The 129,308-nt window shown below is 43.6% G+C and overlaps 4 protein-coding genes across 9 annotated transcripts; 3 read left to right on the forward strand and 1 right to left on the reverse strand.

Annotated features, from left to right (window-relative positions):
* Positions 1–25,715: 25,715 nt before the first annotated feature.
* FERRY3 (FERRY endosomal RAB5 effector complex subunit 3) lies at positions 25,716–51,829 on the reverse strand. Of its 3 annotated transcripts, none has more exons than XM_071551476.1 (14): positions 51,729–51,829; positions 50,217–50,416; positions 49,800–49,945; positions 48,539–48,720; positions 46,762–46,861; positions 46,545–46,666; positions 44,384–44,490; positions 42,104–42,301; positions 40,310–40,417; positions 39,007–39,075; positions 37,167–37,369; positions 30,952–31,009; positions 30,260–30,327; positions 25,716–29,351 (listed from the first exon to the last, which is right to left on the reverse strand). In XM_071551476.1, exons 1-14 carry the CDS (start codon positions 51,812–51,814, stop codon positions 29,259–29,261), a joined length of 1,740 nt encoding a protein of 579 aa, XP_071407577.1. In that variant the 5' UTR covers positions 51,815–51,829; the 3' UTR covers positions 25,716–29,258. The 3 variants fall into 3 exon arrangements, with proteins under 3 accessions (XP_071407577.1, XP_071407579.1, XP_071407578.1); XM_071551478.1 differs by having other exon boundaries at positions 51,743–51,813; XM_071551477.1 differs by lacking the exon at positions 51,729–51,829 and adding an exon at positions 51,640–51,660.
* Positions 51,830–51,872: 43 nt separating this feature from the next.
* On the forward strand, positions 51,873–59,648 carry RAD51AP1 (RAD51 associated protein 1). 3 transcript variants are annotated; one of them, XM_071551479.1, is made up of 8 exons: positions 51,895–51,972; positions 52,057–52,182; positions 54,558–54,607; positions 56,274–56,400; positions 56,704–56,813; positions 57,133–57,207; positions 57,790–57,933; positions 59,152–59,648. In XM_071551479.1, exons 1-8 carry the CDS (start codon positions 51,953–51,955, stop codon positions 59,277–59,279), a joined length of 780 nt encoding a protein of 259 aa, XP_071407580.1. In that variant the 5' UTR covers positions 51,895–51,952; the 3' UTR covers positions 59,280–59,648. The 3 variants fall into 3 exon arrangements, with proteins under 3 accessions (XP_071407582.1, XP_071407580.1, XP_071407581.1); XM_071551481.1 differs by lacking the exon at positions 52,057–52,182 and having other exon boundaries at positions 51,873–51,972; XM_071551480.1 differs by lacking the exon at positions 57,133–57,207 and having other exon boundaries at positions 51,901–51,972.
* A 12,452-nt stretch (positions 59,649–72,100) lies between these two features.
* DYRK4 (dual specificity tyrosine phosphorylation regulated kinase 4) lies at positions 72,101–96,957 on the forward strand. Of its 2 annotated transcripts, XM_071551482.1 has the most exons (14): positions 72,101–72,357; positions 77,793–77,867; positions 78,774–78,905; positions 82,177–82,312; positions 83,281–83,444; positions 83,777–83,913; positions 84,613–84,753; positions 86,436–86,574; positions 88,223–88,304; positions 91,159–91,331; positions 93,046–93,106; positions 93,640–93,769; positions 95,923–96,077; positions 96,495–96,957. In XM_071551482.1, exons 1-14 carry the CDS (start codon positions 72,334–72,336, stop codon positions 96,707–96,709), a joined length of 1,764 nt encoding a protein of 587 aa, XP_071407583.1. In that variant the 5' UTR covers positions 72,101–72,333; the 3' UTR covers positions 96,710–96,957. The 2 variants fall into 2 exon arrangements, with proteins under 2 accessions (XP_071407583.1, XP_071407584.1); XM_071551483.1 differs by lacking the exon at positions 78,774–78,905.
* A 13,933-nt stretch (positions 96,958–110,890) lies between these two features.
* LOC139669345 (C-type lectin domain family 5 member A-like) lies at positions 110,891–119,812 on the forward strand. The gene is made up of 8 exons (XM_071549798.1): positions 110,891–110,978; positions 111,429–111,691; positions 112,646–112,714; positions 114,246–114,344; positions 115,754–115,819; positions 116,704–116,846; positions 117,490–117,599; positions 118,150–119,812. The coding sequence occupies exons 2-8, from the start codon at positions 111,610–111,612 to the stop codon at positions 118,334–118,336; spliced, it is 756 nt and encodes a 251-aa protein (XP_071405899.1). The 5' UTR covers positions 110,891–110,978; positions 111,429–111,609; the 3' UTR covers positions 118,337–119,812.
* Positions 119,813–129,308: the final 9,496 nt, after the last annotated feature.

Consider the following 129,308-nt stretch of genomic DNA (forward strand, 5'->3'; position numbering starts at 1 on the left):
TGGTGTAACCTGAGGTCTGAGCCACTGCAACCCCCCCCAGCACAAGCCCTGGGAATGAAGGGCAGCCCATGGCAACCCCAGGCAGGTGAGCAGCAGATCCAGTGATGGGTGTGATCCCAGCTGCTCTCTTGAGAGAGGCTCAGATGTGAAATAATTGGGAACCACTGGACTAGACCCTGGGCCAGGTGACATTTCAAAGCCCCTGTGCCTTTGCTGAATTAGCACTTGGAATATGACAGAATCACAGAATATCCTCAGTTGGAAGGGACACACAAGGATCATCCAAGTCCAGCTCCTGGCTCTGCACAGGATGACCCCAACAATCCCACTATGTGCCTGAGAGCGTTGTCCAAACACTTCTGGAAGGAACTCTGGCAAGTTTGGTGTTGTCACCAAAGGAAGCGTATCTTCTGCCTTTTGTTCACAAAGAAATTCTTCAGATCCTTTTCTCAGCCTACTTCATCTCATGAGTTTTCATGTATGCAAAGTGTATACATAAGTGTTTGGAATTAATATTACTTGTATTTTATGTCCCCTTAGCCTTTACGAGGCCAACAACAGTGGGAAACAAAGCTCAGGGTCATTTTTATGAGCATAGAGAACTCATTTCTCAGCTTCTGTTATGCTACAATCTGAAGACCTGCCCATTCCCAATGCATTGACTCCTGGAAATACTGCCTAGAGCCATCACTGTCTGTAAAAATATGTGTTCTAATATTTCCTTTCCATTTTCCCGCCCTAGAGAACATTTCAAGTGTAATGGGTGCAGAGCTGGACTTCCATCATCAGCTTTAACCACTTTTTAATCACCTTTATGTCTCATTCATCAGGTTTCTCATAGCAAGCACAAGCCATGGGCTAAAAGAGCTTCTCCAACTTGTGCTGGCACATCTGGTGCTGCAGATTCCCTGCAAGATGTTCTGATGGCCCAAGTCTAAGGAACACTTTGTGTGATGCACTGTGTCTCATCCCAGTACTCTCGATCCCAGAACAAATACCAAACAGTAGGACAAAAAAAACCAAACCAGGATAAATTCCAACAAGTCTATGGGATGCACTTTTAGTCAGCCCAGCTGCAAAGTGACTGCTGAGAGCCACAGTGAGCCAGGGGACAGCCTTGCTCTGGTGGTTTCTTGTTGAGCAAGGAACACTCTGTATGGAAAGGGTGGCCAGATTCCTTACAAAAAATCAGGGCTTCTCCTGCTTGGTCTGAAAAGCAAACAACTAAAAATTGTAATTTCCTTGGGACAGCTGGCCCTTATAAAACCAGGAGTCTTGGTATCTGGCCTAAGACTAAGTGTTGTGTAGCAGAGAGATAAAGTGAATCCTGCAGCCTCTTGATGCTCAATAATTTTGCATCAGAGCTGGAATGGGTCTGGAACCATCTTGAAGTCAGATCTGTGGCCAGCAGTTTGCTGAATATCTGTGTATTAGCATATGAAGATGATTCAACAAGGCAAGTCTTGTTTGCTCTAAAAGATGTCTCATTCTGATCAAACTTGTCCTCTTGGCCTGTGAAGAAAGGGCCATAAAACACATGGTAACCTTCTGATTTTCAGGCAGCATGTTGCCCTGGTTCCATGTGCCTTCATGGAAGGCATCAAGGGAGACACCAATAGCATTTGCAGGAAAATAAACCCTGTGAACTCCAAAATGGGAAAAAATTTACTTCAATAATCAACCTTCACTTTTGTGAAATCCTAAGACCCATGATGATCGTGCTTACAGCCTAATTAAAGTAACAAGTTTTCATTGTCAGTATTTTAGTGCAATATTAAAATAATCCCCCAGCATGGATCCACTTTCAGATAGTCTAAGAAAAGTCCTGCAGCTGAGTAGTAACATGATAGGGATGCAGAGCATGTCTGTCAAAAACATGCACAATGACTTAGGGTCCTAAGCTCCATTTTCAAACCTCTTAAAAGTCTCTCCCTATTTAAGGCCTGGAAAGAGCACACCCTCATTCAGAAGGACAGGCTAAAATTGTTTACCTTGCCTGTGAAGACCCAGGCCGGTGGTGGACAGAGGAGAAAGGAGATTTCCAGGTGACAAATCTGACCAGGTAAGTGTTGCAGGCTCTGGACAACTTGCATTAAACTCTGTAAGCCCAAGTATGACCGTGGAGCTCCATCAGACCATCTTTAGGTTGATGGGGTTTGTTGGCCAGTGCGTAGAGATTTATAACACAAATACTGAATGAAATAAGAATTACAGTATGAAAGCAGCATAAAAAACAGTCACAGAATCACAGGATCTGCTGAGTGGGAAGGGACCCACAAGAATCATTGAGTCCGACCCTCAGACCTGCACAGGACCATCCCCAAGAGTCACACCCTCTGCCTGAGAGTATCAAATACAGCAAGGGTTGCAGGGCTGGGCCATATTGACAATCAGGGACCCACCAATAGCCATAAAACTTGTACACACTGAGGAGTGTGTTGCTGGCATCAAGACTAATTTGGATAGGGCCACAGCACAGGGGATTAATCAGCAGAAGACCTGAGCTCTGGTAGCAGGAGAGGAACAAAAAGGGTCATAGCACACTGAGTTTGTTGTTTCTCTTCCTGTTATCCAAGAGAAGGGTGGATTTGTTGTTATACCAATACCTAGAATGAGTAAACAAAACAGACAGCAATCTTGCCTGAGAATCTTGGGGACTAATAAGCTCTTGGAGGCAAACAAACTTCTGAACCAAAACTGTCACTTCACTGCAGCAGCTGACTCTTAAAATGTAGAGGAAACTTGTTCAGACACAGGTGTTTGCCATCACCATCTTTCTACTATTTTTTTGAGGGAAGCGGGGAAAAGGATCTAGACCCAAAGGAAACTGTGGAGGATTTAGGACTAGGGAGATTCTACATTCCTAGGAAAAAAAAATCTTTTTGTTGTTTATTCATGCTAAATTCATTTCTGAAGAGGGAATGTCAAGAACAGATACAGTCAAATGTACCCATCTTTGTGTCCTGAGGTGGCTGTGTGTGTCTCCCCATGTCTTACAGGAGCAGGAATGACTGTCAGAAGACAGAGTGGTGACTCCATGATGAACTTGTGGCTTCCCAACTGGTGCTGTGCCCACCAGCCCACGCTGCTTCTCTCATCACCTCCTCAGCTGTTCCCACTCTGCAGGGACAGGCAGTCCAAGGGTAAAAGGCTGAGCTGCAAAAAACAGAAGTGACAGCTTCCAGCCCTCAGTGGGATGTTTAGTTATTTATTAGAAGAGAGGAATGAGACAGTGAGTGTTTAATTTGGTTTTAGTTTGTTATGTGCCTGGTTTTCTCATTAAAGCAGGAACAGTGATGCTAAATGTCATGTGTGAATAACATAATGAATAGGAGAGCAAAAAACCCCTTGTTTTTATTGTTGGCAGGGATGAGATTTTGTCCAGTAGCCCAACTGACCGGATCTCTGTGTGATTCCTGACCATGGAAACTACTCAGATTAAATGGTGTAATCCAGTGTAGATTATTACAGGCAATTTCTGCCTTTTTCCAGGTAACTTCCTTGTGTTGTGTATCGTTAGTTCAATTGAGGACTTTCTTTCTCTTGCATGTCAACTGTTCATCTCTTGGTCTGGATCCTTCCTCATATTTCAAAGGACAATTCTGAAACCTTTTGTGCATTTCTTGGTTATTTCAAGCTTTTTCCAGACTTGAACCAAAGCATAACAGATGTTTCCAGCACAGCTGGATTGCCCACTTGTCCCCAGGAACTGAGGGAAAGCAACACCACTTCATGTTTTGGCTGCTCTCACGGTATCTGAAGCCTCCAAAATGCCACAGGTCAGACAGGTGTGCTCCCCTTGTTATTGGTTTGCTCTTCCACAGAGGAAGTTGTGAATTACTGAAGTTACCTCTCTTCCAGTGGCACAGACGTTTCCCAATTGAAGCCTGAAAAACAAGTTTAAGTCCATACCCCAAAGCCCTGCAGGCTCTTTCCACCATCAGGTGGATGTCTCAGTGTCCTGGCTGCAGCATCCAGCATGTTTTCTGGGGTGAGGTGTGTGTGCAAAGACCATGTTCCTTTGGTTTCAAAAAATCATAGAATGACTTTGGTTGGAAGAGACATTAAAGATCATCTTGTTCCAAACCCCTTGCCATGGGCAGGGACACCTTCCACTAGCCCAGCTTGCTCAGAGCCCCATCCAGCCTGGCCTTGGACACTTCCACGGATGGGGCAGCCACAGCCTCTCTGGGCAATGTATTTCAGGGCCTGCCCACCCTCACAGGGAAGAGTTTCCTCCTAACATCCAATCTAAACCTGTTCTCTGTCAGTTTGAAGCCATTCCTGCTTGTCCTGTCACTCCAGGCCCTTGGAAATGCTGGAGCATTTGCACATTCCCAGCGACCTAAGAGTGGGTGGAGGGGGAAGCACAATGCACAATCCTCACCCTCCCTGCAGTCAGATCTGGATTTGGGAGAGCTTTATTAAAGGGCATCAAAACTCCAGACTGAGCTAAGTGAACCATGAGGGGGTTTCAAACTCCTGGCTTCTGTCATCAGCCTGAGCTTTCCATGGGATTAAGATTAGGGCTACCTAGATAGAAGGAGTTCAGGGACACAAGGAATGCCATGCTGTGGCTTAGACCAGGACTGAAGATGCAGCTCTGAGCTTAAAGTGGGCAGAGGATGAAGTTTGGAGGGCAGAGATGGGGCTGTACAGACTAATTCCATCCTCACTGCACTCAAGGCTCTGATAAAAGTGTCCTCAAAGACTGGGAATTCCATATCCCTTCTGGACATCCATTCCAGTTCTGAACCACTCTAAAGATTAAATAGTTTTTCCTTATAGAGCCTTATCCTTAAAATTGTTCAAAAGATGGGGTGATATGCTTTCAGTTCCTGGGACCATAAATTGAACAGTTGTCAGCCTGAATTTTCAATGGCTCCAAAGAGTTGTTTTAGCTTAGAGATGGAGCTGGTATTTTCCTTTCATGTTGCTCTTTTTGTGAATCTCTGTAAACAGCCAAACAAGAGTGGGAGGGTAAGGAAGTTTTATCTCATTGTTATTTAGTATAAATACATTGATTCCTGGATCTTAATAAAAGGCACCTGAGGTTATATTGTATATATAGGAATAACAGTAGATTTTTAATACCGTCTTTGAAAATGTCCATATAAAACTATCACCAGAGGTCCAGTAAAACTGCAGGCTGCCCTCTGAGAAAGCTGCCTAGGTGTGTGGCTAAAGCTCAGTTAGCCACCAGAAATTAATCCAAGGGGAAATTCATTAGCTAAATAATGAAAAGTGGCCATTTCGAAAGTGATTCTGCATTCTAGTCAGGTTTGTAGCATAAAGCAAACATAACCTCAGTAATTCAGGTTTTGTTCCTACAGCTGTTTTTCTGAGTAGGAGAAAGAGAAAAGGGTAACTTTTTACTCCTCAAGAGAAGCACAAGAAATATAGCAAAGAAGGCTCAAAGCTATGCCATAGCTTATTGAGGAATTCCAAATTTCCTTGTGATTTTGTACCACGTGTCAGCACATATAGTACCCAGAGTAAAAAACAATATTTAAAAAGCAGGTTGGGTTTCTACCAGAAATGACCTTATTCTTTGACTTCATCTTTTTAACAGTCACTTTTTTATCTGTGTCTGAATCTAGATCACAGATCACAGAATATTCTGAGTTGGAAGAGACCCACAAGGATCATCAAGTCCAACTCTTAAGTGAATGGCTGTTTTGCTCCTAATCCATGGCCACAGAGCTTCCCCCCAAAGGCAAGACCAGTAAATCCAGTTTTAATCTGATTGATTACATTGGTCATTGCATGATATTTTTAAAGCCTGCAAGTCCCATTTTCAGGAAGGAGCCCACCTCTTTGTGTCAGAATGTCTTCTGCTCTCAGTGCATTGAGGGGTCCTTAGTGCTGGTGCCGTCTTCCCACTGGAGTCGGGTTGTGAGTAACTAGAACATCAGTGCCCTCTCTATAAACATCATGAAAGTTTGCAAGTTTTTCTTGTTCAAGACAGCCTCTTTCCTTGCCTTGAAATGATAATTCCTCATACTCCCTCTGATATAACAGTGGCAAATCTGAGCACTAACCAAGTGTTTTGTATTTAAAGCTGCAGCCACCTTGTTATTTCTTTGTCAAGAATCACAGCATAAGGTATTTGTTGTGATGGTTTTTAATATATGGAAGATAAAGATCAGATACCTAAAATATTCTGAAAACCAGTTATAGCTTTAACTGTGACTGAGGTTAAATATAAAAACAAAGTAATTCGTGCTATTAAAAAGCTCAAGTCTTATTTTTATCGTGTGATGTTATGAGGACGTGTTCTAAAACAGCCCAAAGCTCATAGCTACAAGAGCTCCACTTCTGCAATTTTTAACAGCCCAATTAAGTTGGTGCAGCTTCTTGTGCATGTTGTTAGTACAGAATTCTCCCTCTGACACTGCCCAGATCAGGCAGACTCCAGATGATTAAAAACTGGAAGAAGACAGGAGAGGAAAATGCAAGAGCTGAATAATAACATTGAGTTTATTTTTCCCTTGCAAAGACGATTCTCATTTGGACAGGGTCAGGTTGTGATGGGCACCCAGGACTAAGAAATAAAACCATACATTTAATGCATTCATGTAACACTTCTCTTGACATCCCTGTCCATACCATCTGCACTTCTCCAGTTTAAGATTATGCCGCAAATGATGATATGCCACTATTCCAAGCATCCTCTAACCAGAATGTGTATTCCATGCAGGATTAAAGAATAGTTTGCCTGCTGCACACTGGACAGGTGGTATGGAGCAGGGTCAAGGCAGGCATGTAGCAGAGCTCTGAAATTTCCTTTTTGATCAATCCAGCAGTGGAGCATATGTTGGCAGACGGAATGTGTGCTCAGCTTCCTTTAGTGGAGTTTCAGCACTGACCTTTTGCTGCATTCCTCCAGAAGCAGTAAAATGGTGCTGCTTAAGTAAACTGACATATACCATGTGCAGAGCCAGCTGTCTTCTCCAGCCCACCATTTCTCCTACTGTTACAAAAAGCCTGGAGACGAGGCAATGCTGTAATTTCATGTGTAATAACCTGTTGTGAGAACAATGTTGTGAAAATTAATTGCGCTTGTGACATGATAAAATCCACATTAAGGATCGAGAACTGGCCACACGAGTGGATGTTAATAAATCCTTTATTACTGTCTGAATGACACAAACACAGGAAGCACCACCTCCAGTTTGATCCATCCTTACCTCTCTTTGATCGCTTTATGTTTTCCATCCTTTGTTCTTGTCCTGCTTAGTTTTTCTAAGTGTCTGGCAGGTCTGTGTCTGATCCCACTGCAAAAATTAAGATGGACTGTGCAGCAAGCAGGTGACTCAGCAGGCAGTTATTCCTGGGCAGAATGCTTCTTTCAAGAGCTATTTGTGATACCAAGTGCTGCCATCAGTGTGAGCAGACCACAGGGACACAGCCAGATTGCCCCTATTCAGTGCCACTCCACTGCATGCAGATCAAGCTTTCCCAGACAGCCTGCAATTCCAAATACCCCTATTTATGACATGCATTAAATTCCAGGCAGTTGGGCTTGGCTCTCAGAAAGCACTGAATATGTCTCATCTGAAAGCTAACCTGCTTTTAGTTGGGATGCTCAAAAATGAAGACATTGCTTGGTGTTTGGATAGGCAGGAGAGTTCTTTCCTTTATGTGCATGGCCTGAGCTTCTCAAAAGTCACAACTGAATGCATCTTTCCCTATTAAAACCAAAAAAAGGGAGAAAATTAAAAAAGAGATGGATCCAGCATGTATTGTAGAGAGCCTGCACTGCCAAATTCTTGATGCCTTTTTCATAGAATCATAGAATCCTTTGGGTTGGAAGTGACCTTTAAAGGCCATCTAGCCCAACCTCCTGCACTGAGCAGAGACATCTTCAACAGATCAGATTGCTCAGAGCCCTGGACAGCCTGACCTTGAATGTTTCCATGGATGGGGCATCCACCACCTCTCTGGGCAACCTGTCCCACCACCCTCATTGTAAAAGTTGTCCTACTTATATCCAATGTCAGCTGTCCTTTAAGTACTTAAAGGACTTCCCTTCTCCAGGCTGAACAATCCCAACTCTCCCAGCCTTTCCTCCCAGCAATGCTGCTCCATCCCTCTGATTATCTTTGTGTCCCTTCTCTGGCCTCACTGCTGCAGCTCCACATCCTTGCTGTGCTGGGCCCCCAGGGCTGGAGGCAGCTCTGCAGGGGGGAATCTCTCCCAAAAAATTCCTGGTCCCATGACTGAGTGCTGAGGGACACTCTGTCACAACCATCAGGATGTGCTGAGTCACCTGGTGGGTCTCACATCCAGATGAGGGGGCAGGTTGTCCTCATCAATAAATACCTACTTGCCCTAAAATAATTATGTGGAGGAGAAAAACTAGAAAATGTTGTTGTCCTCTTTCAGCAAAAGATTTCCTGCTGAAAACAAAAGTAAGATATAAATGTGCTCCACACAAGTAAAGACTCAGCAGGGCTGAAAGCCCCTTCTTTCAAACTGTATGTGAATTCCCTTCATGAGTTCTGCACATCCCCAAGATTTTTTTTCTTGTTAAAATTAACATGATCTTTTTAATTACAATATAGGTGTGAGATCAGAACTGTTGGTTGGAAGAGATCTCTGGAAGTCATCTAGTCCAACCTCCCACTTGAATTATGACTCCTGCCAGCCCTAGATAAGATCAAGCCATGGCTGACCTTCATGTTGTACCTCCAGCTGTAGAGACAGAGTCATCTAACTTAACATATGATGATTAGTATTGGGCTAAGAATAATTCTCTCACTGGGGTATCTTTTGAATACACTGGGTGGTACCTGATTCAACTTGTTGCAAAGTCCTTTTGCAGTGGATTTTTCTCTTTCTTTCTTTTTTTCAAGTGCAAGTCAAGTGTTCAGAGCTTTCTCTTTTTTTTTTTTTTTCTGGAAGGGACCAGATGTGAAAACATAAGCCTCTGAATGATGTTACTGATGGGAATGAGTGGTTCTATTAATTTGTTTCGTTTTTCATGAGATATGTAGTGCCCACACTGACGCACTGCCAGCAAGGGGGTTTGGGAAGCATATTTATGAATGTTGTAGAGCTGTGTGTGTTCTTACTGGAAAACCATCTGCCCACTGTTGGTTTAAGTGTATTATGACACTTATCCAGCACTCCTGCACTGTATGTCTCAATTTTGCAAGGGTGAGTTTCACAACCCATGGTTTCCAAATCAAATCAAATAGCTGGGAGGGGATGTCTCAGTCAACGATGCCATGAGGCATTGGCGATGCCAAGGAAGTGAATCTTGTTATTCTGATGCCCAGTGAGCCTTTAGATTTGGCTGCTGGACAAACCTTTGTTCAGAAAAGTTGCAAAGATTTGATATTTTGCACACATTCATCTTCTTATTTAACAATGATGTACCTCTAGAGATATGCTGGGAAGTGAAATGTTGGGCCAAATGCTGCCAAAACTCCCACAAAGTTCAGCAGGGCTGGTATTTAACATTGTGCTGTCATAAAAAGCCCTGAATTTGGCTTAGGGAAATTGAGTGGAGATTCCCCACATGAAGGTTTTGGCTTTAGCCTCTCAAATTCTGTAGTTTCAGTGTAAACAGCTTTGATGGTCCTCTTTGTAGAGCCATTCCAGTTCCACCCATGATGTTTTCACAGGGAGAACTCATGGCTGTTTAAGTGCAGTGCTTTCTTGTAATGATCTTTTTCCTGGTATGGGACTGCAATTATAATTAGCTCCAAATGACCTGTGGGTGCTGGTATTTTCTTCTGAGGCCTCATCAGAATCTGTGCACATTACTTCATTCCCAGATGATTTTAAGTGATCTTAACTTTCCTATAGCTGTATAAAGTCTACAGTCAGCATAGTTGTCCTGATCAAACACTTTTTATCTCTTTGTAATTTATCCTGTCATTATCTGGCCCACAGTTTGCAGCCTCATGGAATCATAAAATCATCGGGGTTGCAAAAAACCTTTAAAGATCAGTGAGTCCAAACATGAACACTGCCAAGTCCACCACTAAACCCTGTCCCTAAGCACCACACCCACACATCTTCTAAACCCCTCTAGAGATGGTGTCTCCACCACTTCCCTGGCCAGCCTGAACCAATGCTTGATAACCCTTTCTCTGAAGAAATTTTCCCCAAATCCAATTTAAACATCCCCTGCCACAACTTGAGACCTTTTTCTCTGTCCTTATCACTTATTCCTCAGGAGAAGAGAATAATCCCCACCTGGCTACAACCTTTTCTCAGGTAGTTGTAGAAACCTTCTGTGGTCACTCAGAAAGATGCCAACAATGTATTTTTATCTGCAGTTCTCATTTCTCCACAAAGACAGCTGAGGAGCACTGGCTTTCTGTGTGTAGCATTCTGCATGTAGCAACATCAGCTTGCAAGGCTTGCCCATAATTTATGGACTGCTTGGAAGAAAGAACCACTTCCATGGGCAGGGAGAATGGCTAAAAACACATCCAAGGTAACAACTGGTTGTCAGGTAGTGGTTTCCAAGCAACTACTCAACAGAAGGACTCACATCCTCCTGTGTAGCTGGTCAAGCCTGAGGCCAAGAACCTGCTGCAACTTCCATCTTTTATTGGAGAGATTCTTTTCTCAAAAAAGAGGCTTGGCTGGCTTGTGCTGTGGGAATAGGCATGGAGAAGACTGATAACATGGATGAGGAAGGAAGCAGGCCCTGTTTGTGGAGGGATGCTATTTCTGTAGGAATTTAAAACTGTTTCTTGGAACAAAGTGGAAACAGGCACTATAAATGACTTGCAGGAGCGAGTACAGGGCATTTTGGAGGATTGTAATTTATGCCAGGCAGGAGCTGTTATGGTGCAGTTTTAGGAACTTAAAATAAGACTTTTGGGAGACAACCAAACCAGCTTCAACTCTGGTAACTTCCCAGTCCAAGACATTCCTAACTTTATGTGTACTGGGTCTGGCCCTGCCTGGGGGGCCTCAGGCCTCAAACTCCTATTGAAACTCAAAGATGCTCTGGTGACATTTGGCTCTGTTCAAAGTGAGGCAATGCCCACTGGGAAAGAGCTGGCAGTGCCAGCATATCTCTATACCCCTTCACCCAAACCTGAATTAATCCAGTTTAAGGATTTCTTCTCCCAAGGTTTTGTCTTCCACAGAAAGTACATCTTGAAGGAATGGAGGGATTTTCTCCATGGGATATTCTTTTATGTAGATTTAAAATCGATCAACATATTGAACCAACCATGTCTGTCTGGACATGTATGTGCTTCCCAAAGATGGAATAGAAGGACGGAAAAATCAATCCCTCTCAGCTGAGCAGCCAGGAAAGCAGACATGGAGCCCTGTCTTTCCATCTTCCAGGCAGACTGAGAGTGTAACACAAAGGCACAGCTCTATCCTCCTGTCATCCCACACAGTGGATCTCTCTGCATTCTCAGTGGATCCACACAGTGGATCTCTCTGCATTCTCAGAGAAATGTTTGTACATGATGAGATTGATTTCTAAGTTTTTAGAATACTGCTTGACTAAATCTTGCTTATTTTTCTTTGCTAGTTTTATCCCTCATGGTGAAGTTGAACCTCTTCTTGGAACATGCAGTACAAAACCGCCTCCTCTTTACTCTTTGCATCCTTTGAATATTTACAGATGGTTTTCATTCTCCCCTTCAGTTGTCCTTTAGCCAGTGTTGCTCTGTGTGTACCTCTTCAAACTTAGCACCCCTGGAAGGACACACAAGGCCAAATTCTGCCCTTAGTTAGATATAGGTAATTTTGAAGTAAGTCAGTGAACTTTGGTAGACTTTGAATTCACACAAGCAAAACACAGAGCAGAAGGTGAACACCAAATAAGAAGCAGGAAGACAATCCAAACTAACATCACATCCTGCAGGCCCCAGACCGCACAAGGTTCGTGCATTTTCTACCATGGTATTTTATTCTGCATTCCCACTGAGTGGAGTGAGAATTTAGAAGAAGTTGTGGCAATATCCACCATGGCTCTTGTGAGAAGTGCAGGTATAGCACATGTGCTGGTCCATGTAGAAATTTTTCATGGTCCAGCACTGAGCTTTTTCTGTTACTGTCTCGGTTTGAGGGGAAAAACCAAAATGTTTTACCCACAAGCAGGGGAGGGGCCTCCTCCACAATAATCACACCACTCTTTATCAAATTTAAGAAAAGGAATTTTAATACAAGAAGAATAACTGCTATATATATATATATATATGTAAACAGACTAGTGCAACCCACTTCCCCAACACCATAAGAGAAAAAAAAAAAAAAACAACAACAAAACCCAGCAGGTTTTCCTCCGGGAGAAAAGGTTATACTTAAGTGTCCTTGTCACAGCCTGGCTGGCTGCAGAGTGAGTTTCAGTCCCTCTCCAGCGAAACAGACGAGCAGTGGGCTTTCAGATGGACTCAGTCTCTTCCCCCTGTGTTCCCCGTCCAAGAAGCAGAAAAGTACGAGCAACCAGCAGCAAATCCAAGGCAGGCAGCAGCACGGCAGGAAAAGGTGGTCCGAAGTAGGCAGCGGCAAGACAGCCAGGGAAAAACCCCAGCAGTAACCAGCAGGGCAGCCTGCCTCCTTGGAGCCCCCACTCCCCCGTTCCGCCGAGCCAAGACTGAGGAGAATATCCAAAAAAAAAAACCAAAAGAGAAAAACCTGCCCCCACCCCAGCGATCGCAGTTAACTGCTTCTTTTGTTAACCGCTGGCCTGGGCAGTTAAGTGGCAGGGGAGAGAATTTACATAATAATCCCAAACTACAACATTATCCACCCCTAAATTCTCTTCCATGCCGATACTCTACATTAAACTTAAATTTTCTTTCAAATAATTAAGTATTTACAAGTACAGTAATATGAGTCGTTTACCCAGAGATAAGTTCCCCTTGAGGTACACATCGTGTCTCTCCATCTTCCTGCATCACCCACCAGGTGGAACCAGATCCTTGAGCAAAGACAACCCCACGAATGGGTTTGCCTTTGCCTGAGGCAGGGTTGATCCAGACTGTTTTCCCTAGCATACCTCTCAGGTGTATTACAGGAACTTTGTCTCCATCTACAGTGTGAAGGGGTTCTGATTGGGCAGGGCCGGCTCGATTGACAGAGCCTCTAGTGTTGACTAGCCATGTAGCCTTTGCTAAGTGTTGATCCCAGTGTTTGAAAGTCCCTCCACCCAACGCCTTCAAAGTGGTTTTCAACAGTCCATTACACCGCTCAACTTTCCCGGCAGCTGGTGCATGGTAGGGGATATGATACACCCACTCAATGCCATGTTCTCTCGCCCAGGTAGCAACTAAGCTGTTTTTGAAATGAGTTCCATTATCTGACTCAATTCGTTCTGGGGTGCCATGTCGCCACAGCACTTGTTTTTCCAGGCCTAGGATGGTGTTCCGAGCAGTGGCGTGAGGCACTGGGTGTGTCTCCAGCCACCCTGTGGTTGCTTCCACCATGGTGAGCACATAGCGCTTGCCTTGGCGGGTCTGTGGCAGTGTGATGTAGTCAACCTGCCAGGCCTCCCCGTACTTATACTTATCCCAGCGTCCACCATACCACAGGGGCTTCACTCTCTTAGCCTGCTTAATGGCAGCACATGTCTCGCAGTCGTGGATAACCTGAGAGATAATGTCCATGGTTAAATCCACCCCTCGGTCTCGTGCCCATTTATAAGTGGCATCTCTGCCCTGATGGCCCGAGGCATCATGGGCCCATCGAGCCAAGAACAGCTCTCCCTTGTGCTGCCAGTCCAGATCTGTCTGTGATACTTTCACTTGCGCAGCTCGGTCTGCCTGTTGGTTGTTGAGATGTTCCTCATTGGCCCGATTTTTGGGCACGTGTGCGTCTACGTGGCGGACTCTCACAATCAGCTTCTCTACTCGGGTGGCAATATCTTGCCATATATCGGCAGCCCAGATGGGTTTCCCTCTGCGTTTCCAATTGGTTTTCTTCCATCGGTCTAACCATCCCCAGAGAGCATTGGCCACCATCCATGAGTCGGTGTAGAGGTAAAGCTTTGGCCATTTCTCTCGTTCAGCAATGTCCAGGGCCAACTGCACGGCTTTAAGCTCTGCAAACTGACTCGACCCACCTTCTCCTTCAGTAGCTTCTGCAACTTGTCGGGTGGGACTCCATACAGCTGCTTTCCATTTGCGATTAGTCCCTACAATGCGACAGGAGCCATCGGTGAAGACGGCGTAGCGTATTTCCTCTTTTGGCAATTGATTGTATGGTGGAGCTTCTTCCGCACGTGTCACCTGCTCTTCCTCTTCATCTGCTAGACCAAAATTTTCACCTTCAGGCCAGTTTGTGATGATTTCCAGGATCCCAGGGCGATTTGATTTTCCTATACGGGTGCGCTGCGTAATCAGGGCAATCCACTTGCTCCAGGTAGCATCAGTGGCGTGATGTGTAGAGGCAGCCTGTCCTGACAACATCCACTTCAGCACTGGTAGTCGAGGTGCCAGAAACAGCTGTGCTTCTGTGCCAATCACCTCTGAGGCGGCTTGAACTCCTTCATAGGCGGCTAGGATCTCTTTCTCTGTGGGGGTATAGTTGGCTTCAGATCCTCTGTAGCCTCGGCTCCAGAATCCAAGTGGTCGGCCTCGAGTCTCACCAGGCACCTTCTGCCAAAGGCTCCAAGACAGGCCATTATTCCCGGCGGCGGAGTAGAGCATGTTCTGTATGTCTGGTCCTGTCCTGACTGGTCCAAGGGCTACAGCCTGAGCAATCTCATGCTTAATCTGGTCAAAGGCTTGTTGCTGCTCAGGGCCCCAGTGGAAATCATTCTTCTTACGGGTTACCAAGTAGAGAGGGCTTACGATCTGACTGTATGCTGGGATATGCATCCTCCAGAACCCTATGGCACCCAGGAAGGCTTGTGTTTCCTTTTTGCTGGTAGGTGGAGACATTGCTGTGATCTTATTGATGACTTCTGTTGGAATCTGACGGCGTCCATCCTGCCACTTCACTCCCAGGAACTGGATCTCTTGGGCTGGTCCCTTAACCTTACTCCGTTTGATGGCAAAGCCAGCTCCCAAAAGGATCTGGATGATTTTCTCTCCTTTCTGAAAAACCTCTTCTGCTGTGTCCCCACACACAATGATGTCATCAATGTATTGCAGGTGTTCTGGAGTCTCACCCTTCTCCAGTGCAGTCTGGATCAGTCCATGACAGATGGTGGGACTGTGTTTCCACCCCTGGGGTAGTCGGTTCCAGGTGTACTGCACGCCCCTCCAGGTAAAAGCAAACTGTGGCCTGCACTCTGGTGCCAGAGGAATGGAGAAGAACGCATTAGCAATGTCAATAGTGGCATACCACTTTGCTGCCCTGGACTCCAGTTCATACTGGAGCTCCAGCATGTCCGGCACAGCGGCTCTCAGCGGTGGGGTAACTTCATTCAAGCCACGATAGTCCATAGTCAATCTCCATTCTCCATCAGACTTATGCACAGGCCAGATGGGGCTGTTGAAGGGTGAGTGGGTTTTGCTGACCACCCCTTGGCTCTCCAGTTCACGGATCATCTTATGGATGGGGATCACAGCATCACGGTTCGTTCGGTATTGCCGACGGTGCACTGTCGTGGTGGCAATTGGCACTTGCTGTTCCTCAACTTTCAACAGTCCAACAGCAGAAGGACTTTCTGAGAGACCTGGCAATGAGTTCAATTGTTCAATCCCTTCTGTCTGTACAGTGGCTATTCCAAAAGCCCATCTATGCCCCTTTGGGTCCTTAAAATATCCATTCCTGAGGTAGTCAATGCCCAGGATACATGGGGCGGCTGGACCAGTCACAATGGGGTGTTTCTGCCAATCTCTCCCTGTCAAGCTCACTTCAGCTTCTAGCACAGTCAACTCTTGAGATCCCCCTGTCACCCCAGAAATAGAAATAGTCTCTGAGCCCACATGTCCTGATGGCATTAATGTGCATTGAGCGCCAGTATCAACCAAAGCCTTATACTTTTGTGGGTCTGATGTACCAGGCCATCGAATCCACACAGTCCAATAGACACGGTTGTCCCGTGCCTCTACCTGGCTAGAGGCAGGGCCCCTCTAACACTGATCCTGGTCATAGCGGTCAGAACCTTTTCTCGATGAGTACACCTGGGAGGTGCCCTCCTGTGGGTCAGATTCTTGCCCGTGGGAAACTGGGACTGCACTTACTCTCACTGACCTTCTTCCATTCTCCTTCAGTTCTTGTACTCGGGCTGCAAGGGCACGGGTGGGTTTCCCATCCCACCGTCCCATGTCTTCTCCATGTTTGGCCAGGAAGTACCACATCTCAGTTCGTGAGGTCTGTCCACTTCCTCTGGCTGGGGGGCGTCTGGCTCTGAATTCAGAGGTTCTCATTCGCACTGGTGCCACTTGGAGACTTTCCCTAATTTCCTCTCTGATCGCTTTTACCTCTGCAGGCAGCGTCTTGAGACTCTCAACCAATGTCTCTACAGCAGAAATACGGGCCTGCATTGGGCTGTGGGTCATGCCTTCATATATCCGGAGCTTATTTGCTACTGCGCCCACTGTTTCTTGGTTCTCTTCCCTATACATAGATGCCAGGAAATCGGTGTATTCAGCTGGCCCCGAGCGTGAAAGGTTCCACCACATATGTGGTGTGCATCTGACCTTGTCAGGGTCATTATTGGCTTGCCCACCTCTTCCAAAAAGCACGTCCATCATTGCCATCTCCCTCAGACGTAAAATTCCTTCTTCCATCGTCTTCCAAGTCTTCCTAATATGATGTTCCTGCAGGATTTCTCTATAAACAAACTTCTCTCTTACACTCATTAGAAGTCGTGCCCAGAGTGAAAGGGGCTTTGATTCCCTCACGAACACCTGTTCAATAGCCACATCCTGGGCCAGAGCCCCCAAAAACCTGGCTTCAGCACCATCCAGTTGTAAGGTTTCACCCATAAGGTCCCAAACTCGGATCAACCAAGTCAGGATGGGCTCACCCGGGTGTCGAGCAATGTCTTTCCGCAAACTACGGAGATTATCAAATGACAATGACTCAGTGATGATCTCAGGCTCTGGGTCTGCTTGCTGTGGAGGTGCAGCAGCCCCCTCATCGTCCGCTGGATGGTCTAATTTGGTCTTATATTTCCTTTTCTGAATAGGGGCAACTTCCATAGGCTTGGCCTGTCCTCCTGGTTTAGCCTCATCCTTTTCTCCCTTCACTGTGGCATCAGGGGTTTTATTCTCTCGCTTTTCCCCCTTCACTGGGCTAGGTTTCTGAATGCATTCTGGAAAAACCCTGGCCCTACCTTCAAACATTCTGTAAGCCGCAGGAATACAACCTTGCAGAAAAACCATAAAGAGCAAGATATCTCTGGCATCCAGGGAGAATTTAAACATCTCAAAAGCTGTTGTAGCAGACTTGAATGGGGAATGGACAAAGGGTTGGGAGAAGAGATTCCCCTTTGTTCCTTCCCAAGGGTCCGTACTATTATCACTGAATCCCCAGAGGTAGCAGCTTAGGTTGCGGCAGGAAAACAGCCTGGAGAACACCACCCACATGACATCCAAAGGCATCGAATTCATGGCACCATAAATCCAGAGTAAGAACTCAATAATAATTGCGGCTATTTGAGTTTTACTCATTGATTTGTTGATAAGACTTAAACCTGCCGCTCCTTTTGGCATGAATTTGTACCAACAAAAAGCCAATATATTATACAGGATGGTCCTGATGAACCCTAAGCTCAAGACCCACATGGTGCTACAAAATAGCAGTTATCCTTCTTTGCCCCACACGTTGGGCACCAAGAAATGTCTCGGTTTGAGGGGAAAAACCAAAATGTTTTACCCACAAGCAGGGGAGGGGCCTCCTCCACAATAATCACACCACTCTTTATCAAATTTAAGAAAAGGAATTTTAATACAAGAAGAATAACTGCTATATATATATATATATATGTAAACAGACTAGTGCAACCCACTTCCCCAACACCATAAGAGAAAAAAAAAAAAAAACAACAACAAAACCCAGCAGGTTTTCCTCCGGGAGAAAAGGTTATACTTAAGTGTCCTTGTCACAGCCTGGCTGGCTGCAGAGTGAGTTTCAGTCCCTCTCCAGCGAAACAGACGAGCAGTGGGCTTTCAGATGGACTCAGTCTCTTCCCCCTGTGTTCCCCGTCCAAGAAGCAGAAAGGTACGAGCAACCAGCAGCAAATCCAAGGCAGGCAGCAGCACGGCAGGAAAAGGTGGTCCGAAGTAGGCAGCGGCAAGACAGCCAGGGAAAAACCCCAGCAGTAACCAGCAGGGCAGCCTGCCTCCTTGGAGCCCCCACTCCCCCGTTCCGCTGAGCCAAGACTGAGGAGAATATCCAAAAAAAAAAAACAAAAGAGACAAACCTGCCCCCACCCCAGCGATCGCAGTTAACTGCTTCTTTTGTTAACCGCTGGCCTGGGCAGTTAAGTGGCAGGGGAGAGAATTTACATAATAATCCCAAACTACAACAGTTACTTAGAATATTTGCTACTAGATATTTCATATCTATATGACTGTGGCACAAACATGACACAGTAACCTTGTTTTGCTCTGTGACTTTATTTTTTCCTTTGGGTATCGATGATTACTCCCACTTGAGATTTCTTCCTCTTTCTTCAGCTCTTCACAGGACTGTTGAAAGTACTTTTCCCTTGTCAGTTTTGAAAGCAGAGAAAGTGGCCAAAGAGACAGGAACTGTGCATCACATACTTAGGTCCACAGCACATTTTCCATTTAAAAAAAATAATTCATGTGGAAAGAAGATGCCCAAAGGAAGTTTTGCTTGCTCAAGCTGTGTCATCTGCTCCAAGCTGCACTTGCCACCCCACCCTTTGGACAGTGTTCTACCACCTCTGCAGTCTTTTTTGTGGCCTTTCTGCTGTATTGCATTAAACATATGGTGAAAGTTTCCTGGTCTGCAAAATTACATCAGCTATTTCCTAGCCATACCCTTTGGCCTGGTCTGAATTGTTTTTCTGTTGCAGCTGACTTCCCTAATGGAGGGGGACTTTTTATAAGACCTTTTACACAGGCATGTACTGACAGAACAAGGGGGAATGGCTTCAAACTGACAGAAGGGAGGTTTAGATTGGATATTAGGAAGAAATTCTCTACTGCAGGCACTGGAAGAGAAGCTAGGGTGGCCTCATCCCTGGAAGTGTCCAAGGCCAGGTTGGATGGAGCTCTGGGCAACCTGGGCTAGGGGAAGGTGTCCCTGCTCATGGCAGGGGTTGGAAGTGGATGATCTTTAAGGTCCCTTCCAAGCCAGGCCACTCTATGGTTCCATTTCCCTATAATAATAGTTGATAGCTTCCCCTCAGCAAAGGACTTTGGACATGACACGTGGTATGGGACAGCTTATAGAACAAGGCAGAGCTTGCAAGATGGACTTCACATCCTAATCTGACTCAAGTTGTTTGTCCTTGTGCATAAGAATATATTCTCCTAATTCTGTGGTCCCACAGGACCAAAGTCCTGTGTTTGCCACTGGTTTCTGCCACAGCCAGCACAAAGGATGAAGTAATGTATTTATTTTTATGTAGTCCTGATGGTCTGTCCTGATACCCCCATGAGGCAAAGATACAAGAAGAGGGCAGGCATCTCTTTACACTGCTGACCTGATGTGAATACCAGGGACTAGCTCTGGATCTTTGGATATAGCACAGTGTCTTGGTTTGAGGGGAAAAAAACCAAAATGTTTACCCACAAGCGGGGGAGGGGCCTCCTCCACGATAATCACACCACTCTAATTTAAGAAAAGGAATTTTAATACAAGAAGGATAACTGATATATATATATATATATGTAAACAGACTAGTGCAACCCACTTGCCCAACACCACAAGAGAAAGAAAAAAAAAAACAAACAACAAAACCCAGCAGGTTTTCCTCCAGTAGGAAAATTATACTTAAGCAGTGCCAAAAGTCACAGTCCGGCTGGCCGCGGAGTGAGTTCCCAGTAATTCCCAGTCCCTCTCCAGCAAGACAGACGAGTGGTTAGCTCTCAGATGAACTCTGTGTCTCTTGTCCCAGATGAAGGAAAAAGAAAGCTGAAAATGGGGAACCACCACGTGTCCTGCAAAAGCACCTGCACACCTCTCTCTCTCCCGGGTCACAGCCCCGGCCGGGGCGGGCAGGCTGTGACGGTGCAGGTGGTGGTCTGTGCAGGCGGTGGTCAGACTGCAACAGAGGCCGGGATCCCAGATGCAGCCTCCCAGGAGAAACAGCAGCGGTGAGGAGAAAAAACCAGCGTCTCAGCCAGAAGCCCCAGCAGTAGCCAGCAGAGCAGCTTCCCTCCTCGGCCACCACCACTCCCGCGTTCTGCCGAGCTAAGAAAAAAAAAGATGTCCCCAAAAAAACAAAAGAGACAAACCTGCCCCCATCCAAGTGATCAGCAGTTAACTACTTCTTTTGTTAACTGCTGGCATGGGCAGTTAGTGGCAGGGGAGAGAATTTACATAATAATCCCAAACTACAACATTATCCACACCTAAATTCTCTTCCATGCCAATACCCTACATTAAACTTAAATTTTCTTTCAAATATTTAAATGTTTACAAATACAGTAATATGAGTCGTTTACCCAGAGATTAAGTTCCCCTTGAGGTACACATCGTGTCTCTCCATCTTCCTGCATCACCCACCAGGTGGAACCAGATCCTTGAGCAAAGACAACCCCACGAATGGGTTTGCCTTTGCCTGAGGCAGGGCTGATCCAGACTGTTTTCCCTAGCATACCTCTCAGGTGTATTACAGGGACTTTGTCTCCATCTACAGTGTGAAGGGGTTCTGATCGGGCAGGACCGGCTCGATTGACAGAGCCTCTAGTGTTGACTAGCCATGTAGCCTTTGCTAAGTGTTGATCCCAGTGTTTGAAAGTCCCTCCACCCAACGCCTTCAAAGTGGTTTTCAACAGTCCATTACACCATTCAACTTTCCCGGCAGCTGGTGCATGGTAGGGGATATGATACACCCACTCAATGTTGTGCTCTCTCGCCCAGGTAGCAACTAAGGTGTTCTTAAAATGAGTTCCATTATCTGACTCAATTCGTTCTGGGGTGCCATGTCGCCACAGCACTTGTTTTTCCAGGCCTAGGATGGTGTTCCGGGCAGTGACGTGAGGCACTGTGTGTGTCTCCAGCCACCCTGTGGTTGCTTCCACCATGGTGAGCACATAGCGCTTGCCTTGGCGGGTCTGTGGCAGTGTGATGTAGTCAACCTGCCAGGCCTCCCCGTACTTATACTTATCCCAGTGTCCGCCATACCACAGGGGCTTCACTCTCTTAGCCTGCTTAATGGCAGCACATGTCTCGCAGTCGTGGATAACCTGAGAGATAATGTCCATGGTTAAATCCACCCCTCGGTCTCGTGCCCATTTATAAGTGGCATCTCTGCCCTGATGGCCCGAGGCATCATGGACCCATCGAGCCAAGAACAGCTCTCCCTTGTGCTGCCAGTCCAGATCTGTCTGTGATACTTTCACTTTCGCAGCTCGGTCTGCATCTCGGTTTTTTGAGATGTTCCTCATTGGCTCGATTTTTGGGCACGTGTGCGTCTAAGTGGCGGACTCTCACAATCAGCTTCTCTACTCGGGTGGCAATATCTTGCCATATATCAGCAGCCCAGATGGGTTTCCCTCTGCGTTTCCAATTGGTTTTCTTCCATCGGTCTAACCATCCCCAGAGAGCATTGGCCACCATCCATGAGTCGGTGCAGAGGTAAAGCTTTGGCCATTTCTCTTGTTCAGCAATGTCCAGGGCCAACTGCACGGCTTTAAGCTCTGCAAACTGACTCGACCCACCTTCTCCTTCAGTAGCTTCTGCAACTTGTCGGGTGGGACTCCATACAGCTGCTTTCCATTTGCGATTAGTCCCTACAATGCGACAGGAGCCATCGGTGAAGAGGGCGTAGCGTATTTCTTCTTCTGGCAATTGATTGTATGGTGGAGCTTCTTCCGCACGTGTCACCTGCTCTTCCTCTTCATCTGCTAGACCAAAATTTTCACCTTCAGGCCAGTTCGTGATGATTTCCAGGATCCCAGGGCGATTTGATTTTCCCATATGGGCGTGCTGCGTAATCAGGGCAATCCACTTGCTCCAGGTAGCATCAGTGGCGTGATGTGTAGAGGCAGCCTGTCCTGACAACATCCACTTCAGCACTGGTAGTCGAGGTGCCAGAAACAGCTGTGCTACTGTGCCAATCACCTCTGAGGCGGCTTGAACTCCTTCATAGGCGGCTAGGATCTCTTTCTCTGTGGGGGTATAGTTGGCTTCAGATCCTCTGTAGCCTCGGCTCCAGAATCCAAGTGGTCGGCCTCGAGTCTCACCAGGCACCTTCTGCCAAAGGCTCCAAGACAGGCCATTATTCCCGGCGGCGGAGTAGAGCAGGTTCTGTATGTCTGGTCCTGTCCTGACTGGTCCAAGGGCTACAGCCTGAGCAATCTCATGCTTGATCTGGTCAAAGGTTTGTTGCTGCTCAGGGCCCCAGTGGAAATCATTCTTCTTACGGGTTACCAAGTAGAGAGGGCTTACGATCTGACTGTATGCTGGGATATGCATCCTCCAGAACCCTATGGCACCCAGGAAGGCTTGTGTTTCCTTTTTGCTGGTAGGTGGAGACATTGCTGTGATCTTATTGATGACTTCTGTTGGAATCTGACGGCGTCCATCCTGCCACTTCACTCCCAGGAACTGGATTTCTTGGGCTGGTCCTTTAACCTTACACCGTTTGATGGCAAAGCCAGCTCCCAAAAGGATCTGGATGATTTTCTCTCCTTTCTAAAAAACCTCTTCTGCTGTGTCCCCACACACAATGATGTCATCAATGTACTGCAGGTGATCTGGAGCCTCACCCTTCTCCAGTGCAGTCTGGATCAGTCCATGACAGATGGTGGGACTGTGTTTCCACCCCTGGGGTAGTCGGTTCCAGGTGTACTGCACGCCCCTCCAGGTAAAAGCAAACTGTGGCCTGCACTCTGGTGCCAGAGGAATGGAGAAGAACGCATTAGCAATGTCAATAGTGGCATACCACTTTGCTGCCTTGGACTCCAGCTCATACTGGAGCTCCAGCATGTCCGGCACAGCGGCTCTCAGCGGTGGGGTAACTTCATTCAAGCCACGACAGTCCACAGTCAATCTCCATTCTCCATCAGACTTATGCACAGGCCAGATGGGGCTGTTGAAGGGTGAGTGGGTTTTGCTGACAACCCCTTGGCTCTCCAGTTCACAGATCATCTTATGGATGGGGATCACAGCATCGCAGTTCGTTCAGTATTGCCGATGGTGCACTGTTGTGGTGGCGATTTGCACCTGCTGTTCCTCAACTTTCAACAGTCCGACAGCAGAAGGACTTTCTGAGAGACCTGGCAATGAGTTCAATTGTTCAATCCCTTCTGTCTGTACAGTGGCTATTCCAAAAGCCCATCTATGCCCCTTTGGGTCCTTAAAATATCCATTCCTGAGGTAGTCAGTGCCCAGGATACATGAGGTGGCTGGACCAGTCACAATGGAGTGTTTCTGCCAATTTCTCCCCGTCAAGCTCACTTCAGCTTCTAGCACAGTCAACTCTTGAGATCCCCCTGTCACCCCAGAAATAGAAATAGTTTCTAAGCCCACATGTCCTGATGGCATTAATGTGCATTGAGCGCCAGTATCAACCAAAGCCTTATACTTTTGTGGGACTGATGTACCAGGCCATTGAATCCACACAGTCCAATAGACACGGTTGTCCCGTGCCTCTACCTGGCTAGGGGCAGGGCCCCTCTAACACTGATCCTGGTCATAGCGGTCAGAACCTTTTCTCGATGAGTACACCTGGGAGGTGTCCTCCTGTGGGTCAGATTCTTGCCCGTGGGAAACTGGGACTGCACTTACTCTCACTGACCTTCTTCCATTCTCCTTCAGTTCTTGTACTCGGGCTGCAAGGGCATGGGTGGGTTTCCCATTCCACCGTCCCACGTCTTCTCCATGTTTGGCCAGGAAGTACCACATCTCAGTTCGTGAGGTCTGTCCACTTCCTGTGGTTGGGGGGCGTCTGGCTCTTACTTCAGAGGTTCTCATTCGCACTGGTGCCACTTGGAGACTTTCCCTAATTTCCTCTCTGATCGCTTTTACCTCTGCAGGCAGCGTCTTGAGACTCTCAACCAATGTCTCTACAGCAGAAATACGGGCCTGCATTGGGCTGTGGGTCATGCCTTCATATATCCAGAGCTTATTTCCTACAGCGCCTACTGTTTCTTGGTTCTCTTCCCTATACATGGATGCCAGGAAATCGGTGTATTCAGCTGGCCCCGAGTGTGAAAGGTTCCACCACATATGTGGTGTGCATCTGACCTTGTCAGGGTCATTATCGGTTTGCCCACCCCTTCCAAAAAGCACGTCCATCATTGCCATCTCCCTCAGACGTAAAATTCCTTCTTCCATCGTCTTCCAAGTCTTCTTAATGTGATGTTCCTGCAGGATTTCTCTATAAACAAACTTCTCTCTTACACTCATTAGAAGTCATGCCCAGAGTGAAAGGGGCTTTGATTCCCTCACGAACACCTGTTCAATAGCCACATCCTGGGCCAGAGCTCCCAAAAACCTGGCTTCAGCACCATCCAGTTGTAAGGTTTCACCCATAAGGTCCCAAACTCGGATCAGCCAAGTCAGGATGGGCTCACCCGGGTGTCGAGCAATGTCTTTCCGCAAACTACGGAGATTATCAAATGACAATGACTCAGTGATGATCTCAGGCTCTGGGTCTGCTTGCTGTGGAGGTGCAGCAGCCCCCTCATCGTCCGCTGGATGGTCTGATTTGGTCTTATATTTCCTTTACTGGATAGGGGCAACTTCCATAGGCTTGGCCTGTCCTCCTGGTTTAGCCTCGTCCTGCGTCACTGTAACATCAGAGGTTTTACCCTCTTCCCTTTTTTTAGCCCCATCCTGCATCACTGTAACGTCAGGGGTTTTACCCTCTTCCTTCTCCCTCTTCACTGTAACGTCAGGGGTTTTATTCTCTTCCCCCTTCACTATGGCATCAGGGGTTTTATTCTCTTGCTTTTCCCCCTTCACTGGGCTAGGCTTCTGAATGCGTTCTCGAAAAACCCTGGCCCTACCTTCAAACATACTGTAGGCCAAGGGATACAACCTTGCAGAAAAACCATAAAGAGCAAGATATCTCTGGCATCCAGGGAGAATTTAAGCATCTCAAAAGCTGTTGTAGCAGACTTGAATGGGGAATGGACAAAGGGTTGGGAGAAAAAATTCCCCTTTGTTCCTTCCCAAGGGTCCGTACTATTATCACTGAATCCCCAGAGGTGGCAGCTTAGGTTACGGCAGGAAAACAGCCTGGAGAACACCACCCACATGACATCCAAAGGCATCGAATTCATGGCACCATAAATCCAGAGTAAGAACTCAATAATAATTGCAGCTATTTGAGTTTTACTCATTGATTTGTTGATAAGACTTAAACCTGCCGCTCCTTTTGGCATGAATTTGTACCAACAAAAAGCCAATATATTATACAGGATGGTCCTGATGAACCCACATGGTGCCACAAAATAGCAGTTATCCTTCTTTGTTTACAAGCCACCCCATGTTGGGCATCAAGAAATGTCTTGGTTTAAGGGGAAAAAAACCAAAATGTTTACCCACAAGCAGGGGAGAGGCCTCCTCCACGATAATCACACCACTCTTTATCAAATTTAAGAAAAGGAATTTTAATACAAGAAGGATAACTGATATATATATATATATATATATATATATATATATATATGTAAACAGACTAGTGCAACCCACTTGCCCAACACCACACGAGAAAGAAAAAAAAAAACAAACAACAACAAAACCCAGCAGGTTTTCCTCCAGTAGGAAAATTATACTTAAGCAGTGCCAAATGTCACAGTCCGGCTGGCCGCGGAGTGAGTTCCCAGTAATTCCCAGTCCCTCTCCAGCAAGACAGACGAGTGATGAGCTCTCGGATGAACTCTGTGTCTCTTGTCCCAGATGAAGGAAAAAGAAAGCTGAAAATGGGGAACCACCACGTGTCCTGCAAAAGCACCTGCACATCTCTCTCTCTCCCGGGTCACTGCCCCGGCCGGGGCGGGCAGGCTGTGACGGTGCAGGTGGTGGTCTGTGCAGGCGGTGGTCAGACCGCAACAGAGGCCGGGATCCCAGATGCAGCCTCCCAGGAGAAACAGCAGCGGCGAGGAGAAAAAACCAGCGTCTCAGCCAGAAGCCCCAGCAGTAGCCAGCAGAGCAGCTTCCCTCCTCGGCCACCACCACTCCCGCGTTCTGCCGAGCTAAGAAAAAAGATGTCCCCAAAAAAACAAAAGAGACAAACCTGCCCCCATCCAAGTGATCAGCAGTTAACTACTTCTTTTGTTAACTGCTGGCATGGGCAGTTAGTGGCAGGGGAGAGAATTTACATAATGATCCCAAACTACAACTCACAGGCAAGAAATAAGAGTAAATAAGGTCTGAAAAACTAATGCTCAAAACGCTACACAAATGTAAATTAAACTTCCCTCCAATGTGAGGGAAATGAGATGCAGATGAAATAAACTGATCAACTTTTAAGCTCCCAGAAATAACAGAACTGGGTTAGAACATGTGATCTCAGTCCGGAGATGCAATCAGGTGCTCTTTAAGGTTCCTTCACACTCAAATCATTCTAGGATACTTTCCTCTCTAGAATCACCTTCTGTGGCTTCACTCATCTTTCATACAACAGGAAAAGTCATAAAATAACTCTTCCATCTTTAAGCTGTGCTTCATTGACTGAGATTCTGCTGTCTAGAGTGAACTGCTGCAGAAGGAAAGACCCCAGACATGATTCCCACTTCTCTGGGCAGTGCCATCTCCTACCAGGGACATTTCTGGCATTGCAGCAGGGGAAAGAAAGCCTGGCCAGGACAAGGTCTGTGTATCTGTGTCTCAACTACCTGTATTTTTCTCCTCCTCCTGTTTGCCATCAGTTCCCATGTAAGCAAACAGGCCACAGAGCTGGTGACAACAGATGAAGGGTAGGGAGTTACATCCTTGACAAATTGAGACTCTTGGCAATTTTGTTTTCCCTTGTAAAAACCTCAGTTCAGATTTTAGCTGCAGTTTACAGTGGTCACGATGAGCAGGTTAAAAAAGCTAAACAATGGCATTTGCTCCTCACTCCTCCAAATGGCAAGAATTTTTGAGTCAATGCAAGCCATGCCTGCAATTTTACAGGACATTTTCAAGGCATTAAATCCTGTCATCCTTCCAAGATATAGTGCACTGCATTTACAAATAGAAAATGTCATGCCCATTAAGTCACTTTCTTCTTAATCCTGAATAGCTTTTCACGACCCAAGCAGGGTTTGTAAGGTGGCTTTACACCAGAAATTGCAGCCTGCTGGGTACAGATCAAACAGAAAGTACAGTTTAGGTCATCCCATCTCTATATTGTTTTTTTTTCTGCAAAGGCAGCTAAAAATCTGCTGTTACCACCACTTCCTTGAGAATAGACCAGAAAAATGTCAATAATAAATGTTGTGTCAAGGATCCTTCAGACAAAGATTCCCTCTGGCAGGACAATTCACCATTTCCAAGGGTCAGCCTTCAATAAGCAGAACTAAGAGTTCTCCCACACCATGCCTATCGCTTTGACTTTCCAAGACCTCATCATTAGAGACTGGTTGTTCTTTTTAGTACCACAGACCAGCTGCTGACAAGCTTTGGTGCAATCTGCTGAGGACTCAAAACACACATTGCAAAAAACAAGAAGCAAAAAGGTTAACTATTTTCATAGAAATTAGCACCAGTTTTACAAAATTAAATGATGTCTTTGTGCTTTGGCAAAGTAACGGGCATCATTTTATTAGCAAAGAGCCTGGAAGTGTAAGCAAGATATTTGATTGAGGGCTGCTGGTGTTCCACAGACTCTCTGTTGGTGGATGTGCTGACTGAAGGGAAAAAGAAAACTAATAAAAATATGTAACACAGACCTTTATCACAAGGCAGTCTCAGGGCTTATAAAAAGGAACACTTCTGCCACCACACCTTTCCCAAGCAGAATAGTGTCAGAGCACTTGCTTTTCTGGGACCAGAGTTTGATTTCAGTTGAAGGCCAACAGTGTAAAATGAGCTCTAACAGGATTAATCCAGCTCCTTCTAGAGGAATTTACATCCTTCTTTTCTAGAACACCAAATTAGGTCACATCCCTTGCACGATTCCTCTTTAGAAGCTGCTGGCAGAGGAAAAGAAAGTATTTGACAGTTCAGCAAGAGATGTTTGCTGGGTCACTTACATGGCTTCTTACAGCATGCAGGACTCAAAAATACTAAGCTGAGAGTCTGTTATTACACAGCGACTTCATAAATATCATGAACTGGTGAATATTCCTTAGATTCTGTGTGAGAATTTTGAGTTCTGCAGTTTCCCCACAACGGAGTTTTGCAATCTTCACAGTTATCCTTCCCCCACCACTGGGATGCAGTGCACCAGGGTGGTTTGGTTGGGTTTTTTATAATTGAATTCAAGTTTTTCCCACGAAATTCCATCTTGAGCTGTCTCCCCTGAATTTCTGATTAGTCATAAAATATTAATAATTATTAAGCAGCAAGTTATACCTGTACAACAGTCCAGAACACTTTAGTGTACCTATTAAGCAGTTCATATGACACATCTGTCAATGTGAAGTTTGGAAATAAAACAAAAAGCAAACATAGTGAAAAAAAACAAACAGCAAAATTATTAAAATATTAATAAATTAAAAATATTAATTAAAAATTCTAATTATTGCCACAGGTGTATATTAATCTGATTTTTTTAAACATTTCCACGATTTCCAAAATTCAGCCGGTTAAATGTTTGGTTAGTGAGCCAGTAATACATTTTATTCCATGGCATCATCACTGTGACAAATTATGCTGAAGTTATTCCAAGGAGACACCTGACATGGCTCATATTTTTTTTAAATCACTGAGAAAATTCAGAAAATGTTTGTAGAGGTGAACCAGAAGAACTTGTTCCTATCAGAAGCTCTTATTCCTATTTATGTATGAGGATCACTTATATATTTCTTTGGATTACATACAATGAGTTCCACTGAATGTCTTTCAGATAAAGGTGAGGAATTCAACACGAACACTGTGCTGAAACAAAGCAAGAGGCAAAACTCAGCTGTGAACACTCAAGTACTGACAGCATTTATCTTTTATTACAACCACACAGTTCTTGAAAATACCATCAAATGCCATTTCAGGGCCATCATTCCCCAAGAAAGAGACATTCTAGTCCAGAATCTATTTAACCTAGTCCTTTGTGAGTAGGACACAGCTTTGCTCCACCAAATTCAGTGCTTGGAGGTCAAAGTGAGTGTAGAGGATACTCTGAAGATCTGTGGGAGCATGTTACTCAGTTGGTAAAACATTTCCTCAGAAATTGTCTGGAAAAAAACCCAAAACACACCCGTAAGCTTTGTCTTTTTGCTGTAGTTTGAAAGAATTAAGTCTCCCTCAACCTTGTTTCTTGGGATTTTGGAGAATTGCTGCTTTTCAGAAGACAACAAAGATTGTTTTCAAATGGGGTGTTCTAATTCTACTGAATTCAATTAAAAGATTGACAGAAGAACACTGCTTGTGTATTTATATGGCATATTTATTTCCAGTAGATTTCTTGTTCCAATAACTGATTATTTCTGCCTAATATAAGCAGGACATTGCTAATTGTTGTCTACAGGACTCCTGCTCTCTGAATTCCAGGACTAGATTCAAATTTGGTATTTATTTCTGGCTTCCTCCTTGCTCAGCAGCTTCCCACTTTGTCAAAAAATACATGTTATTTCTTTCCTAACATAACTCTGATTTTATGTCCAGTACTGCTTTTTACCTTTGGAAAACTTCCTGTTTCTGAAGCTCAGCTTGAACTCCAAATGAAACAATTTTAGAACCTTAATTACAATTAATTTCAAATGCCTGGAGTAATTCAGGGTTTTGTGGAAGCACGACGGATGTCATTGCAGCTTTTCAAGATGTTAGATGATATAATAATAAACACCTAAAGTTCTGTAATGCAAGGTTAGCCCATCTCCTCAGAGTAGCAGCAAGAAGCCTTTTTCAAAAGTGATGCACATTTGAGAAGCTGAACTTCTGAGTTTAAAATTTTAGATACTACTGGATATTCAAAAATATAAACCTTAATCCTGTTTTATAGGCAAGAAACCAAACCCACACTGGGTAATTTAAGCTCACCCAAAAAGAGCAGAATAGCAAACACATCAAAACTTGATCTACTGATGTGTAACTTCTTTTTCCAACATTCTCCTAGGCTAGATATGAATTTGGTTTAACCTACTTGTGGCACCAGGAATTGTACAGTCCGAGAAATTCCTCCATCCCACGAGGCCATTTCCATCATGAAACCTAAAAAACACAGCATTTATTCTATATATGTATTATCTATGCAATATTTCCCATTAATCACATCAGTGGCTTTTCTCACAGAAGTAAGGATGGGTGACAAATCCATCGGGAATTGCTAAAGGTCACACTGGGGAGAGGTTCCTCAAGTAGGTGGTAGAAAGGACACTACTAACATTTTAACTACTCTGAGTGGTTCAAGTAGTTAAGTGCAGCACAGGAAAATGCACAAAGTAATAACACCACCTGGAAAAACAGAAAACCACATTGAGTCATGTGGACTTTCCATCAAAGAGATGAATTAGTGTACTAACTGGTCTTGGAAAAAATGCAGGGAATTCTTATTGTTTGAAGCAATCAAAATACTAAAGGCACTGGAAATTACAGAATCATAGAACAGCCTGGGTTGAAAGGGACCTTAAAGTTAATCTCATTCTAAGTGTCTGAGACTACTTCCTGCAATGACAGCTACCGGTTTTAAAGCAAAAACTGAAGTGTGTGTTTTAACAAAGGATACATTTTCAAAAAACACCTTTTTTATATTTTGTAAAATACACAACCTGAGCTGAGTATTTGCCACCAAATGCAACACAAAGCAAAACCAAACTAAAGGATTCACCAACATACCTTTGACACACTTGAACACGAGCTCTGCCCTCTTCAAGCACCATGGAATGGTCATTTCCTAAAAATGAATCAATGAAAAGCCTCAGTGCACAATGGATCTAACCAACAAGGGGAGCAGGGAAATTATTAAAAGTAATACATTTTTGTTGCAGAACCTCATTTCCCCTGCAGCACTATGAGTTTTCCAGAGTTTTCTGGGCAAGTTTCTCTTCTTATAGAAGTCCATAAAAGCACTGCCCCTGCTATTTGGTAGGAGACCCCAGTCAGAATGACTTGATATATTTTTAAGCTGAGATGTTGAATAAAAATGTTTTTGACAGAAAAACACCTGATATCCAACTGATAAATGTCAGGCTCATGTTTCAGCTGGTCACAAAGAGTCTCCTTACCACATCTTAGCAGCATAAAGAGCTGGCTGGAGGGTCGGGCCCAGAGAGTGCTGGTGAACGGAACTGCATCCAGCTGGCGGTCAGTCACCAGTGGTGTACCCCAGGGGTCTGTGTTGGGTCCAGTCCCGTTTAACATCTTTATTGATGATTTAGATGAGGGGATTGAGTCCATCATCAGCAAATTTGCTGATGACACCAAGTTGGAAGGGAGTGTTGATCTGCTGGAAGGCAGGAGGGCTCTGCAGAGGGATCTGGATAGACTTGAGAGATGGGCTGATTCCAATGGGATGAAGTTCAATAAGGCCAAGTGCCAGTCCTGCACTTTGGCCACAACAACCCCCTGCAGCGCTAAAGGCTGGGCACAGAGTGGCTGAAGAGCAGCCAGGCAGAAAGGGACCTTGGAGTACTAATTGACAGGAAGCTCAACATGAGCCAACAGTGTGCCCAGGTGGCCAAGAAGGCCAATGGGATCCTGGCCTGTATCAAAAATAGCGTGGCTAGCAGGACCAGGGAAGTGATCCTTCCCCTGTACTCTGCGTTGGTGAGGCCACACCTTGAGTACTGTGTTCAGTTCTGGGCCCCTCAGTTCAGAAAGGATATTGAGGTGCTGGAGCGAGTCCAGAGAAGAGCAACAAGGCTGGGGAAGGGACTGGAGCACAAGACCTATGGGGAGAGGCTGAGGGAGCTGGGGTTGTTTAGCCTGGAGAAGAGGAGGCTCAGAGGTGACCTCATCACTCTCTAGTACTACCTGAAGGGAAGTTCTAGCCAGGTGGGGGCTGGTCTCTTCTCCCAGGCACTCAGCAATAGGACAAGGGGGCACAGCCTTAAGCTCTGCCAGGGGAAATTTAAGTTGGATATCAGAAAAAAATTCTTTCCAGAGAGAGTAATCAGGCATTGGAATGGGCTGCCCAGAGAGGTGGTGGATTCACCATCCCTAGTGATTTTTAAACACAGATTGGACGTGGCGCTGAGTGCCATGATCTGGTAAATGGACTAGAGTTGGACCAAGGGTTGGACTCGATGATCTTGGAGGTCTTTTCCAACCCAACTGATTCTATGATTCTATGATAATGAAGAATTCTATCTGTTCTTGATGATTTTTGTTAAGGGCTCTTGGCATACCCACAGCCTCCAGCAAAACCTTCTCTGTAATACTGGAACTGGGAGAAGCCCCTCTCCCCTAAAGCTGCATTTATGTAAACCACCAGAGTTTAAGACATGGCTTACAAGCATTGGACTAAAGAATTTCAATAATCTAGCACATTAAACATTCTTTGGCTGAATTTTCCTAGTCAGAGGCAGAATGACTCACTGTAAACACTTCTCAGAAAGCAAACAGCCTCTGTTTGTTCAGGAGTACCCTGTAACATGAAAATGAGCACTTTCTGGTCTGAACACAGGAATACAGATGTGGAAGCCAATTTATCTTTCAAGGTGCCTTTTCAAATGTAAGCTTTGCATAATTTTCTATTCATAAAGCCAGCCTTCATTTTGCAATGTCCAACACTGCAATTTTCCCTTATCAAAAGAGCTTAATTTCAGGATTAAAGAAAGTTATTTGAGAAGGAAGGTTATCTTGAATGCCACCTGATAACACTGAAGCAATAAAGTGAATGTGTGGCTGCATTAAACTACTGAAAACCAAAGTTCCTGCTTAGGTGAGAATATCTCCTGCCCTCCCCAAAATACACAGTATGTTAACAACACCATAAATTGGAATTATTATTATTGTTGGTTTTGTTGTTGTTGTTGTTGTAATGTAAATCACTGCATCAACAGTTACTGCTTTTAGGACATGTAACATCTTAACCAGAATAATGCTGTACAAGTTTTGAGGTTTTTTTAATTTCTAAGCTTTTTAGAAGAAATTTCTCAGCTTTTTAGGTGGTTATAACCCATCTGCCCATGTGTGTTTTCTGTCACAAGTAATGTAGGTGTTTATTGTTGGTTCTGATCACAGTTTTGGCTTGGGTAAAAAACAAGTGACTAAGAAGAAAAGTTCTCTCTGGGTAGCACCTTGTGCAATCAGGGATGGGAACTAAGCCTTAAAAGGATTGATTGAAACAGCAGGATATGACACTATTCCTTGGCCTGTTTTACAGGAATATGGATGTTAAATTCTGTGGGCGCTCAGGGAAATAACAGGTTGAATCCAGAATGTTGGTCCATGAAAGCCACAGAACTCAAAATGCTACAGTAACGATTCAACTCTAATCTACCTTGAAAAATGTAGGTCATGTTATCAGGATTTTTATCAGGATTATTGCCATATTACCAGGATTTTTCTCTATATGCAAACCAGGTAACAGCTGTGGAAATTATGCAGGACCAATCTGAAATACAATGCAGGATGTAGGAAGGAAAAAATGCAACCAGCCCATCTCTTATAGTGAGTTTTGGTTAATAGGCTTCAAGCAAGAGAAAAAGCCACCTCGCATTTTGGGTGTTGCTCACTAGCAGAGACTACACCTCACTTCCTTTTAGATTTTGTGAAATTAAGAATTTTTTCTACTCATTTAGGGGAAAAAAAAGGAAGAGGGGAGATCAGCTTAACTGATTAGAAAGTTATGCTGTAAATTATTTTATTTTCACTTAATTTGTGACAGGCTCACTACATGGGACTGCTGCTTCTATAAAGCTCAGGGTTTTTGCCTTTGCAGAACCATGCCATAATCGGGTAAGGAAAACATTCAAGTGCATAAATAAAGATTTCAACCCAAATTTCAATGGTTAATTTTGGTAAGTAAAGAATTCCCAAGATTTTTAATCAAAGCATAACTGTGCAAATCCTAAACACTGAATTGACAGCTGTACATTCAGGGGAGAAAACTCAGGGAGAAATATTTGAGGTTAATACACTCATCACTGATTTCTCTCTCTATGTAAACCATGTTCATAAATATTTGGTTACACTGCTTCTACTTTAAAAAAAAATAAACGCTTCTGTCTTAACTTCCAATAAGAGAAGCAACTGCCTGAGATCTCTGAAGTTTTGTTGCTGAGTGGGACAACAGCAATGACTCCTGTGTTGGAAGTCCCAAGGAGTTGTGTCAGCTCTGGCATTTTTAGCAATGACATTTCATTCCCTAGTTCATATTAGACTCTTAAATAAACAGTTCCTATCCCTGGAAGTGTTCCAGAACAGGTTGGATGGGGCTTGGAGCAACCTGGGCTAGTGGAAGGTGTCCCTGCCCATGACAGGAGGTTGGAATGAGATGAACTTTAAGGTCCCTTCCAGCCCAGGCAGTGATTCTGTGACCACCCCTGTGAGGTTATAACCTTCCAACCCTAAGAGAAGACCTTTGGGAAGGTACAGAGAACACTCTAATGAGTGCCTGTCAGGGTGAGCCATCTCTGCAGCTGGGCTCCTGGTTAACCACTTGACAAACATGTTTTTACGGAGGTTGGAAGTGCTCATCTAGAACTGGGGCCACTAAAGGCACCGAGTTCAGAGCAGCTTTCTGAAAAGTTTCATTATTCACTTCTCTTTCACCAAGAAGTCCCATATTTATGTGTTTCAAATGAGGTCAGCCAGTTGCAAAGCACTGCAATAAGCAGTGCTGCTAATGCAAGTCACACAAGGCAGTTTTGCCTAAACATGCACTTATCACAGGTCACCTTCTGCTCACTCTGCAAAGACTTGGAACTCCGTATCAAAGAGAAATTGTTCTACCAGGACCTTTTAGACAAGCAGATTATTCTTCACTTTCAAACACCTGAGCAACAATACACTCTCAAGGCATGAGGAACACTTGGCCTTGTCCTGTATTTGTATTTTAAAATACAGATATGCAAACAAAAGCTAAAACTAACAAGGTTTAAATAAAACAAAAAAAGAGAAGAAGAATATAGTCCAATGGCAACTTGATTAAGGAAAAGGTCACTAAATTTATGAAACACAGCAACTGGGTCCCATGAGTGACCCACACTACTGCATGCTGATTATCTGGATTTTTGCCCAAAAAAGGATCTTGATACAAGAGATGAAAAATTTCAGAAATAATACCATCTGTTCCTAAACCTCTGCTTCTCTGTATGGCAGTATATCCTTTAGAAGATTCATTACTGGACATTTTTACCTTTTACATAGTTTGCTTTATCATGAAAACTGACCCTGATCCTGGCAAAACAGGGGCCACTTCTATACTGTGCTCTGGTCAAATTCTGGCACAAAACCAGTCACTGTTAAAGGCAACCCACTGGTGAACCTTCATCTTGCTGTGAGTCAGGCACTTTCAGAGAAGGAAAGGCCATATTGAAATTAGAAGTGAAAAATCAAAGGATTACTTAAAAAACCCCTACAACAGACTACCGTTTCCAATTACACCCTTGAATGGATGGCAGCATTATCTTCTTTTTCTCATTTCTTTAAGTTTATAGACTTTCCACCTCTTAAGGATATGGTTGTGCTGTCTGTCCATCACTTCCCTCCTTGCCTTTCCACCTCCTTTTCTTCTCTGCTGGCGCCTTCTGAGCCAAGTGTGACAAAGAAAAGAGGCTGCCAATAGTTTTAAATTACTGTGGACTGTGACAAGGTACTGATGGAGAGACAAACTCTACACCAGAATCCCAATGAAGAAAAGAACACAGAACTCAGCACAGTAAGTGAGAACACAAAGAGCCTCAGCAATATGCTGCCTCTTGCCCAGCTGGCACCTGGTGGGGCTTATGAAAAATGGACAGAAATTAAGGATGATATTCATTAGACTGAAAATTTGGTTGCTGTTGTGTAAAGCTGAGGTGCTATAGAGTGGTGTTTAGGGGTACAGAACTCTCAGCTGAGCTTTGCTAGATCTGCAGCTCCTAAAACTTAGTTTTAAGGTTTAATAGCTAATGATTGGCCAAGAAGGCCAATGGGATCCTGTCCTGTATCAAAAATAGCGTGGCCAGCAGGACCAGGGAAGTGATCCTTCCCCTGTACTCTGCATTGGTGAGGCCACACCTTGAGTGTTGTGTTCAGTTCTGGGCCCCTCAGTTCAGGAAAGATATTGAGGGGCTGGAGCGGGTCCAGAGAAGAGCAACAAGGCTGAGAAAGGGACTGGAACACAGGTCCTACGGGGACAGGCTGAAGGAGCTGGGGTGGTTTAGCCTGGAGAAGAGGAGGCTCAGGGGAGACCTTACCACTCTCTACTACTCCCTGAAAGGATGTTGTAGCCAGGTAGGGATTAGTCTCTTCTCTCAGGCACTCAGCAATAGGACAAGAGGACAGGGGCTTAAGCTCTGCCAGGGGAAGTTTAGGTTGGATATCAAGAAGAAGTTCTTTCCAGAGAGAGTGGTCAGGCATTGGAATGGCCTGCCCAGGGAGGTGGTGGATTCTCCGACCCTGGAGGTTTTTAAGGTGAGACTGGAAGTGGCACTGAGTGCCATGATCTAGCAATGAAAGTGGGGTTGGATTAGATGATCTCAGAGGTGTCTTCCAACCCAACTGATTCTATGATTCTATGATAATTAAAATTGGTGATCTGGATTCACTAGTGTATCAGCAGCTTTGAAGGTACAGTTTCTAAGCAAGAGGTGTTGCCACAAGACTCTATCTTTCATTAATACTTGTACAACTGTGCAAGGAGCTGGATGCAAGTAAAGTGTCCAAAATGAAGGGTGGGAATAAAAGCTCCACATGATACAGCTGGCTGAAATGTTCCTGGTTGATCAGTTCCTTCCCTTGGGTCACCACACAGCTCCAAGTGCCACCAGAATGGTGTGGCAGACACATGTGACTGAGATAAACCATCCCTGAGATAAACCATCCCTGCTTGGCTTAAACCAGCCCTTTGCAAAAATCACTTTAAGGGTATAAAACCAACCCAAAGCTTTACATTCACTTACTTCTGACATTTCATGGACCAGCAGGAGGGGAATGCTGATGGTGGTGATGTCGTGTGTGCAGCAGACTTTGAGGATGTTCCTGAGCCCCATGATGGCAGGATCCCGAGCGGTCACACTGACAGACCTCACGTTGTCATCCACACACAGGTGAAAGGCAACATGGATTTCAGACAGGTTGGAGTGGCGTGTGATGTAGAATTCCCCTGCAGGAGAATACAAACTGAGGCATCATGGTGGTGGATCTGCACTGAAATCCAGCTGTCAGGCAATGGAAGGATGGGGTCACTCATGATAAAAGGTAAATATAAATGAGAAGGAGCAAGGCCTGATTCCGAAACCCCCTCCCCAAGTTTTAGGCCTGTTTGCTCAATCTTTATCACTAACTGTGTTCTGTTCTCTTTACCAGGACTTGGTTATCACTGAGTGCATTGTACCGTAAACCAGAGGTGATAAATCAGGTAGTGGTAGACACATGAACAGAGCAAAATGGTAAAGATCCAATACTTTGTAGCATTAGAGCCAAGGTTTTACAAGTTTGACAGGTCATGTCACTGAACAAAGAAAAGGTAGAAGTCCAACAGTGATGAAGACACTTCAAGACCACCCCGAGGGATGAAGTCAAGAGACCACCACCCAAATTCGAAGCCAAAAGGAAAGCTCCACCCAAGATTTCATCCAGTCATTAATATGGAAATTGAAGGTGTGAACTATGAACTTAAGACTATAAATAGTTTATGTCACCCAAACAAGTTAGGCAAGTTTTTGCCCAGTATGAACTGGCTTGCCTCCAACGTTGTCAATAAATACCTTGCTACTATTAGAATACAAAACTTTCTCTTAGCAGTTATTTTTTGTGGCATTTCTTGTATCACAAATATACAGCAGAGATGTGAACACATACAGAAGGAGATTTTAAAAAAGGGTTAGAAACCAACTGATCTAAAATCTCCGGGTATATCACTGCTTTACATTTATCCTGCCCTAATTTCTTGCTTTGATGGGTTTCACTGGCATCATGTATATCATGTGGTGTAGTAACACAGCAGTGCCAGCACAGGCGGATATGGTCTATATATAGCACCAAAGAGCAAAACAAACCCAGAGGAGGTGTAACACTCAAAATACACCATGCAAGCACTGAATTGCAGACAGATGTGGGAGGAGGAAATACCAAAAATGGATGGGTTCAAATAAAGGATGTGGAAAAAGATAGTGGGTTATGTAACAACTGAGATACGGTACTGGAAGACAAAGGTATCAGTGATTTATCTGGCATCTGTATTTAAAGGCATCTGTATTTAAAATAAGTCATAGCACTGGGAAGATGAGTTGCAGAGATGTTTGCAAACAACTATGTATTCACCTTCAAACCCCACAGCAGCTTTCCTTACTCAACATCACAATATAGATACTTTCTCTAAGAGGAACAGATTTGTCCATTCTCCAAATCAAAAAAATACATCCTAAAATGCTTTCCTATATCCTAACAGTAATGTACATATAGTTATTTTCAAAAATAAAACTAGCTGCTGGCATTTAAGTTTCACCTTTTCCCCAAGATGCTCACAGATATTTTATTTTCCCCCTGAAATTCTGAAAAGAAATTTCAGGCAAAGAGAAGTGATTTGCCCCATGTCACATGACGCAGTGGCAAAGCTGGGAATAGAAACCAGATGTCCTGACACCCAGTTCTCTGCCTTAGCCACAAGAACATCCTTCTCCTCTGATTGAGGTCAACTTGGGTTTAGTTTATAATTTATGCTCCGAATCTAGAGCTAAAAGTGTGCCTGTATAAAACACAATTTGCTTCAGGAAAGGGGGTAACTGCAACACAACTCACCTGGCAAAATATTGGACTGGTTTCGTTCAATAATCTTTAATTTTTCCTCATTCCCACTGCTTTTTCTTTCTGTATATAAACACACAGCACAAATATTAAACATATGCTCTGTTAGTTATACTTTGGCATGAAAGTTTAACATACTGAGAAGATATTTGGCTTGAATTTTTACTCTGAAGTCCCTCAAAAGAAGGGGGATGGATGGACAGAAGTGGTTTTGTTGTCTTCAACACACACCAAATTGAATCCTACATCAAATCATTGACTTTCTTACTCAGCCATTCTATGGTAACTCTTCATTTGGACAAAGCGGAGCACAATTTCTTAGACGTGAGCTAAACTTTTCAAATTGCACCCACAACTAGGTAGTAGCTTGCTAGCACTCTTTAAATAATGTAACAAATTAGAACAAATTTGTTCCTAATAATTCACACAAATCTGGAGCCCAGGCACTCAGAAATAGGACAAGGGGGCATGGGCTCAAGCTCTGCCAGGGGAAATTGAAGTTGGAGACCAGAAAAAAATTCTTTCCAGAGAGAGTAATCAGGCATTGGAATGGCCTGCCCAGAGAGGTGGTAGATTTCCCATCCCTGGAGGTTTTTAAACTGAGATTGGCCGTGGCACTGAGTGCCATGATGTGGTAAAGGGACTGGGGCTGGACCAAGGGTTGGACTTGATGATCTCAGAGGTCTTTTCCAACCCAATCAATTCTATGATTCTCTGATTCTATGACATAAAAACAGCTTTCACTGTTTCCCCCAAGACTACAGCAATATGCAGGTTCCCAAGAAAACCTGTTTTTCTTTGAATTTGTGCATGTTACTGACATATTCAAATCACCTAAGTAGCTCTTTGCAAGAGAAACATGGTTTTGGGATGTGCAAACTCCACGTGGTCATAACATTTCACAGCCATTTGTAAATAAAACTGCAAAGGAAACCATTGACTGAAAAGCACACACATTCAGTCTATTTGTTGTTCAGCTTTTAGCATTCACTTTAAAGGAAGAACAGAAAGTCATAACTCCTTTTATAAGATTTATAATTAAATAGAAATAAAAAATAAACACAGATAAAGTCTCTGTTGCTACAGGCAGTTTAAACTGCAGAGGAAAACAGGATGGCCTGATACACTTCTCATACTGTTAAAACCTAAGGACTTGTATGTTTTTTAAAAAAATTCTATGTGTTATGGCAGCAAAGGAGAGAATTTCATCATGCAGAAGTCACCTCCACCTGACCACTGTTCTATTTCAAGGAGAGTAATTTTGGTTGTCACTGCCCATGGTGTCTTTTGGACTTACTGCTGCGCTGTGCTCTGGCCTGAAGTACAACCTTCTGGACAATTTCAAGCTGTTCTTGGATTCCAGGAAAATGGAAATCCGTGCATTCTTGGCAAACAGTTGCAAAATCTAGGGGGAAAAAAAAGGATTAAAATCCACGTCATAAGATTACATAATTCTACTCCAGTGTTCCAAGCAATGCCAGCAACAAAGTGAAGCTCTACCCTGCTGTACTCCCTTCCAATTCCTAAAAAAAATTATGGGAGAAACAAAGCATTAAATGCTTGGGAAAATAAAAAGAAAAACAACATCTTTGAGTGGTGCTGCTCTTCAAAAAAAACCAGCCAGAGCAAAAAAACCCTCCCTCAAAATAACAGCAATAGTATGAGCTTTAAATGTAATGCTGCTTTAAAAATGATGACTTGTTTCTAACAGTCTTTCAAGCTGTGATATTTTATTAAAACATACATAATAGGTATTTCCTGCAGCAACAATTCCATTTTGTTTTGGAAAATGAGAGCTATTAATGATATTCATGAACAGTGTAACTGGAAAGCTGGAATTATGGTTCTTTCCTTTTAGTTCTGAAAACACAGATCTTGAAAGCCAAAGAAAAGTGTCATCAGCTGAAAAGAGCTGTGAGTTCCTTTTCCTGATAAGAAGGTATCATGTCAGACTTGGAAATATTATAATGATAATTAGGAAAAAAAATTAAGAAAACTAGATTTATTGAGGATTATGTTTTGTAGATTGTGATATGGTCCCATATTTTGCCCCTTTACTGTGGCTGCAAGATCTACTTGGTGGCTTGCACATACAATTTTGTGTTTAACGGTATTACTTAAATGTCTGTTTTACCACCTAAAATTTGGCATAAAAAGAGATCTTTTCTTTTTGTCATTAATTTAAGTATTTAAGCAGTTAAAAAAGTAACTGCAACTAAGTATGAAATAATACCGTTATAATTAAACAGCTTGGAATAAATAACCAACACAAATGAAACTGCAATTTTTACTTTTCTCTCCTTCTTCCTACAAGCCTGATTCCAGTTTCCAGGGAATATCAACCACAAAAGCATATTTTTTATGGCATGCTGGAATAACGACAAGCAATGGTTCCAGTAAATAAAAAGTCATTCCAAGTGTGAATATTTCAGTATTAAACTTCAAGGCCAAGGTGGGAAGGTCAGTAATGTGATTAACAAGAAAGTCTCAGTGATCAAAACTAGAACAGGAACAAATACATGTTCAATTGGTTAAAACACCGTCATCAGAGTGTCCAGTTCCTCAAAAGACATGCACTTAAATGGCTACAAATTCAGCTTTCCATACTAGACCTGGAAGTAACATTCTTATTGTTCATTTTTAATGGAATTCACACTATCAAAAGCAAAGGGTATTTTTATACATAGAATGGAATCACACTACCAAAAACACAAGTATTTTTATACATTTATCACTCTAAAGTCTTACTACACTTCCTTTTCATTTTTGCAAACAGGTTTCAGCGTGCTAGTCTGATATTAAAGAGTTGGAAGTCCCTATAATAAGTCAGTCTGAGGCAGCAAAATCCACAATGAAGTGTCCTCTCCAACCTATTCCTTACTCAAACACAAAATTTAGGGAAAAGACCAGAGGGATAACAGCACAACACTGTCCCACATACTTATCCATTCCTCTTTTTGCATTTGTTACCCTTTTGCAAGGCCATGTCCAAACCACTAAAATTAAATTTTCCATTAGGGTCTCCAATAAATTCGAATTTTACAAGGACTATCTTTTGTGAGAGAAGACAGGAGGATTTGAAATGGCTCACCTCTTTTGATTCCACTGTATGAACTGATCCTGTTGTCTACCAGCAAAACCAGGCCACAGAGGGAAGTTGAATAGAGAGACATTGCAGTCTGAAGCCTGTGGAGCTTCACCCCACTGCGGTGGTTGCGCTTGTGCTTGCAGAAATCCAGCATGTCAGCCCTTAGCAGCCTCAGGTTGTGCATGGTCTTCAGCTGAGCTCCTGGACACAAGACATAGAGGAAAACACAAAACTCAGAACTGTGATTAAAATGCAAGGCATCAAAGTGGTCCCCTAAGTTTTGTTGAAAAGATCTGTAAGGGAGCCATAATAATTAACCAACAACACTCAGAGTTCTTAACTCTATGTTCAGTTTTACAGATCATAGAATCATAGAAACAGTTGGATTGGAAGAGACCTCCGAGATCATCAAGTCCAACCCTTGATCCAACCACACTTTGATTGCTAGATCATGGCACTCACTGCCATGTCCAGTCTCACGTTAAAACCCTCCAGGGTTGGAGAATCCACCACGTCTCTGGGCAGGCCATTCCAATGCCTGACCACTCTCTCGGGAAAGAACTTCTTCCTGATACTAAACCTAAACCTCCCCTGGCAGAGCTTAAGCCCGTGCCCTCTTGTCCTACTGCTGGTTGCCTGAGAGAAGAGACTAATCCCCACCTGTCTACAACATCCTTTCAGGTAGTTGTAGAGAGTGATAAGGTCTCCCCTGAGCCTCCTCTTCTTCAGGCTAAACAACCCCAGCTCCCTCAGCCTCTCCCCATAGGACTTGTGCTCCAGTCCCTTCACCAGCCTTATTGCTCTTCTCTGGACCTGCTCCGGTACCTCAATATCTTTCCTGAACTGGAATTTGAATACAAAGATTAAAAACACAGTGTTTTCACATGCTGTCACATAGCAATGCTTGTTCATGCCTGAAATGAGCCTTGTTGCCTATTACAGAATCATTTAGGTGGGAAAAGACCTCCAAGACCATCAAATCCTTTGACAGATTACCATCTTGTGCCCCAGTCCAGAGCACTGAGTGCCACATCCAGTCGTTCCTTGGACACCTCCAGGGATGGTGACTCCACCACCTCACTGGGCAGCCCCTTGTAATGCCTGACCACCCTTTCAAAGAAGAAATTCTTCATGTCCAGCCTGAATCTCCCCTGGCACAGCTTGAGGCCATTTCCTGGAGCTGGATCCCCACCTGACTGCACATCCTGTCAGGAATTGCCAAGAGTGAGAAGGTCACCCCTGAGCCACCTTTTCTCCAGGCTGAGCCCCACCAGCTCCCTCAGCTGCTCCTCACAGGACTGACTCTCCAGGTACCTATCTCAGGACACATGCTGAATTCAATACATCAATCTCATTATATTGGAGATGAATTTGCCCAAAAGTCCATCCCTGGCACAGGTGTATTGCCATCATTAATTAAATAACAGATTTTAAGGATATATTTTGCCTCATTTTCTCTTTAGAGGAGGAGTGTGTCAGAAATCATGCCCCAGTGGCCTTCCAGGACAAATATCCATTTAATAAAAAACTTTCCTATTATTTATAGAAAATATTTTCATAATACTCTTAATGTGCACTATGAATTCACAGAATATTAGGGAGATTTCAAAGGAGAGCTATTTCCTTAACCACTACATACTATTGCACAAAGAATAATTGAAGCAGGTGATCTCAAGCAGTGCCTTTAGAAGGTGACTGTGCTATTGTTTATCACACCACACCTGTATTTTCACTTGTATTACCACAGTCTCCTCTCACATTTGGACAGTAAAACCTTCTCACTCTTTGTCACACACCCCCTCCATGTTCAACTGCAGAGTGCAAAGTAACATCAGCAGCAGGACAGTAATAAATCCTGTCACGTTATCAAACCCAAAATTTGCTCCTAAATGCTGTTTTTCCACAGCAGCTACTGCAGGAAGTGCTGGGGAACATGTCTCAGGAGTGCCATGGAGCAGAATTTGGGAGTTAGGCAGAGTTCCCACTTGGGAACAGGCTGCCTGGGATGTGTGGAGGACAGAATGCTTCCCATCACTGCAAGAACATCCTTACCCACCCTTTGGGGAGCAGCTGAAAGAAGCTGCCTCCAAATTTCTTGGGCAAGAAAGGCAAATGAGAAAAGGGGGAGAGGGAGCTGATCTCAGTGGAGAGGAGCTCAGCCACGTTCCCAAGGGAACACAGTTCATCATAGAATATGTGCTCTCATCACTTATTATTACAACCTCATTGGGCAATAAAGATACAGAGCACAAAAGTGATGAATGAGGAGTTTACTCCACTTACCTAAGTGAATAGTAAAGCTTTCTTCTAAGAGCCTTTGCTCTTCATAAATTCTTCCATTTCCTTCTACAGATTCTCTCAGTTGACTGGGCTGAACCTTAATTTCATCACTAAAATAATGAGAAACATACTTAGAAGTGTATCCTAATTTTTGTTCAAGACCAACAATTCTGTGAAAGTTATCCAAAGTTTTGGCTCATTTTTAAAACATTCCAAGACTGAGAAATAAAAATAAGTCACAATACCTAGTTATAACATAAAAGAATGTAGTAACAAAAGGGGGAAAAAATTATTTCTTCTCAGCCTATTTACAACAGCCAAAATCCTCTTTATGAAGTTAGTAGATATAGCATTTCTTTTTTTCTCCCCGCACAAAACAGGAGGTTAAAAAAAGCCTTATCACATGTTCCACAGTGTTCACACTACCAGAAAAAAATTCAGATTAGCAGTTTTAATTTTTTCCCTAAATTCAACTGCTTGGTAGGGAGTGGTATATGAAAGAACGTGAACATCTCCCTAGTTTGTTTCTGCATCAATGAAATGTTTCTGTTTTCAAAGTGCCTCATTCACAAAGGTGTTTTATAAGCATTGCAAGAGCCAAGTGATGAGAGAGAACTGAAATATACCATTGATAAATATATATAGACACACACAAGCAATACAGTAATCCATAAAGATGTATCTCTCTCTTTTATGTCTACACACATTTCTCACATTTCTCTCTCTAGAACCTTCGACTCACACGTTTCTCTCTCTCTTTATCCTCCTAGTTGACCTATTGCAGACTTCCTGTGCAATAATTTCACATGTATTTCGGACCCATATTTTTTCAAACTCAACACAAGCAGAGGGATCCCACTTTCTGCCAGTGTATGTGAGTTCAATGATTAAAATACCAAAATACCATCAGTTCAAACCTATTATAAACCCTCAAGATTATGAAGCTGAGACATCCTCACTGTCTCTCTGGAACTCCAGCATTCCAGTTCTAGCTTTCAGCTCCAAGCAGTCTCGCCCTGGTCTTATTTTACAGCAGTAGAAGGTCAGAACTTTGGAAGAGGTTGACACTGAGAAGTATGAACAACATTTGCAATTTCCTTATCATTAGAGCCTCATGGAAATAATCAGAGACAACATGGAAATTCTGTGGAAAAATATTTGAGGATTGAGCTTAGAGCCTGAGCAGTCTGCAGGGATGATTTACCTGGTCCCTGGATTAGACTGAGCTCAAACTGCTTGTGAGTTTGAAGTTCTAGAACATTCTGGGACTAAGCTGAGAACTGCTCAAGGCTTTCACTCTGCAGAAAGCTGTGAGACAGCTAAACATACAGCACCACCTTCTAATATATTTCCCCCCTTCTCTCTCTTTTCTCATGTTTTACAAACTCAGTTTCCTTATCCCAAAAGGAAACACTTATGGGAAAGTAAAGAAGTGTTTCCTGAATTATGATTCATTCCTGTCTCCTAATCCCTGGCATCCATTTTGTTCAAAGGTGTTGTTTCCCATCAATTCCTTCCTGCATCCACCATCAGACTGGCTCTTCTACCAACATGAGGCATAAGAAAGCATTAAGTTTTACTCCTGTTTTCCTATTAGTAGCAAAGGTACTACTAATAAAGACTAAGGATCCCTCCCCAACTTAACAAATTCTAATTTCCTCAACCAGAAAGCTTTTCATTCAGCTCTCTCCACTAGTGCTCACACTAAAAATGTCACATTTTTTTAGCTTTTCAGTGAGGTACACATAGAAAAAAAAAGAGGCTTATTAATTCCAAATGTGTGACACTGTTACCATTATTATGGCATTAAGTTACTGTTATTCTACAAAACACCCTTAAATGGTAACAGAAAGCCTTGTGAAACAGTGTAAAGACAGACATAGGAAATAAAGGCAAAATAAGAGGAAATGCCATTCAGGTAAAGTAGTATGTCCGTACTGAAAAGTAACAGCATTACACAATGAGAAAACTCCTAAAAATATAAATATTTAATTATGGTGTTTATTTGTCTTTTATTTGCTTTGATTATTGTATTTAAATGATTATATAGATATTATAATAATCCTAACAAATAGGATTATACTATCCTACCCAAAAGATTACATAAATGCAAGTCCTTGGAACTATTACAGTTGGAAGTAAGGATCACAGAGGAATTAAATACCTGATTGAGCTGTTGTTTGGATTCTTTAGGTCCTGGTGAAGCTTTATCACCCATTCCTGATATTCCTGCTTCTGGATAGCAGTAGTTTGTTTTAATTCATTGGCCCATTTGTTCTCCAAATCCTGACAAGACAACAGTGATAGTTTGAGTGGTTTGGGGTTTCTTTTTAAGACATTTATGTGCATGACATGTTCTGCTTCACTGGACCTCAGTTTACCTGCTGAGACTCAAAATGCTGAGCTGCTAAGGAATTCACATCCTGGTCAGTCAGGGATTTCCCAAGCTCCTGCATCACCTTTTCCATTTCAGCTCCTTGTCTGAAAGGGATGCAAACACAGACTTCAGAAAGCTGGCAGAAGAACATCCTTTGTTGTGCCAGAGTTACTGGTAGAATGGACAGTTGTGTCAGTCCCAGATTTAGCAATGAATATCCACAAAATAAATTAGATTTAAGGGTCAGGGATTCCAAGGTGGCTCCTGTGTCAACAGAACACCACCTAAGTTCATCTGGGGCACTTTCAGCTGCCATCAGCATAGAGATTTTCTTGGTTATTACAAATATAACTGATAAATTCCAGCAGAGTCAATACATAGTTATATCACACCTGAGCTCTAAAACATTACTGCTCCTTCACACTTGAGAAGAGGCAATAAGCAGCAAAAAGGTTTGCTAACACATTACTGGCAACATTTATCCCCAAATTAGAAATATATACAATTCAGTTTCAAAGAACCCACATGAACAGATGTGCATTGGACTACATGATCTTAAACATACACAGTTCAAGAGGAGTATTGCCCCTAAGAAGGTGAAAACAAACACACCTGCTTGGAGTATTCTGGCACAAAAAGAAAAACCCACATTGTATGTGTTCCCTCTTGTGGACAAAAAAAGTCACCTGCAGCTATCCAAGCTTATTCCAGAACTCGGGATTCAAGGTCAACACTTTGTGACTTACAGTTGCCTCGAGGCTTTTGCTTATCTTTTCACAGTCTTTATTTTCCATATGACTTAAGCCCTTTACCACTTCAAAGGTGGTTACAACAATGGACATTGAGGGGCTGGAGCAGGTCCAGAGAAGAGCAACAAGGCTGGTGAAGGGACTGGAGCACAAGTCCTATGGGGAGAGGCTGAGGGAGCTGAGGGTGTTTAGCCTGGAGAAGAGGAGGCTCAGAGGTGACCTCAGCACTGTCTAGAACTACCTGAAGGGAAGTTCTGGCCAGGTGGGGGTTGGTCTCTTCTCCCAGGCACTCAGAAATAGGACAAGGGGGCACAGGCTCAAGCTCTGCCAGGGGAAATTGAAGTTGGAGACCAGAAAAAAATTCTTTCCAGAGAGAGTAATCAGGCATTGGAATGGCCTGCCCAGAGAGGGGTGGATTCCCCATCCCTAAGGGTTTTTAAACTGAGATTGGCCGTGGCACTGAGTGCCATGATCTGGTAAAGGGACTGGAGCTGGTCCAAGGGTTGGACTTGATGATCTTGGAGGTCTTTTCCAACCCAATCGATTCTATGATTCCATAATTCTAAATCAAAACTTATATTCTCCTCAATCACTGAAAATAGTAAGAGCTAAGGCCATCAAAATAATGTAAGACAGCTGATCCTAATGAACTATGGAATCATGGAAAGGTTTGGGTTGGAAGGGACCTGAAAGATCATTTGATTCCAACTCCCTGCCATGGGCAGGGACACCTTCCACTATCCCAGGTTGCTCAGAACCCCATCCAGCCTGGCCTTGGACACTTCCAAGGATGGGGCAGCCACAGCTTCTCTGGGCAACCTGTGCCAGGGCTTCACCACCTTCCAGGAAGGAATTTCCTCCTAATATCCAATCTAACCCTAAATCCATGAGTGTGAAGCCACTGTCCCTTGTCCTGTCACTGTGTGGAGGTGTACTTAATGTTTACACATACAAGCTGACAGTTGTCCTAAAAGTTTATACACCCAGTGACCTGCAATAAGAGAGAAGAAAACAAAAAATACAAAAAAATACCTTTCCCTTAGTTTTTTCAGTTCCACATCCCTCTCACTTATTAATTCCGAGATGCTAACAAAGTAATTGTGTTCCAGGTTTAGCAGCATTTCAGAAGCTGGTGAATGTATCAGATCATGATAAACATCTGCAAAATCTTCATCCCAGCTGGTTTCTTCAGGTTTGGCATGTTCTAACGTTGTCTGAAAATTTTAAAGAGATTTTAAAGCACATGGTACCTTTTGGGACATATAAGGATCCCTCACAATGGTGGGAACAAAACCAAGTGGACACATACACTGCCTTTACCCTACACAAATCATCTTTCCTAATTTAAGCTTTCTATATTCTACTTTATCTTTACATTTTCTCTTTTCCCATGTTCTTTCTCATTCAAAGCAACTGAAGGCAGAGTCATTAAGGTTTGGACTACACTGAGAAACTGGGAATTTTCACACAACACCATCTTGAAAAGAACAGAAATGCCCACAAGTACTTGCAAGGGATGGATTTTAGATAAGGCCCCAAACACCAGCTGTGCCAACAAAAATGCTTTATTAATAAGGATGACTAAGCTCTGATGTCACTAACACTGATTTAAGAAAAGCTATTTTTATTGAACAAAGAATGGCCCAAAGCTACCAGTTTCGCAAGCTCTTTATGGAATTTTTCACAACACTTTTCTATATTCCATGACAAGCAAACTCAATTCTTACAAACTTTTCCTCACATACTGAAGTTTTTATCAATCTATTTTTGTTTTCAATAGGACCCCTCCAGTTCTTTCACATTCCACTATTTTGAAGATCACATGCAAACTGGAAACCTTATTCCAGCTAAAGCCTCACCATTCCTAAATAATGTAAAACAGTCACATGAACTCAAAAAATGAGCTGAAAACTCTCCCTCAACTATACACTTTATAGCCTTCACTGCTATTACTGAGATTCAGGAATATCATTTTAATTTAATTTAAAAATACCACTCTTGCCTTAATTCTAAAGCGGTGTAACCCTTATGTCTATTTTTGTTTGAATATCAGCTGTTAAATGAACCCTTTACCCCCTTATCTTGTATCTTTTGACTCTTAATTCAGGAAAAACCTGACCAAGAACTTGTGGCATGAGGACTTAACACTACAAAAAAAAACAACGTAAGAATTAACCAGTAAAAGTGAATTTCAGTGTAATTTTGCACCTTCACAGCTGTGATTCTGTCTGTACCCCCACACACACCCTCACAAAGCAAGTCCTGAATATTAACTTTCCAGCTTTAATCTTACCTCTTTATAAGCTTTAGCCCAAGTGTCTGCCAGCTGGTTGATGTCTACCTTTCCTGATTTCAGTGCTTCCAGAGCCACTTCAGCTTCTCTGTCATAATCTTTTATAGTCTCCTCTTCTATAAACTCATTCAGGGATTGTTTCAGGTCTGCATAACAAGAAGAGAATGGTCCATCAGAAAATGAATGAGTAGAAGTATCAGTAATCATCCAAGAAATATAAATCATGTTTTTCTGAAAACCTTTTCCTTGGCCACCTTGTTAGCACTGATAGTGATTTTCTTTGCGGTTTTGCTGTATAAAAAACAATTTTTTTTAACACTGTTCTAGTAAAATACCTTTCTTTTGGTTTCTTTAAGCCGGTTGTAAGACAATTGTGGACAAGGATATGTGATATTGATTTAAGAAATGGATTCATACCATTTTCCACAAAGCATGGCAGGCTGTGGAGAACCATTAGACGTCCGTGCAAATGACTGATATTCTCTTGTACAGGGAATTTGAGAGGCACAGTAAGCACAAAATGTTCATTTGCAGCATTGAATTTGTACACATAGTCTCTTTCCCTAGTGTAAGTCCTTCCTTTATTAGGCTTCATCTTCTGGAGTTGATTTCCTGCACTAGAAATGAAGATAACAAGAGTTACATCCTTGTAAAATCCCAAGTAAAAAAATGCTAACTAAAAACATGGCTTTGTTAATAATTAATAGTTTCTGTCAAGACAATTTAAACACCTGCTTTTTCATAGAGACAACTTCAACACCCATACAGCTGTAACTGAGGCATAAATCCCAATTTCCAAAACACCAAATGCTTCTAAACTGTATTTGTATTTCTAAAATATATCACTACATCAATTGGGGTCATTACTCTTAGAAATTACAGCACAAGTCTCCTGACTTCAAGGCAGAACCAGGACAGATGGGAACCCTCAAAAATGCAAAACTAACTGAAACACTTTAACTTCTGCCAGGGATGCCTGAAAATCTGAAATGCACAAAGGTTTTATTTCCTCTTTTGTGCAGGTGGCACAGGGGGAGTGGAGAGGATGTTTGCAGTAATTTTTAAGAGTTTATTTTGTCATTTTTGGTTAAAAAAAAAGAAAAAAATCAACCAAACAGAAGAAATGCATGAGAGCAAATAAAAGGATGGGAGCACATATCTGTGTCAGTAATTTTATCTTCCTCTCGGGCTCCTCCGCTCAGTCACATCCCTTTTTTTTGGACATTACCTGCAAAGTGGGACACATTGAATGAGCTGAGACCTCCCCAGTGCTGAATTAACCCCCGGTCAAGGGGAAAGACAAAAGAAGGAAAAAAAGGTGTATTTTCCACTGCAAATTTCACCGGGATCAACTTTTGGGGGTTTGGGGCTTTCCTGATGGGTTTTCCCGCCAACAAACCCACGTGTTGGAAACAGGTGAGACGAGTCGGTTGCTAAAACAAATCTCTCAGTGCCGTCGCCAGGAGGTGTCCCGGGGCGGGATCCACAGGGAAACACCAGGAATCACAACCCTGACACAGGCGGAGGAGGAGGAGGTGGAGGGTGGGACAAACCCCGCTGCCCAAACCGGCACCTCCTGCTCAGGGGAGAAAAAAGCGGGACCAAAACCGGCAGCGGGAAGGCATGGCCCACGGGATCCTACTCCCCTTTTCCCGGGATAACCGCAGGACTGGGACCGCATCCCTGAATCATCATTCCTGCATCCCCATCCCTGTGGGCTCAGCTGGCCCAGGCTGGGATCCTACCCCCCTTTTCCCGGGATAACCGCAAGGTTGGGACCGCATCCCTGTATTCCCATCCCTGTATGCCCATCCCTGCATCCCCATCCCTAAGGGCTCACCTGGCCCAGGCTGGGATCCCACTCCCCTTTTCCCGGAATAACCGCATCCCTGTATCCCCATCCCTGCATCCCCATCCCTGCATTCCCACCTCTGCGGGCTCACCTGCCCGGGCCGGGTAACGCGGCCGCCGAGGGAGGCGGTGAGTGCGGATGTTCCTACCTCCCTCCTCGTCATCGCAGCTTCGCGTCCGCACAGGCAGATTCGGCTCTTTCTCCGTGGCGAACCTGCCGAGGCAGCGACCGGCCAGGGAAGGAAGGGGAGGGAAAGGGAAGGAAGGGCAGGGCAGGACGGGAGCGCCCGCCCGGAGCGGGGATGGCGCGTCCGGGCAGGAGGTGCGTGTGCAGGGGCTCGGGGGGCTCTGCTTCGGCTCTCGGGCTGGGAGGGATTCCAGGCTGTCCCTCTGTCGCTTCCAGCAGGAAGGGAATTGGGAGCTGCCTGAGCGGCGGGTCCCGGAGGGTCGCGGTCAGTGGCGCTGGGACCGAGTGGGAGCCGGGCCCCGGTGCGGTTCGGCCATGGGATCGCGAAATGGCCTTGGCTGGAAGGTACATTGAAGATCATCTCATCTCAACCTCCTGCCATGGGAAGGGACACCTTCCACTAGCCCAGGTTGCTCAGAGCCCCATCCAGCCTGGCCTTGGACACTTCCAGGGATGGGACAGCCACAGCGTTTCTGCCCAGCCTGTGCCAGGGACTCACCACCCTCATTGCCAAGAATCTCTTCCCAATATCCAACCTAACCCTAAGTCTGTCAGTTTGAAGCCATTCCCCCTTGTCCTGTCACTCCAGGCCTTTGGAAATAGTCCCTCTCCATCTTCCTTGTGGGCTCCCTTCAGGCACTGCAAGGCCACAACTAAGTCACCCCAAAGCCTTCTCTTCTCCAGGCTGAACAATCCCAACTCTCCCAGCCTTTCCTCCCAGCAGAACTGCTCCATCCCTCTGACCATCTTGGTGTCTCTCCTCTGGCCTCGCTGCCACAGCTCCATGTCCTTGCTGTGCTGAGCCCCCAGGGCTGGAGGCAGCTCTGCATGGGGTAACGCTGGGCCTGGTGGTGTTTAACTTGTTTATCAGTGACTTCTCTGAAGGGGTCGATGCCTCCTCAAAAAGTTCAGTTCTAACACAAAGCTGGAGGAATGGCTGATCCCCCAGAATTCTGGACAGACCTTCAGAAGGACTTTGACAGGTTGGAGAGATGTGCAGAGAAGAACTGTCTGAAATTCAACAAAGGCAAATGCGGGGTCTGTACCTGGGGTGAAATAACCCAGGGCACCAGCACAGACACAGCTGCTGGGAAGCAGCTCTGCAGGGAAGGACCTGGGAGTCCTGGTGGACAACAAGCTGTCCCTGAGCCAGCAGTGTGTCCTGGGGGCCAGGAAGGACAATGGGATCCTGGGGTTCTTTGGAAAGAGCATTGCCAGCAGGTTGAGGGAAGTGATCCTGCCCCTCTACTCAGCCCTGGGGCGGCACATCTGGAGTGTTGTGTCCAGCTCTGGCTCCTCAGGACAAGAGAGACATGGAGCTCCTGGAGTGGGTCCAGCAGATGCTGCAGAGAAGCTGAAGGATTGGAGCATCTCTCAGGGACAGCTTGTTGTCCACCATGACCACCAGGTCCTTCCCAGCAGGTCAGCCCCAGTCTGTGCTGGTGCCCTGGGTTATTCCTCCCCAGGTACAGACCCTGCATCTGCCTTTGTTGAATTTCAGACAGTTCTTCTCTGCCCATCTCCAACCTGTCAACGTCCTTCTGAAGGGCTGCCCTTCAGAATTGCCCTCTGGGGAATTGGCCACTCCTGGGGCTGCTCAGCCTCCAGAAGAGACACTGAGAGGGGATCTCCCCCGTGTCTGTCAGTGCCTGCAGCGAGGGGGCAGAGCATGGACCAGGCTCTGATCGGGAGTGCCCAGCAATGGCACAAGGGGAATGGGCAGGAACTGATGCCCAGTAAGTTCCACCTGGACATGAGGAAGAACTTCTTTGCTGTGCAGTGACCGAGCACTGAGCAGATTGCCCAGAGAGGGTGTGGAGTCTCCCTCACTGAGTATTCCAGACCCATCTGTACACAATCCTGTGCCATGTGCTCTGGAATGGCCCTGCTGGAGCAGGAGGTGAGAACAGATGCCTCACTGTGATCCCTTCCAACCTGATCCATGCAGTCATTCTGTGACAGTGTGAAGCATGGGAACTCTCCCTGGGATGTCTGTGTCCCTGGTAGGGAGTGCCTCTCTGGTGGATCCCAGGCTTGTTCCCCTCTGATCCCCTCAAGTGACAGCTGCCCTGAAGGCCGCAGGACGTGGGACACAGACTGGAAAGTGCATGGCAAACAAATTTGAAGTGCCTTAAAGTGACCCTGGAGATAAGTAATTTCCATTGCACAGTAGTGTGTCCATAAGGGCAATGCAATGCTCCCACAACGAGAACAGCAAAAAAGCACTGCAATTTTAAGATGTTTTAAAAATCTAGAAGCTATTCCTAGTAACCCTATTTTATACAGTAGCACATGTTATACATATTGTCTCCTCTCTGGTGACCAATGACAGCATCTGAGAGAATGGCTGGAGCTGTGTCAGGAGAGGGTTAGGTTGAATCTTATGAAAGGTTCTTCCCCCAGAGGGTGTTTGGGCACTGAACAGACTCCCCAGGGCAGTGGGCACAGCACCAAGGCTGACAGAGCTCAAGGAGTGTTTGGACAATGATCTCAGAGACATGGTGGGATTCTTGGAGTGTCCTATGCAAGTCCAGGTGTTTGACTCGATAATCCTTGTGGATCTCTTCCAACTCAGGGTATTCTGTGATTTTGTGATTCTGTACAGTTGAACTTGTATTGTTTATTTTTCATTTTAAAATATCCTTTAGTCAAAAATCAACTGTTAGCATGTCAAGATACTCAGCTGGAAAGCACTAATAGTGTGTATTTTTTTGCCACAGGAACAGGAAAGTGGTTGATTATTCTGAGTTTGGGAATTTGGAAGATGATGGTAAGTGACATGTTCCTGGACATAACAAGCATGCCAGGAACTAATGGAACCACTATAGGTGGTAGGGGAGATGAGGAGAAACCTCACAGTAGTGCAACTTCTTCATGAGAGGAAGAGGAGGGGCAGGCACTGATCTGCTGCTCTCTGGTGACCAGTGACAGACATGAGTGAACAGCTGGAACTGTGTCAGGGCAGGGTTAGGTTGGATATTGGGAAAAGGCTCTTCCCCCAGAGGGTAGTGAGCACTGAACAGGATCCCGAGGGCAGTGGGCACAGCATCACAGCTGACAGAGCTCAAGAATTGTTTGGACAACATTCTCAGGCACATGGTGGGATTCTTGGACCGTCCTGTGCAGGGCCAGGAGTCAGACTCCATGGTCCTTGTGTGTCCCTTCCAGCTCAGGATATTCAATGATTTTGTGATACTATGAAAATATCAGCAGAGTGTCTTTAATGTAGTAGTTTGTTGAGAAGGCTCTTGCTCCTTTCAGCAGAAGGAATCTGGGCACACTGCTAAGGATTCCAATTCCACAAGCACATGATGGCTGTAAACCATAGCGTAAGAGCAGTGTGCCAGGGAGCTGGGGAATACACACTGTCTTGCTGTAGTAAAATCTGTTTCTCTCCCTGCCTCAGTTTTCAGTGCTGATTAGTTCCATGTCCCCCTGATTGTTAGTTCACAGGACTGTAAATGTGAATATAAAGAAGGTGGGAATCATCACTGTAGAACTAACGTTTCTCCACAGCTCTCTGTCTCTATGGCTTTGTGGTGGGGACATGGCAGTCAAATTTGGAGTATCATTGATCAGAAAAATGCATTGCAAGCTTTCTCTTTCCACAAAAGTCCTCCTTTCCTTCTAAGCCCTAATGGATGTTATTAATTTTTCTGGCAGAGTTTGCTTGCTTTCATTTTTGTTTCCTTTTTCCACACTGTTTGCAGGATCCAGGAAACAGTTTGAATTGGTGGGAAGGGGAGGGAAAAGTAAATAGTGTTGAAGGTAATGCAGATTTTTAGTTCAAATGTGGGGCATGACTTTTCCTAGATTCTATGTTACCACTTCTAATAATCAAGAAAATTGCAAATTGTCCAAAACCTTTGTGATCTTATCTAAGGTTCTCCATCATTTAGAGAATACTGAGATTCATTATTTTTTTCCTGATATTTAGTGTCCTCAATTGAAAGAAGGGCAGTTTTCATGCCTTCTAATTTTATTTGAAAATTGGAGAAATGCATTGTACCTGATAAGAGGCTATATAAAAATGGTGGAAAAAAGGAATTTTTTAAAAAAATGGGAGACATTCAAGGGAACAATTCCCAAAACATCAAGAACTCAAAGCTCTCTTAATGGTAGTGATTACTGTTATAATAGATTGTTGTTCAGCATAGTAAAATCTGGTTACACAGTGGACATTTATTGCTGTTAAAAGTTGAAATCATTGCCTCTGGAATAAAAGCATGTATAAAAGAGGTCTTGTTGAGTTTTCATTTAAAATACATTTAAGCATAGTGTGTTTAGAGTTCTCGTGTTCTTTAAAAATAAAATTTCAAAAGTAAAGGTTATTTTAGATGTCATTTCAGTGTGTAATGAAATTGAAATCTAATGATTTTCCTTCATATGGAAGAGTAGAGGAAAACTGATGAGAGCTTGTTGCTGTTTTCCAACAGATGAAGACTTTGCACCTTCCAGCAAAAAATCCAGAACACAGTCCAAGGAACAAAAGGAGAAAAAAGGGAAGCAAAAAAAGCCACCCAAAGAAGTGACTCCATCACAAACACAGACACCTAGTAAAAGGTAACAAATGTTGTGATCAACTCTGTAGTAATACCAATTATTACTTTATATATATACATATATATATATATGCGCACACAATGTTTTGCAGTCATAGTACTTTTAGGTATAGAGTACTTTGAACATCAGGGTGTGCTTTTTCTGCATAATTTCAGAATGTAATTCTCATAACATGATATGCCATAAATATGTATTGAAATATTAATCTCTTTACAAGTATCTGAATTTTTAAAAGTTCAGTACATCAGAAATAGATCCATAACACATAATTCTTTCATTATTAGCACGTTGGTTTTTTTCCAGGTTATCCTTGGATGACAAACTTTATAAGAGAGATTTGGAAGTTGCCTTGGCTTTGTCTGTCAAAGAAAAACCTGCAGATATCCTCGAAGTGCAAAATTCAGAAGAACAAGGTTACTTTGCAGCTCCATGCAACACTCTTTATTTATATGTTGTGAATTATAACATGATAATTTATTGTACACTGAAACAGATTGAAAATCCTGTTTTATTTCAAGGTGTCATGGTAAGGGCATGAGAATTTCTAGGCAGTGCCTCTCTTCTTATGTTCTTGGGTATTTTTCTGTGAGAAACTTACAGTTCTGTAAGTTGTCCCAAACATGTAGTTTGATGAGAGACAGATAAAAATTCAGCTATTTTCATTTTTTAGTATTTTTATTTTTTATGATCTTGTTTTTGTATACTAATTTTTTTTCCTGGATCTTAAAACAGATAAAAATATTAAATCAGAAAATATGCAGAGTACACTCCCTTTTTCCAACTGCAGTGTAGACAGTGAACTTTTAGGTAAGTTGGTCTCATGATCTGTCTGCAGAAAGCATTCAAGCAGCTTTTCTTTGTTTCCATTGGTTTCTGCTTTTCACTAATGTGGAAAAAAGAGTCTTTATCTTAAATAAACATTGAAGGATGCATCAATTTTCTCATTAAAAATTTGGGCCCAGCCTTAAAAGGGAAAAATCTGGTGATTGCTGGGTGAGATTGTTGCAGATCACTAAAAGTTGATTGGAAAATACAACAGATGTGGGACATTTTCAGATGCTGACTATTTAATTCATCAAGAATTACTTACCCTCCACTCCTTAATGGGCCTGTAAGGCCTAAGGATCAAATAAGCATGACCAAACATTTGCTGTGCCATTGGAAACTTCATTTTTCCAGTTTTATTTTTGTCCTCCTTTTTAGAGATAAAATTCACAATGAGAAAGTACAGTTTGATTGGTTAAAAGAGTAAAACGAGAACCCCAGGAAAGCAAGTGCTGCTGATGTTTCTGTGTAGTATAATTCAAAACACCAAAAATCAATTATTTTTGAGAAGGAGAATAGATTTACTGTTAATTTCAGTGAATTGAAGCACCTGCTGTTTTCCAGGTCTCAATCAGGTTATGGATGAAGACACACCTAAGGCTGATGGTGGGCAAAGGACAGTGACATCCAAAGTTCCAGCACAGCAGAAGGTGGTTGACAGTGATGACAGAGAGCATGATTCTGACTCTGAGCCAGAGTCTGTACCCAGTAAGTTCTCCTCCACAAAAACCCTCTCCTTAAATGTGCTTTAAATGTGATGCCTTACATTTTGTTTGTATTTTCAGTGAAATTCCTGCTGCTAGGACTGTATTTTCCCTCCCTGCCCTTACTGAAGCATTATCCTCTAATACCAGTGACATCCCAAGTGCACTTTCGCACTAAGTTTAAACATTGCAGCTTATTCATACACAGCCCCCAAACTGGCAAAATTACACAGCTTCCTCTGAGTCAGGACAAATTTCTTCTGCCCTCCTTGTCCAGGAAAGTTTTGTCTGTTTAAAGAGAGAAAATGGTTCATTTTTCCTGTTGTTTCTGGGGTTTGTGTCACAATGGTAACTCTGGCATCAGGTGTTGGTGCTTCAGTTTAAACTTATTTAAAACTGTGAGAAGCCTCCCTTCTTTCCTTTCCTCAACTCTTAGAAAGCCAAGCTGCATCCACCTCTCTGTCATCTCCCAATAGGTGATGCCTGAACAAATTTGCTTCTCACAGATGGGACAATGTAGTAATTTATTTGCTATTTCTGCAGAGAGCTTGTGCTGATCTTCTAAAAATAAGAGAGAAAGGATGAAAAGCTATCTTTGTGCTTCTTTTACAGCATTATTCTCAGCTTCTTTATATTGGGAGGGTGGATTAATGAAATACTTTCCAGGCTGTGGATCAAGAGATTGTTTTGTGTCCATTTTTGTCTTATTTAGAGCTTGCTTTATATCTGTTACATGCTGCATTTTTATCTATTCTAAACATAGGAAAAAGTTTGAGAGTTTTAACTGCTCTATTAAAGCAAATGCTTAGAAGCTTTATTTTTCAGAGTGTCTGAACATGCTGCTGCTTTGATTTTTCCTTCTAATTAATTTTTTTTCTATACCTGGTTCTCTCTCCTTGGCTCCTGTCTCCAAGCCTCCCTTTCCCACTTGGAACTGTGATTCTCTGTGGAGTGCTTGAAAAAGCGCAGTACCCTAGGAACAGTTTTTATGGGCACTCTTGCTCCAGTGTCTTGCTGGTTGATTAAAAACTATGCACTATTCCAAAGGGATGCATTCCTGGGGATTGTGCTGATTTTCACATGCTTTGTTGTTCAGACCTTTCTGCAATATCTTTAGAATAGTTTTTTTGTTCTGCTTGGAAAACTATAAAAAGGATCATGTGAGGTTTTTTTTCCTTTCTAAACTTCTTATACCTTCTTTTTGTTTTAAACTTACTTTCAGCTCCATCAGGAAGCGGTAATACCTCTGGGAAATATGTTGCTGTTAAGTCACCTACTCACTGCCTTAGACTTGGCCTCTCCAGACTGGCAAGAGTCAAACCACTGCATCCCAGTGCCACCAGCAGTTAAATGGTCAGTGACAAGGTGTCACATGAAGGAAAAGACTGTGGAAAGTGTTTTGCTCATAAACAGCATCATGGCATCATCCACTTTGGAGGACTGGTGTTTATGGACTGTCTAATGTCATTAGAATGAGGTTTTATTCTGCAGCTTGCTGGGAATCTTTAAGTGCTACTGAACAATTATATTATTTAATCTCAGTCACCAATTCTTTCATGTATTATATTCAGAGATGTTGGTTTGTGATAATTTTAATTCTCTAATATCCAAACTCTTGGCAATAAAATAGTCTAGATAGTAGTATGTATGATAGGAAATATGATTTTTTAGAATGTTGTATTTTTAAAAAACTTTATTAAAGTGCTTTATATAATGTAATTGCATTATTTCAATTTATTCATTTTGGAAATCCCTTTAAATTTTGGATGCAGTCTGGCAAATATTTTTTGCATGGGTGTGCTCTTACTGGATAGTCAGCAGCCTTAGCTGGGCTCAGACAATGAGGGTGTTGCTTGGAGCTCCTCAGGCTTCTTGGAGGACCACAATACCCACCTTAGGGGGGGGGGGTTGGTAAAGCACTGGAGTGATAGTTACTGAGTAACGAAACTGAGCTTTCAAACTCATGGCTCCATGATGGAAATAATTTCCTATCTAAGCATATTGATCATGTTGGATGATGCAGGAAATGTGTTTTTCTTTCTGTCACTTGAGGGATCTGGTAATGACTCTGGATTGGATTAAGAAAGGAATATCACAGAACTATAGAATGGCCTGGGTTGGAAGGGACCTTAAAGATAATCCAGTTCCAACCCCCTGCCATGGGCAGGGACACCTTCCACTAGCCCAGGTTGCTCAGAGCCCCATCCAACCTGGCCTTGGACACTTCCACGGATGGGGCAGCCACAGCTTCTCTGCCCAGCCTGTGCCAGGGCCTGCCCACCCTCACAGGGAATTATTTCTTCCTAATATCCAATCTAACCCTGCTCTCTGTCAGTTTGAAGCCATTCCCCTTGTCCTGTCACTCCAGGCCCTTGGAAATCATCTCTCTCCATCTTCCCTGTGGGCTCCCTTCAGGCACTGCAAGGCCACAATGAGGTCATCCCAAAGCCTCTTCTCCAGGCTGAACAATCCCAACTCTCCCAGTCTTTCCTCCCAGCAGAGCTGCTCCATCCCTCTGATTATCTTGGTGTCCCTCCTCTGGCCTCACTGCCACAGCTCCATGTCCTTGCTGTGCTGGGCCCCCAGGGCTGGAGGCAGCTCTGCAGGGGGTCTCCCCAGAGTGGGACAGGGGCAGAATCCTTCCCTGCCCTGCTGCCCACGCTGCTTTGGATGCAGTGAAAATCTGTATCTTTTAAGTGGCTAAAGAATAAAGATGTAACTTAATGATTACTCAGAACCATGGGATTTAATATGGGAAACAAACCTTTTCCTGTTATTTTTCTAACAGAAACAGAATTCCCAAAATTTCAGGAGGCTGAGTGCATAAGGAATTTTCAACAGAGGGATTGGATGTAATTTTTTCTAAGCAGGTAAATGTAATCTGTGTTTCATGTCTGATCACTTTTGCTGTCTTAAGTTTCTTCTCCCCAGCAGACTCATTCCAGTGCAAACCACAGAGCTGCAAACCCTGCTGATGCTCTGTGTAAAAACCTGCCCTCTGCATTTTAAAACACTTTGTCCTGCTGCTCACAAAGAATTCCTGCTCTGTTTCCACTCATGTGTGACATGGTTCCCTTGAGAGGAATCCAGAAAGCTGTGATAAACTAAAGAACTTCTGTGGATTGAGGCTGTTTCTGCCGTGCTGAATCTGTTCTCACACCCCCAAAGTGTACAAAGCTTGGGCATATTTTAAAGTAAGACTTTTAGCATGAGTTGTTCCTGTACATTTGGGGTGTTGAAAACCCTGAAAATTTAATTTTCTTGTATTTTGGTCTTGTTGGTTTTTTTTATTTTAATTATTCTTGATTTTAATTCCCTCACTAGTTAAAGGTTGTTTTTTCCTTGCCTTGGCTGAATAAGAGCATGAAAAGAATTAAAGCTTGATCATTGGCATTGAGTGTGAAAGACAAAAGCTACACTTCCTTAGTGTATTTAAGATTTTCTTTAACGCTCAGGCCTCTCAGTTCCTCTCACCAAATTCTTCTTCATAGTGACAGCCCTTGAGGTCAAGGTGATCATAATTATGATGTCATTAAAAATTATAAGACTCTGATGAACAAAGAAATCAGATATTTCGCTGCTCGGTTTTCTTTCTGTTTCCCTCCTTGAACACGTGAGAGGTTTCCTCAGGTGTTTCACCCTTTTCTACTTCCAGTAAATCTCCGTAAATCTTCCTTTTATTCTGTTACTTTTGCAAGATTCATTGAACTGAAGGATTCTAAAGAGTTATAAGGAGGCAGCTTTTTCTGGAATACCTTGGGAACCCCATCTCAGCAGAAGACATAGAAGATAGTGCATATTTTTAAGGAATGGAAGACTTCAACTATGTAGGAAATCAACATTAGAGGGCACAACAACATCAAGTTATTACTCCAGTGCAGTGGAGCTCTAGGGCTGTGATTTGTATTTGCATATCAAAGGGTTGGATGACATTTGGTAGCAAAATATCTAGATTAGAAATGCAAAAATAAACAACTTTTGTCCATGTATAACAGCAACACAGCTTTAATGCATTTTCATAAGTGGAGTGACTGATAATGAAAGTAGGTATTTTGTGCCTTATTTAATGAGCTTTAACAAATAGTTCTTTTACAGATGTTTGCTATGATTTTTCTCAAGCATAGTAAGTCAACCCCTACCTGGTTAAAAGTCATATTGATGTTATTGGGGAGTGTGGTTCAGGTGCTTCAGATCCTCTGGCAGCATTTCATATGAACAAGTTACTTGGAAGTCAGAAAATTTAGAAATGGGCAGATCTTAGCCCTGGAAAGGCCACATCTAGAGTGCTGTGTCTAGTTCTGGGTTCCTCATTACAAAAGATTGTCCAAAAACTATTTTTAAAATGCCCTTAAGGACCTTAAGTGAAGAATCACATGTATTTTTATTTTCCATTTATAGTGGCAATTCGTTAGTTATGTTTGGTCCTAAGATTATAAACTTAAAAGAGAACAATTTTGGTAATCATCTTTCCTTTTCTAGGCCCATATTTCAATCCCATAAAATGGAAAGCTCCTAAAAAACCGCCTGTATTCTTAAATCTTTTAGTGGTTTTTGAAATCTAGTAAAATATTAGAACTTCATCCATAGAACTTTGACTGAAGTGAATCACATTCCTGCCTCCAGTGTACAATTTGCTTGATCAAGCCTTACTCTGGCATTAAAAAGCTTTTGAGTATTGCTTCTTAAATGTTTTGACTTTTTCAGGAAAGTGAAAATAAGGTGGAAATCATAATGCTCACAGAATTATGGAATGGTTTCGATTGGCAGGGATCTTAAAGATGATTCGGCTCCAACCCCCTGCCACGGGCAGGGACACCTTCCACTAGCCCAGGTTGCTCAGAGCCCCATCCAGCCTGGCCTTGGACACTTGCTGGGATGGGCCAGCCACAGCCTCTCTGGGCAACCTGTGCCAGGACCTCCCCACCCTCAGAGGGAAGAATTTCTCCCTAATATCCAATCTAACCCTGCTCTCTGTCAGTTTGAAGCCATTCCCCTTGTCCTGTCACTCTAGGCCCTTGGAAGTGGTCTGTAGAAGTTCTGCAGTGATTTTAGGTAGAACTCTTGAAAGAGATGTTCCCTCTGGCTGTGCTCACATGGCTGTGCAGGAATAACCACAAAGCCACTGCCTGCCTGCAGGTTTTGGAAAGCCAGCCCAGCTGTCATGCTTGACAGAAAAAAAATCATTAACTGAACACTTAAAAACTCATTTTCCTGCCATGTGGATGGATCTCAGTGCTCTTGTGCCTTGCTTGACTGCCCCCTCCCTGACAGATCCCTGGGAAGACACAAATGCACAAAGTCTTTCATAGGAAGGGTAAAATGTGCCCACAAAAAAAAGCACATGAAATATATTTTCTAAGATTGACTGCATTTAGGAAACCTGCAAAGGAACTGCAAATGTGGAGAGTTGCCAAAGCTCCTGGGAACATTGAAATCAGATGTAACACTGAATGGTTTTGAAATGATCATTTTAAGAAAAAATCATGGTCTGTTAGGACGTGTTTTCCCCCTTTGATTTATTCAGTTGTGTATAGAAAGTCTGATTCTCCTGATTCATCACCTTCATTGCCCCAGGGAGGTTGTAATAATAAGTGATGAGAGCACATATTCTGTGATGAACTGTGTTCCCTTGGGAACGTGGCTGAGCTCCTCTCCACTGAGATCAGCTCCCTCTCCCCCTTTTCTCATTTGCCTTTCTTGCCCAAGAAATTTGGAGGCAGCTTCTTTCAGCTGCTCCCCAAAGGGTGGGCAAGGATGTTCTTGCAGTGATGGGAAGCATTCTGTCCTCCACACATCCCAGGAACTCTGCCTAACTCCCAAATTCTGCTCCACGGCACTCCTGAGACATGTTCCTCAGCACTTCCTGCAGTAGCTGCTGTGGAAAAAAAGCATTTAGGAGCAAATTTTGGGTTTGATAACGTGACAGGATTTATTACTGTCCTGCTGCTGATGTTACTTTGCACTCTGCAGTTGAACATGGAGGGGGTGTGTGACAAAGAGTGAGAAGGTTTTACTGTCCAAATGTGAGAGGAGACTGTGGTAATACAAGTGAAAATACAGGTGTGGTGTGATAAACAATAGCACAGTCACCTTCTAAAGGCACTGCTTGAGATCATCTGCTTCAATTATTCTTTGTGCAATAGTATGTAGTGGTTAAGGAAATAGCTCTCCTTTGAAATCTCCCTAATATTCTGTGAATTCATAGTGCACATTAAGAGAGTATTATGAAAATATTTTCTACAAATAATAGGAAAGTTCTGTTACTATATATATATTTGTCCTGGAAGGCCACTGGGGCATGATTTCTGACACACTCCTCCTCTAAAGAGAAAATGAGGCAAAATATATCCTTAAAATCTGTTATTTAATTAATGATGGCAATACATCTGCATCAGGGTTGGACTTTTTGGCAAATTCATCTCCAGTACATTGAGACTGATGTATTGAATTCAGCATGTGTCCTGAGATAGGTACCTGGAGAGTCAGTCCTGTGAGGAGCAGCTGAGGGAGCTGGTGGGGCTCAGCCTGGAGAAAAGGAGCGTCAGGGGGGCTCTCTGCAAATCCCTGACAGGATGTGCTGTCAGGTGAAGATCCAGCTCTTCTCCTAGGGAACAAGAGGAAATGGCCTCAAGCTGTGCCAGGGGAGGTTCAGGCTGGACATGAGGAAGAATTTCTTCTTTGAAAGGGTGATCAGGCATTGCCCAGGGAGGTGGTGGAGTCCTATCCCTGGAGGTGTCCAAGGAACAACTGGATGTGGCACTCAGTGCTCTGGGCGGGGAGACAAGGCAGTGATCAGTCACAGGTTGGACTCACTGATCTTGGAAGTTTTTTCCAACGCCAATGATTCTGTGATTTTGTGAGGTTGTGTCACTGCCTGGATCCAGCAGAGACTGCAATCACCTGCCTTTGAGATCCAGAGAACCACTTGCTGAAATATCTGCTGAAATATCTCACTGTCTCAGCGCCAGGTCTGGTCATGGACTTGTGTCTCCCCCACAGAGGTGTTGCCTTCACCATGTTCTTGCAGACACAGCTCATAGCTCAGTTCAGTGACAGCCTGTGGAATGCAGGCTGCTCTCTGGCTCCCAGGGTTTCCCCCTGGTGTCCTCTGGATGAGAGCAGGAGGAATTAAACCACTGCATTTCTGATGTGCCTGAGTGTCTGCAGCATTCCTGAAAACTGCCTTTTTGGCCACCAGAACCTGTGCAGCTAAATGTAGACATCTTTGCAGGAGCTAAAAGATCCCAGCAGTCCAGGCTCCCTAAATAAAATCCCTGGGCTTCACATCCATGCCTTTCAGGAAGGCAGAAGCATCCAGAACACCCAGAGGTAGTCAAAAGGAAAATGTAGGCAGAGGGATGTGCTTGGACGTTGCATCCTGCCTTTACATATTTCCACCTAATAATTGGATCTGGTTTTAATTCCAGTCAAAAATACATGGTGTCTTTATTTTTTCAGTAATTGTGATGATGTGAACTGACGTTTGGAGAGATGGGTGACTTCTTTCATCATTCTAAGTCAAAAACTTACTCGATTTTTTTACTGCCATCTCTTCTCCAGGCTGAACAATTCTAATTCTCCCAGCCTTAGAGATTCTTCATCCCTCTAATCCTCTTGGTGACCCCCTCTGGACTCGCTCCAACAGGTCCATGGCCTTCCTTATCCTTTTTCATAATACTGAAATTAATAACACTTCATTTTCTTGTATTTTCACTGTCAAAAATTGTTTTACAAACTCTAATATTATTTTCTATTTCTTTCAAAATATTTTCATTCAAAAAATTATTCAGGACTACATAGATGTTGAATTTATGTTCTGTCATTATTAATTTTTTACTTCTATTGGAAATTTGAAAAAAAAAGGAAGTAAGAAAAAAAAGACAATTGGATGACAAAACATAAATGCCAAGAAGTGAAAATCTGAAACTGCTTTATTTAAAGAAGAAAAACCAAAACCAGTAAAAAATTCCAAAGAAACAAACAATAAAATATAAAGACTATAACTGTTCTTACAAAAAAAACCCCAAACAACCAGAATACTGAATTTAAAAGATATTTTAGAGAATCAGCAAAGAGGTTTTCCCACATGGCAGGAAATACAGCAATAAAATAATTCATGGAAGGGCTTGCATTATAAAGTGTATAATGAACAATTCTGCCTTTGCCTTCATATCCTGCTCCAATTCACATCAGTGAAGTGTTCTTCTCTTTCCAGGAGTCAAATTCAGAGCTGGAAAGGAGACAAAGAAAGTGATGGAAAACAGAGAGACTGAAGTCAAGTAAGTTTTTTGTGAAGCCTCATGAAAGATGGATCATTCCCCACACCTTGAGCTCCAGTCACTCTGAATTTAACAAGAGGTGATTTCCAAGGGCCTGGAGTGACAGGACAAGGGGGAATGGCTCCAACTGACAGAGAACAGGGTTAGATTGGATATTAGGGAGAAATTCTTCCCTGTGACGGTGGTGAGGCCCTGGCACAGGTTGGGCAGAGAAGCTGTGACTGGCCCATCCATGGAAGTGTCCAAGGCCAGGCTGGATAGGGCTCTGAGCAACCTGGGCTAGTGGAAGGTATCCCTGCCCATGGCAGGGGGATGGAATGGGTTGATCTTTAACATCCTTTCCAAACCAAACCATTCCATGATCCTGTTACTTAAAGAAAGAAGCAGATTTGTAGATTTCCTTTCTCTGTTCTATTCCAAACCCACTATGGCTTTGTTGTCCTAAGACTGGTATTGCTGTGCTGTTTTTTAATATCTTTCTTTTTGGTAAAGATTGTGTCTGCATTTTTCTGCCTTTTCTGTGACATGAATTGCTTTCTTGTTCTCAGAAAAAAAAAGTAAAGAAAATAATTACTTGAGCCTAAGCATTACCTATTTCCCCATGGACTGTCAGGAGTACAAAAATAGATTAGGGTGAGCTGAACGAAACATCATTGAAGTCTGTTCCCTTATGTCTTAGTTTGAGATAAGCAACTGCCAACCCCCCCAAGCACAGAGAGAAAAGCCTCCCTCCTAACACCAGGGAAAGGGAGGAAAAGAGAGGGGAAAGAAAAAAACACTTCAAACTGCATTTATACTAAATCTACATATATTTTTCACAGAAAGAAAGAGACAATAACAATTAGAAGAGAGTACAAATATACACTCACACAAGTCTGCAACAACAAATTCCCCACCTCAACTTCTTAACGAACACACAAATTCTACTGTCCTAACTACACATTACTTAAGAAGAAGCTTATTCCCCAGGGAGACAAACCCAAGCAGAAAGGAAAGACCCAGAACAACACATTTTACTTTCCTGAGGTACCCTGTGAGCCAGTGGTGGGCCTGGTCCTCTCCATCCCCCCTGGGACAGCATCGTGTGTCCTCCCAAGAGGAGGGCTGAGAAGCGACTGCCTTAACCACTCCCACACTGGTTCCTACTTCCCTGGAGATGATGTCATAATGTGGTATGGAATACAAAATTACTGGCTAGAAGAGGTCAGCTGTTAGCTCAGCCCAGCTCAAGTCAGCTGACAGCTTCGGCCTAGTCCGAACTTCAGAGCCCAAATTTAGGCCCACCTAGGTGAACCGATAACACCTTAATATTCCAAAGTAAGGCTACTCCTGCTGCAGGAATCTTGCTGATGGAATATCTAAAGAGTGCAGAGAGGATTATCTAAATGATGCAGATAGGATTAAAGTATAAGCAGGAACAGGGCTACCTAGAAACACTCACTCCAAGACTGCAAGTAGTTTTGAGAGCTAAGAGGGAGCTCAAACACTCTGAATTACCTTTGAATTACCTTAATTCGGCAGTTCATGTTTATAGCAGGTGAGCTGAGCTAAAGATGTGTCTTTGAAGAAGAGTTTAAAAAAAAAAAGAAGAAAGGAAAGGAAAGCAAATGATGCACCTCGTGGTGCCTCCAGGGATGATTTTGCAATTTGCTGAGCCTAATTGCAAACATGTTGTGCTTGTGCTAAGTCCTCAAAGATTTCAGAGCACGTCAGCAGCTCTGCTATCATTCATGGTTCAGTTTGATATTCTTTGGGTTGTGTCAGTGCTGGGGAATGTGCTAAAACAACATGGGACTCGATTCCAGCCAGCTCACCCATAAAAATCATCAATCAGCCCATGCTTTTATTCATAGAAGGGTTGGATTGGATTGAGTGTCACCTTTTTAAATGACAGAAAGCACAACTGAATGGAGACAGATTTAAAACACGGAGCTTTGTCATTATGGGGAAGGAAAGAAAGGAACAGTGAGAGCTGCTGTGATTTCTGTTGCTTCAGTAACTCCCGTTTGCAAATGGGAAGAAATAAAAGAATCCAGCCTAAGGTAATAGTGGTTTTTATTGTTTGATGTACAAGTGTTTGGATTAGGTTATGACACACCTATTGTGAGTAAAACAACTATTAAAAAATAGAAAATAATTTAATCAGTTGTACCATCTGCCATTAATTCCATATGATATTTTTAATGGAATAAGCATAAATTTCTTTGGAGAGGTTGAATTAAGATGTGGAATTCTTGGGGCTGTCCTGTGCAGGGGCAGGAGCTGGACTTCAATGATCCTTCTAACTCAGGATATTCTATTATTCTATGATGACAATTTTTAATGGAAGCAACATCATGCAAAGAACTTAATATTTTTCTAAGTCACAGGAGTATCTTACAGCTTTCTGCATAAATGATAAGCATTAATTTATGATTATTTTATTTAATTACTTTAATTTAGTATTAGTAAATTATTATATAGTAATAATATATGACAATATAATAATAAATTATTGTAAACTAATTGATTTAACTTATTATTAATTAATGATTAATTTATAGCATTCCAGAGTAACTAGGGTGCTGTAAAAATTTTCCTATTAACCTTTAGGTTTACATGAAAGGCTTTGTGGCTTATTAAAGATATATATATATATGACAGCTGGTCTTTTTTTATTTTAGAGAAAATAAAGATGCTCTGCAGAAATCCCAGGGAGTTGCATTACTCTGAAATCAAAAGTTTTGTGTTATAAAAAGAGGATGTTTCTAAGTTTAAAACTGACATTTGATAATTTTCTTTAACCTAAATGTCTTGAGGAAAATCAACATTAGGAGTCATCCATTGATGAGCTACTAATTTCATACTTGTATAACCCCTCAGAAGTGATAAAGATGTGGAATAATGTCCCTGTTTTTTCCTCCCTGGATGGCACTATTTAGGAAATATATCTGAATGCACAAGTGAATGTCAGATGTCAGGAATATTTAGGGAGGTGTTTATGTCCTAATACAAGGACTGAAAGGCCTTAATTCTCCTGGATCAGCCTCTGCAGCTTCCACTTCCAGGCATCACAGGGATGACACAGAAGGTCACCTGGTCTGTTCAGCTGCAGAATAGACTGAGGTCAGACCCCAAAGCACCTGCAGCTTCCTCATGAGAGGAAGAGGAGAGGCAGTCTCTGATCTCTGCTCTGTAGTGACCAGTGACAGACATGAGGGAACAGCTGGAGCTGTGGCAGGACAGATTTAGGCTGGATATTGGGAAAAGTTTCTTCCCCCAGAGGGTGGTTGGGCACAGAACAGGCTCCCCCAGGCAGTGGGCACAGCACCAAGGCTGACAGAGCTCAAAGAGCATTTGAACAACACTCTCAGGGACATGGTGGGATTCTTGGGAGTATCATATGCAAAGCCAAGAGCTGGACATTATGATCCCAATGAGTCTCTTCACATTCAGGATATTCTATGGTTTATTTGCCTACCAACATTTTTTTTCCCTATGAATTTTCAGCATTTCCAGAGCCACATTTCATCTGTTCACCCCACCTGGTTTAAATCAACTTATCTGGCCCATGTCCAATTCCTGTTTCCCATGTGATTCCTCTCCACTTTACAAGTCCAGGAATAGCCATATTTTCTGTTCTTGGAATAGCCCTAAGAACAGATTGATGCATTAGAAAAGCCTGTTGGAGTGCTGATTTCTGAGCTGTCACATCTTTGCCCAGTCTGTTTTCTAGCAATGATGATGTTGCTAAGGGTCCTTGTGGCTTTATTGAGTCAGGGAGCTGTCTGGAAAATCCCCAAATTCTATTTGAATTCTGTTGAGGACCCTTGCTCAGATGTTAAAAATTATCCCAAAAGGTTATGGTAATTACATCCTTAGCTACACATTATTCCTTCCTCTGTAAAATGCTTGGATAGATTTGCCCTTCACTCCTTTCCTATGCAGACTATCCTGGGAATGTTTAGATTGGATATTGGGAAGAAATTCCTCCCTGTGAGGGTGGGCAGGCCCTGGCACAGGTTGCCTAAAGAGGCTGTGGCTGCCCCATCCCTGGAAGTGTCCAAGGCCAGGTTGGATGGGGCTCTGAGCAACCTAGGCTAGTGGAAGGTGTCCCTGTCCATGGCAGGGGGTTGGAACAAGATGATCCTTAGGATCCCTTCCAATCCAAACCATTTTATAATTCCTCGATCTCCATGCCTTCCCTCAGGCAGGACAGCCTGTGTGGTTGTTTGACTAGAAAGAGGTTTTTCTCTTGTGTATGAGGTGTATAGTAGTGGGGAGGACTTGCTGACAAGAGTCAGGCTGCCAAGCCTGGACGAATGAAAAGTGGGAGGGATGGAAAAGGGAGTGATATGCCTTTTTGGATGGTGCACCTCAGCAATTACTTTAGGCAAAGGCACAGACCAACATGGATGCAAAGGAATACCTGTTTGTCCTTTGGCCATGCTGTGAAAAGTGGTGCTTATTCCAGGAACATCCATTAAAGTGGCAGCCTTGTAGAACAACTTCTGGGAGTGAGTGTGAATTCCTTCTTGAAAACCCTGCTTTCTGAGTGAAAGTAGGAACTGTTCTGAGTTGTCAGCAGATTTAAGACCAGCAAGGAACATGCCATTCCTTGACTGTGTGAAGGAGGGTCCTGCACTTTGGCCACAACCCCCTGCAGCGTTACAGGCTGGGCACAGAGTGGCTGGAGAGCAGCCAGGCAGGAAGGGACCTAGGGGGACTGATTGACAGGAAGCTCAGCATGTGCCAACAGTGTGCCCAGGTGGCCAAGAAGGCCAATGAGATCCTGCCTTGTATCAAAAATAGCGTGGCCAGCAGGACCAGGGAAGTGATCCTTCCCCTGGACATTGCGTTGGTGAGGCCACACCTTGAGTATTGTGTTCAATTGTGGGCCCCTCAGTTCAGGAAAGATATTGAGGGGCTGGAGTGAGTCCAGAGAAGAGCAACAAGACTGGGGAAGGGACTGGAGCACAAGACCTATGGGGAGAGGCTGAGGTAGCTGGGGGTGTTTAGCCTGGAGAAGAGGAGGCTCAGAGGTGACCTCATCACTGTCTGGAACTACCTAAAGGGAAGTTCTAGCCAGGTGGGAGTTGGTCTCTTCTCCCAGGCACTCAGCAATAGGACTAGGGGGCACGGGCTCAAGCTCTGCCAGGGGAAATTTCAGTCGGAGATCAGAAAAAAATTCTTTCCAGAGAGAGTAATCAGGCATTGGAATGGCCTGCCCAGAGAGGTGGTGATTTCCCCATCCCTGAAGGTTTTTAAACTGAGATTAGACATGGCACTGAGTGCCATGATCTGGTAAATGGACTGGAGTTGGACCAAGAGTTGATCTTGGAGGTCTTTTCCAACCCAATTGATTCTGTGATTCTATAGGAGAGCACACTGAAATTTTGGGTTTAGATATTCCCCTAGGACATGGAGGGATAGGGACAACTCCATCAGTGCTCCATTACAGCATCCAAAAGGTGAAGACGCATGACATGATGGCAGCTGAGCTCTGTCTCATTACCCACACCAAAATGAGAGCCTCATTATCTCACAGACAGAGCAGCTCTGCCCCAATGCCCCAGGAACCACAGACCAAGGTGCCACACTTTGGTCCTCATTAACTGCCACATAGTCCCCAAGGAGAAACCAACCCTCGAGGAATTCATTTCTTCTCATTTTCTAGTCTGTCAGTCTTGGGGAATAGATTTTGCTCACTGTGTAGCAAGGTCCCTGTGACAAATTTTGACAAAATACAAGTTGCAAGTGTTTTTTGGTTTCACAAGCACATGAGCTCAGTGAGAAAGAACAGACTGAGATGACGAGGGAGAACAGCCAATCCTGTTATATTTGTCTTTCTTATTACTGACTTGCCATGATAAATATGGAAAACTATATTTGGCTAGAAGGAGGCTGAGAAAGGGAACAGATGGCCACCAAAAGAATACTAGAGCAGCTAATAGTCACTGGCATATTTCTGGGCTGAAAATTTAAATCTGAAGCCAAGTAGAAGCCTCATCCATTTTTTCCTGCTCAGGGCACTGGGGATGAAGCTGCTTCTGCTATGCTTTGACTAGATGAAGGTGGGCTTCCTGAAATGCCTTCACCCAATGGAATAAACAACTTCTATCCTCCACGTAACGGCCCTTGCAGTTATGCTGACAGAAATAGTTGACAAGGTGGGGAAAATGTTTATATTCCTACTGTGTTATGAGCGAGTGAGGAGAGTGTAATTGATAATGTATTGCATGATTTAACACCTATATTACATTGTTTTCATGTATTCCACAGGCTTTGTTCAGTTTCGAGGATAGAGGGAAGTGAATGACTATTTAAATGAGGAGAAAATTTTATATAGTTGTGTAGTTAGTAATTTCTAAAAATTTAATGCATTTCTGATTTCTATGGTCAGCACAGTACTGAAAAAATCAGCTGATATTTTGGGAATTATGAAGACGTGTTGTGATTTCTGATTTTCCAGATTACTGCATGCTTAGTACATAAAACTCCTTATCTCTGCAGACTAGGCAGTGAATGAGGACATTGTTCTGTTTCTTGGGTGATAATTGGAATTAGCAAAGTGATCCATGATTTGTAGGGCTGGAAGAGCAGGAGTTGATGGTTTGGGATTGAAGTGCAATGTTAGAGCTGCAGGACAGGTTGAGTGCTACAGGAGTAGGACAACCAGGAAAGAAATGGAGTGCAACAGTAACAGTTGCTGCAGTTTTGCTTTGAGGTGCAGGGGCCAGAATTAAAGCAGTCACAGCAGCTCAGCTGCAGAGCCAGAGTTTGGAATCCATTTAATTTTCATTCAGTGGGGAAAGATTAATGAGATTTTGAGATGGATATTCCTCTTTTCACACTGCAAAAGCAAAATCAGTCCACCGGACTATGACCATGCCTTTTTTATCTAGGGAAATTCTGTACTTGTAGCTGAGCTGCTGTGACTGCAAGTACAGAACTTCCCTAGAGCAGCTGTGATGGGTCACCTGGATCAAGAGCATCAAATAAGTAACTGTGTGGATTTATTGATTCATCCACCTGCTCCCCATTCAGCCACCAGCAGGCACAGCTCAGTTTTTCTACAGTTAAAATCTCTTTCTATTTACCTGTTTGGGAGAATTTGATGAGGCTTGATCAGTTTAAAGATGTTTTGAATAAATTGCTTGAGAAGCAAAGAAGAACTATAAATCCTTAATAAGTAGATTTCGAGAAAGAGAGACAAAAACAATAAAAAAGGCATGGTCATAGTCTGGTGGACTGATTTTGCTTTTGCAGTGTGAAAAGAGGAATATCCATCTCAAAATCTCATTAATCTTTCCCCACTGAATGAAAATTAAATGGATTCCAAACTCTGGATGCACATCTTGGAGTTCACTCACTTGCTTCCTTAGCTCTTGCTGAGTTTTAAAGACATTTTGTGAATTTTTAATACTCTATTAGTAAATATAATTTAAAAAATAATTTAGTATTATAAATATAACTGGTTAGCCTTTTAAAAGTATTTCTAAGAAATAAAATGCCATTTTGGAGTGAGGATTCTGTAGTCTGGACATGTATGCAAAGTCCACTATGTCTGTCATAGATGTTTAAGTCTAAAATCCTGGCTTTTTATTGACTTGTACTTAAAAAAGCATGAAGTAGTTAAGAAACTGTCTTTAAATAAAACATGATATTTTCATCAGCGCCAGAAACTGAAAATTAAAGCTTTCTGGGCATAAAGTATGGATGAAGTGTGGGATAAAGTATAACATGAGATACAATGAATAGTCATATTAACGGCTGTGTTGATGTATCTGGTAGAGCTCTGAATGTGTATCCCAGACCCATATTCATAGCACATGGTTCTTACTTGAAATGCAACAAATGTAGTTTGCATGGGAAGTGTTTGTCTGTAAAAATATTCTGGCACTGGATTTTCCATAGGTCACCTACAGAAATCCATTCAAGGATCTCTGGTGTGCTTGGAAAACTGTCTTGTGATCCAAGACATTTCCAGGATGCAGAAGTTCAGTGGAGGCATTGTTGTGGTGGCTCTGAGAATGTTTTGGATTTGCAACATCATTTCCAGGTCCAAAGATGGAAAGTACTATGTCCTGCAATGACAAGTCTTAATCCACATTCCTTTCCAAACATTCTCCTCTGCTTCAATGATACCCATGGCCCTTCTTCTCAAACTGCACCCCGTTAGTACAATAAGGTTAAGTGTTGCTCTCAGTTTGTTCTGAAGCCAAAGTTTACCCTTTAATCTTGAGGAAGGACTTGCTTTTTTGTGTTCAAATGAAAAAAAAGAGCACACAAACAGCACAGTTATTCAAAGGGCAGTTTCCAGCTCCTCTGCCCAACTTGAGTGGTGTCTTCCTGGGTGATGTGAGACAGTCAAAGGGCAGCATTTCCTTCCTGTAGATTTGTACATAAGTTTTATCTCCATATTTATTTTGGGAAAGTATTTTAGAGGTCTCTAATTGAACCTCATAACCAAAGATAGATCTACCACAGCCTTTCTGAGGAATCTGTTGGAGCCAGTCCAGAGGAGGGACAGCAAGATGATCAGAGGGATGAAGCAGCTCTGCTTCAGAGGAAAGGCTGGGAGAGTTGGAATTGTTCAGCCTGGAGAAGAGAAGGCTTTGGGGTGACCTAATTTTGTCCTTGCAGTACCAGAAGGGAGCCCACAAGGAAGATGGAGAGAGACTATTGCCAAGGGCCTGGAGTGACAGGACAAAGGGGAATGGCTTCAAACTGACAGAGAGCAAGGTTAGATTGGATATTTTAGGGAGAAATTCTTCCCTGTGAGGGTGGGCAGGTCCTGGCACAGGTTGGGCAGAGAAGCTGTGGCTGCCCCATCTGTGGAAGTGTCCAAGGCCAGGTTGGATGGGGCTCTGAGCAACCTGGGCTAGTGGAAAGTGTCCCTACCCATGGCAGAGCTTTTGGAATGAGCTGGTCTTTAAAGTCCCTTGTAACCCAAACCATTCAATGATTTAATTATTCAATAATTTTATGATTTTATTCATATACACATATGTATATATGTGTGTGTGTGTGTATATCTATATATCTGTGTGTGTATATATATATATATATATATATATATATCAGTGATCCCCTGGCATTGAAGCAGACCTAGATAGCCTAAAAATCAACTCAAAGAGCAAAGACTTTTTTATCAGCAGGGACTCTGGGACTCTGCCCATTTAAGAGTATGTGACAGGCACAGGCCATGGAAGGCATGGCTGCAAAACACATAAAGAAGAATACTATGCTGCTTTATTCAAGTGTTTTTAGTCTGCAGCTCACATGCAGCACTGCATATTTGGTATTTTGAAACTGAAGTTCCTTGCTTCGAGTTGTTCTCCTTCTCAAGAAAATATTGCTGTTCTACAAGTTCAGAACTTCTGTAGTGGAACTGATGTATCTGTTTGGATAAAGGTGACTTTTTTTTCACTATGAGCAGAATGACATCTCAAAGCCCGGGGGAAAGAAAGCACTTTTATCAAACCTAGTGGAGTTCACTTCAGCCTGTAGAGCAGAGCTCCAACTTTATTTAGCCAGAGTTTTTAGTATCTAAAATATCATAAAGATTTCTGCATTTCATTGCAGTTTGTTATGGGGCAGAAATGTACTTATAACATTTATTTAAAAACTGCTAAAACACCAGGAAAATCCTAAAAATGTTGAGCTGCTTAGCACTTTGCCCATGGGGGTTTTTTGGTATTTGTTACTAATGTTATCTGTCCATTTGAACCAATGGGGTTTTCTGTGTATATCAGTAAATTTAAACATTGATTTGTGTTTTTTATAAAATCTGTACCAGAAGCTGCATCGTTTCAATGCTGCTGTTGAGAATGGATGGGCTCACAATCTACCTTGTGAGGCAGTTTAAATTGTCATTCCAAACAGACTCCCTACCAGCACTTGAGGACCTATTTAGGGCTGGGAAAGCCCCCCCCCCCTTCCCCTTTCATAGAATCATAGAATCGATTGAGTTGGAAAAGACCTCCGAGATCATCAAGTCCAACCCTTGGTCCAACTCTAGTCCCTTTACCAGATCATGGCACTCAGCGCCACGTCCAATCTGCGTTTAAAAATCTCCAGGGATGCGGAATCCACCACCTCTCTGGGCAGCCCATTCCAATGCCTGATTACTCTCTCTGGAAAGAATTTTTTTCTGATATCCAACTTTAATTTCTCCTGGCAGAGCTTAAGCCCATGTCCTATTGCTGAGTGCCTGGGAGAAGAGACCAACCCCCACCTGGCTAGAACTTCCCTTCAGGTAGTTCTAGACAGTGCTGAGGTCACCTCTGAGCCTCCTCTTCTCCAGGCTAAACAACCCCAGCTCCCTCAGCCTCTCCCCATAGGTCTTGTGCTCCAGTCCCTTCCCCAGCCTTGTTGCTCTTCTCTGGACTCACTCCAGCCCCTCAATATCCTTTCTGAACTGAGGGGCCCAGAACTGAACACAGTACTCAAGGTGTCGCCTCACCAATGCAGAGTACAGGGGAAGGATCACTTCCCTGGTCCTGCTGGCCACGCTATTTTTGATACAGGCCAGGATCCCATTGGCCTTCTTGGCCACCTGGGCACACTGTTGGCACATGTTGAGCTTCCTGTCAATTAGTACCCCAAGGTCCCTTTCTGCCTGGCTGCTTTCCAGCCACTCTGTGCCCAGCCTGTAGCACTGCATGGTGTTGTTGTGGCCAAAGTGCAGGACCCGGCACTTGGCCTTATTGAACTTCATCCCATTGGAATCAGCCCATCGCTCAAGTCTATCCAGATCCCTCTGCAGAGCCCTCCTGCCTTCCAGCAGTTCGACACTCCCTCCCAACTTGGTGTCATCAGCAAATTTGCTGATGATGGACTCAATCCCCTCATCTAAATCATCAATAAAGATGTTAAACAGGACTGGACCCAACACAGACCCCTGGGGAACACCACTAGTGACCAGTCGCCAGCTGGATGCAGCTCCGTTCACCAGCACCCTCTGGGCCCAACCCTCCAGCCAGCTCCTAATCCAGGAGAGGGTACACTTGTCCAAGCGATGGACTACCAGCTTTTCCAGGAGTATATTATGGGAGACACTGTCAAAGGCCTTGCTGAAGTCCAGATAGGCCACATCCACAGCCTTCCCCTCATCCACCAGGTGAGTCACCTGATCGTAAAAAGAGATCAGGTTGGTCAGACAGGACCTGCCCCTCCTAAACCCATGCTGGCTGGGTCTAATCCCTTGTCCATCCTGAAGGTGCTGTGTGATTGCACTCAGGATGATCTGTTCCATAACCCTGCCAGGCACGGAGGTCAGGCTGACAGGCCTGTAGTTGCCAGGGTCCTGCTTGCAGCCCTTTTTGTGGATTTGTGGATTTGCTGACCACGTGGGCACATCAAGCCTACTGAGAGGAATAATAACAAAGCAAGCTGTCCCTGCACCTGCCCACAAAACAGCTGCTCAGCTCAGAGATGAACTGCTAGACCATAATGGGTTTCCAGCAGCTTTTGTGGTCCTCTCTCCTACATTGGCACAGGCATTGCCACAAAGGAAGGAAGCACAGAAACCACACAGAGATTCTGTGATTTTTTTTATTCCAGAATATTTTTTTATTAAAATATCACTTCATGTTCACAGTCTTCCCATGTGGATGCTTTTTCTCAGTCTCAACTGGCTGTTCAAGAGAGAGGATCTCACAGAGTCTTCCATCAGGTATGTCTGACTTGGAAAATAGTTGAGTGCTTGTCTTCTAAGCAATCCCTTATAAAAAATTATAGTCTTCTATTCCCTGCCCTCTTCCATTTTCACTGTATGACTGTCCCAAGCACCTACAAGCATTTTGGTTTTCTGAATTCAGTGGCATTTGAGGTATTTCTTCTGCCAAATCACTTTTACTTCTTGAAGCTTCCAGAAAAATTCAATTAGAATCTCAGTTCTAAGATTTTAAAGAATTTTCCACAGAATTGGAATAAAAAACTTTCTCCTTGAAGTTGTGTGGATTGGGAGTTTTGTTTCTTTGCTTTTTGAGCAAATGTCCAACCTTTGTTGTGAAAAGCTTGATAAATATGTTTCTATCCTTCCCCAATGACAAAAATATCGTGGGTTTATATGGGTTGTTGCCTCAACTCTCTCAACCTTATTCTGCATTTCACAGTGCAGAGTTGTTCTCTTTCAAATATTTTTTCACATTACCAAAGGAATAGTCTACCTCAAAAATTTTCTTTGCTGACTGAAGTGTGATTTCTCTCACTTTATATATTCAAGAGTATTAGAGGCTTGAACATTAATAATACAGCGTCCTTAAATGTCTGACTTTAAATAATGAGTGTTACAGAAGGGTTTTGCAAATAATAAATGGGAGAGGTTAGGAAGGGCAATAATCCTGGATTATTCAAACGAGTATAAATGTTGCTGTGAGGAAGCTCATGCCCTGAAGTGACAATCTCCTCCTGCCCATTGGCACAACCGGGAGCACATCTGCTCCTTTCCCCTTTGCCATAAGGTGTCAGGAGAGAACCAGACACATTTCCCAAGGTTTTAAACCCCTCTGCCTCTGTTGGTGTGACACAGAATTGATCACTAGGTCGTTATGTGACATTCCTTCTGCTTTCCATTTAGAAAGTCAGCCATGGTGTCCTCTCCCTCCCACATCTGGAAGGGCAAGCAGATGCTGCAAAGCCTCCCCCCTTGGAGAGCAGCCTGTCTCAAATAGCAAACAAGAGCTTGCAGGGTGTCCTCCCCTCTCTCCAGGTGAGTTAGAAAGTCCTTGCACATCTTCTGTTTGCCTGTTAAACAGCCTCTCTCTAAGAAACACTGAAAGCATCAGTGGCAAAGTGTCACAAGTGCATTGGGGTGGGAGAAGAGAGAAATCATTTTGTGGCAGCTTTTGCTCCAGTTTCTCTTTTCAGCCATAATTAAAGAGTAGGGAAAATAACTGTAAACAGTCAACCAGAAAAATCATTTACATGGCTGTTTATTATATCAGTTGTTTTAAAGGACATCTGTCTTGGGTTGAGCAGGCAAAATGCCAACTTCTTAAGACAGTCAAAGGTTTTGAAGTTACCTGCACTTTCAGCATTCCTTTTTTCTCCTTTTTTTTTTCCAAATCTTGTGTCCATCTCCTGTCTGTACTCTTCTTCCTTTGCTGCTTTTCTCCCCCCAAAATCAGGGACTTGTGCAACTCATCACCACTCCCTTTTCCACCTTTCTTCTCCGATGGAGTCTCTTTGTTAAGAGATTTCACAGATTCTGTGGGGTTGTGATATGAAGCCCTTACAAATCTCTTGCACTGGAAGTCCTTGCATAAACCATTTGTTTGGGAAGTCCAGAGGCTTCTCAAATACTTTGACTTTCAAATTGGAAGGTTGCTGCTCCTACGGATTATTTTCTTAGGGGGTTGTATCTTTGGGCAAAGCTACAAGATGCAAAATAGCACAAGGGAGAATGGGTTAGTCTCCAAAATAATGTGAATTTTCTTTAAAGCTTGATTCTGGGGTCTTCCTAAGTCAAATCTGCACTCACCTTCTACAAAAGTCAATCATTAACCTTTGCATCTGGAAATGAACCACCCCCGCATTTTATTTTCTGTGTAAACATTGAAGCCAAGCATTTTACAGAGGGGTTTGTATTGTTATTATTTTTTAAATGGAATGTATGGACTTATGTAAGAAGTTTTATAAACAGCAGTAAGAAAGCCTTTTGCTTGGCTTGGAAATGCAAAGGGACAGTAAACATTTTAATCTAGAAAGCATGATTATGTGCTTCCAGTTTTGGAGACCTTCCTTGTTTACCCTTCCTTAGAAATACCAGAGCATTGCTGAATTGAAAGAATGTGTGTTGGGATGGGTAGAGTGGAGTTCTCAAGGTGAAGCTCAGCAGGAGAGAAAATCCCTGGGTCAGCACAGACCTGAGCTGTCCAAGTGATGCCCCTCACACCTGGTTGTTCTGCTTTTGTTGCAGTTAATATAGGAAAAAAGAAATAGGAAAATTAGGGACAGGTATGGAAAGATGATTTCCCTTTGAAACAACCCATTTTTTCTTGCACACACTTTTAACTCAAAACTCAGCAGCACCAAATCAAAGTGGCACTAGTCAGGACTTCTTGAAAAGGACACAATGGGGTGGCATTGCCCACTGGTTAGTCCATATCACATCTCTTGGGTTCTCCTTTTCTTGGCAACCATGTGTTGGTGGTTGAGTATGGCTTTTGTTACCTTCTGACACTGGGACAGACTGATCTTTTTAATCTCCATCCTCTCTCACTTGTATGAGTCGTCAGGACTTTCTCAAGAGATAAGAAATAATAACTAAACTGAGGAATAATTTAGGTTGGAAGGGACACCTAGAAGACATCTAGTCCAGCCTCCCACTACAAGCAGAGCAAACTTGGAGAAGGTTACTCAAGGCCTTGCCCAGCTTGTTTCTGAATATTTCAAAGGCTGGAGAGTCCACAGCTTCTCAGGGCAACCTCTTGCAGCAGTGAACCACTCTCATAGTGAAAAATATCTCTCCTAATATCTAATCAGCATTTTCTGTGTATTGATTCCTGAGGGATTTCACTCAGAACCAGCTGCCAGTGACCACAGCCCTTGGAATTACCAATGAAAAGCTTTGAGTACCTCAGTCTTTTCCAAATCCTTGGTCACTAGGTCCCAAATTTCACAGGGCAGGGGGTTCACATAAGTGATGTACTTATAAAAACTGTTCTTAACAGACTTTCACATCCCTTTATAGCTGCAATTCTAGCCAAACTTTGATTTTCCCAGTCCTGCCTGCATGTTCACCTGTCTCTTGCATGTTGCCCAGATAACCCATCCTTGCTCCCACCTTTTCTGTGCTCCTTCCTGTGTTTGCTCTTGGTCAGAAGTTCTCTTTTTATCCGTGATGGCCTTCAGCAAAATTTATGCAACTTTCTGCCTGTTAGAATGGACTCTTCTTGTGCTTTAAAGGAGATTGACTTTGGAGAGCGTTGAGTTCTCCTAATTTCCTTTGCTCTCCAGAGCTTTGTTCCATGGGTTTATGATGAGAAGATCCTTGAAAAAGCCAAAAGGTGCTTTCTTGAAGCACTGGATTTGTAATTCCGTTTGTCTCCCTCACTTCTCTAATGATTTTAAACTCTACAGTCACAAGGTCACTGCAGTCAAAGCTGCCCTTTCCTTGACCTTCACATCCTCAACCAGCGATTCCTTGTGTGTCCATGACATGTCCAAGAGCACATCTCAGGTCACTTGCATGAAGAACACAGTCCAGAAATCTCCCATGATGCTTTTGTCACATCAGCAGGCACTGGGGTGACAGAACTGCCCTGTGAGCCTTTAGGTTGTGAGAACTTTTCCCTGCTGTACCTCATCAAACCCCTCCTTCACTAAGTTAGCAAAGCTCTTTGCAGATACTCTTGCTTTGCTTCATCACATGGATTCTCTTCCTGCTCAGATGTTCTTGTTCCTCATCCGACATCCACAGAGTGTGTCCATCCATCCTGTCTGTATCTTCAGCCCAGTATGGATCCACTGGATGCATCATCTCCAGCGGGGTCTTCTCCCCTCAAAGAAGGAATTGAAGAGAACATGGCTTGGACCTCCCCATTCAGCATCCTTGTTCCAGAGTCTTCTGTCTGCTTACCTGATGTTTTTTTATCTCCATCTTCTCTTCATGGCTTCCTTCTGTAGTCTGCTCTTTGTTTTCCCATGCTGGGAGCCCTGAGAATCTGTGTGTGCTGGGATCTTGATCCCCTGCTCATAAAGGTGACATCTAGATATCCTTTCTTCTGCAATTCCTTTCTTCTAGTGCTCCTGCCCCCATGCATTCTCTTATTTATAGAGATTTATCTTTCCGTGGTCCAATAAGCTCTAGTACTACTGGCAGAATTTACTCACTGGTTCGGCAGGGCATTCTAGTCCCCAAGATTTCATGTTCTGTCTCAGCACCAAACTGACAGAGAGATTCCTCAACAAACCCAAAACAAATAATATGCAGCACTTTTTAATTTTGGGGTTTTTTTCTTTTCTTTTTTGCTTTGCAGGAAAATGGACCTCAAGGCAATTTTTCTCAATTTAACCTTCCAGACAGTCATCCTGAAAGAGATAGCAGAGCCCAGACCAAACCATCAGAACTGGAAAACACTACCATTGGGGTCAAACTGCCTATGACAGCTTCAGGTAGACACAAATACAGGAGAGATATATGCATTATAGAAAAGAATGTATATTTGTGTAAGACTTAGGTCTGTAGGTGACAACAATGTCCTATTACAGAGATAGAACATTCCCCCACTTGCTGGTGGCTGTGTCCCACTTTATTGATGTTGTCTAAGTTACATTTTGGGAGTTCTGAGATCTCAAAAGTTTCTGGCAGATTTAATGTATTTTTAGAAGGAACCTATGGAAAAAAAAAAAGCAGTGGCCTTTTGCTTTGAAATGGTTTAGCATCTCTGCATTGCTGGATGAAGATCTGCCACTGCTTAACAAAACACCCACACAGGCACAACACATTGATTTATAATGCTCCTATCTGAATATATATCCACATTTAAAGGATGTAAGTGGAGGTGTTAGGGCAGCTGAAGTGGCTCCATGCAGGAAGAATTAGAACTAGAACAGCAGAACTGGGCTCCACTTAATGGCTAACCTCATGCTCCTGAATTTGATTTTTTTTATCAGAAAAAGAAGTCCTTGAAAACTTTGCTTAACTAAAGCTTACTGCCATTTTGTATATATAACAATCAAACCATATATATGACAATCAATATATATATTTTATGCAAGCTATGAAGCTTGATGAACCTGACAGGCAACAGATGGGATTTTCAGAAACACCTAAGCACATAACTTCCCTCAGAATCAAATAATTTTTATCTAAGCTCTCTAAAAGTCATGCTGGCAGATGAAGAATGCTTTATTGAACATAATGCTGCAAGTCAGAAAAAATAAAAACTCAATATGAATTCATACAAAATTGTAGAAGCACAGAAATGGTTATTGGAAGGGACCTCTCACAGTTTTTCTCAGCATCCTGTTCCAGGGGGTGTGCTCTGCTGTAAAATTGTTCCATTGTAAAAGCTATTTGCCATCAGCTTGCTGACATTTTATTGATTTTTGGTTTTACATTTTTTTGTTTTCTGATTTAGAAGCCTTGAAAAATTTTAGAAACCAGTTAACAGTCTATGAGCAAAAAGAAATTTTCAATTATACAGAGCTATGGTTTCTTGGTCTGGAAGCTAAAAAGATTGAAGGTTTGCCTGAAACCCAGAATAATAATTGTTATGATGATGAGCATGGTTCCTACTTAAAGGTAAGTGGAAAAATTCTGGTTTTTATTTTCAGCTCGATAAGTTTGTGGTGACTGTATGCCAACCCTTAAGTGTTATATGTGAGATAAGTGTTGTTTCTAGAAGATAATTATTCACATAGTGAATCACTTTAAAGCTCGGAGGAGATTCCACTTTGCATTGGTCTGTTGTAGCATCGCTTGTGATTTTATCAGTGACCCTTTTTTAATGTGCCCTTCAATTGCTACTGGTCCATCATCTTTCATAAACAGCAAATTCACACCCTCGGGAGCTGCTTTAAAGCCTGCTTTTTGGTGTGCTGTTTGAATCTGAACCCTTTGTTTCGTTCCTGAAGGTTTTGCATGACCACATCGCGTACCGCTACGAAGTGTTGGAGGTCATTGGCAAAGGCTCCTTTGGGCAGGTGGCTAAATGCCTGGATCACAAAACCAATGAATTAGTGGCTTTGAAAATAATAAGGAATAAGAAAAGGTGAGGCATCTGTTGCTTTCAAAGCAGTGCAATCATCTGTGTTGGGTGTCAGGGACTCAGACCCAGAGGAGACACAGCCCATGAAAGTGAGCACGGTTTGTCCAGGCTTACAGGGAGGTCTCTCTGTCTGTGGCACAGTTCATGCCCAACCCAGGCAACCAGACCTGCCCTGCCTCACTCAAACATGAAAAACTACACTGTGGATTCTCAGCAACCTCTTGTTCTTATGTGGCTGCTCCCAAATTTTTTGTTGATGTTACCTTGAACCAGAGTTGATAAAGCAGATGAGAATGATGCTGTTGGCCCCAGCAACAGAGTTTGAGCTGTTCAATTTTCCCCCTCAGTGAACACTAAATGTAAAGATGCTCTTCCAAACTGACTGTCTGACTGTGGTAGGTGTGAAATATGGCCCTGTTCAAGCAAACAGGAGCATTCCTATGGACCAGGATTTTATTCTGGATGCTCATTTGAAACCTTTTCATTTAAAGGTTTATTCAGTCCAGTCAAAATAGTGTTATGTAAGACTAGAAATCAACCATAATGAGTCAAAATTACAGTAATTAGGAGGGGTGAAGGACACATTTCCAATAATTGTCTCACATGTTGAGTTTACAGTAAGATTGTGGTGCTTGTAAAGTTTGTAGTTTTATAAACGGTACATTGAATTACTGCTATTATTCCTATGTCATGATATTTCAGATTTCACAGCCAGGCTTTGGTGGAAGTGAAGATCCTTGATGCTCTCTTGAAAAAAGACAAAGATGATACTCACAATATCATACACATGAAGGAATACTTCTACTTTCGCAATCACTTCTGTATTTCCTTTGAACTGCTGGGGTAAAGTATATTTTGCTTTATGCAAATCTTTCATTTTCATGTCTTCTTTGAAAGAACCGGCAGCTCTTCATGTTGCAAGAAAGAAATACACATTGCATAACTGAGCCTTTGATCACCAAAGGTGAACTGAAAAAGGCTTCATACAGACAATGACATTATACATCCCTTATTTTCTGTGCTGTATATTGAATTATTCTTCCCTGAAAGACCTCTGGGGGTAAAAAAAATAAAATGCTGAATTCAGGACTGGCAAATGTCAAGGTATATAAATATGAATAATATAAAATAATTTAAAAACAAAGCTGCTTCTTTCTTTTTGATGATCCTTTACTGCAGGACACACATTAGGAGGAAATTTTGGAGAAATTTTAGAGAAGTCAGACAATTTTATTCACCATGAGGGAATCAACCAGGAATTATGGAGGTGACTCACAGTTCCCATCCCTTAAAGCAGAGCCCCCATTGCTGTGTGTTACAGCCCTTGCTAAAGATTCAGCATCACATGGACAGCTTGGTCTGAAAGAACCCCAAATTCCTTGTGTTGCTACATGTGAGTCTGTCACTTTGAGACACACAGGGGTAAGAGTTGACTCCTCTCCAGACAAGACACAGACCAGTCTCCTCAGAAAGCTGCTATGGAAACACAGAGGAAAATGTTCATGGGACAGCCACTATGTTTAGCTCTTTACAGAGGAGTTGAAGACTGGTTGTCATAGAAAAATGTTTGTCTGGTAACATTTTTATTGCCTTTAAACTATAGGGAAAAGCCTTTCATTTGTGATCTTCTTTCCCCATCAAGGTTTGGTAACTTTAATTCCAAAGAAAAGGGCCTTGGCTGACACCAGTGGATACACAGGCAGGGAGGACAGAAAGCTGCAGTTGGTTATGTCCTTGAAGGCACTTGGGGTCGTCCTCAGGACATCTCTCAAGATGATATTGCTGAGGAAACACTGGTGCATCCTTTCAAGAAGCACCAGCCCTGGGGGCCATTTCCTCGTCTGAAAAATGACCACAAATTATGCACTCAGTGCTTTATAAAATCAGAGAATCATTGAATGGTTTGGGTTGGAAGGGACCTCAAAGATCATCCTGTTCCATGGGCAGGGACACCATCCACTAGCCCAGGTTGCTCAGAGCCCCATCCAGCCTGGCCTTGGACACCTCCAGGAAGGAGCAACCTCATTTAAAACCCCACTAGAAGGAGCTAAGATATGATGGTCACAGGAGGGATACAAAAACCTAATGAGACCTGAGTTTGTGGGAGATTTTATCTAGAAATATTTACTGCTGATTAAGAAGCTTCAGACAAAAATGATTTACACAAGGTGCCAAAGCAGAGAAAAATGAGAGCAAAAGGAGACAGGAGAAAATTTCTTTCAGTTCCTGAATGACTATTGTTCTTGGTGAAAATCAGCACAGCTGCATAGCATAGCATAGAGTTTAGCAAGCAGGCAAGTTCTCTGCCAAAACACCTTTACATGTGGGAGATGTTTGTGCACTTTACATGCAGAACACGTTCTCAAGAAGAAAAACAGTTGTCATTATCTTCTTCATGAGTGCTCCTTCACGTAAGAAGAAAAGCTTAATACTCTCTTAATGCGCTGGAAACTAATCATGCCTTTAAAAATAAGTTCCCTAATCTCTTTCCTGCCTTCTGTCTCCTGCTTCTTCCACCCCCACAGAATAAATTTGTATGAGCTGATCAAAAAGAACAACTTCCAAGGTTTCAGCCTGTCTTTGATTCGACACTTCACTCGGGGTGTGCTGAGATGCTTACAAGTGCTCTACCAGGAAAGAATCATTCACTGTGATTTGAAGCCTGTAAGTACAAGCATTTCATAACCTGTTTTTCTGTGCAGAACCCATTGGTTTAATCCAATTTTTTTATGTATTGAGAGGAACTCTCAGAAGAATCCATAAAACCTGGAAGGATATTTGTATAGAAACCATCATTAATTTCAATCTACATTCAACTGATTCTTTCCTTTGATTCAGTTCATTCACTGAACTATTAGAGGAGGTTGGGTTCTAGCCAAAAGGTGCAAATATGAATCTAATTCAGGTAATAACTTTTTTTTGCTTAGAGAAAAAAAATGTACTTGTAAAATTAAGTGTGTCAATATGAGGGACAGTGCAAGAATGCAAGAAGATAATCACAAGGCAACCTGTTATCCTGTAAAGTCTATTTAATTTGATAATAGGTATAAACATAAAATTAAATGGCCTAGTAAATGACAAAGGAATTCCGTAGAACAGTACTTAGGATGTCCAACTGTTTCTGGAGGAACATCTGTCATCCAGTTCCTGCAGGTGTATCTGCCAAGTATTCCTGCTGCATGAAACATTTTCATTCTTCTTAAGCTCCAGTCCTAAATTTTTGCAATTTTCTCAGATTTCTGAAGTATTTTAAATTTATTTTCCTTTCAGATAAATATTTCTCTTGATTTCTTTTTCTAAAGGGCAAATGAACCAATAAACAAGCTCTCAAATTAAAATGCTAAGGATAAAATTCTGTTCTCACTTTGCTTAAGGTATCTGAATTTAGAATTCTGAAAAGTCACACACTGTCTGTACCCACTGCCTTGCCAATATCTTTGCCAGAACAATTTGCAGAGAGAAGTGAGGGCTGTAAGATAACCAAAATATCTGAATCAGAAACAACTAGCCCAATGGGAAATGTGTTTCCATGTGGCCACTGACAAGGGATGATGGTGGCAACATCAATTAGTGTAATCTGTATTTAAACAGAGTAACATGTTAAAATCTAATGATTTAACTGAAGGAGAATTTTGTTCTTATTCAACAATTGCACAGTGTTAAGAATTTCATTTCTGTTGCCTGAAACTCACATCTGTTATCCCATCTGCCTCCTGTGCCACTTCTCAACATAAGGTAGAATATGAAGTTTCTCTGGATTAATGCTGGGCAGTGACTGCCTCCAAAGCTTGGGGTTCCAGCTGATCCCTGGCAATGTGAGGGAGCAGGAAGGGATATTAATCTGCTCAAAGGGGATGCTGCTTCCCTTAAGAGAACTAAGAGCATTTGAGTAGTGAAATTCTGTCCTTGCATTGACTTTCATCCTTAGTAGCTTCTCCTTCCTAGCACGTGAAGTATTTCCTTATGAGTTAATTGTCTGAGAAACTACTTTGCCATTATTTGGCACCCAACAGGGAACTGTTCTGTCCTTCAAAACTTTACATATAATCCTTGTCAAACTGGTTGATCAATGGATCCATCTCTCTTCTAATAAGTGGAGAAAATATGATCAGAAGGGAAATCAAAGGAAATCCTTCATTTAGGTAGATTTTGCTCATGTTGTACAAATCCATAAGGAAGTTGTATTTTGAAGCTCTTATTTTGCAGAGAATTGTAAACATGATTTGCACTGCTTGTTTTCCAGTGTTCACTGACTTTAACTATAGTCTTAAAACCCTTTTTCCCTGTGATTTTTTTTAATTTTTATTTTTAGGAGAACATTCTGTTATACCACAATGGCCAAGGCTCAGTTAAAGTTATTGATTTTGGATCAAGCTGCTATGAAGACCAAAGAGGTTTGCAGAAAAGTCAAGTTGATGTAATTTTCTTAATAAGCTTTCTCAATTTCAAATGATGTAGTAAAACTGTTCTTTGCTTGGGCTGACGTATTGACCTATGCCCCTAATTAGAGCCTAATGAACTGGTGGTTAAGCCACTTGTGGTGGAACAAATGCCGGTAGGAGACAAATAAGCCATTACCGTGTTTTTAATTTGTCCCAAACCTGAGCAGCTGCTCTACTCCTTGTGAAATGATAATTGCACTTGCAAGAGTGGTTGGCTGAAACAAATCTATGCAGATAATCCAAATATTTTACTTAACAAGGAGTTTGTCCAGTCTAGAAAGGCTTTCCCAGTGAGATGGTTAAATTATTATTGGTACTTTTTGTATGAATGCAACAGGAATGGGAACTATGCTTTCAACTTAGAAAGTCTAAGTTCAGTTTTAGGTTTTTTTCTATCAAGTAGAATGTGCAGGAGTTAACAACAAATAAAATTGTAAAAGGAAATGAATGTATAAAATTAACCTAATAACAAATTTTAACAGATTCACAATAGGGATATTTGATTTACCATAGACATATTGTAAAGAATATCATCATCAGGAATACAAGTACTACAATAAATAACAAATGTAACAGAAGACAAAACCCAAGAAAGGAATCTGCATTGCATTTTATTAACTTAGGAAAACAAAACTAATCTTAAATGGCTTCATGCATTTTTTCTTATGAAATTTAATATGATATTTAAGCTAAGTCAAACCTCTTAATCTATATTTTGGGATTCATACTTTTAGATTTACATCCCAGTTTTGTAGGACTGGTTAATCAATTTAGGTGTGTCCCTGTTTAAGAAGAACATAATCTAAGATGCAGCCTGGAATATTTGTGGAGAGTAACAAACTGTAACACAAAACAAGTGAAAGATGGAGAATGACAGAGGGGGCTGTCAGCTGGATAAAGAAGTGCAGAAATATAACCCAAGGGACCTACAGAGAGATAGGAATAAGAAAATAACAGAGCTTGCATGCTGTGGTCTTGTCAAGAGGTGAAAGAATTAGACTGCTTACTCTAGTGAGTCTCACTCTTGGAATGAGATCTTTCAGGGCTTTAAAATATTAATTGGGAAATCAGAAGGCAGTAGAAGATAGGTCCTGGCTGTAAGTGAAATATTTTCTGCAGAGATGATGAAGAAAGGCTGCAAGCAGGACCCTGGCAACTACAGGCCTGTCAGCCTGACCTCCGTGCCTGGCAGGGTTATGGAACAGATCATCCTGAGTGCAATCACACAGCACCTTCAGGATGGACAAGGGATTAGACCCAGCCAGCATGGGTTTAGGAGGGGCAGGTCCTGTCTGACCAACCTGATCTCTTTTTACGATCAGGTGACCCACCTGGTGGATGAGGGGAAGGCTGTGGATGTGGTCTATCTGGACTTCAGCAAGGCCTTTGACAGTGTCTCCCATAATATACTCCTGGAAAAGCTGGTAGTCCATCGCTTGGACAAGTGTACCCTCTCCTGGATTAGGAGCTGGCTGGAGGGTCGGGCCCAGAGGGTGCTGGTGAACGGAGCTGCATCCAGCTGGCGACTGGTCACTAGTGGTGTTCCCCAGGGATCTGTGTTGGGTCCAGTCCTGTTTAACATCTTTATTGATGATTTAGATGAGGGGATTGAGTCCATCATCAGCAAATTTGCTGATGACACCAAGTTGGGAGTGAGTGTCGACCTGCTGGAAGGCAGGAGGGCTCTGCAGAGGGATCTGGATAGACTTGAGAGATGGGCTGATTCCAATGGGATGAAGTTCAATAAGGCCAAGTGCCGGGTCCTGCACTTTGGCCACAACAACACCATGCAATGCTACAGGCTGGGCACAGAGTGGCTGGAAAGCAGCCAGGCAGAAAGGGACCTTGGGGTACTAATTGACAGGAAGCTCAACATGTGCCAACAGTGTGCCCAGGTGGCCAAGAAGGCCAATGGGATCCTGTCCTGTATCAAAAATAGCGTGGCCAGCAGGACCAGGGAAGTGATCCTTCCCCTGTACTCTGCATTGGTGAGGCGACACCTTGAGTACTGTGTTCAGTTCTGGGCCCCTCAGTTCAGAAAGGATATTGAGGGGCTGGAGTGAGTCCAGAGAAGAGCAACAAGGCTGGGGAAGGGACTGGAGCACAAGACCTATGGGGAGAGGCTGAGGGAGCTGGGGGTGTTTAGCCTGGAGAAGAGGAGGCTCAGAGGTGACCTCATCACTGTCTAGAACCACCTAAAGGGAAGTTCTAGCCAGGTGGGGGTTGGTCTCTTCTCCCAGGCACTCAGCAATAGGACAAGGGGGCACGGGCTTAAGCTCTGCCAGGAGAAATTTAAGTTGGATATCAGAAAAAATTTTTTTCTAGAGAGAGTAATCAGGCATTGGAATGGGCTGCCCAGAGAGGTGGTGGTGGATTCCCCATCCCTGGAGATTTTTAAACGCAGATTGGATGTGGCGCTGAGTGCCATGATCTGGTAAATGGACTGGAGTTTGACCAAGGGTTGGACTTGATGATCTCGGAGGTCTTTTCCAACCCAATCCATTCTATGATTCTATGATTCTAAGAACTGTTTATTGATGCAAGGAGAAGACTTTCAAACAGAATAATGAACATGGAGTGAGTTGAATCACAGCATTAGTAGAACAATTTCCAGATAGAAGAGTGGACAACCATCAATTTCAGGATGTGATTAGAAAAGGTTTTCCGAACCTCTGTGAGAAACCCCTGGATAGAGCAGTGGTGACATCAGAAGGTGTCTTCCATTCTTCTGTGAAATCTGGAATGCAGAGAATTTCAGTCCAAAGGATGACATGTTGCTTCCTGTCTCCTGTTTTGCTTTGATCAGTGTACACCTATGTGCAGAGCCGCTTTTATCGCTCGCCTGAAGTGATTCTGGGCCATCCTTATGCTATGGCTGTCGATATGTGGAGCTTGGGCTGCATCATAGCAGAGCTTTACACAGGCTACCCCCTGTTCCCAGGGGAAAATGAAGTGGATCAACTTGCCTGCATCATGGAGGTAACTTTGGGATTGCCTTTTGATTTCTATATTCATTTGATGAACTGCATTGCCAGCAACAAAGAGAAGTCTCAAGCAATAATGAAATGTTCCTATGGCCTGGGTCTTTCAGAGGGAGGTTTAATGCAGCCAACTGGCTCTTTGAGAGGATGGGATATAACCCAAAACTGATTTATTGGCACATTTCATGTGCCAAAGACTGCTTTGTACACTCACTGTCTTGCTTCTGAAGGAAACATACTTTAATTCTGAGTGGAGAAGTTAGGAGAAAATAAGCATTTCTAAGGTGGAGGAAAAAATCCAAATGGTTACAGGCTGCTGTTCTCTTAGAAATCAAATATGTGTTGATCCAATCAGATGTCTTTAGTTTCAAAACTCCTGGTGAGAGAGACTTTTGCTACCAGTCGAGCAGTCAGCTGTGGCTCTGAGTAGTAAACCTTGAAAACCTCAAAGCCTTGAGTTGAAACATACTAGGTCACCTGCACAACTGCTGCTCTACTCTCCTGGTGGAAAAAGCCTTTCCTAATAGTTATTCTGCACTTCTCAAGTCACAGCTGGTGGCTGTTGCACCTTATACTCTCTGTCACTACCAAGCAGTTTGGCTCTATCATCTCTGTAAATGTTTTTCAAATAATTTTAAGAATGTCCTGTGACATCTTCTACCTCAGATCATCTACCCAATGCAAATGTTAGAATGGGAGCAAAACTGATCTGTGCAAGTTATTTATTTACTCGATATGAACCCCTAAACTGCAGCCTTGTGTGGAACAGCCCCAGGCTCTGATCCTTCTTGTGCCATGTTAGTTCATATGAAGTGTTTTCAAAGACAGCATCTCTCCATGTGGCCTCCTGCTGCAGTTGTCACCAAGAGACAGTTGCTCTTAGAGCCTTCTGTGGTGGTGAAGATCCCAGTATCAACTTTATAAGGTCACAGAATCACTGAATTATTTAGGTTGGAAAAGACCTCCGAGATCAGTGAGTCCAAACTGTGACCAAACACCGCCTTGTCACCCAGCCCAGAGCACTGAGTGCCACATCCAGTTGGTTCTTCAACACCTCCAGGGACAGGGACTCCCACTACCTCCCTGAGCAGCCCCTTCCAATGTCTAATCACCATTTCAGTGAAGAAATTCTTCCTCATGTCCAACCTGAACCTCCCCTGGCACAGCTTGAGGTCATTTCCTCTTGTCCTGTCCCTTGTTCCCTGGAGCAGAACTTGACCCACCCCCCAGGTACCCCCTCCTGTCAAGGAGTTGCAGAGAGTGAGAAGGTCCTCCCTGAGCCTCCTTTTCACCAGGATGAGCCCCCCCAGCTCCCTCAGTACCTTCTCATAGGACTTATTCTCCAGACCCCTCCCCAGCTCCATTCCCTTCCCTGGTCATGCTCCAGGCCTTTCCTGCAGGCAGGAACCCAAAACTGAACACAGGATTTGAGGTGTGACCTCACCAGAGCTGAGTTCAGGGGAACAATCACTGCCCTGGTCCTGCTGGCCACACTCTTTTCTATACAAAGATGTGCACAGACAGCACCAAGGAACCTCCTAATTCCTTCCACAATGAATGGCACAAGGGGAAATGTTTTGTAGATATTTCACAGTAAAATTGCAACATTCAACTTTTCATATGAAGAGTAAAATACCCCATCTCACCTGATGGTTTTTATGTGTCTTTGTTAAATGTGGAGTAACTCCATGAATTCATTTTCCGTGTTGAAGGTATTGGGTCTTCCACCAGCTGATTTGATCCAGGCTTCGTCAAGGAAGCGAACATTCTTTGGTAATTCCTTCTGATTGTTTGTCCTTGCTGGATCCCTCCCTGCTAATTAATCACTAGTTAATTGCACTGGTTGAGAGCAGGGCCAGAGACCCTCAGCTGCTTCTTAGCTGATAAGAATTCTTTAAGGAAGAGGCATTAGGGAGAAGCAAAAGGGTATCACAACACCTACAAATGAACCTGATGCTTTGCTCTTCATGTCTTATGGGCCTCTAATTGCCAAGGTGATAGAGAAGGGATTGGGGAATCCAGTCCACTCTGACTCCTTAAAAATATGATGCTAAAAAGTGGGCTCGGGGAGCTAATTTACATTGTTCATTCCTCTGTGTAAAATTTGGGTTTGGAAATTTCACAAAACAAACAAAGCAACAAAGAGTAGGATGTAACCAACACTCTTTGCCACAATGCTGGCAGACTATCAATCCAAGAGGGAAAAAAATGGTGGGATGGATATGGATACTGTTTTTGCAACTCTTTTAAATATTTAGAGAGGATTTTTATCGTGATTTTTTTGAGCATGTCTTCATTTTTTTAAGATTCCAAAGGTTTTCCCAAATCTGTAACTAACAGCAAGGGGAAAAAGAGATACCCAGACTCCAAGGATCTGAGCACAGTGCTGAAAACCCATGATGCTGGTTTTCTGGACTTCCTGAAAGGATGCCTAATGTGAGTTCATACTAAATGCAATTGGCTAATTTTGACTTTGCTTTCATTCTCTTGTGCCTTTAAATTCTTTGCTTTGTTTTGGTTTGGTTTTGGTGAGGTGTTTTTTTTTCTTGTTTGTTCTGTTTTGTTTTCCCCATGGTAGAATTTGTATAACCATTATTATTCTTCACAGTTCATTGCAAATGATTGCACAGAAAGATATATGAGATTAGACCAAAATGTGAAAGAAATGTACATGCAATCATAGCATGGTTTGGGTTGGAAGGGGCCTCAAAGATCATGGGCAGGGACACCTTCCACTAGACCAGGCTGCTCAGAGCCCCATCAAATGCTGTTGAACTGAGCATCATGTCTTAAAGCACCATCATACCCAAAAGCAGATCATCTTCTGATGCTGGAGACTAAAATAAAAGCAATGCTTTTCACCCACTCAGGCCTTTGTTTTCAGTCCTTTCTGTTTTATCAGATAAAGGTTTATCCAGATAACACAGGTAAGGGTAATGCACTGTCCCAAAGCACTGGGTATCTGAAGATCAAAGTTTGGGTTTATGTACTGGTTTAAAGGTAAACCGGCAGGAGAAATGAACCCAACACAAAAGAGATTATAAATCAGAGTTACAATTTAATAACAATATTACAATAAATGCAATGGCACAAAGAGAAATTGGTTTTAACTCACAAAACCCAGACGTATAACCCAGCCCCCTGGGGCACAAACACAATGGTGTTCGTTAGCCCCTGTGCTGAGCCCCACGTGGTTCCGCTGAGTCCAAATTAAAAGGAAGTGAAGAACATGTTAGTGCAGATGATGACTGCAGTCTGGTGAAGGGTGGTGGTCACAGTCTTGTCAAGAGCGGTGGTCTTCCCCTGTCGAGGTTCTGGTCCTCCTCTGGATCCAATGAGTTGTCCCCCAAGTCCCCAAACCCCCAAGATTACATCCCCTCAGTTCCAGGTGGGACCGCCCAGTACCTCTCCCAGGCTGGGGAGTTCCACAATGGGTGATCTGACTCTGTGAGTCATGGGATATTTTTGGAATCACTGATGTCCCATTAGCAGACATGACCCCTCAGGCTGAGTGTGGAGGTGTTAACGACTTCCTGGAAGGGAGTTACCACAGCTCTTATTTCAGAGGTGTCTTTCACACCCAGCTCACACCCTGAGGAGTTGGGTGTGCCCCGGGGCAGCTGCTGCAAATGGTCCATTGTTAACAGTTCATGGGAAATGAATAGAGGGTGTAGAATACACAGCTTTGGTCACCTCCACACAGTGATAAACTGGTCCCACCATAGGACAGTTTGTACCTAAATCTAACTCCTGCTCCAGTGGAAATAAATTCTTCCAACTTCCTCCAGGATGCATTGTATTTGGAGCTGACTTAGCTAGGGTTGAAAGTCTTTGCTGGATTTTCTGTGCTAGGCTTGGAAATGGCAATCAGGCAATTCACTGTGGTATATTTGTGAAAACAACTCTGCTTCTTTGCACATATTCTCACAAAGATCTTGTGTCACCTGGGTGAGATGAGAGTTTTTTTAGTGCCAATACACTATATGCCTTCCACTTAGCACAGGGTAAAAAGGCAGAGTATATCCAGCCATGCTTCCACCCCACGTGGTCCCATATATTACCTATAAATTATACAAGGTTAATATTTTGTATCTTCTTTAGCACTGACTTTAAGTTCCTTTCTAGCACTTCCCTAAAGAAATTCTAAAGAAACTGCCAACCTGTGGTTACATGAGGGAAAAATCATCCCACTCTGTTTCACAGGAAGGTTGCTTTTAACGTTCTCAGTTTGCTACGTCTGTGTGAATCACTGATCCATTTTGGTTTGCTGAATGAATCAGAACATTGGAGAAATAACTTCAGTGGAGCAAAAAAACAAACCTGAAACAGGTCATTTTGGGTCCCTTCCCTAACAACACTGCATATCAAAAATGGTTTGATGCTGCAGAGGATTTGATCAGCAAAACACCCAGTTGATAAGTTTTGAAGGATGGAAAAGATCCCATAAGATTTTTCCTCATTTTCCAGTATTATTTTGTTTCAAAACATGTCTTCATGATCTGACTTCCAGAAGACAACACTGAATATTTTGGCTTCAAATAGTTTGCAGTTCGAAATTGTTGAATAACTTTTTCTGCTGTGGATTTAAGGTGGGAACCTGCCCTACGCATGACCCCTGATGAAGCAATGAAACATTCCTGGATCCAGGAACCAAAAATATACCGAGCCAAGCAGAAACCACTGACTTCCAGGAGACTGAGTGATGGCTCCTTCTCTGCACCAGAAAAGAAAAAGGAGGATATTCGTAAGTATATTCTGCCTAGAGAACTAAGGGCATTTATAGCCGTGTTTGGCATTTCTTTGTATTTCGTATCCTCTGTTGGGTGAGGTGATAATGGATGGTCACTGAAATGTGATGGGTAAAGGCACTGTTTCTCACTTGTGTGGAACTGCATTCCTTGTGCTTTAGAGCAGCTGCCAACAAGAAGGCTCAAAGTGCTGGAGCTCCACCTTTTCCCTGCTGAAAGCAAAATACTTACAATATCTGACATCCCAACATAGGGTATTTCACTTTCAGAGAAAAAGAATGCATTCATGGAGGTTACAGGATTTCAGCGAAAATTTTCACCTGGTTTGTTGTGAATTTGTGTCCATCCTGTGCTTATCAGCTCTTAAGAGTCTGCAGTCTTACTCTGTTTTTATTTATTTTTTTATCTTGCAGAGAATCTCTGGGAAGATGGTGCTGACCGAGTGAAAAGTGAACTGGCAGAGAGACTGAGCCCCTTCACAGTCACAACAGAGAGTGATGTGCTCAGCACAAGGAGGCACCTTATCCCAGAGGGATATCTGGAAAACCAAGTGGAATGCGATCAGGCAGAAGACAGTGGTGAAACAGCTCTTCCAAAAACCTCTTTTTTTTTCCCACCAATTCAGTAATTCACAGCACAAGCCGTGATGGGCTCAGTTGCATACCTAGTATATTTTGTAGGTATTATTTGTACTCAGGAATATAAGCTGTATCTGTCTGTACATGGGCTGTGCACATTGTAAGTATATTTAATGTTCTTTTTACCCTGAAATCATCCAGCCAACCGAAACAGAATTTGAAAACCATTCCTTTTCCTCATCTACATTCTTGTGGTCAGAGATTCTTCACAACCAGCAGCAATAAAATGGAGATTGTAGAGGTGGAGAGTGGCTTATTCTTGGTCTTATAACAGACTTCTGAATTTTATATCTTCCTGGATCTAAAAAACAGATGTGTTGACTGGAGAATCTGAATCCTTTCACTTACATCAGTATAAATCAGGAATAATTAATGGATAAGATTACTGGATTTACTTTTATGTTAAAAAACAAGAGAAAACAAACCCAGCATATTCACTTTCCTCCTTCTTTATCTTCCTCTTTTTTATGGTGAAGCTACTGGATGGAAACTGTTGTCACACCTTCCTAGCAGGTTTAGAAATGTAAATTATGTCCTTTAGCTCTTTAGCAGCAACAGAGAAGGGTGAAATTCTGTGTTATAGGCAGCTAGACGTTGGCTAGAATATTAGTATTTATTTTATTTAATAAGGAAAAATAAATAACATTATTTATTAAGGGGAAAAAAACAAACAGAAATTGATTTTAATAAGTGATATCAGTGTCCAGCTCAGTTAGCCCCAGCTTCAGTGATTTCAGCTCTTTGTGAAGGCAAGAGAGGAGTAATACAGTGCTTGCAGCATAGCAGAACACTGGACGACCTAGGAGACCAGCTCCCAAAAGGTTTGTGCTGGACCTGGGCCAAAACCTCGTTTATATTCACTTTTTTGGCATAGGCCACGCCTCCTTGCGCAGATGCAGTTCATGTCTTTCGCAAGAGTTGTGCAAACTGTGTCCCTTCTGCGCATGCTCAGTTCCTGTATTTCGTAAGAGTTACGCAAACTGCGTCCCTTCTGCGCGTGCCCAGTTCTGTGGCGCAACATTCTGCGTTGTGTAAGCTTGAGGTATTGCGTAGTAGTTGCCGTTCAGCGGCCGCGGGGCTGGTCCCGTGACTTTCCATGCGGCTGGCTGAAGATGGCGGTAATAGAGTTTCTAAGATGACTGGGCTACTCCATGTAGGGGTCTGGTCACAGCACTGCGGTAGTGGTTCACCTTGATGCGGCCGCGGGGCTGAGGTGGCTCCGGGAGTGAAGTGGGTGGTGGCAGCCACAGATACGGTGGCCACTCCAGGCGGTGGCTGACCTGTCTCATATGCTGAACCAGTGGTGGGCTTGGCAGGAGATCGAAATTTTTTTTATTAAAAAACCCAGTGAACTGGAGTGTGGATAACTCGGGATGGGGAAAGTGGACTCAGCGTATGTTCCAAGGGAGAAGGGCCGGGGGGGTCCCAGGATGGACCGAGGTGGGAAGGGGGACGGGGACCGGGAGGGAGCTTTGGCGCTGCACGATTTGGCAGCCATGGGCAGAGCCGGGCAGGCAAAAGCCGGTGGCTGGCACGAGCAGCCTTGGGGCTGGGGTCAGCACCGGCGGCGGTGCCGGCTGGGTGAAGAAACCGGGATGGGGCTGGGGAGAAAACAAAAGGAGGGGGGAATGGGGGACCAGCGGGCTAGCAAAACCGGGCTGGGGTTACGGGATTTGATTCCCAGCGGGGCGGCTGGCGACAAAACTTCGGCACTGTGGTGGGAGCGGGGTTATGGGGTGTGGAGGGTGTTTTAGCCGGCGTGGGGCTGCACAGATCCGGTGCGGGGATCGTTTGGGGAGACGGGGGGGGCAGCCTAGATTTGGAGAAGGGCTTTGCCAAATTTTTTGGGGGGACCCGCGGGATTGAGACAGAGCACAGGGTCGGGGGGGGTTGTCCGGGCGCTGGCTTGGGAAGGGGGGGAAAGGTCACTATAGCGAAACTCGCATCCGAGGGTGGGGGAGGCTTGATAAGGGAAAAAACTGGGGGGGAGAAGGGGTAGACGCCGGGCTGAGAAGTACTGAAACCAGGATAGACCGAAGGGGGGGGAGGGAGGAGGGGGTTTACGGGAATGCCACCGAGCCAGAGGTAGGCTTCTTCCAACCCCCTGCAGTGGGGGTCTGGAAGGTTGTAGTTTCAATTCTTTTGACCTTTTAATCATGGTTTCTTATCTTTGTGGCTCCTGCAAAAAAAAAACCTGTCCCGCGCTGGGTTTCAACAGATTTTTAAACATGTATATACACTTCTACATTCAAATAAAAATCATCAAATACAATTTCAATTTGAGTTTAGCAAATTAATAAATTTCATCTATCACATTCTGGACCCATTTCTGCAGGGATTCCACTCAGTATTCATTTCAAGAAGAATGGATTAAAGCAAGATTAGGTGAAATTGTCCTTCAAGGGGAGTTTAACTTCATACTCTGAGAGAAAAACAAAAACCCAACGGAGCAAAACCAGATTTCTATGATCCCTATGATTTATGTGTTTAATTAATTTAAACATTTTGCTCTTTGAATAATAGAGTGTCTTTTCATTGCATTTGTAAAGAACCCATCTCATTACGCCTCTTATATGTGCTGTGGCACTGCAATTTAGAAGGAGATAATGAGAAAATCATCCTACCAAATGCAGCTGCCACTGCAGCAGTGACATTGCAGTAATCCCAAGAGAAACAGATGTTGGTAGGTGTTTAAAGGCACCATAACAACAAATTCCCACAGGCTCTTTGTGCAGAAGGAAAACCCAAAGGATGTGGAAATGGTCTTCAAGGAGTTCTGATGTTACAGGAGCAAACAAAGCAGCTGAGAGGGTAAGAGATGACTGCACAACAGAAGGCCATTGCTGATGAGCAGGCCAGCTTGCAGTATCTGTATCTGTGTCTTACTTTGCAGCTGAACCCTCTTGGAAACTGTACAACACTCCCATTCATCACCAGAAAGATGTTCTGGGAGAAGGGAGTTGTGTTATGCACCGTGTTTTGGCACAGTTATACCCTGGGTGGGTGGACTGCAGAGTGTGCACAGAACCCTCATCACATCTCAAAGACAGTCCCACTCCTGGTGGGGGCTGAATGAAGGAATCAGACACGTCATCAGTTTTAGGGAATATGCAGATTTGGTTTTGCAGGCATTTGGAAAACATGTTGGCTGTTCGTTTGCAAGTAACAAAGAAGGTAAGAAGCAGAAGGTTTGTGATTGAGTGCAGGGGTTCAACATGGGCTAAGAAAGCAAGAATCCTTATCCTAATATCACATAACAGAAAAGGTCAGATTCTTAGCCCCTTGGAACTATGATTTGTACTGTTTTGGTTCAGTTAGTGCTGCATTCTTCATCTGCTGTGTTACATTTCCTTTCCTGCTTAGGCTGCTCCAAGTTAAAATATCTGCTTCTCAAAACTGTGCACTTGTGTATTTGTCTGTTTGGGATCAAGTACATCAAGGTGTCCTTGCCAGTATTGCTTAGCCCTAAAGAAGCTGCAAACCTCATTTGATATGTGAGTTTCTGTGCTGGAGCCATGTTTTCTTCACTATTACTGCATTTCAATGGCTTTTTGTAGGAAGCAGCATCATATTACTTCTCATGGCATTTGCTGAAGGGTTTTTCAAGGCATTCAGTGTTGAGGGAAAAGTGACAACGTCATCTGAGCCTGTAATTCAGTTTGAGTATCCTTCTGTTCACAGAATGCATTTCACTGTAGCTGCCATGTATTTACTGTCTTCCTTTCCTTGCTGACCTGCTGTTCCATTTTAATTCCTTCAGCCTTCATGGTGATCTCCATCTTCAAAATCTTTCCTAATAAGGGCTCTTTTGGATAGCTGTTGGATTTTTTTTTTCAGAGATGACAGAAATAAATAGAAATTACTTGGCAGAAAGCTCCAGCCCTGAGATACCATCACTGCTTTCACATTCCTCTGCAGAAATGAGCAAATTCATCAGACACAGGTAGCATCTTCATTCTGTGCTGTAAGAGGACAACCCACAAAATGTGGAGATGAATCCTCTGGCTCACACTTAGCTTGAGCCACACACAGACTGTTAATGGTGCAGACTCATAGCAAAAAGAAAGACTGAGTCATCAATTTATTGAAAAGCCTGATTCTCTACGATTTATTGCCATTTTAAAGCCACATTTGGCAAGAAAATGATGTGGCTGCTTTCTTGTTCATGTCTGCACATTGGTCTGCCTACCTGGTCTAGTGGGAGGTGACCCTGCCCATGGCAAGAGGATTGGAACGAGATCATCTTTAAATTCCCTTCCAAACCAAGCCATTCTGTGATCCTGTGATTCTGCCTTCCAGTTGCCGGGCATTGGGCAGCACAGATTATTGATTTGGGGTGTAAGGTGAGAAGGGGAATCACAGTATGGGAAACCAAGTCCTTGTTTTTGAAGAGAATTTGCAGAGATCATCACTGTTGCCCCAGGATGTCAGATACGGATTAAATCAAGCTATGAGAACACAAAGGATCAGTGGCCAAGCAGTTAGAACACTTCTGTCTCTCAAAACTCATTGAGAAAAGGTTGCCTCTAAAAAGTAGCTCTTCTGGAATTGAATGCTTTTTGCAATAATTGCAGTCACCACTCCTCCTGGGAGGCTTCATTACTGCAATACAACAAATGCACAGTCATTGCCAGAGCCCACAGTGTATCATGGGGATGGTGCTGGATCTTGGAGTTAATCCTTTTATTCAGGGTTAATAAAGATATCAAAGATATCATCTACAACCAGCTTATCAAGGGGATGGTGCCAGACTCTTTCCAGCCGTGCCCAGTGACAGGACAAGGAGCAATGGCCATAAACTGAAACACAACGGGTTCCACCTCATCATGAGAAAGAACTTCTTTACACTGAGGGTGGCAGAGCACTGGGGCAGCTGCCTAGGGAGGATGTGGAGTCTCCCTCTGTGGAGACATTCAAACCCACCTGGACACATTGCTGTGTCATCTGCTCCAGGTGACCCTGCCTTGGCAGGGGGTTGGACTGGATCATCTCCAGAGGTCCCTTCCAATCCTAATTATTCTGTGATTCTGTGAAACACCACAATCCCATTTTATGTAAGGCAGGATTGCAGCTGGTGGTGAGGTGCTGCCTGAATTTTGCCTTTGGATCCTTCACTAAAGTTTTAATGCCACCTAGTGCCACTCCAGGCTGCCTGGATTCAGTTTTGAATGCATTGCTTCAGGCTTTTCTTTAATGCCCTCACATAAAAGAGTAGTAACTCCAGCAAATACATTTCATAGAACAATGTGCAACAGAGGGGAGGTCCCTGTGTATATCCAGAGTGTTCAGGGTTATCCCCTATCCCAAATAACAATACAAAAGCACCATGTGTTAGATAAGGGCAGAGCTGAGCCAGGAAAGAGCAGCAGTATCACACTAAAGGAAAAAATCCCTGAGTTTAGCAATGGCTTCACTGAATCAGGGTATTTAAGAAGCTCCCAGAAAGAAAAAAGGACCAGGGAAGTGATCCTTCCCCTGGACTCTGCATTGGTGAGGCCACACCTCGAGTGTTGTGTTCAGTTCTGGGCCCCTCAGTTCAGGAAAGATATTGAGGGGCTGGAGCAGGTCCAGAGAAGAGCAACAAGGCTGGAGAAGGGACTGGAGCACAAGTCCTATGGGGAGAGGCTGAGGGAGCTGGGGGTGTTTAGCCTGGAGAAGAGGAGTCTCAGAGGTGACCTCAGTACTGTCTAGAACTACCTGAAGGGAAGTTCTAGCCAGGTGGGGGTTGGTCTCTTCTCCTGGACACTCAGCAGTAGGACAAGGGGGCATGGGCTCGAGCTCTGCCAGGGGAAATTGAAGTTGGAGACCAGAAAAAAATTCTTTCTAGAGAGAGTAATCAGGTATTGGAATGGGCTGCCCAGAGAGGTGTTAGATTCACCATCCCTGGAGATTTTTAAACACAGATTGGACGTGGCACTGAGTGCCATGATCTGGTAAAGGGACTGGAGCTGGACCAAGAGTTGGACTTGATGATCTCGGAGGTCTTTTCCAACCCAATCGATTCTATGATTCTATGATTGTATGGTTCTAAGTACAAGAAGTCCAACACAGAGATTTTGCAGCTTTGCACTGTTTTGGTTTCGTGATGTACCATAACACACTGTGACTCCTGTAACATCTGTGTGAGTAAACAGGGATCACCTACCCTGGGACAAAGGGCTAACCAGGAGTATTAATTATTTCTAATGCTGATTTTTACCAAACCTTTAATAACTGTCAGACTGGGTGGATTAAAGATATCCAAATTTTTCAGTCTGCAGAGAGAGGGCAGATTAACTTTTTTTAAAAGCAGAATTGTCATGGTAAAATAATTGGTAGGTCCAACAAATGGAAAAATTACAGGTATTTGCAATAGGGAAAATTTATGTTCTTAAAATTAATTTTTTCCCAATTGTCAGCTCTGTGACCTTATCATTTAAGCACATTAGAACAGCCAGTTCTTCACATCCAAAAGGTTGGTCATTGGCTTAACTGTTGCTTTTGCCAAGAAGAAACAAACATGAATAACAGAGAATTTCCATAGTGGGAATTTCCATGTATTTGTACCCAGGCAATGCACTGCTCAACCCTATTTGTCTCTTGTCACAGCCCTCCTGCTAGAAATGAGGCTCTGTTTTTGCTGCCTGCTATGAGGAAAGGCTGGGAGAGTTGGGATTGTTCAGCCTAGAGAAGAGAAGGCTTTGGGGTGACCTAATTGTGGCCTTTCAATACCTGAAGGGAACCCACAGGGAAGATGGAGAGAGACTATTTCCAAGGGCCTGGAGTGACAGGACAAGAGACAATGGCGTCAGACTGACAGACAGTAGGTTTAGATTGGATGTTAGGAAGAAATTTTTCCCTGTGAGGGTGAGCAGGCTCTGGCTCAGATTGTCCAGAGAAGCTGTGACTGTCCCATCTGTGGAAGTGTCCAAGGCCAGGCTGGATGGGGCTCTGAGCAAACTGGGCTAGTGGAAGGTGTCCCTGCCCATGGCAGGGGGTTGGAATGAGACCATGGTTAATGACCCTTCCAACCCAAACTGTTCTTTGAAGGTTGCATTTCTTTCCACATTTTCAAAACAAGACTGCCTTTTTTTTAATTATTTTGTTAAAATTCATTCTAAAACACCAAGTAGAGGTTTTAAATAATCTCAACAGAAATTCCAACACTGTGAAATGAGATATTGACATTGCTTCATCTGGTTATATATGACAGGATTCCTGTGCTTCCTACCATGCAGGGAGTTGTTGAGCTGGGCAGACATGAGATTGGAGTTGGCTGTATGTGGGATGTCAGGGTGTGTGGTGCCAGCAAAAGGTTTCAGCAGTGGAACAATCGGGGCTGCTTTGAAAGACTACTGGGCACAGCATTTTCATTCCTCTTCATCTCCCAAGTTTGTTGTATATCATCATAATCCCCAAAGAGAAAACTCAGTGAAACTTCACTTCTTTCCTCTTCTGTCTGGTGCCTGAGGCAGATCCTCAGAGGTGCCATCATATCCTGTGGCTCTGACTTGCCTTTCTTTTCACACTTGGCTCCTGTATGAGCATTTAGTTTTCTGAAGGAAAAATCTCCCTCCCTCTTCTCACATCATCTATAATTTTATAATCCTCTTTGGCACTTTGCTCACTGCCAATCTGTGGCAGTTTCCTGCTCCTGCATCTCTCTCCCACATCCCTCAGCAGTGGCATGCAGAGACCACATCCTGTTCCACCCAAGAGACCATGTAATTCTAGTCTTTGTCACCTCTTCTTGGAATTCAGGGACAGGTTTACATTCCAGCAGCATCTTCACTGCATCCCCCAATCTCACACTCCCCTCCACTGAGAAAGGGATTTTCCATTTAAAAGTGAAGAACTAGACGCAGTGAAAACTTCTCACAGCAGCAGCTCTGCAATGCAGATTCCCTTGCCTTTTTCCCTCCCCACTTCATCATTAACTCTTTGGGTTTACCCACAAAAGGGCCAGAACCTCTCAGTTTTGATATCCCTGTGCTGTCGTAGCCTTCAAATTTCCTTTACTGCATTCCTCAGCCCAGTTCCATCCCCAACAGCATCTTGGGCCTCTCTGGAGCAGAGAATATAAAAAATACCAGCATTGTATTAGAGAATTCAAAAAGGAAACCACAAATACACTTGCTGTCTACAGCAAGACTGTCAACAATGTGGATTCAAGCAATCTGTTTGCAATTTGATCTTTTTAATCCCTGAAGAACCGATCAGATATTTCTCCTTCCCTGTCATTCATCTGTTCGGTGAGAACTTGTCTGTACAGATTAATAAAAATGGGCTTTTCTAGGACTTTCCAGCAAGTGGATGTGAATAAACTACCACATCCTTCAAAATCCACAGACCTGGGATATGTTTGGTAGTGGGTTATGCAACTGGGCAAACTGGAGACAATGCACAGGGTGCTTTCTGTTAGAACTGGTTGGAAACCTGCTGAGGGTCATAGAATCATAGAATCATAGAATGGATTGGGTTGGAAAAGTCCTCCGAGATCATCAAGTCCAACCCTTGGTCCAACTCCAGTCCCTTTACCAGATCATGGCACTCAGTGCCACGGCCAATCTCAGTTTAAAAACCTTCAGGGATGGTGAATCTGCCCCCTCTCTGGGCAGGCCGTTCCAATGCCTGATTACTCTCTCTGGAAAAAATTTTTTTCTGGTCTCCAACTTCAATTTCCCCTGGCAGAGCTTGAGCCTGTGCCCCCTTGTCCTATTTCTGAGTGCCCGGGAGAAGAGACCAACCCCCACCTGGCTAGAACTTCCCTTCAGGTCTTTATTTTTCATGTCTCTACACTGAAAGGTCCCAGGCAGGACAGCAGATGATGAACCTTTCTCCTTCCACTCATTCCCAAGATAGAGGATGTGGCATTTTTCTTATTCTACTCTTCCACCAAAGCCCAGATGACTATCACAGGAGTCATAGCAGCTTTCCTTGAGAAGCCATGGCACTAACAGCCTATTTCCACCAAACTCACCAATAACTATCACACCAGGCAACAGAGTGCCATAATCAGGGCTTGTTTCATAATCTGCATTAATCTGCAATGGAAAGACAAGTTAGTCTTTTCCTTGATGAGAAGAACTAACATTCACCCACCCTGAGGAGCAGGCAAACACTTTATTGCCTTTTTTTTTTCTGGTTCAGTAGCACAAATTAAAAATGTTTAAAAATGCCGATGAGGCGGCCTAGCAGAGTTTCACTCAGGCAGGGTGCCAGGGCTTGTTATGTAAAGTACTGATCTTTCCTACTTTTCAAATTGGATGTGGAACAGTCAGATTCCAATCCTCCTTTCTGGCAACAGGCCCTGCCCCTGGCACTTCCATATCAACTGGACCCCTCGTAGCTGCCCAAGGTGTCACCCAGACTCAGAGACTGCAGGGATGATGTTGATGATGTCTATGGACTTCTCAAGAATCCATGACATGCTCTTCCTCTTGTCCCTCCCATGCTGTTGTTCTGCTCACCCTGCAGCTCCACTGCTGCCTTTCTCCACCTTCCTGGGTCCTTCCCACATGGTCTCCCTCTGCTGGGACCACGATGAAGAGGATCTGATGACAATTGAACTGCAGGTCTGTACAACTGGCTGAGTGGCCTTTGGATTCAGTTCTCAGGGAGAGTTGCCTGGATCTGACACAGTGAGTGATAGGAGGTGTCTTCCCAAATGGCAGCATCTACATCTCTGCAAGTGGGAGAGACTTCTTCTGCAGTCCCCTTTGCCAAGGGTCATGCTCCAAATATATTGAAATAAAAATATGTTGAAAGGCTGAAAGAATTGGATTTTTTTAGACTGGAAAGGCTGGGAGAGTTGGGATTGTTCAGCCTGGAGAAGAGAAGGCTTTGGGGTCACCTAATTGTGACCTTCCACTGCTGAAGAGACCCCACAAGGAAGATGGAGAGAGACTATTTACAAGGGTCTGGAGTGACAGAACAAGGGGAATGGCTTTAGAATGACAGGATATTAGGAAGAAATCCTTCCCTGTGAGGGAGGTGAGGCCCTGGCACAGGTTGCCCAGAGAAGCTGTGACTGCCCCATCCCTGGAAGTGTCCAAGGTCAGGTTGGATGGAGCTCTGAACAACCTTTTACTCATTTACTTGATTTTCTCTGTAGTAAGTGGAGACATCAGTTCCCCTCCAAAGGTTGCTTCTTCCTGACACTCCTGAATATGACTCTTAGGCATAGGACACAACATCCTTGGGAATTGCTGTTTTTTCCATTGTCAGGCAACCACTAAGGGCACTTGCTTGATGGGAAAGTAGCTGAAATTTAGAGGGAAAAGATGCCACCAAGGCTGCTGAATAAAATACAGGCTGTTTGGTTTCATTTCAATTGTAAAAGAGAAACAAGCAGTTTAATGCTATCCAGATACAAAAAAGAAAAGAGTTGATACCAATGAAGTCTTGGCAAGTCACAGTGGTTTTATTTTGTTCAGCTGTTTTCAGGTCCCTTTTCACACTACAGTAAAACATCTTTTGCATGTATTTTCAGAAGATATATTTGACATTAATAATGGGGGATTTTCTGCATTTGTGGTGGAAACTCTTTGTTAATGTTAGAAAATAATTTTGGTCCCACAAAAGTTACTTTTCAATATTTTACAGATCCAAAAGTATCACCCAATTATTTAGGTCTGGACATATTCCAGGTAAACAAGCACTTTAAGAACCACAAAAATCCACTCAGCTGTAAAGCACACCCACTGAATCCATGGAACAGATCGTTTGAGAAGAAGACATGCTAGTTACTGTAAATGGAATTTAAGTGGGGTTTTCCATTTGCAGTCTTAATTTTAAGCCTCTATCTCTCCATCCCTTGGTTTTTATTTCCATTTTCCTCTTTACTACAACCATAACAAGGTCATTATCATGGGTATGCCCAATGGGTAAAAAACGAACCAAAAATGCTTTTTTCCATAAAGTTTTTATTATTTTTCCAACTGTTTACTGCATTCCTCTCTCATAACGTGTATTTAATTGTAAATATTTCATTTATCTCAAAGTGGCTATTTTTAAACCACTTATCTATGAATTTGGATGTTTAAATTAAAGAGACAATAGAAGCTGGATTTCCAAACTAGGATTCATCCTTCTATAAACTGAGCATTTGGGTTACTGCCTTGAGTATTCTGGAAGTCCAAAACCATGGCTAAATTCAAGAAGAAGAAAGAGTATTTTTTCTTACAGAATATGTTTTCTTACAGTGTTTTTCATCAAAGAATCGGGAAAACGTAAATCGCAAAGTTTTCTTAAACAATGAGTGCTATTCAAAATCCTGTTCACTTCTCTCTCCTTTGCCACATTAAAAACAAATCTAGTGTTGGAGATAAAATTTCTATTAGCCTAGTAAAAGGCAATATTTTAGGGAAAAATGAGAAAATTCAAAATGTTTTATTAATCTCAGTCCTTCTCTTTTGGAAGAGTTTCATCTTTGTGTTGACTGACTTAAAAGATTGGCCAACCCAAACTGATGTTTTAAGTCAAAGGTTTTTCAAAAGTATGTTTTGCCAAAGCTCACAGTCAAACAAAAGCTCTCAATTTCAGAACTCCGCATATAGAGACATTGTTCTGTCTTTTTAGGTGACTTCTGATTGCACATGGGTAGTATGTGGGGGTTTTATTAATTTTTGTGCAATGGTGTAAGGCATGTGATATAGGGCAAATGTGTATGTGATTGATAGGAAAAAATGGGATTTTCCCATGAAAGCCTTCCATTACAGATGGACATCTAATTAATAGCCCAGGTCCATTGGCCAATCCATATAGACACATATGACAATATCTATAATATGCTGAAGATATTTGCTGTTTCCCATCATAGTTTTGTGGGAAATACACAATATCACAGAGAAGAGAAATAAAGTGTGTGCATTAAAAACCTCTCCGACAGGCCTGGATAAATGCCCAGAAAATGCAACTACTCTATGTGTTACCTTCAGTATTAACTTATGCAGCATCTCAGCATCACATAAAAGGATTTACAAGGAGAGATGGAGCTCTCACTAACATCCCTCTGTGGTACATGTACCATCAGTATCCAATCGAGTTCAGAAGGACCGAGTGTGGAATTGCACCTTCCTTCTTTAAACAGCACCAGCCCACACAGTCAGTACTCCCTGAAGCCACAGCAGGATCTGCTGATTAGTGTGGGCTCTTTCCTCACTGAAGAGGGGCACTGTTTTTATATGAAGTTTTGTGGGATAAATGTTATCATCTGTTGTGCTTGTGACTCCAGAAAACCAGCAATAAAAATGTTCATTGAACTGGATGGATGTTCCCTAAGCTCAGTTCATGTAAGAATAAGCACACTAGTAATGCAATTCCCTGAAAAATCTGAAAGAAAAATAATTAAGACCTGGTGAAGCTGAGAAATCATAGAACACTTTGGGTTGGAAGGGAAATAAAGATGTTCCAACCCCCTGCCATGGGCAGGGACACCTTCCACTAGCCTAGGTTGCTCGAGCTCCATCCAGCCTGGCCCTGGACACTTCCAGGGATGGGGCAGTCACAGCTTCTCTGGGCAACCTGTGCCAGGGCCTGCTCACCCTCACAGGGAAGAATTTCTTCCCAATATCCAAGCTAAACCTAGTCTGTCAGTTTGAAGCCATTCCCCTTTGTCCTGTCACAGCACAATGTCTGGAGAAGATTTTTCTCATCTCTGTTTCTTTAATCCAGAAATCAGTTCTCCCACACCCATCCCTGGAATAATCCCTTCTCCCTATGTTTTCCTTCCCCAGGAATGGTGAGCAGCTGAAGATCATCTGTGAAGACAATAAATAGGACTTCAGACTGCAGGAGATTTGGGACATGAAGGAAATCCTCATAATCAGACCAGTATGATGTAGCATTGGGCAGGCAGGCTGGGGAGATGACAAGCACCAGAGGTGTCATCAACATGTTCTGCCCTTCATTCCACCTCAGGCTGTGTCCCATTGTCTTTCCACAGTTTTCTGGTTCCCCAAGCTGGGAGAAGTTGTCCTGTGTGCTTTGCCAGTACTGCTCTGACAGTGTCCTACTGTGTTCCCTGGGGCCAGTTCTGTGCATGCTGTGCCTCACCTAAAAAATCCACTGCGCAGGCTCGAAGGGCACACCCCCATGTGGGGAAAGCCCTTCCCAAATCTTCGCTCGAGAAGTTTGGCCATACATACTGTGTTCCCTAGAGGGATGAGATCCTGGTGGAATGCAACTTCCAGACATTGGATTGGTCAGGGGTCACTTCTTTAAGTTCATTTTTCTACCTATAAACATTCCATTGCTTTTAAAATTGGTTTATCATCATTAAAAGCTTTTGGGCAGACACATCTCTCTTCCTTAAGACAATTATAGTCCTGGCTAAAGCTTCTTGTGTGAGACACAAGATCACAGACAAGCCTTGCACAGTTGCTCCATGGCTGGAGAGCAGCTCTTCAGAAAGACCCTCCTACTACAGGGCTATGAGCAGATCATAAAGTCATCTTGCATCTAATACCACACAAACTCCCTCTTGTCCAAGTCATCAAGTGCAAGTAGCCAGACTTACGGCTGAGTTGATTTTTAATCACTGAACACTTGAATTTAGTCAGAATTTAGGCAGAAGTCAAATGTAGAAACTGATGTAATTTGGCAGTTAGATCTGGTGGGGTCTTCTCAAAACATGAAGAGATTCTTTATTGTTCTTCTTTTGCAGATCAGAATTCAGTTTTGCAGAATTTTGTGAGTAAACCATTGTGGTCATGCTCAAGATTCATAACTTGTTTTACAGCATAAACCATGCAGAGCAGTTAGTGACATTATTGCACTTAAAAACATGCACAATAAACTCAGATTAGTTCTAAAGAAGATTACAGAGTTTATATTCACTGAGAGCAGAACAGTTTGATTTAGTAGGGCTCACTCTAAACGTAGGGATCAGCTGGAAAATGATGATGCTATAGGAGGGCATTTTTGACAGAATGAGCAATAAAACATCACTGAAGGTCCCTGAGACAATGTGGATACAAAGGGAATCGGGATGATCCAGAAAAATCCTCATCCTCAGCTTTCTGGCTCCTACTGCTCTGACTGCATTTCAGTGCACCAAACTGGTTCCTCCACATCCCACAGGCAAATTTAGGTCAAAGGGCTGTTCCACTGAGGAAGGATCAAAATTCCATGTTGTTCTCTCTCTAAGAGCTCCTGTGCTGTCAGAGGGGACACTCATGTTGTGACTGTTTCACAGCCAGACAGCAAGAGAAGGGACTGAAGTGCATCCAAAACTTGCAGTGTTAGGCAAGAGTCTTGTGACTGCCAACTTCAAAACTGGTATGTAACTTTATTTTTCTCTCTTTCCTTCCATCCCCGGAAACTCCAGAGGAAGGAGAGTGGTCTAATCAGAGACATCAGTATTCCAGAGCAGGCTGCCTGGCCCCATATTTCTGGACACCTCCCTGTGCCAGGTCTGAGGGCCACTGCAAACCTTCATTTGACAATACTGAGAACTTCTGAGGTGCCAACCACAACAGAAACGGCTTCACTTCCTCTTCTTTGTTTCACACAACTGGGGTTTGCATGGCTTGTCTTGGGCTCTGATTATGGGAAATGAGGCACAAAGTACCAGAACACATCAGTGCCCTCTGCAGAAGCCTCTGTAGTTCCCACTGGCACCAACTGGCCACCCCATACCACACCACACCACATTGGGCTCAGCAATAAAACCTTCCCAACAAAGGTGGACACAGAGACCATCAACTTACATTTGCTTCTGTTTCTTAGATAACAACACTGCCATCAAGAGATGAACTAGGAGAAGACTTCTCAGTACAAGTGTGTGCATGACCGGAAAAGGAGAGAACTTCCTCCTGAAGGTTTGAGAGATGAAGCTCTGAGTTGTCCCAGCCCAGAGTGTCATTGTAAGAACAGCAGAGGGAGGAGAGAGGCACAAGGGGCACCAAGAATGGCAGAAAATATAATTTATGCTGACTTGAATTTGCCTGAATCAGCCACACCCAGAGTGCAGCAGGTCTCTGATGTCCCAGGTAGGTCACTTGGTGTGCTCTGAGCTTTCTTTGCATCCTTCAGTCTCTCTCCCACATATTCTGAAAGAGTGCCTTGGAGCACCAAAGCCCCAAAGAGCACCAGGGAAATGAGAGGATCAGTGCTGGGAGAAATGGGCAGGTGGGGTGGGCATAGACATATCATTTAACTTGGTTATTTCTATTTGAAGTTCTTCTACAGTTCTAATAAGATTTTCATGTTTTCCCGCCTATGCCTTTTGAGGAAACCCTTACCAACTGTTTTCTTGTCTGTCTTCACTGAATTTGTGACCAATATTTCCCAGATACCATCTCTACCTTACAGAAAAGAGCTCAAAACACAGGTTTCTGTCTTTGTTTCTTTTTCCTCTAGTATGCTGTTTTTAACTTGATAGTCCATCAGATGCAATGTTCTCAAAATACTGACATTAATTCCATAAGCCAGCAGAATGTATTTAAATCCAGAAAACCTCAATTCTGTGTGCTGAGAGAACCAAAGGATTCCTTCTGTCAGGAAGACTTTGAGTGTTTCACAAATGTGAAGCATCTTATCTGTTATTTTCTATCCACTTTGAATGGTCCCTCTCCTTTTCTCCTTCTCAGCATCTTTTCTTTCCTGCTCTCTATTTATTATCTACAGATGTCAGTATATTTTTCACCATGTTATCACTAATTATGATAAGACCATCATTTATGATCATATTTAGCATGATCTGTAGTTTTCAGATTAAATATTTTAGTCATTCCCACCATTCATGGGTAGATGAACAACCTCAGACAACATTTAACATTTTTCTCCACTTTTATTTAGATTTACAATGTGTATGTCAAATTTGTTATTGTCTGCACTATTCCTGCCTACAACACATCAGTATTTCTCAGAATGTCAGTAATTTTGGTTTCATTTAAGCTGTTTCTCATCTCTCTCCATGCTCTGTTATTTTTGCCTGGGCTCAGGTTCCACATATGCAGAACTGAAATTGAAATCTCGAGACACAAATGATGCAAAAGGACACACATCAGCTGGTGAGTTTTTAGCTGCCTGAGAAACTAATATGAATTTTTAAAATGAGAAGAGAGATATAGAACTGTGTGCAAGACAGGAGGATACAATTCTCTGCTTTACACCTTCAGAGAAGGGACATTATTATTGTTGTTGTAGTTCTTCTTCTTCTTCTTCTTCTTCTTCTTCTTCTTCTTCTTCTTCTTCTTCTTCTTCTTCTTCTTCTTCTTCTTCTTCTTCTTCTTCTTCTTCTTCTCCTCCTCTTTCTTCTCCTTCTTCTTCCTATTATTATTATTACTATTATTATTATTATCATCATCATTATTATTACCATTAGTATTAAGTGTTGCATTAATTGCAGCTAAACCCTTGTCAGCTTCTCTGGTACAGGACTGCAAGAACATTTTGGGCCACACTAAGGAATCCCCCAGCCCAGCTCTGTGCCTCCAACAGCTCTGAGAAGGGAACAACTGGAGAGGGATAAGCTGAGGGTGGCCATGTCTGATACCTGCCTGGAATAGTTTCATGTGAAATCCCTCCACTTTTCTCTCAGGGACTTCTGAGGCTAATGTGATCCTATTCACACCCCCTTCTCAGTCCCACATTTTCTGCACTGCAGAGCCCCAGTCTCGGCCATCCTCAGAAACTTCTCCTGTAAACTTTTTGACATTGTGGTTGTAGAAACTGCAGGGACCATTGAAGGGAGAGGCAAATTGACAATTTATCAAACCATTTGGAGCCAAAACCATCCCTGATTTTTGATGATTTTCCTTCTGAATAATTCCTAAGTTGAGAAACTGAAGGGTCATCCTCGCAGGAGATCTTCAAAACTTTACTGTGCCTGGCCCTGGCCACCCTGCTCTGGCCAGCACTGTTTGAGCAGGGCAGTTGGATGTGGTGATATGAGAATGTCATTTCAATCTAAACCATTCTGGGGCTGTGAGGTCGGTCAGGGCAGCCAAGCTCACTGACAGTTTACAGGTCTCCTCTAGAAGCTGATTTTTTTTAAATTTTGAATTCACATTAGTTCCGTTACTTTCTAGTCCCTGGGTGCAAAGAGATCCCCAAGAATGGGATCACAAAACAGCTTGAGCAATCCAGTTCTCTCCCACCTAATGTCCCTGGGAATTTGACTATATATCCAGATTTTATTTGGTCAACAATTTGCTCCTCATCACCTGTTCCCACACCATTCTTGGATTTCAGTGTCTCTTGGCAGCCCATGTTAGCTCCTGTTTCACAAGGACCCTGTCCATGTGGCACTTTCCCTCTCTTTCCACCCACACTCTCTTTGTCCTTACACAGTCTGCTCCTATGAGGATTCCTTTCCCTTTAACCTCAAACACATTCCATGTTGGAATGCTGTTCAGTTCCCAAGCAAAGGTGTCCAGAACTGCTTGGGAAGCTCCCGGACATCCAGCCTGGCCTGAGCAGGCAAACCTGGAGAGCCTCAGATTCCCAGGGTGACCATGACAAGGGCGTCTTGGAATGAAGAGGACAGGGTTTTTTTCTCCAGCTGTTCTCCAAATCTTTATTTTTCCTGTCTCTCTGTAGGTAAATGCTGTGGTTCCAGACCACGTGTTGCTGTGTTGGTTGCTGTACTGGTTGTGACAATCCTCCTACTGGTCCTGGCAGAGTGTCTGGTACACAGTTGTAAGTGTTGCTATAAATGTAATTACAGCAATTAATATGTGACTCTCACTCTCTGAGTGATGTCCAGGCCATGACATCCAAAGCCAGTGTCAGGACAGTTTGAAGGCAAAGGAGAGCAGTTTTCAGCCAACCATGTCTGCAAAAGGAAATCCATAAGAGAGAAAACTGGTTCAGAAGTTTAAAATTCCAAAAGATAAAAAAGCCAAAACCCAACTGAAGAACTGGCAATGTTCAAACACTAAAGACTTTATTATACAAATATCTTGACAAGTCAAGATTAGAAAATGCTGATTAGCATTGTGATTGATATTCATGACAGTATTTCAAAACAATGATATTGTATCATGTCATCAAGATGGGACACTAAACGTCTTTAAATAATTACGATTAAAAGCTCATTTGAAAGAGGCAGCTGAGTCACACCTTAAAGGAGTTCATTGGCACCTTACTCACATAAAAGCCTTGTGCTCAGTCTCTGCCCAGGTATCGTTGAGCTCATAACAATCTTTGAGATACTTACAAACACATATTTTTTAGGAAAAAAGTATTCTCATTTCCAAGGGGAAAAAAAAGAGCCACATGATACATCCTCTGAATGTTTTCAAGGCATAATTTTTAAATTTCAGATGTGGTTGCTTGTTCCTCTCCATCCTTTGATAGCTGAGCAAGCCTGAGAGGCTCCCACAACCAATCACACTCAAGCTCCAAAGTTTGCCATCTACTCAGAGATGCACAAGGAGAAGACATGTCCAAACCTTGGATCCATAGGACTCAAAAACAGGGTTAGGGTGGGCAATTGGCTTTCCTTCTTATGAGACAAATGGTAATGGGCAGATGTCTGGTAATGCTCTGAAAGGAGTCCTTACACTTTGATTGAGGTCTGACTTTAGATATGGTTACTTTCTGTGGATTCAGTACTGTAGCAATGACCTGAAAAACTATTCCTAGGAAACTTCAGCTTTTGATCAAACTTGAAAGTATAAATCAATTTATTTTTTTAATGCAATAGGACACATGCTTTGCCTCTGCTCCAAAAGAGCAACAGTTGTCATATTGAGTGGTTTATGCTAAGTTTTAATTTTGCATGATATTTCTATATGGTTTTGTTTTGCCAAATACACAACAATGGCTCTGCTCTCTACTTACTGTGGTTCTGTGTGTGCTGTGCAGCACAGTCACCACTGCCCTGCAAAGGGAGGGCACTTTGGGTTCAGGGAAAGAGTTTGGCTCTTTGGAAATCTGCTCTGTACTAGTAAATACTGTTTGGAGTTTTCTTCCATAGATGAGCAAAAGGTAGAATTGCCATTCAGTATTGGGTGATGGGAGTGCCAAAGAGGTCCAGGAGAGCTCTGGCAGTGGATGGCAAAATGGTCCTTCATTCCAAGCAAAGATTGTGTTCTCATTTCCAGACTATCCAACTGCAAGAAGCCAGCAGCAATCAACAGCATTGTCCCCCAGCCCTGAGGAGGCACTAGGTAGGTAACCCTCTGTCCTTTCAAAGGCACTTCCCAGCAGCCCGTGGGATTGCCTGGGAAGGGAGGCAGCACAGGGGCTGTGTCTGCATTGTGTTCAGAAGTCAAACAAACACACAAACCCTCTGCCCTCTCAGGAATCAAATCCTGATCCTGGACACTCACGGGATGAGCTCCTGAGGGCAGAGATGATTCCCTTTTGCATCTCCTTCAGCAGCAGTGTTGGGTCAGCTCTGCATTGCTGTCTCCCAGAGAAGAGCTGATGACTGTGCTGGCAGTGCAGAGCAGTTTGAGGCAGGGGAAGGGCCAGCAAGAACATCCCTCTGGTATCCCAGCCCTGCAGTGAGCAGGATGGATCAATTGCCTCCACTGCTTTGCCAGTGGCCCGGCATTGCTGGCATCTCAACTCAGGGCCATTCCCTTTGGCTGTTTAGGAACTGCTGGATCACCAAGGACAGTGTCTCCTGCAGGCCCTGTGTCCCTGAATCCCATCACCCTTTCCAGGTCCCATTCTCTGTTCCTCCTGGGCCCTGCCTGGCAATGGAGAGAAATGTTCAGTCTTTTAAAAATATAACTATTGTTGTGTTTCCATGAGGTAAGGCAGTCCTTTGAAAATGGAAAGCTGCTTTTAGGCTGCTTGTATCTCCTGAGCAAAGATTGACAAGGCTGGATAATGTTCTCTGTGGTGCTCCCTCTCTGCTTCATGCCTGGTGACTCTTGGGCTGGGATCACCTCCAGAGGCTATTGGGGCTCTCTGGTGGTCTGGTGACAATTCTAAGCAGGACCACTCATGTATTTCTCTGTCTCTAATTTACCTCTGTTCTCTAATGGGATTCTTTTGTTAGTGTGCCCATGGATTTTCCCACACCTGTTCTTCCCTTCTGCAGGCTGCCCTCCACAATGGAAAATACATGGGAAAAAATGCTACTTCTTTAATCCAAAGAAGAAAAAAAAGGACTGGAATGCATCCCGTGCAGAATGTACTACCATGGGTGCAGACCTGGTCATCATTGATAACAAGGATGAACTGGTGAGATCCAAATCCCTGGGGCTGTTCCAGGATTGCCTGAGCTGCAGGACAAAGGCCTGAGCAGTTCCCCTTCTGTGTGCTCCTGCTGCCTGTCTTTGGGGTCTCCAATGTGCTGCTAGCCATAAACACCCCCAACTCAGGGTGGGAGCAAACCCCTGCAGAGCAAGATGCATCCTAGGGGTTGGGGTCTTTTCCTTAGAAGGTTCTCACCCCTGGTAGTTCTCATGGGAAGGAGCATCCTCTCTGCCAGATTACTTGTGTTTATAGAGATTTAGCAGAAGACATGGAAGTTGAACAGATACTTACTTGTAAAAGCCATTGCTTTGGCAAAAAGATGAAAAAGCTTTCCCATCACAGACAGAACAGAAAAGTGTCTCCAGGTATCAAGGTCCTCCTTTGGAAACTACAATGTACAGTTTTAATGGTACCAGAGGTATTTATTGGTTTTATTCATAAGAAGCTGCAGGGGAAGAGATGATCTTAAACACAAAAGGAACATTTCAGGCTCTGCAACTGTGGGCAGAGGCGGCGTGGCCGGGGCTCACCTGTGCTCTCTGTGCTGGCTGTTTAGAACTCAGCTTTCTGTGCCTCTGGGGAAGAAAATGTCTATTTAATCTATTGCTGTTGTTGGCTTCCTTTCAAGGATTACCTTATGGAACAATCAGGATATAGATACTATTTCCTTGGTCTCACATACTCGGAAAGGGAGCAGAAGTGGAAGTGGATGAACAACGTGGAACACGACCCAGCACTGTAAGCTCATTGCAGCACTCACTGCCAGGCCAGGTCTGCAAACAGGAAACACCCAAACCCAGAGCAGAGTTGAGAGCACAAGTGACATTGGGGACTGGGACTGGGATTCCTTGAGATCCAGGGGCTTCAACACATCCCTGTGACAAGGAAAAGGAGCCTTCAAGTCCCCTGGGAAGACAGACAGGTGCCAGCAGGATGGCAGGAGAGGACACAAGTGTAGTTGTGGTGGGGAGGGAAGGCTCTGACTAGATGGCTTGTGTGGGGAAAGGAAGGATAGAGGAGGCAGGGACAAGGCAGGGTGATGTCAGTGCCACTGGATGGAGGTGCCCAAAGCAGGGGAAGGTGTCTGGATGGGAAAGCTTTGCCCATGTACTTTTGTGGAGATATGGGGAAGAAAAGCAAAGAATGGGAGGGAGACTCCAAGAGGGCAGTTTGTACAGCCACTGACAATAACAGAGCTTGGCAGCAGGGCCAGGGGCCTCTGTGCCTTCCACTGCATCCCATCTAGCTGTGCCAGGAGTGCAACTAAAGCTGGACTTTCCCTCTCCAGGTTTAAGATAAAGAATAGTGACTATCGTGACTATCACTGCACTGCTATTGGACATGGCGATGTAGCAACTGCACTTTGTGGTGGATCCAGAACAACTCAAAATATGTGTGAAAAACGGGCAACTATCTCAGAAAGTCGGCTAAAAAGAAGAGATCCAAACAGGAATGTTATCCCCAGCTTGCTGTAGGAAACATGGATGGGCTTGTTCTCATTCATCTGTAGCTGCCCAAACATTCAGCCAAGGGGACTCCTCCAGCCTCCCTCCAGACACCCTGCCAAGCCCAGCACATTCTCTCCCAAGGTGGGAGATTCACACCAGATGGATCCCGCTCTCCAGGAAACTGCATTTGCACCAAGTGGGGGTCTGGGACTTGCTTCTCCCACAGGTCTCTCTTTCAGGCAGCCACTGCCAGGGGACAGGAGCCCAGCCTGGGCACAGCTACAATCCCAAACACATCCTGTCTCTCACTCACACATCCCTCCCTCCCCATGTGTTCCCAGCCCTGCCTGTGCACAGGGAGCCCCTTGCCAGCTTTGCCATGCCCTACCCTGCCCTGCCCTGCAGCCACCAGGGAAGGGGAACACCTACTTGTGGTTTGGATCCTGCCCTGTCCCACAGACAGGATTGACACCATAAAGTCCAATGTGTGTGTGTATAAACCTTCCTGTGGACAGGACTGTCTGTGAAACAGCCACACGGGACACCAGACCCTGTAAGGCTGACCTGGGAATCACCACAAGAGGAATGATCCTCCAGCACAACTCTGGGCAGAAAATGCCCCCTGGGCCTGTGCAGGTCAGGGAAGGTGTCTCTCAGCTTGAGGAGATGCTGGGGAAGGGCACAGGATGCAGAGCAGCAGAGCCCAGCACTGCCTGAGACACAGTCACAACAGGAGCTCAGCTGGACAGAAAGCACAATGAACCCCACAGGTACCTGAGAAGCTGCTGAGAAGTAAGATCTTGACAACACAGTGCCCTGTCCTGTTTTTCTTGAAGAATGAGCAAAGCAGAACATCATGTCTGGAGGTGTTTCCTGTTCAGACAACCTGGAGCCAAAGCCAGGAACAGGTGGCAGCAGGAAAACAGAGCTGTGATCAGCAAACAGGGAATGTCACCAAGGCTTTTCCAATATGCTTTGCAGGCTCTAACACCCCTGGGCTTTTGGGACTCCAAGGATTGTCCCTCTTACTGTCTCCTTTGAGGCACAATTCCTAACTAAAGTGATGTCGTTCCTGACTCTCCTCCATCAGCAGGATGGAGAAAGCTCTGTGAAGTCCTTGATGAAGTGACAGTCATGGCCTGGGTTCTCTCTCAATAAAAAATAAAGGTTTTAAATTCAGTTTTAAATTCATAATGTTCTGTCCAAAGGCAGTGAAAACAGATTCATACAGGAAAAACTGTCTTTCTCATTGGAAAACACATTTTGATGTCCCTCAGACAAGCAATCCCCCTCACTGCCCCCATTCACCAAGGTCCTTCAGAAACAGATCTACTGTTCCTTCTCTCACTTTTGATCCCCAAAGTGCAAAGCAAGAACATGGTGCTGCAACAGAATAATCCGTGTCAGAAAAAGAAGCCTACACTAGTATTTCAGAGGGAATATGACATGGAGAGCTCTTTGCTTGCACTCAGGCCACAGGAGGGAGGGCCAGAGCTCCCTCTGTGGGTGCAACTGAGGGTTGCCCTTCTATTTTCATCTTCCAGCTTCTACAGGTCATCCCCTTTGCTTCATGGGTCCTCCTGAAGGCAAGGGGCAGGGAAACAGCTCTATCCTGGGAGCCACAGGACTTCTCTTGGAGCCTTCAGCAAGCAGCAGACCCAGGCAGCTCTGCATCAGAAGGAACAGAAAGGAGGAAGCTGCTTTGGGACATTTGTGAACCTACAGGAAGTCCATGAAACCCAGAAAGCCACAGGATGTGAAATGCTGCTGACATGGAACTCCCTAATAAAGGGAGAAGTTTGATTGAAGGGGAGTTTATTTCCTCTTCCTCTGTGTTTTTCTTGGTCGCAAAGTAACCTTCTCTGATTTTGGTTTTAAACAAACTTTATGTTGACAGCTTGGGACTCTTTGATTAATTTTGGCATGTGAACTGGAAGGAAAGGCTGAAACATTTCCCTCTCACTCCACCTTGCTCAGGGTCTCATCCTTATTCCAAGGACAGGGAATCCCCAAGCAATCCAAACTCAAACTCTTGGTGCCTCTGTGGCTGGTGCCCACAGGGAATCACAAGGCTGGTTTTAATTCTTGCTGCACTTGGGCAATGGGCTGACACTGTCTGGGACAGGCCCGGCTCAGAGGGGCACATCCTGGCTCGGGGACAGGCTCCATCAGTGACCTTTCCAAGGAGAACCTGTGACAGAGGGACACCTCCCAAGAGCTGTTCTTCAGGGCTCATCCTGTTTTCATGGACCTAAATCCCACGGTGTTTTTAGAGAAAGGTGCAATTCAGTGGATTAACTGTGTTATGCTTCCCAGGGCCCTCTGTGCTGCCCAGGTACATCCTGCTGCTCACCCTGAGCTGCTGCCCACCAGCTCGTCAGCCTGGGCACTGCATTTCTCCTGCCAGGTCGTCTGCCCTGGGCAAAAACCCCATACAAATCTGGCATTTTCCATTGGGACATGTTGCTCTGAGGTAGGATATTTCCTCCCACAATTATTCCCAGCACAATGTCCACTACCTCCTTCTTATGAAGACACTAATCATGTGGGAACTACAAACCTGGAAAGCCAAGGGCTTGTCTTTTGATGCAAACCTGGTTTGGAGAGCACAACCTTCTGGAGCCCACAGGACTGCCCAGTGCAATGTGCTGTGGGGCCACCTAGAGAGCTTTCCTCTGCTCCTGGAGCTGACTGCTGCATCCCAGCACTTCCCTCTGCTTGGCATTTCAGGTTATAAAGCTTGGCTTTTCAAAGTACAAAGGTGGGTATGTTTGTGTGTGCCAGAACCACTTCCCATCAAATGGGAGCACCAACTTCCATTTACTTCTGTTTTTAGGTAACAACATTCTGTCATCAAAAGATGAACCAAAAATAGACTTCTCAGTATAAGTGTGTGTATGACAGGAAAAGGAGAAAACTTCCTCCTGAAGGTTCGAAGAGGAAGGAACTCTGACTTGTCCCAGCCCAGAGTGTCATTGTAAGAACAGTAGAGCAAGGAGAGAAGCACAAGGGGCACCAAGAATGGCAGAAAATATAATTTATGCTGACTTGAATTTGCCTGAATCAGCCACACCCAGAGTGCAGCAGGTCTCTGATGTCCCAGGTAGGTCACTTGGTGTGCTCTGAGCTTTCTTTGCATCCTTCAGTCTCTCTCCCACATATTCTGAAAGAGTGCCTTGGAGCACCAAAGCCCCAAAGAGCACCAGGGAAATGAGAGGGTCAGTGCTGGGAGAAATGGACATGTGGGGTGTACATAAAGATGCTTTTTTACACAAAAAAATATGGGAGGATTGTTTTAAGGTCTAGTTTCATTTGTGAAAGTGCAAGTGTGAGGAAGAGTCCCTTGTGTGATATTAAGAGAAGTTTTTATCAATTTGGAGACTGTTCCACAGCTGAACATGCACTGGCCCTGAACCAGCACACTGGGATTCTCCCCCAGCACACTGGGATTCCTGCAGCAAAGTCTCAGGATTGAGTGTCTCCTGTTGCTGGGCTTTGCAGCAGTGTCAGGCACAGGCTGTTGGTGCTCCCTGAGCACAGCAAGCATTGCCTGGGGGCTTTTCTTCCTGCTCATGTCTGTGCAAACCACTTGTTTAATACATCAAGTGTAAAGTGTTTCATGGACACATTGGGTGTGATGTAGTATCAAATACTGCAAAATTCACAACTCTGATTTAGCTTTGTTATTGCACTAAAACTTATTGCATAAACTTTTGTTTTGGTTTTGCTGCATCTTCATAAAGCTTCTTCATCTAATAACAGACTTCATACACTGTGCCTCTGTATTCCCCTTTTTTTTTCCTTCTCTTTCTCTTTAACCTTCCTACCTCTTTGACAGAAATATTTTCTTGCCATTCTCTGCTGGGTTTTTGCAGAATATCTGGCCACTCTGAACCTATTTTCTGATGTCTGGAGTTTCTTATGTCCCAAGAAAGAGAGTTTTATCAACTCTTTCCGGAAATAATTACACAGCTAAACCAGGCAGCCACAATAGATGCCACCTGTTTAAAAGTTCCATTTTCCTTATTAATCAAGTCATATATTCTTACTTAGACTTTTGAGAGTCTTCTCATAACTTTTTTATGTTTCTCTGATTGTGCCTTTTGTGGAAATCCCCACCAATTCTTTTTTTCTATGTGTTCATTTAATTTATGCACAATTTTTTCCCAGATATTATCTCTATCTTACAGAAACAATCTCAAAACACTGGCTCCTGTCTGAATTCTGTGTGGTGACAGAACTAAGGAGGCTCAGTTCTGTATGACTTTGAGTGTTTCATAAAATTGCAACATCCTATTTTTCACTTTCCACCCACTTTTTATCTGCTTCTGCCTTTTCTTCCTTCACACATTTTCCTCTCTGTTGATTTGCCTTTGTTGTCTGCAGAAGTTAAAACAGTTTTCACTATTCTCACTGTGTTAACATTTTAACTATTATAAGATCACTTACCCCTACAGCTTTAGCTAGGTCTATAATTTTCAGGCTTCAATGTTTTATCCATTCCCACCATTCATGTGTGGATCAGCAACCTTAGACAACTTTTCTCCACTTCTGTTTAGATTTGCTATATGTGTGCCATTTCTCCTCTCCAAGTGTCTGCAGTGAAGATAATTCAGATTTGTTTCCGCTTTTAAAAAGTCTTAAAGGGTGTGAGTGTAACATCATAGAATACAGAACCATAGAATATAATTTCAGTCAATTTTGGTTTCATTTAAATTGTTTCTCATTTCTCTCCATGCTCTGTTATTTTTGCCTGAGCTCAGATTCCACATATGCAGAAGTGAAATTGAAATCCCGAGACACAAATGCTGCAACAGGACACAATATTTGGTGAGTTTTTACCTGCCTGAGAAGTTGATAAGGACCAAAAAAATTATAGGAGATTGGGCCAATCCTTGAGCTCAAAAAATGCACTGATGTAAAAGTGTTTGGGGACAGGATGCTTTACATCTTCAGAGCAGGGAGAGCTCAAATGGTGCATTATTGGCAGCTAAACCCTCATCAGCATCTCTGGTAAAGGAAAACCAGGATATTGTGGGCCATACTGAGTCCGGCCTCCTGCCTCCAACACCAATGATGAGCCAACAAGTGGAGATGAATAAGCAGAGGGTGGGCATGTCTGACACCTGCCTGAAATAGTTTCCCATCCAACACTTTCACGTTTCTCTCAGGGACTTCCTGAGGCTGATATAATTCCTAATGCAAGAGACTATGGAGTTCTCATCCCAGGAGATCTCAGATTAGCTCAGTTGGTTAAAACTTGGTTGTAATTATGCCAAGATCATGGCTTCAATCCCCTGTGTGGGCCCTGGACTTAAGAATTGGACTTGATGATCTTTGTGGGTCCCTTTCAAATCAGAATAGTCTGTGATTCTGTGTGATCTTCAAAACCTGACAGTGCTTGGACCTGGCCACCCTGCTCTGGCCAGCACTGATTGAGCAGGGCAGTTGGAGGAGGGGATGTGAGAAGGTCACTTCAACCTAAACCATTCTGGGCCTCTGTGCTCAGGACAGCAGGGCTGGTGCTCACAGATCTCCTCTGGAAATTTATGACTTTTCTAATTTGAATTCACATTAGATCTGTTACCATCTAGTCAGAGGTTTCAAAAAGAACAATGACGGTGGAATTACAAAAAACATGAGCATGCCAGCTGTCTCCTATGGGATGTCCCAGTACATCTATTTTTTATTTGGTCAATAATCTGCTCCTCATACCTGGGCCACCTTCCTCCTCCCTGTTCCCAGACCATTCTTGGCACGTGCCCCGTATTGGCCACGTGTTCCAAGGTGCTGTCCTTCAGGAACACCTGGGCTGCCTGGATGTGTTGCAGGGTCTCTTGGTAGTCTATTTTAGCTCCTCTTTCATAAGCACTTCCCCTCTCTTACCAACCCATACTCTCTTTGTCCTTACACAGTCTGGTCCTATGAGGACTCCCTTTTCCCCTGTTCCTCAAACACATTCCGCGTTGGGATGCTGTTCAATTCCCCAAGCAAAGGTGTCCACAGGCATCTGGGAAGCCCCAGGACATCCAGCCTGGTCTGAGCAGGCAAACCTGGAGGGCCTCATATTCCCAGGGTGAGCCTAAAAAGGGCATCTTGGAATGAAAATGAAGGGGTTCTTTTTCCAGCTCTTCCCCTAATCTTTATTTTTTCCTCTCTCTGTAGGTAAAGGCTGTGGTTCCAGAACACGTGTTGCTGTACTGGTTGTGACAGTCCTACTGGTCCTGGCAAGATGGCTGATGGGCAAGTGTAAGTCCTGTCCACAATGTAGTAATGGCAATTCTTTGTGACTCTCACTCACTGAGTGATGTCCAGGCCAAGACATCCAAAGCCAGTGTCAAGAGAAGCACAGATAGGAGGCAAAGGACAGCAGTTTTTAGCCAAATGTGGCTGCAAGAGGAATCCCTATCAGAGTGGAGTGATTTGAAAGTTTAAGCATCAAAACAAAAAAACAACAAAAAAAATCCAAAACCCAAAGGAAACAGTGACATTGTTTGAATACTAATGAATTTATTATACTGATGTTTTGAAGAAAGACATCAAGATAAAACAATGCCCATTAGTATTATGATAGTGGTCTCAGAATATTTTAAGGCAATGATATTGTATCATGTCAATATGAAGATTATGACACCAAAATCTTTCAATAATTATGAGTAAAAGCACATTTGAAAGAGGCCATTGAGTCATACCTTAAAGGAGTTTGTTTGCATCTTCAAGGAGTCGGTTTTTAATTTCAGGTCACCTTAATCGTTTCTCTCCATCGTTTGAGAGCTGAGTGAGCTTGAGAGCTCCTTATCACACCTGATAAGGTTTTTAAAACCTCAAATGAGCTCTGCTGTCTCACTGTGTCTTGGGGAGCAGCACTGGTAGAGCAGCTTCCAGCTGGGGCACAGGAGGGCTCTGCCCCAAAATGTGCCCAGGGTGTCTGGGGCAGGACCAGACAGTGCCCACAGCTCCAGGCTGGGGGGAACAGGCTGAGCCAAGGGCAGCTGGGCTGGAGCTCTGCCTTGCCAACAGGGGCTCTGCTCTCTCTTTTCTGTGGGTCTGTGTGTGCTGTGCAGCACAGTCCCAACTGCTCTCCATAGCGGGGGCACTTTGGGTTCAGGGAAAGAGTTTGGTTCTTTGGAAATCTTCTCCATAACACATACAACAGTGTTCAGGTTTTTTGGATGGATAAGAAAAAAATAAAGCTGTCATTCTGTGTTGGGTGACAGGGGGTGTCAAAGGAGAGCTCTGACAGTGGATGGCAAAATGGTCCTTCATTCCAAGCAGAGATTGTGTTCTCATTTCCAGACTATCCAACTGCAAGAAGCCAGCAGCAATCAACAGCATTGTCCCCCAGCCCTGAGGAGGCACTAGGTAGGTAACCCTCTGTCCTTTCAAAGGCACTTCCCAGCAGCCCGTGGGATTGCCTGGGAAGGGAGGCAGCACAGGGGCTGTGTCTGCATTGTGTTCAGAAGTCAAACAAACACACAAACCCTCTGCCCTCTCAGGAATCAAATCCTGATCCTGGACACTCACGGGATGAGCTCCTGAGGGCAGAGATGATTCCCTTTTGCATCTCCTTCAGCAGCAGTGTTGGGTCAGCTCTGCATTGCTGTCTCCCAGAGAAGAGCTGATGACTGTGCTGGCAGTGCAGAGCAGTTTGAGGCAGGGGAAGGGCCAGCAAGAACATCCCTCTGGTATCCCAGCCCTGCAGTGAGCAGGATGGATCAATTGCCTCCACTGCTTTGCCAGTGGCCCGGCATTGCTGGCATCTCAACTCAGGGCCATTCCCTTTGGCTGTTTAGGAGCTGCGCTCTGTGTCCCTGTGTCCCTGAATCCCATCACCCTTTCCAGGTCCCATTCTCTGTTCCTCCTGAGTCCTGCCTGGAAATAGAGAGAAACCATCTGTGCTTTAGTGGTACAAACCTTGCTGCATTTTGCATGAGGCAACTGAGAGCTTTGAAAAGTGAAAGCTGCTTTTTTCAATGCTGACCATTTCTCTGTGTCTTCCTAGCAAAGATTAGCAAGGCCGGATAATGTTCTCTGTGATGCTCCCACTCTGCCTCATGCCTGGTGACTCTTGGGCTGGGATCAGCTCCAGAGACTGCTGAGGTTCCCTGCTGGTCTGGTGATAATTCTAAGCAGGACACTGAATTATTTCTCTGTCTCTAATTTACCTCTGTTCTGTAATGGAATTGTATTGTTAGTGTGCCCATGGATTTTCCCTCACCTCTTCCCTCCTGCAGGCTGCCCTCATCAGGTGCCACGAATATAGCACCATTAAAAATAGAAAAGCACACTAACAATGACTGTAACCCTAACTAAAATCCTAACCCTAACCCTAATCCTAACCTAAATTCACCCCGAACCACTTCCCAAATTACAGGAGGGGAAAGAGGTGCGGGTCCAGCAAAAGAAAATAATATAGGCCATCCCTTTGTGTCCTGACACATTTTCCCTGGGAGGATTCATCGTCCATCTTCACTTCTTGGCTGAAAAATTGCAAATTAACAAACAACCATGTGCCAAGGAACACTTGAGATTTGCACCAAGATAGAAGGTGGTAGCCTTGGACTCTCAGGTGCCAATGATGCAGCACCATTAACACTATAAAAGCTGATAACCTTTTCCCTGGCAAGAATCTTCATCCATCTTCAGTTCTTGGCTAAAAAATTGCAAATTAACAAACAACCAGGTGCCAAGGAATGCTTGAGCTTTGCGCCCAGATAAAAGGTGGAAGACTTGGGCTATCAGGTGCCAGTAATATAGAGCCATTAACAATAGAAAAGCACACTAACCATTCCTCTAACCCTAATCAAAATCCTAACCCTAACCCTAACCCTAACCCCAACCCTAACTCTAATACCAACCTAAAATTACCGGTAACCTTTTCCCAAATTCCAGGAGGGGACAACGGTGGGGGTCTAGCAAAATAAAATAATATAGGCCATCCCTTTGTGTCCTGACACATTTTCCCTGAGAGGAATCTTCGTCCGCCTTCAATTCATGCTGAAAAATAGAAATATCCAAGACCCACTGTGAAAAGGAATGCTTGACTTTTGCGCCAAGATAAAAGGTGGCAGCCTTGGGCTCCCAGGTGCCAATGATGTGGCACCATTAGCACTCTAGAAAAGCAGCAATCCCTTTCTGTCTCCTGGCACCTTTTCCCTGGGAGGAATCTTTGACTGTCTTCAATTCTTGGCTGAAAAATGGCAATTTCCCAGACACACTGGTGCCAAGGGCAGGTGGGCACTGGCTGTGCCTGGCACTGACACAAATGCCAGGGAGCCAGGGCAGGTGGGCACTGTCACTGTCACAGGGGCCAGGCAGCCAGGGCAGCTTTCCCACCTCTTTAGGCAGCTCTGAAGTGGTTCAAGAACACTCTGTCCAGGTGCAGGTTTGGGTCCAGCTGCAGGTGTGCTCTGGCATCTCCTTCTCAGCTCTGACTCTGCAGGAAAAAGAGAAAGGAGTCCATTAGAAAATAACACAGATGGCAAAAATGCCAGCTGTGGAAAGGCCTAGCCTAAGGAGAGCCTGGGAATACAAGGTCATGGCTAAGCAAAGGACTAAAAGCTCTGGAGTACAAATTTTCCAACCCACATCACCACTAAGGCTTAAGATGCTGCTTTGTGTGCTTCAGAGCTCTGTCCTGGTGCCACCTGCCCGACACTGGGACACAGGGAAACAACTGAGCTCCTGGGCAGTGTAGAAATAGGGCTGGTATCCAGGGAAATCAGTTCTCCAGACACCTGCAGCTTGGAGTACTGCATGGAATTCAGCAGCAGATGGACTCAGGGTGCCCCTGTGGTGCTGCAGGATGTGCAGGGACAGATGGCTCCCCCTCCAAAATGCCACACAGCACTGCAGGCTGAGAGTCCCGAGGAAAAATCCCTGCCAAATCCCACAGAAACTGCAGGCACAGTACCCGCAGACATTCCCAATGGCAAATTAAACCTGGCATTACAGACACAGTGCCCCAAATACCTCCCCCTGGGGAAAGAAATGGGGTAATGAAGACAGAGTACCCCAAAACAGCTCCGTCTGGCAAGTAAACTCAGGAACTGCAGTTTGAGTGACTAAAAACAGCGTTGTCTGGCGAGTAAAATCGGGAAATGTAGTTTGAGTGTTTAAAAACAGCTCTGGAACTGCAATTTGAGTGAATAAAACCTTATTTTTTAAAAATTATTTTTACTTTCAGGAATGTCAGAGTCTTCATCAAGGCAAACTCCATGTTCCTGAGGTGTGTTTAGTTATTTCCCCTTTCATCCCATGTGTGCAGCTCTGGTGCAGATCTCTGCACATCCATCCACCTGCAGCAATTGGTGGGAAGTTCCAGTGGAATCTTCCTATTGAGCACACAGAGGAGTCACTGATCTCTTTTGTATTAGAAAAACTTCTTTTACAGCTTTGAAAAAGTGAACTGGCACAGGTAATCCACAGAGAACTCTTTGTTATTATTGCTATTACAATACTGTGAGGATGTGCTTTTGCTTGGTCTGAACCTTCACTCCTTCAAGTGTTGGAATATTTGCAGCAGTTGTGTTTCCACACAGGGTACCAGCTATGAACGCCTTTTTTGGTTAGAATTGGGAAGATGCAGGCTTGAATAAAGCCAACCGTGCTCTAAAATATGTTGTGGATGGTTGTACTGAAGTATTTATTTTTGCTATAAATATTTCACTGCAGTAAAACAGCCAGGCCCAAGGAAGCCCTTGGTTATTGTTGCATGCTCTGGTAGCAGTAGATTTCTGTTTCCTCTCAGCTTTTCCCCTGGTTGCCCAGAGCAGCTGAGTGGGCTCTGAGAGCCCCAGGAACCAGCTGCTTTCACTTTGGTACTTCCCCAGCTGGAGCAGTGGCACAGCCTGAGGTTTGCAGAGGAAGGAGGAACAGCAGAGGAAGGACCAGCTCCTGACATTGGGATAGGTGTTGCTGCTGGTTTTTGTCTTTAAAGATATGTTTGGGGAAGCCCAACAAAGTTAGGAGGAAAGGTTTTGCCCATGTGCTTGCAGTT

The sequence above is a fragment of the Pithys albifrons genome, chromosome 3 (genome assembly GCF_047495875.1).
Source record: "Pithys albifrons albifrons isolate INPA30051 chromosome 3, PitAlb_v1, whole genome shotgun sequence".
Lineage (NCBI taxonomy): Eukaryota > Metazoa > Chordata > Aves > Passeriformes > Thamnophilidae > Pithys > Pithys albifrons.

Bases quoted from the DNA above. Each gene is read 5' to 3' on its own strand.
- RAD51AP1 (XM_071551479.1), top strand. From the start codon at position 51,953: ATGGCGCGTCCGGGCAGGAG. The intron at 51,973-52,056 runs GTGCGTGTGCAG...CGCTTCCAGCAG, and splicing joins ATGGCGCGTCCGGGCAGGAG to GAAGGGAATTGGGAGCTGCC. The intron at 57,208-57,789 runs GTAAGTTGGTCT...GCTGTTTTCCAG, and splicing joins TGTAGACAGTGAACTTTTAG to GTCTCAATCAGGTTATGGAT.
- FERRY3 (XM_071551476.1), bottom strand. From the start codon at position 51,814: ATGACGAGGAGGGAGGTAGGAACATCCGCACTCACCGCCTCCCTCGGC. The intron at 44,491-46,544 runs GTATTTAATTCC...TCATTATTTTAG, and splicing joins CCAAACAACAGCTCAATCAG to TGATGAAATTAAGGTTCAGC. The intron at 37,370-39,006 runs GTGAGTTGTGTT...ATTCTCCTGCAG, and splicing joins CCAGTCCAATATTTTGCCAG to GGGAATTCTACATCACACGC.
- DYRK4 (XM_071551482.1), top strand. From the start codon at position 72,334: ATGCTGACAGAAATAGTTGACAAG. The intron at 91,332-93,045 runs GTAACTTTGGGA...TCCGTGTTGAAG, and splicing joins AACTTGCCTGCATCATGGAG to GTATTGGGTCTTCCACCAGC. The intron at 96,078-96,494 runs GTAAGTATATTC...TTTATCTTGCAG, and splicing joins AAAGAAAAAGGAGGATATTC to AGAATCTCTGGGAAGATGGT.
- LOC139669345 (XM_071549798.1), top strand. From the start codon at position 111,610: ATGGCAGAAAATATAATTTATGCTGACTTGAATTTGCCTGAATCAGCC. The intron at 112,715-114,245 runs GTGAGTTTTTAG...GTCTCTCTGTAG, and splicing joins AAAAGGACACACATCAGCTG to GTAAATGCTGTGGTTCCAGA. The intron at 114,345-115,753 runs GTAAGTGTTGCT...TCTCATTTCCAG, and splicing joins AGAGTGTCTGGTACACAGTT to ACTATCCAACTGCAAGAAGC.